At 40.5% G+C, this 144179-nt stretch overlaps 6 protein-coding genes across 10 annotated transcripts in view; 1 reads left to right on the top strand and 5 right to left on the bottom strand.

Annotated features, from left to right (window-relative positions):
* slc23a2 (solute carrier family 23 member 2) overlaps positions 1–28175 on the bottom strand; it is a 32742-nt gene extending 4567 nt beyond the window's left edge. Inside the window, exons 1-13 of one of the 2 annotated variants that reach the window (XM_070833197.1) lie at positions 27943–28175; positions 14562–14610; positions 12879–13096; positions 11457–11555; positions 9610–9726; positions 8323–8480; positions 4050–4138; positions 3724–3791; positions 2400–2581; positions 1549–1669; positions 554–710; positions 166–313; positions 1–54 (exon numbers count right to left, since the gene is read on the bottom strand). The exon at positions 1–54 is cut by the window's left edge and continues 52 nt beyond it. In XM_070833197.1, coding sequence (XP_070689298.1) covers positions 1–54; positions 166–313; positions 554–710; positions 1549–1669; positions 2400–2581; positions 3724–3791; positions 4050–4138; positions 8323–8480; positions 9610–9726; positions 11457–11555; positions 12879–13096; positions 14562–14610 — 1460 coding nt within the window. In that variant the 5' untranslated portion in view covers positions 27943–28175. The remainder of the gene's footprint in view (positions 55–165; positions 314–553; positions 711–1548; positions 1670–2399; positions 2582–3723; positions 3792–4049; positions 4139–8322; positions 8481–9609; positions 9727–11456; positions 11556–12878; positions 13097–14561; positions 14611–27942) is intronic. The other variant, XM_070833198.1, reaches the window with a different exon arrangement.
* Positions 28176–31834: 3659 nt separating this feature from the next.
* Positions 31835–44952, bottom strand: kcnip3b (Kv channel interacting protein 3b, calsenilin). Of its 2 annotated transcripts, none has more exons than XM_070833210.1 (7): positions 43435–44952; positions 37126–37250; positions 36939–37008; positions 36223–36401; positions 35315–35419; positions 35112–35174; positions 31835–32944 (listed from the first exon to the last, which is right to left on the bottom strand). In XM_070833210.1, exons 1-7 carry the CDS (start codon positions 43538–43540, stop codon positions 32897–32899), a joined length of 696 nt encoding a protein of 231 aa, XP_070689311.1. In that variant the 5' UTR covers positions 43541–44952; the 3' UTR covers positions 31835–32896. The 2 variants fall into 2 exon arrangements, with proteins under 2 accessions (XP_070689311.1, XP_070689312.1); XM_070833211.1 differs by lacking the exon at positions 43435–44952 and adding an exon at positions 38750–39049.
* Positions 44953–90673: 45721 nt separating this feature from the next.
* Positions 90674–94079, bottom strand: pcna (proliferating cell nuclear antigen). The gene is made up of 6 exons (XM_070834366.1): positions 93652–94079; positions 92377–92474; positions 92195–92262; positions 91906–92100; positions 91340–91463; positions 90674–91209 (listed from the first exon to the last, which is right to left on the bottom strand). The coding sequence occupies exons 1-6, from the start codon at positions 93870–93872 to the stop codon at positions 91133–91135; spliced, it is 783 nt and encodes a 260-aa protein (XP_070690467.1). The 5' UTR covers positions 93873–94079; the 3' UTR covers positions 90674–91132.
* Positions 94080–96639: 2560 nt separating this feature from the next.
* Positions 96640–102813, bottom strand: LOC139204355 (putative aminopeptidase W07G4.4). The gene is made up of 16 exons (XM_070834368.1): positions 102738–102813; positions 102248–102289; positions 102066–102156; positions 101193–101341; positions 100996–101104; positions 100425–100552; positions 100231–100330; positions 100018–100093; positions 99806–99891; positions 99330–99434; positions 99109–99184; positions 98879–98997; positions 98039–98122; positions 97868–97925; positions 97260–97441; positions 96640–97160 (listed from the first exon to the last, which is right to left on the bottom strand). The coding sequence occupies exons 1-16, from the start codon at positions 102746–102748 to the stop codon at positions 97014–97016; spliced, it is 1563 nt and encodes a 520-aa protein (XP_070690469.1). The 5' UTR covers positions 102749–102813; the 3' UTR covers positions 96640–97013.
* Positions 102814–103325: 512 nt separating this feature from the next.
* Positions 103326–109763, top strand: fahd2a (fumarylacetoacetate hydrolase domain containing 2A). 3 transcript variants are annotated; one of them, XM_070833850.1, is made up of 8 exons: positions 103326–103347; positions 104305–104570; positions 104958–105174; positions 105452–105511; positions 105594–105756; positions 106550–106658; positions 107177–107264; positions 109624–109763. In XM_070833850.1, exons 2-8 carry the CDS (start codon positions 104305–104307, stop codon positions 109684–109686), a joined length of 966 nt encoding a protein of 321 aa, XP_070689951.1. In that variant the 5' UTR covers positions 103326–103347; the 3' UTR covers positions 109687–109763. The 3 variants fall into 3 exon arrangements, with proteins under 3 accessions (XP_070689951.1, XP_070689949.1, XP_070689950.1); XM_070833848.1 differs by lacking the exon at positions 103326–103347 and adding an exon at positions 103376–103482; XM_070833849.1 differs by lacking the exon at positions 103326–103347 and adding an exon at positions 103377–103392.
* A 2655-nt stretch (positions 109764–112418) lies between these two features.
* Positions 112419–143655, bottom strand: gpat2 (glycerol-3-phosphate acyltransferase 2, mitochondrial). Its single transcript, XM_070834453.1, has 22 exons — positions 143584–143655; positions 140909–141019; positions 140512–140582; positions 140300–140410; positions 139746–139868; positions 137772–137871; positions 135939–136072; positions 135544–135643; positions 133204–133383; positions 130119–130217; positions 129083–129165; positions 126978–127108; positions 126749–126819; positions 126388–126548; positions 126127–126230; positions 123802–123986; positions 122133–122210; positions 120215–120337; positions 115405–115525; positions 115032–115100; positions 114645–114700; positions 112419–112547 (listed from the first exon to the last, which is right to left on the bottom strand). The coding sequence occupies exons 1-22, from the start codon at positions 143653–143655 to the stop codon at positions 112431–112433; spliced, it is 2400 nt and encodes a 799-aa protein (XP_070690554.1). The 3' UTR covers positions 112419–112430.
* Positions 143656–144179: the final 524 nt, after the last annotated feature.

Here is a 144179-nt window from a genome sequence, read left to right as displayed (position 1 = left end):
CCTGTCCCGAAAAGACCATCCAGCACACAGGAAATGCCCTCTACAAATATCCCCCTACAGAGACGGTAGGAAAAAAACCTCATTCAAGTGTCTCCCAGACAGTTAAATGCTCTCTGCTTCAAAGAGTATGAAGACGGTCAGAAATAAGATAAATAGACGAGTCACCTATTGATGGCGTGGATGGGAGGCGGGGGAGCACAAGACAGACGTGCACAGGCGTAATAATCTCCAATCGATTCGATGATGCTGGCCACCACCGCACTCATCATGCCGATCACTCCTGCAGCTGTTACAGTAGGAACGCCCCACTGGACTGTTGAGGTAAAAACACAGAAGAGAACAGAAGATATCTTAAAACCGATGCCTCGTCTGCTCTGGGAAAGGTTCAGTTGTCGGCCACATTTAGAGGCTGTTTATAATTTTCATTTTGTGGTTGACGGAAAGATCAGCACAACCAAAACCTTTCCACACCTGCAGCTGGGTCGATGACAGTTTAAGAAGACATAACACCAGCAGTCCTTTCCAACACACCCTTCCACATAAACACACTTACAGGGATATGGGATCTTAAACCACGGTGCAGCTTTGAGGATTCCTTGACGTGCGTCTGTGCGGGCGTAGAAACCGTACTTGTCTTTCTCCGGCGGGAAAACGTCCGTCACAGTGAAAATGAAGCATAACAGCCATGACACCAGGATGGCCATGATAATCTGGTACAAGAGAAAAGAAAACACTCAACAGACATTCACATTAAAGTGAAATAAAAAAAACTCGCTTTAATCCTGTATCTTTGTGTTGCTTGTTCAGTTATCATTTTTGACTATTTCTGTATAGAATTCTCTTATTTTCCTGTAGATCTCATCTTAGATAGATCTCAGTTGGCAAAAACATTTACATTTTCAAAAGCCTGGTTTAGGTGAAACTTCCTCAAATTAAACAATGATGTAGGTATGGGTGGATGTTAGGAGTCCTCCACAGCTCTGTATCATGAGCTATATTCACTACAAAGGAGGCCTCTACTAAGCGAGTTTAAAATTACATCCCTCTCATAAGTATACTCTGTCCACATATTGTTTTACTGGGAAATTTGTTCCATTACAGAACATAAAGACACTCTAACTTATCATCATTATGTATTAAACACATTTTATCTCCCAGAGAAAAAAAGTGAAGTCAAGAACTGGTTTGTTGCCAGCCTCCAACACTCATGCTTGTTGTCTACAATAAAGTCAAGTCTACTTTAACATTTTTACAGTTAAGAGTGACTCATGTAAAAAAGGAAAACAGCAGTGGGAAGCCTTTTGAAGAGACAGTAAATTTGACTAAAGGGCAACTTTGATGTGAATTAAGAGAGTTTTTATTATTCAGTATATCACCAGCAGGGGGCAGGAAAAGACTGATTTACACACACAAGGGGGGAAAAAAAAAAAAACTCTTAACCTCCTACGGAGAATGAAATTAGTTCTGTTGAATAATTTGTGACTTAGATGGAAATGAAGTTTGTGGTGGATGCAGGAAAGAGTCGTAAAGAAACCAGGGTCAACTTACAGGAAACATTTTGAAGACCTGCAGCCTATAGGAAGTCCAGCCTTTCTTGGCTTTGTAGATTGGCAGAGGGAAGTGAACGTTTCTGGCATACTGAGAGAAGAGCAGCACCAAGAAGATAGTCCTGCAGACAGAAACAGTCTTCCTCAGTTTGGTGGATCACAGTCAGAGAATAGGGTCTAGTTATTTCCTACACTGTCTATTCTCCTGTGAGAAAACTAATTCTGTACGAGCATGTTCCATTTCCTCCAGTCTACGTCTGACCAGGACCCCAGAGGCTTCAGAGCCAATCAATTATCCTAACTGCCTGAGAGAAAGAGCAAATCAGTGGCAATTACTGGCACATATCCTCTGTCCCTGTGGAGCGACAGGCGAGGCCCTCTGGCTACAGTGTAAACAGCCATGACAGGGCAGGAACTGATGTTACGCCACCTGAATATCACAGAAAGATACAAAGTCCTTTCTTTCCGTCCTAGAGTTCATCTATCGGCTCATTCTTAAACTGCAAAAATATTCTCTGTAAAGGAAGAGATCCAGAGAGTTTGTCTTCCTGATGCCATAACTGTAAATCAGTAGAGTTAAGTGACCAAGCACCTTTGTACAAAACACGTGCCTTTAAAAAAGGAACAATAGACAGTCTGTCACCATTGGAAATCATATTTCCATGGCAGAACAAAATGTTATCACCCCTGCAACCTGTATGCTCAGTGTGTTCACAGATCTTTCAGTTAAACGCACTTCTGTCATACCACACTTCATCTGATTTAAGATGACAGATTTTAAGTTCAGTGTCACTTTAAAGATGTGCATGTTGACCTGAATGTGCGTTTCTTTGCATGACTGCCTGTACTTACAGCATAGCAATGCCCCAGTGTTTCCCAGCCCTCTCCCCTGCGGCCTGGAAACCAGACAGGCCGATGAGAGCCACGGTGGGGGTGATGGTCAGAGGGCCGATGTACTTCAGCATCATGCCAGGCAGACCCAGGGCTCCGATACACACCTCAACCAGGGACGACACGATGATAGCCCCTTGGATCTGACAGAACAAAGAAATTGTAGAGGTAGAAAAAAAAAAAAAAAAAAAAAACTTAAACACTTCTGCGGTTTTAAATAATGTTCACTTTGAATCCGTAACTCAAGTTCATGAAGTACGGGTGGACGCTCAGAGGGATAAAAGATGAAGTTCACTGAGGCATCTAAAAGTAGATCTTAATTAAACAATTATATCAAAATAATGAATACTTCCATTTTGTTATGTCATGGTTTCCATGAGCATTTTGTCTCGCCTGAAATTAAAGACTTCTTCCACTAAAGTCAAAAGAAATTATTCGATTTTTCTGAAATATAATATTTAGGTATATTAAGCTACAGGCAAAATGAGCAGCGGCATTAAATCACACAGCAATGTTCACATTAGTGACTACACTGATCAGTGCTGAGAGACATTTCGTCTCATGATCAGTCACTTCGTTTGTTTGCTCCGCAGTAATTAATCAACACTTCAACATGTCCGCTAACCAATTTCATGCAGGAAACACTGTACATAACCAACATTTGTCTGACTCACAGCCAAACAATAATTATACATTTATTCATAAAAATAAACATGTTTAGAGAGGATGGGGTTACAGAATCACCAGTGTTTCTCTGAGTGATAACCCTGTTTGTGCAGTCTTTATACATCTTTATGTTCTCTTCTGTCACTTTTTATGACCTGCACGCTCCTCCTGCCCTCAGCCCCTCCATGTTCCACTCAATAATTTGATTCAGTCTGATTAGGTTTAGTCTCAATCACGTGTCACATAAAAAACACTTACTCAACTGGCTTACGCAAACAGAAAAAGGTTAATAGAAATTAACAGTCCCTGTCACAGAAAACTAAGCCCTGCAGCCATGTACAGACAGTGATGTTCCAAACCCAGAAAAGTGGGAATGTGTTTAAACATTAGCTTACAAAACCTTTTATTTAACTATAGTTGTGTAAAAAAATTGCATAAGGAGTTATTCAAGCTGAATGACATCTTATCACACGCAAGCTTGAGTTTACTTAACATACATAATGTGAGAAGTACAAACATTCTAATATGTTTATCCAGTTTTCCTTTCTTGTAGGTTTTTTTAAGCTTCCTGCCCCTGCTCCCTTCATGTCCACTTTTCATTTGTCTTTCTTTGCCTCACCTCTCGTATCCTGGGGTGCCAGATGTGCTCTGTGTGGAAGAGCTCTGTGCTGTTGAACACTGGAACCTCTGGTCATGGAAAGAGACGGGTAGATGAGAGATTAATTATCTAGTTTATTCTTTTGGTGCACACGGATGTAAAACTGCTAATCCCATTTGGGGCCCGTTGAATTCTCTGTTGTCTCTGCAGGATCTTATGCTGGCAGCATTTGAGGTTGGTAAACAATAAACAAAGATACAACAGCCCACATTTTTTTACGTTATATCAGATGGGAGTGTCTGTAGTGAACAAGTCAAGAGGGAGAGACAGAAGAGGAGAGGGGTTACCTGTGTTGTTACACTTCCATTTGTCCAGTGACAGGATGGCTCTGGCTGGTGCGAGGAAGGCGAAAGCACTGGCCTGGAACAAAGGCAACCTAAAGCACAAGAAAAGAACATTTTGGAGGGGATATTACAAGCCTAAATAATCACATGAATATGCAGCAAGTAGTAGGGAGTGTTACAGTTTAGTAGCAAGGAAGGAGATTTTCAGTGGAGAGCCAGCAGGTGCCAGCACATCATTTTGAGATACAGAGCTCCTGGTATTCTTGCAGGCTATTATACCCATTTATTTTACTATCATTCACTGTGTGGAATGTAAGAATCCCCCCAGGTCTTTTGTTGGGTAACATAAAAAGCTCAGATAAACACAGGATGGGGTAGTAAGACCAGTTATTGCGGGCACAGATTGCCCTCCTCCCTCCATTTTCTCCCTCTTTCACTTAAACCATCCAGACACACACACACACACACACACACACACACTTAGGTAACTCATAAATTTGTCATCTTCTCTGTAATGGCCCTTTGTGAGCGAATAAGACAACCTCTACAGTATGGCTGACCTTTATAAAATTACAAGTGTAATCAGTAAAAAGATATCATGAGATCTGATCAGACATAAAATGATGACATAAAATGAATCAGCTGTCATGACATCAGATTAGTGAAAGAGGCAAAGACAGAAAGAAAAGGCTGTGAATAAGTCAGAAAAGGGAAGTGAAAATGCAGAATAAATTATTATGATTTAGCAGCACACCTGTTGGTTTTGCTCCAATAGTTTCACATGCACACTGAATTCAAACCAAGTTGCCCATCAGATAAAAAAAAAAAAAACCTTCTGATATGACAATGATCAGATTGGAATTGACTTTTAGTTTTAGAATAAATGTGATAAACAAATGTGATAAATGTGAAATGATTAGTCTATAACCAATGTTGTTTTCCCAATTGCCATACTCCTATAATATGAATTGTGTGTATAATTGTGTTCTTTTGTCCAGCTGCTTTTTACCAATGCATGTAAAATGCCAAATCAATGAAAACATTACTACACTACTTCTGGGAAGCTTGTGGTAATACCACAAGGTTATTTATGAACGCAAGGAAGACTGATTATGTGTCTTTCGGCAAACAGAAAATTATGACAAGAGGAGGACAGTCAAGATAAAAAAAAAAAAAAAAAAAAGACAGTATAATTTTCAAAGACAATTTTCCAGACATTTTCCAGTCTCATGTCTGCAGGTGGACACACAAATGCACTCACACTTCACCTTTCCTGGAGAAACAGTTAGGCTCTTTTCTCACTTGGCACCATGACTCAAACGACACAGCACATTCCCACCCCCCCCTCTGATTTCTGCTCTGCACACACTCTTTCGTCTCTGTCCTCCTCACCATATTCCTCTAAACTGCAGTCAGAGATTTTCTAATTGACACGAACACGCGGGGTCAGAATGACTCGATTGACAACTTGTGATCGGATATAAATCCTAAATGTGTAAATAAGCTTAAAAATATACACACTCAAAAAACACTTGTCTGTAGTGTCTGATGTCAAATGTCTACATTGCAGGAAGTTAGTGCCTGAAGAAAAGACATGTTTTGGTGCTTTGGATCAACACATCTTTGATACATTCATTTCTTTACCTTGCTCCAACTGTGAACAGAAATAATTAAGTATAACATACTGGTCATCCTCCAACCATCTTTCCCTTGCTGTCTTCCTCTCCCTTTCTTTGTTTCCATTCAGTATAATTTCTCAGGAGACAGTAATGCACAGAGAGACAGACACTGTCTGTGTCACTCAGAGACAGTGTGGGCTGTTGGGGTGACAGGAATGCCACTCATTCTGGAGCCAGAAGCAGACTCTGCTGTGTCTTTGTTAGTCAGGAAGAACTGAGTAAGAGACAGAGAGAAAGACTAAATTTTAACATGAGAGATACCATCCTCTGCCAGAGTTTTCTGGAGGCTACACTCAACAGAAAATGTCCCTGCTGTTGCTGTAACAAACAATATTATTATTACATATTACAGAAGCAACAAAGCTCTTCATGTTAACAAATGTTTGCAGAATATCTAGTTTTCTCTCCCCGTCACGTCTGAAAGCGTAACCCTGAAAAAGTCAGCAGGTTTATCTCACACTGAGCTTGAGACATTTAACAGAAAGCTTGTGTTGACTTTACACGGATTTCCCAGGCTTACAAAAGGTGCTAAGGTTGCCGCATTGCAGGAAGTGTTTTTGAAGCTTGAGTCATTCTGTATCAGGATAGATTTTCCATGTTTTTGTAGATAACATTATTTTTGAGCTTCCAAACATACAGTACATTTCCTTGTTTGGAGACTGGGGAAGTACAAACAAGAGTCCAGAGGGGTGAATTATGAAGCAACACATTTGAGTTAGCAAAGTATGTTGAGCCTTAAGCCAGAGGTTGCTCTCTTTTAACCTGGCTACGTCTCTATGACAACTTATGCTGCAAATTTATTCTGGTCCAGAGGAGGCCGTGTTCAGACATCCATCTTAAACCAGCAGTAAAAATTGCCACTCTTACACCAATTACCTCCTTTGGATATAGCAACACCATTGTTGGAGAAAATCTGCATTGTTACACCTAACAAATACAAATGCACAGCGTATCATCCATATGCAAAAAGAGTGATGAAGGCTTAGCAGCTACAGGGCACTTTGTTTGGTTATGTTTCTATGCTTGTCGTGACAAATTGTTGGTACTGCAGATGATAGAATAGACAATTATTTATTGAACAATTTCTGATGATGCCGATATAAAGTTCCTTTTACTTTTATTTGTAAGTGATTTCCATGTCTACTTCATTATGAGAGTCAGACCTGAATGCATGTCATATGCTGTATTAAATAAGAGCTCTGACTGAGCAGCTGGCAGGAGGAGGCAGCACAGGAGGCACTGTGTGGCAAAATAAATACCGTAACTTATTCTGCCAGAATTCCTCTCAAGTTATTTGCAACAACAGTTTTTATAGCCCTCATAGCTCTCCAGTATAGCGACCTGGGCCTCTTGACTGAATAAGGCAGCACGCAATTGGCCCATTTTGGGCAGAAGACCGTTGAGCGGCCCCTTTTATGAGAACACGAAAAGCCAGAAGCAAAAAGCCTGAGTTAACAGAGACCGTTGATAACCACCTTTGTGATACCAGTTATCTCACTGAACTGCTCCCATTTTATGTAAGAAAAATAACACGTCACACCAGCGTGACTGGGCTTTTATTAAAACGCAGGCAGGTGGAAGCAGGAGAAAATCTATGGCACCAGATAATGTCTCGTGTCACTTCTTTTATTGGCAAACAATGAGCCTCATATAACCCTCAAGAGTTGAATGCGGTAAATCACGGTTTACAAAATGTTGACCAACCACATAGACGGGAGCAAAGTGAATTTAAGAGATTAACAGGTTCAAGGTATTTGATCAAGACGTGAGACAGAATGAGCACTTTGTGGGCAGGGTGAGGACAGGAGGACAGAGAGGGGGGAAAAAAAGACAGAAGGAGGAATGTGTGCGAGCAAAAAACAAGCAGATAAAATACATTTTGTAGAAACTCTTTCAAATGAGCGATTCCTGACATGTGCACACTGGTATGGCTGAAAGCAGGGACTTCCCTTTTCCGACAAAGATGTGGCTGTCTATTTAACTGACTGTGGTAATTTAAGTGATGCAACAGTTTCAACCACGTGTCTCACTCATCTGTTCTGCAGTCAAATGCCACATGTCTTTAGTCTCTGAAATCTCTCCATACTTTTTTTCTTATCAACTGCAGTCACATGAACGAAACAAGGAACTTAAAATGTTAGTAACTCATCAGATTCTGATGGAAATGTATATATATGTTTATGTATATGCATACAAGAATAAAATAACTATTTTAAAAAAAGTCAATACATAATATATGTCTGCTTAATTTAGCTGTGAGATATTTTCAGTAAAAATCTATATCCAAAACTAACTGTTCTGAGTTCTGGGAACCCACCATTACAGATAAGGGACACGTAAGCATCTACTTCAATACACTTCAGAGTGACATGAAGAGGGAGGATAGAGAGAGGAACTTAATGGCGACAATGGCCCTCGTCTTTAAGTGGTATTTAGAGATGAGGGGGTTAAAGAAGAGGAAGGGTGAAAAGGGCGGAGAAGAGTAAGTGAAAGCCAGAGTAAAGAGCATGACCTAGAGCAAGACCGCAGTTTAGCATTTGTATGAGGACACAAATCTGGTGTATGACTGTATTTCCCCTGTGTGTGTGTGTGTGTACCTGCAGCCCAGTGTGGTCTGTAGCAGGGTGGTGATCCCCACACAGAAGAAGATGGTCCCTATGAGCTGACTGGTGGCCCACTGATCAAAGCCGACGCACATTGCCTCAGCGAGGAGGAATGGCACCGCGATAGTTCCACTGAAACATGTCAAATAGTGCTGCAAAGGCAAGAAGCCACAGTCAGTCTGTGTATGTACAAGATGTGACGTGACACTTATTACTAACTCAGCACATTGCAAAAACACCATGGCCACAATCTTTTAGGATGTTCCCAAAATATATCTGATGACCATTTTAAAGATCATTATCATTCAAACATAACCCTCCTGGTGTTGGTAATCATCTTTTTGTTTTGTAACTCTGTTAGTTAGCAGGATTTCTCAAAAAGAAAAAAAAAAAGCCCACACGTTTTAATTACATTTGGCATAAAGTTATGGCACAGGTCTAAGAACAAGTAATTTGTTTTTGAATCTGGAACTTTTACAGTGTCACCATGTAGCCATGTATCAACATATCACTTCACATTTTGGCTCATAACTCTTGAACTTGATGAATGGGAGTCATTTTCAAAATTAACTTACTTTTAACTTTATTGCAAAACACCAAACGTCAAATGTGTTACGTAATTTGAGGACAAATTCTATTTCGGGTAGTGTTATGGTTTGTTACTTGCTGTATAAATGCAGTTCCAGTAATGGTTAAAAGGTCCCATATCATACAAAATGCACTTTTTGATGGGTTTATTGAACATTCAACAACATTTAACCTGTTCTAGTCGGACCTCCAAATTCAAGCATGAACTTCACGATAGCAGAATATAGGGCCTTTAAGTTTATGTACAAATGTTGGTTAAACATCAAATGAAACAATAACTTTAACAAATGAAATCGAACATGTGCTTTATATCATAATGCTAATAATGATTTGGTTATTCTGTTGTCAGACAACCAATACAAATCTATTCTTCAGTCAGCCTTCGCTAATCTGTCCTAACAGAGAGGCCATTAAGTTGATTGTCATTCCTGGAGGCAGACTATTCTCAGCATAGCAGAGTTAAGCGCTGAAATGGCAAGTGCAACCACATGAAAGGATACGGCACACCCTGATTATACAGCACACTTGTAGGTGCATGTTTTTCCATACAGTGAGATATTTCCAGTTTAGGCATGGCAAGTGTATTTATATAAGCACCATTCACCATTCATGCATTAAAGGACAACAAAAGCACATGGATAAATAATTACAAATTATACACATCAAGTAAAGAAGTTCAGTCTGAAGATTTACCTGCAAGCCCAAGAAGACACATAGGTACCAGGGTGGGGTGTCTTCAATCGTATAGATCATATCCAACCTTCTCGCATCTATACTGTCTGTGCTGTCCAATGTCTCAGACATTGAGCTCTACACACACACACACAAAATGAAAAGGATGACTGATATTCTCACAATTCATATCTTTCTTGACAGGGCAGAATCAGGTTTATTGCACAGGAGTTTGCCTTGTTATACTGGTTGATAACCAAGAAACATAAATATACAAATAAGATATTTACTATACAGAATGAGAAAATATAACAATGTTTTTGAAATGAAATGGCTGTACAGTTTGTGCAGCAGAATTAAAATAGAGTAGAGAGCAACGGTAAAGCAATAAAAAGGTGCCTATATAATCAATAGTCTGGTGTTTAGTTTGTCCTGTACATTCAAAAACATGTATTCTGATAGACTTCATTTATGCAAAAGTACAGAAAAATAACTGTCACACTTAATTATGTCAAATGTTACTGTGATAACAGCATGTCTGAGCAAAAATGAGGGAAGATGAATTTTATGAATGATTTAAAGAAAAAAGAAAGTGACAGAAAGAAAGAAGTCATGTGATAGAGAAAAAAAAAAAAGACACTTCATCATCTCAGGAAACAAAAATGCACAGTCACAGTGACAATGAGAAAACAGACAAAGATGACGGGAAGATAACATGGAGACAGTTTGATGAGTCACACTCTAATTTCAGGTTCACATCTCAGCACTTTTCTATTCTGTTTACAGTGGAAATGTCACTTACTTCACCTTAGTGATTTAATACTATTTAATACTAAATAAGTCAGAAAACATTTTGATTGCATTAGCCATTCCTGTTTTTTAAAATTTTGTTTTATATTTTGAAATTCTATTTCATTTTTTGCTATTTACTTGATTCAAGATGCTGTAACCTGGATTGCTGTCCTGTAAAGATGTTCTGTAATTACCTGGGAAACTTTTATTTTGAACTTTTAGAACAAATGTACACAAAAAAGAGCTGACAATAACACACAGGCCCAACACACTGCCATATAAATAATAAAAACAAAAACAGGTTGCCCGAGTAGCAGATTTTACTCTGCCTCTCTAGTCATTATCTGTCTATACAGTCGTTTTCATTGCTAATGGTGGAGTCCGCCACTCCTGCGCTTGATTCAGACTGCGTACCTAAACACAAGGAATTACTCCTAACTGAACATTTCCTAACGCTGCTGCAACAGATTAAAAGCGTTCAAATGTCAAAACACGAGCTGACTTTTAGCGTGAAGCAGCCACAGGAAACGTAATGCATCCAACACACAGATTAGCATCGGTTGCAATCATTCATCACAAATAAAGCTATAAAAACGGGGAACGGTGGATCAGTTTTAATGACTGAAACAAGGAGGAGCAGCCACAGTGCATTCCTCAGTGAGGAAACAATTAGTGCTCCTGCTCCGCTGCTGTGTGGAAAACTACCTTTGTTTTATGCAGCATGAATTTAGACTGTGGATTCAATTATTTCTGACTGACCTCTTTACGAAACAATGTGAGTTTGTTTGGTTGCCCTGTAAGCTAATACACCAGCAGCTGTTCAACGAGTGTTTGTTGTAGTATTAACCCACGCTTGTTGTTACTACGGTAACCCAGAGTGCTGCAGAATTTACTAGGCCTGAAATCTTTAAGACTACAACTTCATTAATGTGGGGGAAAGCTGAGGCATGTGACCATGGACATGTGGACCATGTGACTATGTGTTAGTCTGCTTAAACAGAAGCTTATTAGGGAGTAAAATGGCACTTTGGAGTAAAATATACGTGGGTTGTGTTCTCCATCTTTCCCCGAGTTACCTTTTCTGCTCCTTGATTATCTTTTGTGTAGATGGCCATCAGCTCTGTGTTCTCAGTATCCTGCTCTCCATTGGCTCCACCCACTCCGTTTACAACCACCTGCATACACAAACACATGATTACGATTTTAATTTCACTGTTTTGCCTTTCATAAGGGAATGCATGCAATCTGAATTAAAGTTTTTCAGCTGGCAAACAATGTGTTAAAGGTGTGTGCGTCATCCTCAGTCTGCTGCCAAATTCTTGTGAAATGAAGGTGAAGAGGTGTTCGGGTAAGTGAGACAATATGTTATGTCAGGTGAAACTACAGACAATGAAGGTAAAATCAACTTCTGAAGAAAAAAAAAAAAAAAAGATGAAACCTGGACATGAACCCGCTCCTTCAGTATGCAAACTCGTCACATAAACAAATTTCTTCCACTGAGTATGTGTGTGCACTTCTCCTTTTTGTGTCCTGAATGTGTCTGTGCTGTATTCATCTAAAAAGGGAAGGTCATTGTACACAAGGATAACGCTGAAGAAGTGAAAAAAGCATTAACATTCATATTTAAAGATTTCATATTTTTGTGTGCGTTAGGGACAAGATGCAAAGAGACTGGAGTATGCAAATACACCCACTCGTCAGCTGCAGGCAGTCTGTCTTACTGTGTGGTTAGTAGTTTTACTGTGCAGTCCTGTGATCCCTTCTGAGAAAAACCTCAGGGAGAGGACAAACCTATGAATACGATTCCCACATGTAAACTACTACTCAGTGGGACTCGACATGTAGACACAACAGAGTCTCGGCAATTTGTAAAATGTTGAGCACGAAGATCTACAACCTAAGAATGATAAAGGAGAAACATGTCCTCACATCACCTCAATGGGACAGTTCAGGGAACACTGAGCTGAATATAAGTTTGCTGCCTTTTCAGTCCTATTTTCAACTCTTGGGAGAATCTCTGGCAAACTATTCCTATTATCAATCCCATTTCCTTTTGTTATGTAGTAGAGTACAACTATAAAGCTGTATAGAATTTGAACACTCAAAGCAAATTGTTTGTTGTTATTTTTGCCTTTTGACCTGCATGAAGCTCTGGCCTGACGCCAAATGGACAAACAAAGGAAATGAATGAACTGAGCAGCAGCAGGCTGCACCAACTGGACATGAAGTACACACTTTGGGTGAACTTGGGACATCCGCTCATGCAAAAACACTCCCAGCAATAAGCAAAGACAAATCTGAGCGTGTGAGCTGAAGAGGGAGAGGGGGGAGGAGGAGGGAGAGGGTAGTAATTATAAGGTTGCCTGTATATTGCCCTAGCCATGCCTTTGTTATGCATTATGTGAGCTTGCCTTTGGCATGATTGTATTGCAGCTTTGGTTTCTGTCTGGCAAGATTTTTTACACAGTGAAACCTGTTATTACACGAAAGTCATGTACCGGAATAGGGTAGAAATCTGCTCCATGTTTGATCTCCTCTTCATATTTTCCTCCCTCACTGCTGCTGTCCATCGACTTGGAGGTGGTATTCTTCCCCACGCCCATCCTCGTCTCTGCGATGTCCTCCTCCTCTTCCTCTGTCCCTCCTCTGTCTCGCTCCTGTGTGAACACTCCAGATGAATCTTTCAGTCCGATTACATCATCCAGGACTGCCTCACCTATGTTGGAGAAAAAAAAAAAAAAAAGAAACAGATAAAGAGATGAAAACAGTAAAGATTAATATCTTGATTTCTATCTTTAGGGGTTCTACTGCTCTAACTTCACTGTGATGGTCTGATCGCATGCCAGAGAGCCCGAGAGCCTGCCTGGCTGTACTTCTCATTGATTCAAAACTTCACTTAGCTCAGGTCTTTTTAGTTTTTATTTGCCCCATCTACTCTAGACAGCAGACATATGTTAACTGCAACCACTTATCAAGTAAAAAGAGAAACAAACATGCTGGTTCTAGCTTTCCAAAAGCCACGCCAGTTCTAATATGGCTGCTGTAGGAGAGAGCATGAAGGCACTTTTTAGACATCCGTTTTGGCTCTGCTCACTTGAGTAGTTGATTAACCTAAAATTAATCTTAAGCAGCTAATCATCTACTCTGATTTTCAATTAATAATTAATAATTTTAAGCAAAAATGCCAAGAAAAGATTGGAAATTGCTGAATCTCTTTGTCTTATGTGATCGTAAACTGAATTCCTTGGAGTTGGGGACCATTAGTCTGATAATAAATCAATCTGAAAAGGTCTACTTGGCCTTTAAGAAATTATGGTGGGCATTTTCCCATTTTTTCTTGCATCTTATAGGCCAAACACTTGTGTTATAGTCTGTAAATAACCATTAGCCACAGCCCTTCCCCAATCATCAATCAAAAAATCATTATCAACAGATAGAGAAATAATAAGTTGCTTTTGGAAGAATAATTCTTCACTTCAGTTAATAATCCATGTTGGCAACAGGTCATTGTCTGACATAAGAAAAGAAGAGAAGGCAAATACATAGAGAGGCGAGATTATGCAAAAAGTTTGGAAAAGAGAGTGAAACACGCACACGTGTTTGATAGAAAGGAGATGCAGAATGATCAGAGTTGAGAGATGATGACAAAGGTGGAAGAGGACGAGAGAGAGAAAAATGCCAGGGGTGGTGTCAGTTCCTTTTATCATCAACTATTACATACTTGATGTGTTCAGAGCAAAAGTATGAGGAAGTATCAAACCTGTTAAAAAGATACAATAAGGATGACCTACAAAACACACTGAAATTAGACTCATTTCTCTGAGGGACTTCTTGTATCAACTCAAATTATTAATAATATTACTGACCGCTTCAACTGACACATTCACTCAAGGAGTACTGTTTAAACACAAATGACAGCTAGAATGGATCACTGTATGTAGATATATGCCTTCAAATGAAGTTCAGTTCAGCTCCAGCTGGGGTGTTCTGTTGCATCATATCATGCTCCATCTCTCCAATTTTGGATACTTGGAATTGATACCAAGAATTGGAGTTACATATTCTTTAAACTTTGTTCTATTTCATGTTCCCTTTTTAAATTTATTTCACCTGGAAAATATCCTTTCCCACCCAGCCAGTCTCCCTGCTTGCAGTGTAAAATGTTGGGATAGGTGTAATACCTAGTTGACACATCCCATCACTCCTGTCAAGCTGGGCGGCTGGGAGCATCTGTGTGGAAGGGGCAAGAGAGAGGAGGGAGAGGAGGAGGCAGAAGAAAAAGAAGAAGAAAAAGAAGAAGAAAGGAAAGAGAAGAAGAGACAGGGGAGGAGACAGAGAGGAGCGAGGCAGAAGGGTCAAGGACAAGGAGGAGGAGGAGGGAGGTGAGACATAAGTTAATTTGACAGAAAGCATTTAATCACAAGCAAAAGTTAGTGTGTAGTGTTACTGATGTGCTGATTCCAATTCATACTCTCCAGTAAAAATAGCTTTAGCAAGGCAGCAGGAGTGAACTGTGTTGTAATTAAAGGTGCAGTGTGTAGGATTTAGGAGGACCCATTGGCAGAAATGGAAAACTAAAGTCATGATTGTTTTTGGTCGAGTATAATCACATGAAACTAAGAATCATTGTGTTTTCATTAGCTTAGAATGAGCCCTTTATGTCTGCAGGCATCCGCCATGTTTCTACAGTAGCCAAGAACGGACAAATGGAGCTCGGGTTTGTTGGCATGAAAGCACAGGTTGTAAGACAAAGAAGAAAGAAAGATGATGAATAAAATTTTGTCTGGTGATAAATGGAGGATCATTCTTACTATTTAGCACACGAAAAAGCCGGGTGGCGTGAATCCTTGTCGGCTTCTCTTACACTCTTGGAAAGGCAGGGGTGAGCCCAGGGATATTGCAATCTGCAACCTCACCGCTAGATGCCACTAAACCCTACATACTGCACCTTTAAATTTCAACCTAAAGACGCTGCATGTAACTTAAATAATGATGACAGGAAGAAAAGAAGGATGTGGCCGGCCAAAGTAATCCTCAGACAGAAAAAGTTGAGTAAGAGGGGAGCACTGCATTACTGTTTAATAGATAAATTACCATGTAAAAGTTATGTTTGACCATCCAGCCGTCTTGTTTAAGAGCCGCTGTCTGATTCTAAGAGGAACGGTTGATTAAAACCCTGTATTTCGTCAGTTATGCAAAATATTCCAGTTTTTTCCCCCAATTTATGCAGCCAAAAGAGCATGTGCAAGTTCAAGTGACTAGCAAGAAGACTTTTTGCTTTACTGAAACTTTTTTTTTTTAGTTTTTGCCACACTTCTTATATTACCAGACAAGTACCATGAGTAGACAGAGGATCATACAGGTTTTAAACCAAGAACTCAAACCCAAATTACCCAAGGGTCACTGGCCAGGCTTTTCTCTCCTAGGAGGGCTGTTAGAGCACATTTAAATATCAATTTGAATACACTAAAGCTGACCGACTCATAACCCCTGTGCCTGGCACACTGCCCTGCATGTTTAGTAGAGTAATGCTGCTTACAATTGTGTTTGTTGAAAACAGAAATCTCCCCTTGTAGATGATACAGGAAGCTGTCCCACTGAACCCAACCAAAGTAATCAGTTATCCATCTCTCTTGAAACTCTCCTCTGGGTCAACTTTCATTTGTCTCCCTTTCTTTTATGTGTAAAACAAAATGCTAAATGTTTTATACAAACTTTGTAGCCTTGGTAGAGTATTAAATGATCAAATACATGATGGGGAGCCTAGTAAGCCCATTAGCAGCTGCTGCTGTTCCGTTTGTTACAGTAGTTAATGTGGATCTAAATAAGCAATAAATAACCTAAAATAAAAGACTGGGGAAAATCAAAATGGGAAAAAATATTAACCAGCTTTAAGATTGTTTCTGACTGATTTTGTTCCCAAATGATACCATTTGGCAAGCACAATGTTATCATAATCGATAGAAACCAAAGACTCATAATAGAATAAACCAGAATCATCCTTCAACAATGAGACATGATGACAGAAATCATTTTCAGACCGATGACTGCGGCACACAGCACATGAAAACAGGACACATAATTGACCTCAGTGCTGCCCAGCCTGAGGCTCTCGCAGTACTGCGAGTCGGCTATGAGATGTGGGGTGAGACAGAAAGTATCCCAGCAGCCTCTGGGTGACTTAAAGCCTGATGAGGCATGTGCCAACACCAGAAGAGCCATGTTACTGTAGCAAGACATCCTCAAATGCCCTTTTCCACCGCTGCCCAAGAGACAGAGACCCTCTCCTCTTCCCTGTGTTTTCTGTCTGTTGGTGTTGACTGGGAATATGTCCACAGACAAAACAAGAGAGACATGGGGAACTGGAGTGAGAGAACAGAGAACTGGGGTTTACATGGTTATGTAACAGAGCAGAAATCTGCAGTTTCATAAACCCAAACTAAGATTTCACATAAAAAAAATAAAATAAAATAAATATATATAGAGAGGATACAAGCATATAAACAGTGTGTGTGCTTATGTAAAAGTACCAGAGAAAAAAAAGAAAAGTAGTAAAGAAAACGTGAGAGAGGAGGAACAAAGACAAATGTGGTGGTAATTTTAACTCATCCCAGAATACGCAGGCTGGTGACAGAGTTACCGCCTGGATCTATAACCATGGTAACCTGATCTGTTACCGTGCCGTGTTGTGTGGGATTCCATCACACCAGATGTTTGTGTTGGCGTTTTCATCTCTAGCGCCAAATATGTGTTTCAGTGTGCATACACGTGTCTGTTTGGTTCCATCCCTGCCAGATGTTAGTCTGCATTTCAGTCATACATTCTGGACTATATTAAGGTCTGCAGTCATGGATGAATGTTGTCTTCGACAGAGAACTCTCTGTCACAAGTCTTATAGAATAAATATCTGGGGTCATGAACACACATTTATGGATTGTTTTCAGACTTGCTCAGTTCTCAGCATTAATTCCAGTGAAAATGTAACTTTTCAGTCACAGGCCTTTGGCAAGGATCAACAGTTTGTAGCACACCATCTTAATATTAAGGCTAAAACTAAGACTTATCTTCATTAACGACTAACCTAATTAATCAAGTAATCAAATGACTGTTTAATCTATTAAAAAAAACTGCCATCAAAATTTCTCACAGCCCAAAAATGACGTCTCTATGTTGTTGTTTTTTTCGTGTGTGAGTGTGACCAATAGTCCAGAACTCCAAGATGTTCAGTTTACAATGACATAAAACACACGAGAGCTGGCTCTTTGGCATTTTTGCTTAAATGACTGAAACAAGTAATGACATAACCAATCAAACACCTGAGAATATCCATCAATAACTGACTAAATCATCCCTAAAATTAGCAACGTCGTATAAATCTGTGTTTGGAAAGGCTCTAATGAGAACAGGAGATGATGTGACAAATTAAAAATGCATCCAAGCAACAGGTATCACCGTCACCTAATCCCTCCAATACAAAGCCTCGCCAGTAGCCGTCAAACAAACAAATCATTGACCGGCCAATCACACATCAAAGTGGTTTCATGACTGATGTAAAATGATTTGATTCAGGAAATGATGCTATGAATTAAACTAAATAAGTTGGTTTGTGTGCAGAAGTTTGCATACTCGTGTGTGACAGCAGGCGACACTGACGTGACAGAGTACACGTGAGGAGTTCGTATTTCACCATGAGAGGGGGAGCGAGGGGGGGATTGTAAAACGCCTGCAAGGTCATGTTTACATTGGTCAACTTCCTGTCTCAGTGGAGCAGAGGTGAATGGAGATAAGAGAGTTTGTCTTAACAGCACAGGCACAGACACAGCAGGCCGTCTCACCACAGGGGGAATAAGATAAATGAAGAGAGTTATACGATAAATGTTTCAATACAGGAACAAAGAATGACGTACCAAGGATGGCAAGACGTCTGCTGGTTTCACTGATGAATCAGACAGATGTTTGCTGTTGCATTATTTATAAAAGAAGGCCCAGGACTCAAAATATAAATAACAACAAATATAGATATCTAATATTTTATTTAATGGAAAATTGAAAAAAAGAGCAAATCTTCACATTAAGAAACTAGAACCGTGAACGTTTAGAAGTTTGTTTGAGTTCACTTTACTGTTCATGTATTTTTTTCTTTTTGTTTGGTTATTTAGCAGTGTGTCTATAGCACCCCTTAAAAAGAAAAAAGGAACTAAATAATGACAGCACCTGATGGGAACCTACACTGGTGTAAAGTAACCAACTGTTAATTTGCTCCTCAAACATAAAGTGAATACCAACTTCAGATACATTTGCAGACATCCATGGAAACATACACGAGCACTAATATACACACATGTTTTATAAAACCTTCACTTGTTTTCATTTCTGGATTGTTAGGCACAGGACTTGATGGAGGCAGTGATGGAAAGAAAAGACCGCAGGGGTTTGTAATGATATAATTGTGCAGAAAGTACAACTAAGACTTTTTAATGAGTAATGAGTTTCATTGCAGGAAATTTAGTCAACTTCAAGCCAAAATGAACTTGAAGTGCGCAGTGGCTTTTCAATAATTTGTCCGGTCTAAATCCAATATTACTTTATTTGGGCCTTTGCAGTTTAGCAGCAGGTGAGCTCTCATGCTGTGTTGTACAAACACACATTTGTCAGTTAGAGAAACCAAAGTAGCAAAAAGAAAGTCACATTTATATCAGGGGAATTGAGATGTTCAGCCTTTAACTGCATTTCCATCCCGTTCTCAAAGCAACACCTACACCCACACAGCATGCTATCAGCAGCACAGCCATGGGCACTAAAGGTTAGACACAAAAAAAAAAACGATTTCTCATTTTTGTTCTCAGACAAAGTAGGCATGTACTGTAACTCTTTCTTTCAGGTTATTCCACCACCCACAGACTCAGGCATTTTTCCCCCATCAAGCCCAGCAGGGATATTTAGGACTAAAAAAGTATCCATTGTTGCTTGAAGTTGATGAAATCCTTTAAGCCTACATGAGCCAAACTCCAGCTGTTCCCCACAAAAGGGGGCAGCCAGTTTTATTTGCTTGTACAGTAACTGTGGAGACAGATTAACTTCATTTAGCCCCTTAACAGTTTCATGGTGATCAGCTAAAGATGCCTAAATTGAGTGGTCAAAGGCAGGGTCTGCAACTTATTATAGAAACAGTTTGTCATATTTGTTGAAATTCTCATAACAACCTACCTACGCACACTCTGCCCTCATTGCACATGAGTAGAGTCTCACACAGAGCTATGCAGACTGATCACTGAAGCTAGCAGGCTAGTTACACAAGAAGGGCACTGCCAAAATTTGAGCCGCACTTACCCAGCATGACTCACTACTCTTGCTAGTTTCTCCAGTGTTACAGACCCTGCCTTTAAAGCAGAGACTATGTTTGTAAAGCAAACAGAGTTGTTTATTGTGATTTTATTCCATTACAACACTTAAACCGAATGAAGACTATCTGTACAATTTGACATGTTTAAAACAGACTTTAGTACTATAGAGGAATATTATAACAGTATGTAGTAGACATCTGTAACTTCAGTTCAGGCCCTTTTTTTTTAAAAAAAAAAAAAACACACACTCATAAGACTTTTCATTTTCAATTAATACGAATTGTATTAATTAATTCTATCAATTAAGGATTTTTTCCCCCCAAAACAGTAATTTTAACTCACAGAACACTAGTTGCTGTGACTTCTGATGTTTTACCTTTTCAGTTGGATCAGAGCTAACTCTTAGAAAGGATAAAGGATCTTACGGGTGTATCTCTGTAGGGATCCTTTCCATAATGTTGTCAGACACGTTGAATAACAATCTGAGCCAGTCAGCGGGCACAACAATGTTTACCTTTACTGGATTAACTGGCACGGTTGCCACAAAGAAATGCATTAAACCAGTTCATGGCCCGATCTCTGCTGCTGGCAATCTACTGCACCAATTCTAAAACTTTATCCTTCATGGAAGACAACCATCAGATCTTCACATTACAACCAGCTACAACCATTTCTTTGAAAAAAAAAAAAAAAAAAAAAAAAAAAACATTTCACAGATCATCAAAATAGTTAGATTATGTTTTTCTGCAAATCAACTGACTAACTAATTGTTTCAGCTCCAAAGTATAATATTCAATATGTCATCATATTGTCAAAACTCACCCATCTCTGTAGCAGGATCACTGCAAAAACACAAATGGCCCACATTATGATTCATGTTGGTATAACAGGGGTTAGGATGGATGTAATAACTAAGGCTCCAAGAGATAAGGAGACATTTGAAGAACGCATCACTGGGTCTGGCTCTTCATGCCAGCCCTAAAGCCAGAGATCAATGAATGAATCTAGATTCTGGATCTAGATTTTCAACTTGCAACATATATAAATGGCATTTTTGCTTTTAAAAAAAAAAAAGACAAAATGAAAAAAAAATCTCTTTTTTGGCTAATTTAGCCAATCCTGAGGTGGTCAGAAGTTACTGCTTTTATTGTAGTCTGAGAAACGTGACTTCATAGATTTAAACACACACAAACTTTGCCCTTCCTCACTACCTTCACAGCCACAGATCGTATAAAACAAGTGGACCACTTTTAACGACTTCCATTGGTTTGTGGGCCGCCGCTTAAAAGCCTCAGGTTTAGCATTTTCAAAATCACCATCTTGGTTTTCCCCCACTGTTGACACTAGTAGTAAGTATAGTGGCAGCATTGAATTGGGTAATGAGCATATTGTCTCAGCTGCAGTGAGCAAAAGATACATTTTCAGCCAATCAACTAATTGACTAACTAGATGTTTCAGCTCCAAAATATGGTTTGATTTTTCATCGTAGTGTCAAAGAAATGCCCAACTCTGCAGCAGGATCACCAGAACTGACCAAATGCACGCGTTATAGTTCACGGGAAGCGTGTTTAGAAGAACAGGCATCAAGATGGACTACATAAACAAGGCTCAGAGATAAGGAGACGTGAAGAATGCATCACTGGGTCAGGTTCCTCATGCCAGCCCGGTTACCAGTAACAGAAGAGGATAGAGGTCAGTGAATGATAGCTAGATCAAGACTTTCAACATGCAACAAGGACACACTGCAGAGAGGGAAAGAGGTTATCTTTTATTGTTGTAGTCTGTGAGTAACGGGATGTCATACCTGCTTTAAGAACATAAACTCACTGGAAAAACCTTTGAGGTAATAAATCAAGTGACAAGTAGGTCTATTTTGTCATTGACCTCCATAAAATTTTACTTCTTTTTGGTGCCAGTGGAGTCGCCCCCTGCTGGCCATTACAAAAACAAACAAACAGGTGTAAGGCACTTCCATCCTCTTCTAACCCTACGGTTTACACCACTATCCCACCAGACAGGAAGTGACTTATTTTGAGTTTTCAATATTCATTGTAGTTTAAAAAAATACCAAACTCTGCAGCAGGAGCACTGCAACCAACCAAACACGTGCCCATTGTGTTTCATATGAAAAGTGTTTGTAGAACAGGGGTCAAGATGGATGCAGTACATAAGGCTTCAGGAGATAAGCAGACATCTGAAGAATGCATCATGGGGTGAGGCTCCAACAACTTGAAAATGCACACAACACTTATCTTCAAAAACCTGGACATGGTAAACAACATTTTAAAGCAACTTACTGTGAATGTAGACACTGACTTATCTGCCCTATTCTGCCCTACTGGAAGTGGTCTATTAGAAAGGACATTTAGTTTGCTGCTGCCAGTCTATCCATCATCTGTCACACTGCTGATTAAGTATTTATGATGAGGTTCATTTCAGTTCCAGTATTTTCAAAATGGCACTGATTGCTTTGAAGGAAATGCTACAACATTTAACTATCTGGAAGCGAAGCACAAAATCTGAGCTGTGGCTGATTAGACTGTGGAGAATGACGGAGGCCATGGCCACATTCTGGCATTTATACTCCTGAAAATCCAAAGAGAGATGGAAAGACAACAACTTCAACAACTCAACTTTGCGTGAAACTAGGGCAACTAATGACTGTTTTTATCAAGTAAAACACAGATGATTTCCTTGATAAATCAAGTGCTTGCTTAGTCCAAGGTGACCATCAAATTGCTTTTTTGTCAGACCAACAATTAAAACCTTAAGATCAATTCTTCTTGAAAAAAAATAATATCAGGACATAACTAAAAGGATCAGTATAGTTAGAGATTATTTTTTCATTGGTTAGGGTTAAATTCAACACATTCCACTAAAAGGTGGTAAATGATAACAGTGAATATCACTCGTCCAGCGTGCTGGCTTCCTCTGGGTGCTTTGACTTCCTCCTGTGGGACGTGACGTGCTGCAGATCAACAGATACATAAGCAAACAATAACACACTCAGTTTTTTTTAACTCTTTGTATTTTAACTACAGCAAGACTGAAACAATATAAAAATTGAGTCTCTCTCAGTCTGGAAAAGAACACATTTTACTACTCGAACACAAGCATCTGCACCGATATATGATTTGTGGTGATCACCAATAAATCAATAAATGACCCCACTGGTCTCTTCCATCTGCACACCCCCACATCCTTACTCAGTTAACGACAATTGAGTGAACTCCAAGTCTACATCGTGCTCATTTATTCACTAGCTCGTTACATCAGGCCAGATGTGACCCAGCAAAATACTGACAGCTTTGGCTGATTCTTAAAACAGTGTAACTGCACATACAGTCATCGAGTCACTCATAAAACTGAAAACATACACACAAAGAGAGGGCATTCCTCTGTGTTAGACGGCGATAGAGGGCTTTTGTGATTGACACAGGATATCATCCCGAAAACTTGACCTGAAGTATCAGTAACAGCTCACAAACATCACTAAACTTTAACACTCAGTCATTAACACTGAAAGTCTATCTTTTTAATACTAATTTTATTTATACAGCACCTTTCAAAACAACCATTACAAAGTCCTTCCCAAATGCATACAAAAAAAAGAAAAAAGCGAGAACAATATCAAATACAAATTTAGAATCAGCAGACATAAATAATACATCTCAAAGTAACAGATAAAATGATAACATAAAATAACTGTTAACAGATAAAATGATTAAGAGAAGCCCACAATGTTAAAGTAACTCTTGAGGCGATTTAAAAAGGGGATTTGAATTTATGTTTCTCTGGTAAGCTACTCCAAAGGGTTGGGGCGCTCACCCCTGGCCTTTGGCCTTGACCGAGGAACAGCTACGGTCTGGCAAGTTATGAGTTATAAACTCAGCCAGATATCTTGGTGCCACACCATGCAGGGCCATATAAGTCAGATTAAAAATTTTAAATAAACTCTAAAATAGAGAGGCAGCTGATGAAGGCAGGTTAAAATAGCTGTGAAATGATAACGCTGTTGTGCTCTGGTTGCTTTACTTAGCAGCGTACCAATAAACAGACTGGTAAAGGTAAATGTTTTAGGGCTTAATGTTTAGAGCTAAAATCTTACTGTTTGTACAAAATCCACACACCTTTACACAGCACAGTGGGAAGGCACCGTATGACCCAGCACTATGATGTAATCTTGGTCACACGCTGCCAACAGCAAACAGGGCCAGGAATCCATTTCTGTGACCCAGTTCACCTCACTGTGCCTGTTCCTGGCCCAGCCCCGGCCCCACATCCTGTTAGGTGATCCTCTGCTCTACATGCATTTGCTGAAAGTCATTGTGACCAAGAGGAAATACTGAGAGTCTGAAAAAGTTTTAAAATCAAGAGCCAGTCTCTTGTGTGTTGTCAACACTGTGCAGTTAGCTCATTTCTTACACTTCATGTAAACAAGGAGCCTGATAACTTAAAAAAAAAAAAAAAAAAAAAAAAAGGGTAATGAATTACCAGAAAACTCTGCATGTGATGTTAACGATTTTCTCTAAAAGTTAATTCCAAATATGGATAAACTTCTTCAGTAACTGTACCCTTTCAGGTAAACAGGGAAGAACAATAAACTGTATTTGCTAGCCTGATTTACAGATTGACGAAGAACAGCAGGATGAAGGACCAACTATTTTGATCACTCAAGCGATGGATGAATGACTGACTTGCCAAATGATCACTGGTTCCAGTTTCTGAAAATATCCAGATTTGATACATTTATATAATGCTAAATTGAATACATTTGGCTTTTGGGCAGATTTCAAGATGGCATCAGTGGGTCTATAAAGTTATAATGGCCACTTTTGACATTTTATAGACAAGGCAAATCATCAGTTACTCAAGAAAAGTGATGATGAAAATAGTTGTTAGTTGCAGCTTGAAGAATTGGAGAAGATTTTTAATAAAAAAAGGATTGCCTCAGTTTCATCAAACTGGCTGGCACACCACCATCCACAGTTGTCATCCACAGTCCTCATGCTGCTAGAGGGAGGAATCATCTTTCCATCCAATACCCATCTTTGGTTTGGGGAACAAACATTAAATCTCAGTTCTTGTTTTTTTTTTAATGTCTGGTGCTAAACTATTTCCTTCCTCCTCTTGTGCTTGGCGTGGCTTGGCTTTGTTCTGCATTTCAGAATTGTTCTGGCATCTGTATACTTGAAAAAAAAAAAAAAAAAAGACAACCTGTTCTCAAGACTAGTTTTCTATTTCAAATGTTCCACTGTCATATTGGTCCCCAAACAAAGCATTCATCACATATTTAAATGGCAAAACCTGTCACCCAGACATCTGTAATTACAAAGATGCACACGTCATTGTATCATCAGCTTCCTTACAGATAAGCATGACAGGTGAGCTGAGGCCTGACAAACAAACACCTGGGACACTGGCAACCTCAGCAGCACAGGTGCGTGACAGAACGTGCTGCTTTTTATTTCAGTGCTCATGGTAACAGCCACACAGCCCGCATGAGTGGTGGAGCTCAGGCATGGCACACATGCAGCTCACCACCTCTAGGGAGTCAGTGTTTCGCCTATTCCACAACACACGTGGTTCATAGCAAAAATAGACAGTGAAAATGATATGCAATTTCCATATTGACATCATATCAGCAACATATGTATATAGTTAACATACATTGTACACGTCCAAGACTTTTATCTGATGGGCTATATCAAAGACAAACTCAAAGTAGGAAGGCTGGCTGGCACACAGCGCAGCAGCAGCCATGCCGTCTGAGGACACTACACATGTGCGAGTCGCAGCAGTTCATCGAGGTTGCCATCACGCACAAGTAGAGGTGGTAGTGTGGCCTGGCATTACACCCGGCACTGGCACCACCTAGGGATGTAAACTTTCCCTGCAACCCTTCTCTCTTCACATCACAGCTGCACCTGAGGCCATCTCTGTTCCTCTGTTTTGGCTTCATTTGTAAGGCTGTTAAACTTTAATTTTCTTAATTTTAGTTTTCAATATTTTCATGCATGTTTGGTGCGGCGGTACATGGCAACTAATTTCCTTGTATCCACACTACAGTGGTCAAACAAGCAGCTCTTCCATTTTGTTTAGATTTAATGTGTGGTGTAACTGCACATGCTATATGTGCACCAGTATTTGCATTAATATTAATGTTTGACTTGCTGTACAACATGAAATAGATATCAATCAAGTGGATTTAAAAATTACCATTGATGGAGAGGGACTGGCACAATCTTTGGTCTTACTCTCATGAGTCAGACCGCCTCAAAGCAAGATACAATTTACCAGTCCTGAGTCCTATGCAAACTGCAGGCAGAGGTGCAAAACAAAGTCCTCAGCATGCAAGAATAGTGTTGTGTACACAGATTGTACTGCCTCAAATAACGCGCGGGAAGTGCTCTCAGACACCTAATGTCATTGAAAAAACAAGTTTAATTTAAAACTAAATAAAATACCAGATGGCAAAAAAAAACCCATCATCTGAGCAGTTAGGCTCCTTTCAGATCCTGTGGATATTTTCAGATCAGCATCAAGTTTGCTTTTATTGTACCCGAAAAGAGAAAATTAGAGACACTTGAAATGAAAAACAATTGCATCACTTGCCAAAAATGAATATCTTGATAAAGCGTACAAGCATGTGTCACCTGTATGCCTAAAACCAATCACTGTACAGTAAGTCATCCTATAGTCATCTGACCGCTCTGCTCCTCTTCTGTCTGTCCTCCAGTTGTTGAGTTGCTTGCCAATAGGCCTACCTGGTAGACGGACACATATGTTTGTAATGATTGTTCTTAAACATTGGGACTCTGTACGTCTTACCAGAATTCATTGGCTCATACTCATAGAATTCAATACAAGAGTCGGATAAAATCTAACTGGGCTGCCAAACAGTCAACTAAACTGTCAAGCCTGGACTTTCGTAACCTCAACAATACAGGAAAATTTCCACTGTTAAAATAACGCTACTGAAGGACATGTGAGCAAATTCAAAATGTGTGATCGCTCAGTGTGGCCACCTAAATGCAAGAAGTTGCCAGTCTAATGTCATGACCATGTTTGACTACGATCGCCCTGACCAGCTGACTTGGGATGTCGCAAATAACGGTCATCACAAAGCCATCAGCTTTATAGCTTCTATGGTCAGAATTGCTGTCAAGTAAAAAAAGAATGACGAGACCCAAATTCAAGCAACACTTATAGTAAAAAAGGAACAACTTTTTTGTTCATTGGAAGCCACAAGCTGAAAAGCTTTTGTCTCACAATTAAGTTGTTCTTTATAGTGAAAATGCTGCTGGAGTTTGCACCTCCTCTGCAAACTATTGTTGTTTCCAATGAACCTTAAAGGCTGGCGAGGTTGTGTCAGAGATCCTTACTCAGACTACACTAAATCCTTACTCTGACTAAACCCAGAATCACAGCGTCATCTGGAAAGGTCACTACAGATTGATTAGATTGAGAGCTGAGTCAGTCAAAGTGTTTTTTGGCATGAGAGCTAAGCTATTTTAGATCTCTCTTTAGACTCCAGGCTCGGAGGGAAGGAGCATCTTTACCCATCCACGTTTACATGGTCACTTACCCTACTCTGTGCAGTCCATCTTACCTGCTTGGTTAATGTGTGTTTGCCAATGACAGATGCGCGCACACACACACACACACACACACACACTGTAAGCATCCACACACCTGCCTGGCCACGTTTCCAGGACAACCCCATCATCAAGAGCCAATAAATCCTAATGGCCAAATAAGCTCTTGTGTCCCAGATAGTAATGCCTGGTAGCCATAGTTTCTTACCAGCTCATTAATTCATATGACAGGACAATGTCAACTAGTGGTGCACGGTCAGCCTTCATGTAGCGCGCTTACAGCCACAATAAAGCCCCCATATCTAAAAAACCTTGAGGCATCTGGCCTTCACACAACGAAGAGAAGCAATCACGTAGTTCCTGCGTGAAATGCATTTTTTCTCGAACCTGACTACTTGGGCCTTGTGTTTCACGGTCACACTTCAGCATCAGCAGACACACACACAGTCACACAAAGTCCTTTTAGCTACCGGAGGCGAGACCTTTACATCTGTCGTTATCTGCTGCCGGCAAAGACGGCGTGAAAACAGCGGGCATCCAAAGCTCCCCATGCCTCCTAACATCCACATGTATGCTAAGACTTGTCTCATGGGATTAAAAATGGCACGTTTTGTGCTCACCTGCGTGATGAAAGAAGACGGAGCCCACTTCCCTTCTCGGCTAACGTTACGACCGTTGGCTCGTCCCCGTGGTTTGTGTTGTTGAGGCGAGGAGGTACCGGGGAGGGGGCGGCAGCGGCAAAGATAGACCGGAGACAAGCCCAAACAACACGGACAGCGGCGGGGAGACAAGGCCGGTCCTCCGATACAAGCTCCTTCTCCTCCACACACGGGTTTTCAGACAGCTACCACACGCTCTGTCCACGGAGGGATTTCGCCTTTCATAAAGCCACGGGGGTTGACGTCGGGCACCACGCACGCTCACGTCCATCCGTGACGTCAGGGGCCTACCCTTCACCCCGCCCCTGGAACCCGAGGCTCAGCCAATCAGAGGCGGGTCTGCAGTGACGTAGCCCCTCCCTTTACCCTGTGAAGATCCCTGTGACAGACAGAACCTCCAACTCTTTGTTATAATGACCTTTCTTGCGTAAGCTGCGCTGTATGTCCCTCCCTTGTCGCTGTACAGTTACTTAACTGGTATTTTAACCGCCTACTACATTATTAACACCTTAATATTGTGGCCTTTCTGCTCGCTCCCCACTGTTTCTTTGGGCTTGTGCACATCATAGCGCCACCTGATGGATGTTTCTTTGCATTGTCTTTACAGGCTTCCATTCCCATACTTTGGATCTGGTACTGATCCTGGCATAACCCAGTTGGCACGCGGTAGGACAACAGGAATAAATAAACCAGTGTGGTGAGCTTGCAGTTTTTATTTATTCCAAAGGAGATTGGAACTTGATATCAATTATTAGAAATTTTATAGGACATTCTTTATGTTAAACATTGCATTTGGTATTTGTGGTATGTCCCCTAATAAATTCAAATCAGAAGTCCAAGAGACTGATAATGGTGCACTACCTCATTGTCAAAGTTGTATTAATACATTTTTGGCCACTTGGGGGCAGAGGAAGTAAAAGACAAGCTTAAACAAAAGCATTTAACCTTGGTGTTTTCTACAAGGAGGGGCCTCAAGATCGGCTAAAGTGTCACCTCAAGGCCCTCATCATTTCAGTGTGCTTAGGTGGTGCATACTGTATAACCAAACAAATTTAAGATTTTTCAGATTTACACTAACTAATTGGCACACATTTAACCTGAAACCTTCAGGCTCCAAAATGTGTGGAACAAAGGGGCAGTTTAATGCTTTGTCTGGTTCGTAATCCATTTACATTCATACAGCACATATTGGTAACTGGAGGTTTGACATTAGTTTTAAGGTGCAGTTAGCTCAGTATTGAGAAAACCCTTTTTTTTCCAAACGTAATCACCAGTAGTGAGAGACATTGGCATCGGTTACTGGATTTGAGCAGCTCAAAAGTTGGAGTGTGCTTTTAAACTTTAATCCTAACTAAATCACTAACTAAAGAATACTATTAAGTTACTAAATATCTATTAGAAATGGACATAACTCACAGTTACTTGAACAAACATCACCCAAACACTAACTTTACACCATTACCTTGCTCTTATTCTAAGCCTATGCAATTACAGTATGTTTAATTTTCTTAGTGTAATATTTTTCAAAAGTTTTTTCTCCAGAATTTAACATTCAAGTAAGGAAAGATTGTAAATGTACTGTAGCTTGCATTTTTAACTTTTAAAAAGACATAAGTTGCAAGGATGACAGGAACAAAATATGAAGTGTTGCACAATGAGTAAAAAGAGTCACATGTACAAAAGATAAAGGTCATGAGGCCATGAAGTAAAAATAGCCCAATGTCTGACGGCAGACTTTTATCTCCACGTTTGTTTTACTCAACGTTTATTCTGTTTTGATGTCACTAGTAGAAGAGAGCAGATATTTGCCAATAAATACATATCAGAATCAGAATCAGCTTTTATTGGCCAATTATGTGAATACATACAAGGATTTGACCACTGCTCTCGTGTACTCACACATAATCGGACAAAAAAGGAGACAAGAGTGACAAAGCAGGACATGAACACACATTTAACTTAAGCAAAAAAATAAACATTAATGGTCCATGTACAATGTAAATATGTAAATATATATATATGTATAGGCGTAAAACCTAAGGCAAAGAGTGTGAAAAGACAGTAGTGCATATGTAATCCAATTCAAAGACATGAGAGTGCATTTTTTCTCTTTTTGTATGTTTTATTCTAAAATCTATTGGAAAAACACAAGCTCTTCATTAAACACATACATTATTATAAGTATAGTAATATAAGTATAGTGTAGTATATATAAGTGTTTGCTTATTGACCAAGCCTATATTTTACCCTAATGTTTCTTTTACTAAGTGGGACAGACTTAGGTCTTGGGGTTGACGTCAATGTTGGGATGCAGGTCAGCAATGATTATGAGGGATCACGGTAAATACAGTGATTCTGCACATATACACAGATTTACAGTAACTAGGTTACTACAGTGCATGTAAACACATTCTATGATTACTGCATTACATGATTTGTCTGAGTAGCCAGGTTACTCAAACACATGTAAGCACACTGAATATGTCTGACTGAAGCCTTTGTGCACCAGGACACGTAGCTTTTGTCCCCAGTAGTTTGGTTTCTGTGTCGAAGCAGAGGCAGGATGGTAAGAGGAAATGTGTGTGTGTGTGTGTGTGTGTGTGTGTGTGTGTGTGTGTGTGTGTGTGTGTGTGTGTGTGTGTGTGTGTGTGTGTGTGAGGTGGCAGTTAACCTGGTGTGAGCTTCACAGGAGTGACTTGATGAAGGATAACAATTAAGAATTTATAGAAAAAGTTTATGGATTTGGCAGAAAATGGTGTGCTCTCAGAGGGAGCTCTCAAACACTCAACAACAAGAATTCTGCATGGGAACAGTGGTGGATGAAATACTCCACTACAAGTAAAGGTCCTGCTGTCAAAACCTTACTTAAGTAAAAGTGTGTGAGTATTATCAGCAATGTGTACTTATAATGTAACTTATAATGTGTAAGTATAAAAAGAAAAAACACTCCTTGTGGAGAACAGTGTTCCCAGTCATATTATTATATATGAAGTATTTGGAGTAATTATTAGCGGTGGATTAGTATAATGTGTTTGATGCATTTTACTGCTGTAGGTGTTTAAGGCAGTGCTTCTTTTAACTATTTTATATACCGTTGATAGTTTACTCTACAGCAATGCATCATGGTCCATAACATCATCACATGTCTCAGTCATTGGCTGGGAGTAACTATGACTGGTACCACATTACAATAAGACCATCCATATAAAGGTTCATAAATGGTTCACAATTATGTTAATAATTAGGTTATAAGCACTTTATGAATGATTAATGAAAATTATAAGCAAGTTATAACACAGCTTTTGTACATCATTTCAGACTCACTATTTGGCAAGATCCATTTACTGCTTACTAAATGAATTACTAACATTTATAACTGGAGAAATGGAGCCTTGTAGTAAAGTAGGCTAAAAGCACTGTTAGCATTCATCAGTGAATAAATCCTTTATTGTAAAATGATGCCCTATGATTGTAGTAGTATCAGTAGAGTTTGGTTGAGTCTGGTTTTACAAAGTAAGTCAAGTAAAACCAGAAAAACTGGTCTTACTTTTTACAAAGTAAAACCAGTCAAACAAATGAGACACTCGTGATTTGTGTTGCGTGACTCTCTTTACACACAATATCTTCACACACAGTTCAAGCTAATTTCATCCCTCACATTTTCTGACGAAACCTCCTTCCTTGAGTTTTTTGTGTCACTATGTTCCCTCTGATTAATATCTCTCTTGTCAGCCAACTTAATGTTTGTTCACTCACAGTTTTTGCGCCTTCGTCATCTGAATGCAAATGGGGAAATACACTGAAGGGACTCACTGAAAAAAACAAGGCGAGGTCGCAGCTGCCAACAGCATCTTTAATTAAACGACACCACAAAGGTCCTACTGTATTGTACATAATACTGTGGCACTTAGAGTCAGCATGCTCGTAGATACTGAGGGACCAAGATAAAGCCTTAATTCTGCATAAAACCACACTTTTAACAGTCCTTTTGTTTCATCACAGTTCAGTACAGGCTCACATTTCCAATCTGACCAGCTAAACATGATCTAAAATACAAAAAAAGAGAAATATTTGAGTAATCCATTTAAATGATGTGATGAACTGCTACTAAACATGATGTTAAACTGATAAACACAGAGATTTCTAAAACAAATATTCAGTTCTGGTCCTACTCCATCTCTCAATGCAGCACAGATGAGACCAATACAATGCTGATTATATAACTATTAACTATACATATATACAGACACAATGGCTTCCACCTGTGGTGTATCGGGTGCAGGTATCTACAGTGCCTTTATTTCAGGCGCATATAATACATGGTCATAAAATTGTAGTGCAAGCTAATTCCACATCACATATTTGATGACAAACATGCTTTAGTTCATTTCTCTTTTTTTTGTGTCATTGCTATTTTTTTGTGCTGCTCTTCATTCACTTCATCCAAGTGCTCTGAAAACTCTTGAGGAAACAGCAGGTCTGTGTGCTTGTGTGTGTGTGTGTGTGTGTGTGTGCATGTGTGAAAGAGAAACAGTGTGTGCGAGACAGTGTATCCGTGTTAAAGCTAGTATCCTTGTGTGCTCTGGTCGTTGTAAGCTTCTTTATTCCTTGTTGATTCACAACAGGAGCTCTTCTGTTTCTCCATTTAGGACACAAAAAACATAGACGACAGACGTGAGTTTAATCCAGGAAGCTCATCTTCTGTCTGTAACAGTCCTTTTCATCCAGATGCAAGACACAGCTAAAGGAGCGTGGTGAGGAATAGGGGGGGGGGGGGGACAAAAAAACGTCTAGTTCCTGTATCATTACAGTACCTACAGTATGTGCCAGGATGTCATGTTTTCGGTGAAGTGGATGAGGTGCATGGATGTGCTGTGTTTGTGTGTGAGCGATGCAAAGAGAGTAGCTTGATTCCTTATATCACATTCTCAAACAGCTGCATGGAGTTCATGATGTTCTCATCCTGCCAAAAACATAAACAAAAACATTTGTCACCAGAAGTCCCAAACCAGCAAAAGTTCAGGTTGATTTGCTGACATTTGTAGACATAACACGTTCCAGACAAAATGATTCATTCAGTGTCAGTAATAATGGACATACAGAAAATCTTCCACTGTGTCCTGTTTTGTTTACTTGTGTCTAGCTGTCCAAAAAAACATAATAGGTTCAGATTTTGTGGCTTCTATGATAATGATTTTGTTCAACTAAATGATTCAGAAGTTTTCGGTAGACAACTGGTTACTCCAATTTTTAAATCTTCTTGGTATGAAAGAAAAGCACATATGTTAAGTGTTAAGTGGGATTAATTATAAATCCCAGTATGATTTAGGATCAAGGTAGTAATTTTTAGTTTGGATTTTGCGTCCTCTTACAGGTCAGGCAGACCATGCTATCACTAATGAACATTATATTTAAATATGTAGTACTGTAGCTGTTTCACCGCAAGTGTGTGTTGTTGTGGTTGAGTGGTGTGCTGTTGGTGTTTTATTTTTTTTTAACTTATAAATCTGTAAAAATGTAAAACTGCAGAAGGAAAAAACTTGCTGAAGACCTTTTTTTATTTAGTTTGAACTGAAGACATCAGAGAGAAGCAGATGTGTTTGCAACATGAAAAACATACAAACATATAGTTTGTGTTCATTTGAAGCTGTGTTCTTCAATTTCAGTCCTTATACAACTTAGCACTATCATTTTTTTGGTAATTTGTTGAAATATGCTATGCTGCAAAAAATCTACATTTTAGATGGAACAATTGCAAAGCCTTAAATTGTTATTATTATTACAAAAATGTACTGATTATACTTTTAAAGTAAGTTTAAAGTAATGTTTGAGGCATGTTAGAACAGCTGCACATTTGCAACAGATTTATTACCCAATGTTTGAGTTTAGGGTCAGTTAAACACACAGGTTGTCTCAAACTGAATATTCACTTATCATCTATTCACTTATCCCCCCCCCCCCCGAGTGAGTCAGAGCTCCACTGATGTTAAAAGGACAAGCAAACACAGCATGAGTGAACACGCATAGCGCAATCTCTGCCATCAGGGAACAAAAGACTTGTCATCACAAGTTTCCAAACAGCTTGTACATTATAATTTCAATCAGTGGGCTAAAAGTCAAATAGTACCACTGCAACTAACCACCAAGGTAATTATGTTAACTAAAACTAAAATAAAAACTTAAAATAGGTGGGAAAAAACATTTTAGTTAACTGAAATAAAAATAGAAACTAGACTTAAAAAAAACCAAAAACTAACGGAAACAAAATGTTAAAAAATAAGTAGGACTGTAGCCCATAAATTTCAATTAGCATTTTATAGTTTTTAGAGCCATAGAAACTAGTTTTTCATTTTTCAGATACAGTTTGGGAAAAAGGCTGACACCAGGGTGAACAGCAGTGGTGAAGACTCACAGAGGTCACCTGCAATGACTTGTCTAAACTCAAAGAAGCAAGTAAAAGCAAATAAGTCCTGTATCCCTGAATGGCAATTTTTATTTATTTTCTAGCAAGCATAAGGTAAATCCTGATGGGCCTTCAGTGTGCATGTATCACTGGTGAGTATTTATTAAGTATTTAGGGGGAAACTTTTCCTTTAATGAACCAAGTTTTTTTTTAACTTAAATTCTCAAAAAAACTAATTTATTGCAAAATACCGAACACAGGTGGAGCCTTATTCTGCAGCAGAGTTGAAAATATTCTGCATCTTTAACTGAACAAAAAAGGATTTTAAACTGAATGATTTTCACATTGAAATAGATTGTTTGAGATGTTTTCATCCTCACATGATTCAGTTTATCAGCATGTTTCAGCCAAATTAGGACTTTACTGTTAGAAACCACCAAACCTAGTATTAATGTAACCTCACAGTGAGGAAAAGATAACTGAATTAAAGTTGATTTTGAAATAATTATATAATAAGAAATGGGAAGGACATGATTCAGATGAGAAAGTGAAGTATTTTTTTAAAAAACATGAGTAACACTTCAGCCCATGTGTGAATCAGGATAATCTTGGTCAGTGCCTGACACTGAAGTCATGTCGTCACCACACACCCTGACCTGCTCTGAACTATGTGTTTTTTGAGTGCAGCACCAATCTGTTTGTGTGTGGCACTGGGTGAGAAAGTCACCTTCTGACAGGTCTCAATGAACTCCTCAATGGTCACCACACCATCTCGGTTTTTATCCATTTTCTTCAGGAAAAAGAAAGAATCAAGAGAGCAGAGAGAAACGACACATTAGCAAGAGTGTCGTTAATAATGTCCGTTTGAGAAGATATTGAAAATAGGCCTTGCACAGTGTCAGTGTTTTTTTATTCGTGTGCATTTACAACCTGGAAGAACTTGTCCACGTGTTCATAGGGTGCTTCATCTCGCACGCAGGGGTAAGTGTACCGCCCCATCATGTCATAGATTGACTTCATTATCGCCAGCATCTCCTAAAGAGGCAAAGTAAAAGAGTAAAAACATCTACTGGCTGGTTTTCCCACTGTGGCTAGATTTGTGAACAATTTCATTCTACAAACATGGAAAAGATAAGATTAAGAGTTTGATTTCCCATGAATGATGCAATTTTACCTGAAATTGCAGCGCACAGACAAGCAATCACATTGCCCAGAATGTATTTTAGAAAAGCTGCGATGTATTGTTAAGATGCAACATTTCCCAGATTTTGCCAAAATGTAAGAAGATAATTTTACAAACTTTTACCACTTTGACAAATAAACGAACATGGTGGTTGAGGTTTCACAAATGACAAGAGGATGAAGGAACAACCGATGCGGCTCCATCCTTTCAGCAAGGCTGGATATAGCTTAAAATACTTTGATACTAATGACGGTACACCATCTGAGTGACATTTTTCTACTGTATATACTATAGTTTTATTTTTTTTTTTTTACATTAGTTTTTCCTAAAAATTCAGCAAAATAGGCCAAACTGTTTACTAGTAAAAATAACAAAAATGTCTGATGTGTTGGTCCTAACACAAGCAGCTCTACAAGAATTGTGTTACAATAACATTAATATAATAAAGGTTATGAAGTTATTAAGTTTTTTACTGCAGTTTCATCTGTATTGTACAAGTGGTGGGTGTCCTGTTAGCCTGGTGGTCCAGACTTACAGTGTGTAACTGCAACTGTTTTGGTTTGGTTTTCCTGTCAGTGTTGGAGGAATCATTGGAAACTTTAGCACATGTTAATTTAACTTTTCATTGTCAAACAGTTGCACAACCCACACATACCTCTTTAGTGATGTAGCCATCCTTATTAATGTCGTAGAGGTTAAAGGCCCAGTTGAGCTTCTCAGTGACCGAACCTCTGAGCAACACTGACAGGCCAATGACAAAGTCCTCAAAGCGGATTGAACCATTTCTGTCGATGTCAAACGCGTTGAACAGGAAGTGAGCGTAGGTTGTTGCATCTGTGCACAAACAGAGTCGGGGTCAGAGATTTAATATACTGTATACTGTTTTCAGTACAGTTCAATTTGTTTCAATTGTCTTCTGAAATCAGGTTTCTCTTAAATTCTTCTGCAGCTACATGCCTCATACCTCATATGACAAAATCCAGTCCGTTTTGGATTAAAAAGCAGGCTGAAATACGTTTAGATTTGTTTACTTGTTGTAAGAAAATAGGGTTTTTAGGATTCAATTTTGGCCAGAATTATCATTATAACACAGGGGGGTTTTCCAACATTTAACACTGAACTTCCCAGCAGAAGGACCATTGTGATCTATCTGTTTTGATGAACCCAATCAATAATTTTCAGGCTTAATCTCTACAATATACATCTAGGACATCAACCCTGTCTTGCTCCCAAATATTTCAGGCCACCCTCCTTTCAGCAAGAACAAACATATAATCCTCCCGCTGCCTGACCCGTCCTCCCCACCTAATAACTTTCCCACAGTCCCTAACAAGAAAGGACAAGAGAGGAAAGATGGTTTTAACGTCTAACCTCCTTGGGGAAAGAACTGAGAATAGATGGTCTTGAATGTCTCCTCATCAACCATCCCACTGGGACACTCCTGCTCAAGAGAGGAAGGGAAAAAGTGATATATATTAGAATAATTCCAGTCTATATAAAGCACAGTAACAGTGGCAAACCACTGAAGAACGTCTCGGTAGCCGGCAGCCGGACGTACGTTCTTGAAGCCTCGATAGAGAGACTGAAGCTCCTTCCTGGTGAACTTGGTCTGAGCCTGCAGCTGGTCCAGCCCCTCCGGCTGGTGACGCACCGTCGACAGCTCCAAATCACTGTCGCTGCTGTCTGTTTGTGAAAGAGAGACAGAGAGAGAGAGGGAAAAAGGAATGGATAGACAGACAGGAAGAAAGAAAAGGAAGAGAGAGAGAGAAGTGACAGAGAGGGGAGAGATGAAGAGAAAAAGAGGGAGGATGGAGCAGACATTGAGTGTGTGGGTGCAGGTCAACAAGGGGGAGGCATTTGTCATAGAGCAGGTGGGGAAAACGTGCAAGTTTAAGAGAAAGATTTGGCAAAAAACTGTAGAGGGGCAAAAGGCAGGCGAACGAGGGAGTAAAAAAGAAGAGGAGGTACTTTCTTTGTGGCGGAAATGTCACCAAACAAGTATTGTTTTGATCTGTTTGCTTTAAAAAGAAAGCCACTGGAGAAAATCTGAGAAATTGAGAATTTGAGAAATTCAATCAAAGGCACTTTTTACTCACAGATGCAAATCACAAATGCACAATTAAGAGCTGCTGCATTAATGGTCACCAGTTCACACACACTAAGAGAAAGCACTGCACGACTGGGAAAACATGAAAAAAAAAAGAGGGAAATTCTCTTGTAGGTAGTTTCTACTGTTTACCATACTCACCATCTTTAGACAGAGAGAACAGAGGAGGAGGGGGGGTGTTGACACCAAGATGGAGTGAAAGGGAGTAAATGGAGAACAGTGAGAGAGTGATAGTAAGAGGAAGAAAAAAAACAAAAGAAAGAGAACAAGTCAAATCAGATCAGACAATGGGAGGTTTATACGACGGGCGCTGAGCGAGGAAAAGACTCAAGTTACTGTAAATTCTGATTAAACATCCAGCAGAGCAGTGAAATATAATATTCTGTGAAACATAAAACCACAGTGCAGGGATTTCCTTTAGGGTTCATTTAAAACAATAAAACAGTTGAGCTTAGACCTGCACAAAATGAAAAGGACACAATCTAATTACTCCTATTGATAACAATCAAAAATCAGTTTCCCATGTTGCGCTGTTTCTCTTTTTAAAATTAGAGTCTAATCTCAAATGATAAGTGATGACGAAATAGTGTTTTAATCTGGTTGAAAACTCTGGAAAAAGCCAGATCTTTTTTTACATAATAGTGAGCACCACTGCTTTGCAATGCTACATTCATGTGATATCAGAGTTATCGTAATTATGAGTTTCTGACTCGTAAATAGCATCCATGTCAAACTTCATGTCGTAATAGCGTGTGGGAAACTCACCTCACATCAGCAAATGTATGTCATTTAAAATCTCTAGATAGACATCACTACTAAGCAGCATTTATCAAGTTTCATGCCAGATCTTTCGATACTCCATATTATCGTTTTTACTCTGCTAAATGGGTCACACATTAGCTAACATTAGTTTTGCCAGTTGGTTCATTTAGCTTTGTACTTGTCTCATCCTCATCTCAACCTCACAACTTCTTTTATTCACAAACATTGAGTGGATTCAAGTAAAACATTTCCCTCCAGCCTCCTAGTTCTATGCAGTCCTCCTCCTCACCCTCCTAACCCTCCTCCTCCTCACCGGTCTCAGTGATGTCGATCAGGCCCAGCAGGTGCATCAGTTTGAGGAACATGATCACCAGGCAGACGATGCCAACAGTCTGGAGTCCCTCCGTCTCCCACCTCACACTCATCTTCCCCTCTTCCTCTATCTTTTCCTCCACGGTCCTATTCTTTCCTTTTCTCTACTACATAACTGGACTTTCTATACACATTTCCTTCAATCCATCTGTCTCTTTCAGCCTCAGTCACTCTTTTCTTCTTCTCTATCCCGTCCTGTCTCTGAAACAGTGTCACTCACTCATCACAAGTTGTTTCCTGCAGTTTCTGCTAGCTGTTCCCTTCTGCCTGTTTATTTAAATTGACTGCCTTTCCCCCCCTCCGTCCACTCTCTTGCTCTAATGGACCTTTCAGGATATCCTCCACAACTAAGAGTGGGGTCTGATGGTCCAACTCCTTTACTAAGGTCAAGTAGATCAGATTTGTGCTGAAAAAATACAGCTAAAGAGAGACAGAGAGAGAGAGAGAAAATCCCCCAGAAAAATCTGGATCACCGCGTTAATCCATGGGTAATCCAATCAGATACTCTCATATCACACATGTAGGCATGCAGCTGGTTTGGGATTCCTCCAATGAATATTACTCCTCTGCTCCTCCAAACTCCACGATATGCAACATTTATCCAGAGATGATATGTGTTGCAAAGTCCTCCTCTGACAGAATGACTGATGGTCTGCAACGTCCTCCTCTATTTCCTCCCTCCATCTCACATCTTATTTTCTGCTAATTAACTCGTGAACCCCAGAGGAACTAGAGAAATGCTACCTTTCTCATCAAAACAACTGACTAAAAGATAAATACAGCAAGCTGCTGAATACTGGAGCTTTTAATGTACATGACTAGCAAACATCTTAATTTATACTTCTAAATGTGACAAACATTTCGAAACAATTTGCCTTTAAGGACCCAGAGAGGGTGGCGACAAAGGTCAACAGGTGTCCTGAATCCCATTTTCCCAGTCAGCTCTGTGATCCACTTTCTAATTGTTCCCCTGTCTCTCCTGGGGTCTCTAACACAGATTTAATACTGTGTCACTCACTCACAGGCATGTAATGATGGGAAACAGTGAGCAAACACTCCCTCCTGTGGACACTAATGAAACAACAGGATCAAAAACTATGAGTTTTTTTTTTTTTAAGAGAATATTGACTTAAGATCATTAACTGAAAAACATGCAGAGGAAGCACCAGTTCTTTTTTCAGCCCTGATAATTACCCTTAGGCCTCCTCTCAGGATGTTTACAGCCCAAACAGCCCTGAATGTAGCCTGAGAGGCGAAACCCAGGGCAATAAAAGCATGCAAATACCTAACTGATGCTCCTCAAGCTAAGATTTAACAAGACATTTCAAGACATTGCAACACAGGGAAGGAATACTGAGGGATCTGATCCTCTCTCTTATTTGTCTTGTGTTGCTTGTTAATGAATATTAATGTATAAAAATGATGAAAATAAATTAGGAGGAGAATAAATCTGGTGTCCAGGTTTCATTGTACAATCTTAGGTTTTTAATTAAACATTGTTAAAAGCTTTTTAAGTTCTGTAACTCTGATTTTGCAGTTTCAGGAAGCTGATGCATGGATGTTCCTATTGTACTGAATGTACAAATGTAGTCTATGATACACATCTGTTAAATGATCTATCCGACAAACAGAGATGAGCAAACAAGTCAAAGATGAACAAATGAAACTACTCATTCCCTGCCCCATCTCTTAACAGTATATTGATGTTACTCACTACTAAAATATCCTGCACAAGAGTCAAATGTGGAGTAAAAATACCAGATATTGGTACCAGAGAACCTCAGAATAGGACTCTTACATCTCTAAAGACAAGGCTACCTCAGGCATCAGATGTCAGCCCAAAATAGGACCAAGCTGGACTGAACCCAAAAATCGACATCAGAGCAGAGAGGACAGGACGGACACAACAATCAAAGACCAGCAGTTTTGTTTTAAATCGAATCATTTGAGTGGATTTTAAACATGCACACACACATCTGCAAACACAAGGATTTCTGGTGAAGCAACATTAAAGGGTCTTTTCTTGAATGTCAGTGACATCAATAATGCAGCAAAGAAGCTACCAGAACTTGTTGGTCCGCTGACTGATGAGGGACGTTAAATGTGCTGCTGATGCCACGTGGAGAATCACGCTCTTACGTTCACGTCCTAAAACTCAGACTGAGCACAAATAAACTTCCATTCTTCAGGGAACAATATTAAAAAGGCACTTCTGGAGTCGAGCTCTGCATCTTTCTGCACAGTGAAGCTCAAACCTCTAAGTGAGGGAACACCAAACCCAAATAAAATTCATAATGTGAAACACTTTTAATGTCTTTTATTGTCTCACTGTGTTTTGTGTAAGTAAGTAAATAAATAAATAAATATCCTCATTCATTCAACAAAAGGTCAACAAAGTCAGTTCTTTAACACGTGGTATTTTAAAGCAACATTAGACCACTATTTTAGTTTTAAAAGGATTCAATATTTGGGCTTTGGACTGTTGACAATCTGAAGATGTCATATTGGACTTTTAGTTGTTTTATAGACCAAATGATTTATTGATAAATAGAGAAAATAAACTCTTTTTTGGGTCATTAAACCCATAAGAAACATTTTAGAGGACACGAGCTCGGTGCCCCCAGGTGTAGCGACGGCCTCAAACTGAAGGCCAATCACTCACAGAAACTGAAAAGACCCACTGAAGACATTGTCACAATGTCGTGATGCAAATTTACAGAGCAGCAAACTGCTGATGTACCTTTAACAAGCAAAAAAAACATCACAAAATGTCTCATGAATGAGTGCAGCACTGAATCAGAACTACAGTGAGAGTCTCGATAACGACTCTGATCATCACAAAGCTGATATTTATAGCAGCCCTGCATTTTGAGTCTATTTCTATCCAAGGCCAATCAACAAAGAGCACAACGACTGGGTTTGTGATTCCTGAAAAAGAACGATGGCCTGATGAGTTACATTTCAGCCATTTTCCTACACGAACATAGGTGAGCATTTGGAGGGAGACGCTGCCTTCAGAGTGAAATATCTACTAATTAAACAAACATTGAAAATGTTTTGGTTGGTGAGAAGATACCCTGGTGAAAAAACGACACAGCAGTTAGTAAATTACTCCCCCTGGGAGGTGATGAAGTAATGAAGTGGCAGGAATCGGGATGAAGACACCTGATGGGAATTTTGGAGGCTACTGAGGGACGGCCAGTGTCCTTCAGGGTCCTGGAGGAGTACTCCAGACTCCATATTTAGGCGGTCTCAGAGAAAGCCTGTTCGATACTGCATGTATAATTGATGTGGAGTAATGCTAGACTGGGGTGTGGGCCCCGGCAAAATGAGAGGAGGAAGAGGAGGAGGAGGAGGAGGAGGAGGAAGGCTAGGAGCGCTACTGGGAGAAGGGAAGATTGGAGTGATTGAGAGGAGTGATAAATTATGAAAGGACATTACTGGTGTTTTTGTTGAATTTATTACTTATGATACTGAGCCATATAAGAAGCACTAATGTGCCGACTGGAGCCTTCCTGCTGTAATTGTCTTGGCACACTGACTGCAGGGCACTCTGACTGGCTGGCCCTCGGCCCAAAACTCTAATCAAAGGGAACTGCATCATTCAAAGAGCAGGATCTGATGGCTCTTTTACAGTCCCAAACACACACAGTCCATTGGCCCGTCAAGCTTTTATGGTATATCGCTTAGTCGGCAAAATAAAACATCCCATTAACCTTTCCCCACTCTGATGCCATACATAGATTTGCTGATAGTTCATGTGTACTTCCATTTTTTTTTTTTACTTTATTAGATAAAGTAAAGCACTGACAGATGAGGTGACAGAGAAAGGAAAGATAACCTAATGAAGCCGGGGATGTTAAGGTTACATGGCTTTATAAACCTCTTGACCACACTTCAATGTTCATTGATCAGTATCACTGAAAATGTTATATTGTATCTGTATTTTCTGACATCATTTTGTAAACCACTTTGTGTCATACAATCAACATACGACACAACAATATTATATAAATTAAATTTACTTTACTTAAGCATGGTACTTTAGTAAGAGATGCATGTGGACAAATTACCTTTCAACAAAATTATACTATCTTATGCTTAACTTAAAAATGTGACTCAACTTTTCATGAGCAGAGAATCCAAAAGGGTTTTTAAACAGTTTATTTATCTTAAGAAGTAGGAGAATTTTCTCAGCCCTTAAAGGAACACTTTACTTTACCTTTCAGCTTATCACTAAATCTGGAAATCCAGTCACATCAAACCAGGATTTTTTTTAAATTTTGGAACTCAACCTAAATGTTTCTATATAGACATACAACACAAGAGTTAATTGGATAAAAATTGATGGTCAAGACTTAACACCCCCCCAACACTATAATGTTGTTGAAAGAAGAGATTTGTTAACAACTATAACTCAGTTGTCATGATATAAAATAGAGACACTATGATTGTTGATGAATATTGTAAATCAGTAAACATAAAATGCCCTCAAATCTACATAGAACTATAGTATAGTGTGTTATGAAGTTCATATACTGTGTAAATGTTAAATGAGGGATTAAAGTAAAGTGTTACCCACTGAGGTGTAAATATCTGGTAGAGGGGCCTCAGGTGGGCCCTTACCTTCAAATGAGGACATGGGCTCCAAGATGCCAAACTGCTTGAGAACTGCCATGAAAAGGATGATGACCACACCGATGGCAAACAGCTCCATGCCCTGGATCCCCATGACTTAAGGACAGGGCACGAGAAGGCCTGGCCCCCGTGGAGAGGCGAGAAGAAGCCCGGGCCGGCCTGAGTAAAGCTGGGCCGCACAAGCCAACAACAAGTGTTTTTAACGCGGGTAATCAGGGATCAGTCTGGTTGGGGGGTGACTGCATGGGTTTGTTTCCAGGCCCGGGAGAAAGCATGAGAGCCAGGCCAGTGAGCTGGACGAAGGCTGCTCCAATGTCAACACTGATGCTGAAGTGGAAAATATGTGGAAGCCGACATATATGGAAAACCTCCCTCTCTAGACCCATGAGGGAAAATAGGGGTTGTGTCACGGGCCATTTGTTATAGTGCATTAAACGAGACGTTTAGAGTCACTTTCCAGTCTTTCCTTCTGCACGCACTCTCAGGAGCTCAGACTGGCAAAGACACGAGTTACTGCTCACCCTCTTAATCCAAACAGCTATTATCAGTCCTCACGTCATAGTTTACGCTCATAAATTACATCTTGGTTTTAGATGAAAACGTCTTTTGGGAAAAGCAAAGAATTCGGTACAGCCTTTGCGTCCATTTTCATGATTTTGTTCCCGTTAGGTCGGAGAAAGTGCAGGTGAATATAACTGACTTATGGAAATACAGAACATCAGAGAACGGAACATGAAATACCAAAGTCTTCTCATCTTCCACGCCATAAAACAGCAAAACAACATTAGCAATTATAAATAAATCACCCCATTATATGCAGTGACCGCAGAAGCAGGTTCTGAAAACCTCAGGTCTGGAACAAAAACATACTGTAAATAGTCTTTATCTGCACTCCGCTCACAGCATTCAGGATGAGATAATGTTTTAAAACAGACCTGCCAGTCAAAATACAAAAAGCAGACTTTCATGCAAAGTGAAAACTAGGTAGAACAAAGCTGTGCCGTTCAGATAATCAAATGACTTGTGATGTTTTAAATCGGTCAAGTAACCACTTTCTCTGCTTTCTCTCACAACAGTCAGCAATCCCGAGGTCCAACAAACACCTTTCAGCACAGGCTTAATTTAACCATAAAAAGTTAAATTTAGATTCTGCGTTGCTGTCCCGTCTGATTCAGTCCACTTCACTGTTTGTCCAAATCCAGCTCCAGATATGGAAGAGTATGGCTCAGGAGAGAAGGCACTTAGAGCAGCAGCGTCCAGGGAGGGAAATCCTAAGAAACTGAGAGGAGCTGTGGGAAATGAAACCTCCCCCAGCGTCTACGTCCTCCCCATATACTTTTCCATCACTCCCGTCTCTCTGCAACTTCCTGAATTTATCTGTTGCTGCTTGTAGTTGCAACTTTTCCTCCCTCGACTCACTTTGTCAGCGCTCTCTCTGGCTGAGGTTTCAAACTAATGTACCCTGTCCCTAAACCTTTTACCCATACTGTCCTTCTTGTGGTCTCTCCTTACTCCACTGCACTCCTCCTTTCTCTCCGTCTGTCCATCTGATTCGCTTTTGCGCCCCGGAGCCTGCCGCCTCCTCCTCCTCCTCCTCCTCCTTCCATCCCCTCTGTCATTCCATAACTTTGGCTAACCGCAGACTTTCTCTCCACCTTTGCTCGACTCCCTCTTTTGCTTTCCTGCTCCAAAGTGTCCCTCTTTTCCCCACCATATCCACCACCTCTCCAGGGGCAGGTTTAGACCTTTGGGGGGGGGTTGGGGGGGGCAGACTGTGGCACAGCTTTAAAGAAAGGGGGCACATTTGTGAAATGAGTAAAAATAATCATTTCAAAATAATTATCTGTGAGGAATTGAATGCCTGACAAAGAACTTTAAAGACCCTAATATGAAATAATATCACTTAATAGCTACTATTTGTAGTACTCTACAGCTATGGATAGATTATGGGACTAACCCTTGGACAAAGGCATGTAGAAGCAACCCACTGGGAGCAAGACATCAAGACTGAAAGGAACAGTTTTGTGTCTCTTTGAGGTAATTTTGCATCTTTTTGTGGTTGTTTAGTGTCTCTTATGGTTGTTTTGTGTCTCTTGCTGGCAGTTTTACATCTCTGGTTGTTTCGTGCCTCCATTTGGTCAGTTTGCATCTCGTTTTGCTTCTTATTTTGCTTATTTTCTGTGATTTGGTGTGATTTTTGATTTCTTTATGGATGTTTGGTGCCTCTTTTTTGTCACGTTTGAGGATTGGTAGCCTGGATTAGATTAATTTAATGATTTAATAACAAAAAACATGTAATTTTTGCCGTTTTGCATCTGTTTGAAGTCACTGAATTGACTTTTTCAGCAAGAAGTGTTAGCAGTGGCTTCATGCAGGTTCTGGTCTGTGGGCCCTAGACTAACAATCCAACTACCTATCACCTTCTTACTCTGGAGGGGGGGCACCAAGGATGGCCAATCAGATTTGAGGGTGGGTCTGAGCCCCGCTGGCCTGTCTACGACTTCATTAGCTGCTAAACAGTTTGTAGGTGAGGAGTGAAGTCACCAAAGTAAGCCAAATATGTGTAGTGTGAGCACACACAGACACAAACTGGCACACACCGATCAAACAGCAAGGACACCCAACCTCAGCACATCTCATTCTCCTCCTCAACCCCCTTTCTTTCATCTATTTTTCCTTTTCATTGCGAACTGAGGGCAGTGTTGGAGTGAAGAAGAAGCCTGAGTTTTATAAATGTATTACAGTATTATTCATGTCTCCGAATCTTAAAACCTGATTCCTGGAATATCAGAAGCAGCTTTCCATATAAAACAAGAAAAAAATATTATCAGTGTGTGAGCAAGAGTGTGTGTGTATAAATGTGGTTGTGTGACTGTGTGTTTAGTATGTCAGGATAGATAACTGATGACTCTGCACTTGCTAATGCATCAAGATGAGATGGAGAATGGAGGTGTGTGTGTGTGTGTGTGTGTGTGTGTGTGTGTGTGTGCGTGCGTGTGCGTCTGTGTGTGTGTTAATGCATTGACTTGGTTGGAGATAGGAGACACAGATGGGAGGCCAGAGTGAGAGAGATCAATATCTTTGTGGTGAGGCGGTGGTGGTGCAGCCTCCACTGCTCTTTCACTGCTTCTTACACTTCACCAGAAAAATCTAAATCAGCCATCAGAAATAAAATCTATTTTCAGTCTCTACTGCTACTTTTCTTTAATTAAGGAGTCTGTGGTGGCAGCGGAGGAATCAAATTTAAATTTCACCACTTCGTGGAGGAGAGTGGATCAGATAACGGGCCTTCTCTCACACACACACACACACACACACACACGCTCGCACTCACTCACTCACTCACTCTCACTCACTCACTCACTCACTCTCACTCACTCACTCACTCACTCACTCTCACTCTCACTCTCACACACTCACACACACACACACACACACACCAAACACACGCACCAAACATGTAGGTATCTGGGCATTATGTGCAAACTAGTGCTTGCCGCTGGTGGGGAATTCTTTGGTCTATTTATGTGTTTGTAGGGTCTGTTGTGTGTGTGCGTGTGTGCGTGTGTGTTTGTTCTTCTGGGCAGCCATTAGGACACTAACAGGTTTTTAAAAGGTAGGCTTGCTGACACAACAGCCAGTAAATAGGGAGAGAGGATCCAGACTGTTTCCTCTCAGCCAGATACATCAGCAGGATCATTTGTTCTTCATCACAGTTGGAGAGGAAGAGCCGCAGAAGTGACATTTAAACATGTGTGGAAGCATTTGTAAGATCATGAGAAGATGAGTCCAAGCTTTTGAAATTTGAGCTGTGATATTCTACGATTTAATATTGTTATTTATTTAAATGCAGATCATTATGGTTCACTCATGTCATGTAGAACATACATTTTCAGATCCAAAACCTTGACGTTTTGTCAATATATGTATTTTTTTGTGGTCAAAGAAGTTTTTAGAGCTTTAACTTGAATAAAAGCAGAAATTACACCATGGAAAAGTAATCCATTACAAGTACCTTTTTTAATTTTTTTTATCAATTACAAGTAATTTGTAGTAAATTTTGTAGTACCAACAATATGTACTTAATATGTTCTTAAAGTAGGCAATCAAAAGTAAGTACTTGATTACAGCCTTATTTTAAGGTATTGAAAAAACACTTAAGCTCCACATGTGTTTTCTATAATATATAGAAATGTTTATCAATATAAACACATCAGTGTCACAGGAGCAGAACTAATCTACTGAGAATTAAGATTTTGATATACAACTCTGTTTTCTTTAAAAATATTAAAAACGTAAATATGCAAAGAATCAATGAAAGTCATCTGTTGATCAGTGGGACTGAAGAAGTAAATATTTTTTATGCTTTTGAGTATGTATCAATACTTTATATTTTTTGTTTATGCAATCCTAAAGTGGAACATCACTAGTGACACAGCTGTCAATATTTGAAATAAAAAAGTCAAGTCATATAAAATCTAATTACTTAAATAAAGTACAAGTACCTCAACATTGCACTTAACTACAGTAAATGTCCTACTACTCTTCTTTTTAAATCTTTTGAAATATAAGAAGATTACTGAACAGGCATTGAAAAACCCACTGAAACTCAAATTTGTACAAACTAATCTCTACAACAGATGACATTATTTTATAGAGCCGAACACACTGTTTAACTATGCAGTGAATTCTGGGATTTGTACCGCTAACACACCGCAAAGCTGCTTACATCAACAACAACAAAAGTCCTGTGCACCACTGCTTTGATTAGAGGAAGCAACAGGGGAAAAATGAGAGACGCAGTATGAAGGAAAGAGTGAATGAAGACAAAGACAATGACGTGGAGCAGAAACCATATGAGCGCCTACCTGAGCGATGGTACCTGGCTGCACTGTGGCCGCAGTGGGAGAGGCAGCTGGGCCGAGAGAGGCGCCTCCTGGCTTCCACTGACAGAGCAGCCATCACAGCTCCCATAATGCAGCTGAACTACCACGACAACGAGGCTAACACTGCTGGCAAACTGCCTTAAAATACTCTGACTACTGCTGGAGATCCTCGATTACAGCAAAGTCTAACAAGATGAGAGCCAAACTTTAAAAGACCAGATGTGAGGGCTCCGTCAGGGAGGTCAGTGCTAACTGTGCTTAAAGTGCTTGAAATTGCTATGTTTTAACTCTGGCTCTAGAAATATGAGCTCAGCCTGAAAGAAGGCAAACGAGCAAAGCTTGAAAGTCTGAATCTTATGTACCGATAAAGGCAACTGCCTGGCACTGTGGAAAAGGTGACAGGTGAGAGAGTTTTTCAGTGTGTGTGTGTGTGTGTGTGTGTGTGTGTGTGTGTGTGTGTGTGTGTGTGTGTGTGTGTGTCTATGTGCCTTTGTCAGAGGCCACATTTGAAAATCTGTTTGAGTTCGTGACGCCACGTCACAGTGAGAGAGAGAGATAAAAAAAAGAGGATAGGATCAAATGGCACTGCAGAGCGTCTGACCTTTCACATCACACACATAGCACACCTCCACATTTCTTTTTTTTTCCATCTGTCTGTCAGTCTCCTCTCTTCTGATCGTTCTCCACATAGAAACGAGACCATAACTCCCATATGCCGTCTCACTCTGATTGACTCTCATGCTTATGGAAGCACAGACATTATCTCACTACAGTCGATCACAAGTACAGCTGGACATAAAATATATGGATAAAATCCTCTATCACACTGCTGTTTATGTACTGTCGCAGTATCGGTTTGTGAATAAAACCTATTAAAGGAATCCTATGGCTTGTAAACAAAGAAGGCTATGTTTACATTCTTCAGGAAGTTACATCTCCCGGCCAAGAAATAGTCCAGCACATTACTGCATGTAAAACCACGTCGGTTTCACGCTACCTAGCATGCAGTGAACATATGAGATTCAGCTCGTTTAGTTAACTTTAGATAACCTGGCTACCCCTATCTTTGTGATAAGCTAAGTTAACCAGCTGCAGTTTTACATTTAGCAGACAGGCATGAGAGTGATAGCAATCTTCTCATCTAACATCTCAGCAATGATGACTGAAATAACCCAGTACCAAATAGTATTGACACTTCCCCAGCCAAACGATACCTGCATATGTTCCTTTCTTTCTGCACAGATCTAGAGGAAAAGACTATTTGTATGGTTTTGCTCGTAGCCAATCACCACAAGAATTTTCAATTTAATGGGATGTGTGATAGGCCCACCGCCATAGCAGCGACAACCCAAACAGCCCGTGGTGGCTGTAGTGACGGTGTATGTGACAGAGTTTGAAGTTCAGTGTGCCAAGATGTCACCAGAATGCTAAAAAGCTATATCAGGCTATACTATATGCCTGTGGTATCTGATGAAAGAAAAATGCATTAAATGGAGGCGGATAATCTCAGGAAAATAATAAAATACCACATCATGCACAGAAAAGGGTATGGTTCCAGTGCGCATGTGTGGAAGTATATGCTGCCTGTTACGATTGCTCCTGCTCATTTTCTTATTTTTTCTTACTTTTAACTATCTTTTTAATTATTTGTTTTACTTTTTTTGCTGGTAATATGTTTTTAAGACGTTCCCTCTCCATTACATGCTGGTGGAGAGAGCTCTTGTCATCTTTTTTGCTGTGAAAGTACTACTTTAACTCTGGTGCAGTAAACATATGGCCGTTGGTAGCCGTTGGTAGCCGTTGGTAGCCGTTTTGGCTACACGAGTGATCAGCTGATCGCTCTGAAACCTGCTGGCATCTTGACCACGAGATCTTCACAAATTCCAGAAGAATTGTGGAGGAAAACACACCGAGGTTGCAGAGGAAAGAAGAATCAGCGGAGGAGAGAAACCAGAAGGAGACAACGGAGGCGTACGAAGGAAAAGAAATATAAACCCTGTCTCCCCATCGTTACTATGGGCAACGTGAGATCGCTGGTAAACAAGATGGAGGAGCTAACAGCGTTAGCCAGGAGTCAGATGGAGTACTGGGAGTGTAGTTTGGTGTGCTTTTTGGAACATGGCTGCATCAGGACATTTATTATTATTGTTATTATGTTATTATTATTATAATTGTATAATACAGCTCCTCACTCTGAGTGTACATGTTGTTGTATGTTATTATTATCAGTAGTAGTAGTAGTGGTATTATTTGTATTATCATTATTATTATCATAATATAATACAGCTCCTCACTCTGAGTGTACATGTTGTTATATGTTATTGTTGGTGGTAGTAGTAGTGGTAGTAGTATTATATAATACATCTCCTCACTCTGAATGTACATGCTATATATTATTAGTAGTAGTAGTGGTATTATTTGTATCATTATTATTATTATCATTATTATTACTTTTGTGTTTAAAGTTTATTCTTATTCTTTTGGAGCTGTGTGTAACAAAAAGCAATTTCCCCCTGGGGATTATTAAAGGAATTCTGATTCTGATTCTGAAATGAAGTGCTCTATAGGAGTCGGTGTAACTTTAAGGGTACTAGTACTGGTATTCTAATTTTTTAAATGACACAGAGGCCTGCTGAGCTGAACACACCCAGAGACATAAACACAAAGGTAAACTTTGTATTGACTGACAGTAGGCCTACGTGTTGTTAAATCCAATTGAAAACTAAAAAAGGGCAGAAATGACAGAGAAATAAATGCTCAAATGCCAGTTGAACATTCTGTTGCTATAGCAACCGCTGCAGGCAGAGTTCCGTGGCGGTTTAACTGGCATTTATGACCAAACACGAACTCACAGAAATCTTTTAGCTACAACACAAATGCCCTTGTTGGATCATACAGCTGTTTTGTTGTTATTGATTTGTTGGTTTACTGCTAACCAAGCTAGCTATTATACAAGCTGCCTGAAGCTAACGTGTTGCTAACACACCATTCTATGTAACTGTAACGTATTGTTGGGCAAACTGTTAGCTACATATGTCAGTCTTTTTAGTTTTAATCTTGACAGATTAATAGCTGTCTTGTGCATAAAATGGATCTTTAATGTCGACACATTCCAGGCATGAGTGATAACTAATATCACAGCTGGTCTTTGCTTTAGTGAAGTTTCTTGTGTCTGTTCTAATTCATTTTTACAATGTGGTCTAACTCTTGTTCATGGTATCTCATACTTTTCTGATTTATAATCACTATTGTTGAATATTTTCATCCAAAGTATTTTCACATAATGTGAAAAATAATATGAACAGCAAGACAAGTCAACAAAAGGAAGCAGTTAATGAAGTAATACAAGTAATAAAACAAAAGAAATAAAACACTGTGTGTGTGTGTGTGTGTGTGTGTGTGTGTGTGTGTGTGTGTATATACACTACTCACAAAAAGTTAGGGATATTCGACTTTCAGGTGACTATGGAAAATTTAAAAAGTGAATGCTACAGTGATATTATATCATGAAAGTAGGGCATTTAAGTAGAAGCATGCAATGGTAATTTCTTCATCTTAAACAATTTATTTGAAGAAAAGCTAACAACAGTGGTAGGTATACCACAACAAAAAAATGTCAGTGTCTCAATAAATTGGGATGTGGCCAAAGGACGTCCACTCCTCTCCTTTCTGTGACTCTTCCAGTCTCTGTATCACTGTTACAACCTCCTGATGACACTCTGTGACCCTCTAAGCTCAGTGAACACCTCCGTCTGAGGACTTCCTGTTTGAAGCCTCGCAATGGCGAGGTGCTGCTGATCAATTGTTAGGTGTCGTCTTGGACTCATGATGTCAGAATGTGAACAGCAGGATGAGGAGGACTGTTTAAATACCAATTCTAACTGAAGCAGGAAATGTATTGGTCGGTTCATGGATCAAACCTGTTGTGAATTTTGCTGTTAAGCTTCTTGTTAGAGAACAGTAACTTGTGTAAAAAGTACTGAAACACTGAACAGTTGGACATGTGCATTCAAAAGTTTAGAGAAGGTCACATTAAGTTCACCTGGAAAGTTTAGAATGCATTTTAGGTTCATCCTGAAATTTCACCTGAAAGCTGAATATCCCTAACTTTTTGTGAGTAGTGTATATGTGTGTGTGTGTGTGTGTGTGTGTGTGTGTGTGTGTGTGTGTGTGTGTGTGTGTGTGTGTGTGGCACCAGCAGTCATGTAATATCTCATCTGTCCACTAGAGGATGCTGGACACCTTACAACACACAGCAGAGCAGCTCACCTCCATTCACTAACACAATCAACCAGGACAGAGAAGGAAATGAAACATGAGACAATGGATCAAATTTTTTGGACTATTCCGAGATCGTATATAAGCTTACTCAGCTGCAAACCAATATGAATGTGGATGCTGTGTGGTTTGTCACATCATCAGTTTCTGTGTTTCACAGCGACTCGACTGATCAGGAACAAACAACGCATGGATAAAACAAGCCACAAAGAAATACAATATGAGAAGCAGCAGCATGAGCTTACCTGTTTATTAAATCTGTGCCATGTAATCATGCACGAGTGGAAATCTGCATCGTGAGCCCACGTATGTTTTAATGTATGTGTGTGTGTGTGTATAGTGCAGAGCCAGCTGATTAACCTGTGATCCTCTGGGAGTCTGAACACACTGCAGACAGTGAATTATCCCCTCCATGTCTCTTTAATGCTCACATATTCCCTAACAACCCTCTCCAGGAACTAAAGATGAAAGCTTTTCTTCACATTACCAAAAGCATTGACATGAACTGCCCTCTCCACACTCAGTAAACAACGCCGCAGACATTGACATTCGCTATATGGCCTCTCCACTAAAACTTTCTATAAGAGCTGCAGAAGTTTAACAGTGGTCATTAGGGGGAAGATGGCAGCTCTTTCAAGCCTTTCCCACTCCTGCTTTCTTTGACTTTCCCCTTCAACTGCTTAATGTTCCAATTAAAACCAAACCCAGTCTCACTTCCACATGAGATAATCCTCTTTTCATAAAACCACCTCAGCCGGGCAGGTTCAAAGCCAACCCTGGCTGTGTAATTAAAACAGGGTCTTCTTAATCAAACCTCTTTTTTTCCTATTCTCCCTCTGCCCTGGTTGTAGCTTTATTCCTCTCATTTCTCTTTATCAAACACCTAAATATCTCTCTCATTCTCTCTCCTCCCTCCCTCCATGCTATGCTGAAGGCAGAATTAGGTTTAGGTAATGGATCAGTTGAGACCTGAACCCCTACCTGAGAAGGGCTTCATTATGGAGATTCAAACTGAGGAGTGGCTAAACAAAGCAGGAGGCAAAAGAGGGCTGTTTTCCCTCTGCAGGGAACATTTATCATCATGTCCTGTCTCCTGTCGTCGCCCTCGTCTAAAGAGGACTTGTAAACAGCTATCTGGACAAACTTTAGGAGAATCTGGGACAGGGGACTGATTATCAACATTTAAAAAAGAAAGTAAAGACAGAATGAATGTGGATAAAGAGAAAACAGTGGAGATGAAGAGAGAAGGGATACCGAGAGCTGATTCAGCCAACGGTGGTTTTTAATGATGGTCGTTGAACGAAAGGACGTAGGAGGAGGACAGAGGATAGACTTACATTTAATCAATGATGAGGAGAAGGACATAGAGACTAACTCAAGAAGGACAGACTGGTAAAAAGATGAACAGCACAGTAATAAAAATAAAAATCTTAATTTAGAAAAGGTGCTGCCGAGCAGACAAAACTCGAAAAAAAAGTTGACTTAAATGATGCTCAGACGTCTCCTTTATTTTAAGAATAGAAACAAAGAGCAAAAAATACACTTTTATAAAAAACTAAAAATGAGGTGCACTGCTTCCTTGAAGAACAAACATTTTCTCATTAAAAACTAGACCAGTGTGCATCATCCGGTCTCCCACTGGGTCAAACCATCACACGCTCGCACAAGAAAATCAAGCACAAGCTCTCTCCCTACACCTGTATTCAATACAGTATTCAAAAGTTTTACTAAAGTAAAAGGACCGACACAATAATGTTGGAAGTGTGGTTAAGAAAGTGAAAAGTGAAAGTATCAGGTAAATGTATTTAGGGCTCCTGTGGCTAATAAATCATCATATTATTAGATTGTTAATATTAATTCATTAATGTGTAAGCAGTATTTTACTGCTAGTTTTAAGTACTTTATATATAGTAAGTTAGTTCAGTCCAAGAGCTCCTGACCTAGAGGTCAAGGCTCCCCAAAGGGTCATGGGATAAATCTGAGTGGCCATGAAATGATTAACAGGGTTAGAAAGAAAAGTTCTGCTATACAAATTTGCTGTCAAAACTTTCTTGTGTCTTTACTGTTCAGGGAAATATTGGATAATTTGACTTCTTTGGGCTTCAATGTTCAGTGAATGAACACTTAGTCACATAACAGTAACAAAAACATGTGCAACCAATGCCAGTAAATTAACTCCCACCTTGAAGTTTTCGTGGACACTTAAAACAATATACTTTCTATCAATGTAACTTTTGTTTCAAGAAGCAGAAATAATGGAGAGAATACCTTGAACTAGCGTTCCAGTAATGAAGCCAAAGAAGCAGCGCAGCAGCTTGCCGATCTCCTTTTCGCACTCTGCCCTGCACGCATTCATCCTCTAAACTTTGACCACCAGCAGCAAAGAGCGTATTAAAAAAAAAGAAAAAAGAAAAAAAAAAAGAAAAATACTGTAGTCTCACAAAACAAAAGGAGTTAAAACACCCCCAAAATGGGAAGAAATAAAAAAATCACCAAAAAAAATGACACAAAAGAAAAAGACCCTAAGTTGCACTAAGTTTTAAAATGCACACTAAAAAAATTGCAGAAAAAAAGCAAGTGTTGTCTGGTCTGATGTTGCCTGTTTCCCTTCAGATAACTCTCTAAAGCTCCTTTTAAAACTGGTGTCCCAGTTTGCTTACAGGTGATGTTCACTCCCTCCTCCTCCCCCTCCTCCTCCTCTCTCCTCTTTCACTTGTTTCTCTCCTCTACCCTTGTCGCCTCGGAGGAGGTGAACTGAATCCCATGATGTTGGGTCCGTCCTGAAGCTCCACTCGTTGCTGTCGTTTCATATGACCGTCCCTGCCAAACCACAGCACACAACACTGACACCCGTTAACACTCCTCCTGTTTCAGCCGTCATCAGGCCGCAGCTCTGCATGGTCACTGGGACACGCTCGCCCTCTGAAGTCGCCCTCTCACTTTCTCTGACAGACAAAAGTCATGCGGAGAGAAGCTGATGTAGAAATATCCGACACTTCAGTGAAGAAACCAAATCTCAAGAGTCAACTTCCCTCCCTCCCTCTCCCTCCCATATCTAATCCGACTCATATTACAATTTTCCTATTACAGTCATCCATATCTCCCCACTTTGTCTCTCTGTTTCCCCCATATGGCCTCATTATCTGACTCTTCTTCTATGGTGTGGGACTTACTTTTAATTCAGAGATTAAACTTTGCGCTGACTGTAATTTCTTACTATCAAACCAAAAACTTCACCATGCTTATCTCGAACAGAGGAATGTGCTGTTCGTATGAAAGCGTCTGGGCTAGAGGGGACATCATTCATTAGTGCTGAAACAATCAGGCCATTGCAACAACTATTCTGATGATAAATGAATTGTGTAAGTCATTAAACAGCAAAAATAACACATTTAACATTAAAGAATAACACATTTTCCTCTGGCTCCAGCGATTTATATCATTGTACATTTCTTTGGGTTTTGGACTGTAGGTTGAAGATATTGTCTTGGGATGTGAAAAATAATGACCCTTTGACAATATTTAGATAAATATATAAACATATTTCTCTAAATATTTTTTGTTGGGATGAAAATATACACACCAATAGCATTACAAATTGGCGTGAGGTTGATCTTATATATCATTTAACAAAGCAAGCTATTGGGAGACCACAAAGAACATGCAAACACAGTTGTAACACCTGAACGCTGCAACAGAGAGCGGCCAAAACTAGTTTACAAGTGAGCAAAGAAGTTAAAACAGATTGCTAAAAGCTTCTACAACTAATAGTTCAAAAGCAAACTTAACCAAACCTATGTAACTATATCTGCTTTTATATAATTAATAATGCATAACATTCAGTAGGGCTGTGAGGTCACGTCACAAAAAGATGGCAGGGCTGTAGGCAGGATTTCAACATGATACTGGAAATTCCCTTAACACAGCCCCATCCCCCTAAAAAAGACTGCAGCCACAAGGAAAAGGTTTTAAAATGTTCTGATTAGGTTACATTTTTCACATTTTGTTCTTTTACTTCTCCACACTGCCAATAATATAATTCTGGTGGAGGGACTCAAAAGTCTTTCCTTTTTCTTCTCCGTAAAAACCCTCACATTAGTTGTGTGTCACTCTCAACGTGTCCTTCAATCTGTCTGCCATCGCGGTCCAATTAATGCAGGAGACTGAACATTTAAAGATAACGGCTCTAAATAATACGAGTATGATCCTTAAGGGGGACAAATTATGCAAAATGTAAAATTTAATGTCTTTCAACGTAAGTATGTATCCCCAGTGTCTCTGGAGACCCTCAAAATCTGAGAAAAGACCATCTCCTTTTCCTTTTCTCCTGCTCCATATTTCCTCCATTTAAATTTGGCCCAGCTTGTGATGTCACATGTTAGGCCTGTTGAACATGTGACCTCCTTCAACATTCAGCCTGCCCACTGAAGTCCAGCACTGCTGTGATTTCACTAATGCTAGCTCTAGTAATACAGTGCTGAATGTATGAGCAAAGAGCACAATTTGTTCTACTATTGGATGCACAAACTGTCCTTCTGTCCTCCCACCATCTGAGGAAGTAAAGAACCAGAATATTTACTTTGTTTTGGATGAAAATATGATGGAAATGTCCCCATAAAGACTGAAAAACTGGGCAGTGTGTGTGCACTGTTATTTGGACCTACCTTCTTCATGAAGGCTGTTAATGGTAAAAGCTAAAGGATGGATCGATACCAGCTATCCATGACCCAACTTCAGACTTTGAAGCTACAAGTTTTATCATGTTTTATGGTGTTTTGCGGTTTATTTAGCAGGTTAGCCTGTTCAACTTGGCGTTAGTATGTTGCACGGCTAATGTGGTTCCCCCTTAGACTGTGTTATCATCATGTCACCCATTGGTTTATGTTTTGAAGCCTTGAGTTTAGCAATTTTAAATTCGCAGAAGTGACAGATGACTTTTCCCCCTGCTTCTGATTGGTTAGGTTAAACATGACCTGCCTCTGGTTAGTTAGTCACAAAGTAGTCCCAACCTGCTTTATTGTCTATTCTACTCTGAATGGACCCATAATTTGAATGTCATGATGTGTTGAAGAAGACTTGAAATTAGTGGTCGAGACCATTAACTCATTAGGAAATTGTTTAAGTGACAATTGGAGTCATTTTCTCATAGACTTCCACACATTCTGACTTGTTTCAGGAGCTGGTGGAGTCGCCCCCTGCTGGCCATTAGGAAGAATGTAAGTTAAAGGCAGGAGCTTCACTTCTTTCACAGTCTGTGGGAGCTGACCAATCAGAGCAGACTTTTCTGGAAACAGGGCCTTTAAAAGAGACACGGGCTAAAACAGAGAGGGTGAAAAGACCAGTATGCATTGTGCACCGTATGAGAAAAATAATGTGTTTTTACTGCATTACTGCATGTAAACATATTCTAGTAGGACCCCCAAATACACATATGAACCTGAAAATATGCATATATGTCTCCTTTAAAAAATAATTAAGTGTAATTTGTATGTATTTGAAGAATGTAAAATCCTCATGTCATTAGAAACAACAGTGGTAGCAGCGTCAAGTTTGCACACGACTGATCGATTAATTGGAAAAATAACTGGAAAAATTAGTCAATTCTAAAAGTAATCATTAGTCACACAGCAGGACAGAGAAACATCTTGTATGGCCTGACCTGCAGATACAGCATCCTCACCCTCATTTTCTCCTTTTGTCAACAACACCAGCGTCCTCTGTGTTTGTCCAATTTACTCCCCACAAACACTGAGCTGTAGTACTTCCTATCCAGCAGTCTATCAAACTGGGCAGCTATCCTGCTCACCCCTGCTCCAGTCTGCCTCAAATCCTGCTCACAGTCTAAACCTCTCCATGTCTAAACTAAACCACAGCAACCACCTTAACACCACCACCACCCCGCCTCTCTCTGATACACATCTCCATCTCCGCGCTGCTATTTTTAGCTGCTGGCCATTACTGATGTGGAGGGCTTGCCCACCACCTAATGCTGAATCTCTCCTCCCTTGGCATCGCTGAGATGAAATAGATCCCATCACAGCCCTGCTTTTCTTCCCCTCTCTCTCTCTCTGAGACTGTTGTTGTGACTGTTTTTTACTCACACTGCTCCTGTTTCACCTGTACAAAGAGCTCTTTTAACTATTTGCAACAAGAGACAGAAAAAAGGACCCGAAGGATAATCTGCTTCTGCTAAAGACTGATTGTATGTGCTAATGTATGTTAAGGACATTTACAACTACATTTGCAGATGAAAGCAGCCTCCTTATCGCACTAAAACTGAGCAGACTTCATTCAGGTGTAAGAACATTGGTAGGAATCATTGTGAAGTAAAATGTGCAACAAGTGATCCCTTTTGTCAAAGAAAAAAAAAGAAAATAGACTAACAGTGCCTGACCCTGCATCACCATCCTGTTCAGTCTAAACAATTTTTTTTTTTTATCAAAGCAGCCTGCAACAACAAATTCCATCTAGCAAAAGTATTAAAAACTTCAAAAAATGTGAACAGCTTCTCTTGTTGCCACATGGGGCCGCTAAAGTATGAAGTTGCTTGGTGAAGCTGAGAGGAAAAACATGACAGCATGACAGTGAAATGCTGCTGCTGGTGCCAAATGAGGAAGAGGAGAGGAGACACCTGCCTGATACAAAGACTGCGTGTGTGTGCGAGTGTGTGAATGATGAACGGGATTACGTGATGAACCACAAGGGCAGGTCTTACACGACTGGGTCTGGTGCTCACATTTCAGTGACCTGCTAGAATACCATTACATGGTACATGAGGCTGAGCTGGCCTCAGACCTTAAAGGTAGGTCACAATCACACACATCCGCCTCATTTGGTTTATTTAAATCCCCTCTGGAGCCTGAGGTAATGTTTATTTAAACCCTTAAGACCAGGTATCTGTTTTTCTGAATTTTCTTGACACAAAATCAGCTTCAGGGAGGTTAGGAGGAGAACAGAGCATTCGAGACAAGAAAAGAGGAGGCAGGGATAAGAGCAAGAAGTAGGGAAAGAGATAAGGAGGTAGAAACAGTTAAGTAATGCAGGAAGGGACAGGAAGTCATAGAGAAGGACATGGAGCTGCGGAGGTAATGAAGGCAGGAAAGAGGCAGCACAGCACAGAAATAGGGAATAAAACAAGGAGTTCATGCAGGAAAAGCAGAGGAGCAAGTGGAGAAGTAAAAAGTGAAGAAGTGGTGAAGGAGACAAGTGAAGACAGGAAAGAGAAGGACAAGAAGTAGGAAAGTGGCAGCAAGTACAAAGGACAACACAAAGTAGGGAAGGACACGAGGAGGTAGTGAAATAAAGGACGCTAGGAGAGACTCGGATAAATTGGGAGGGAAAGAAGGAGTTAGTCAGAAAGCAAAGAATGAATGGAGAGGAATAGAAAGAGAATAAGGTAGTGAAGAAAAGGAAGAGAAGAGGAAGGAAAAAAGTAGATAAGGGAAGAAGGGAAGGGAATAGGATCGAAAGAAGTTGCAAAAAAGAAGGAGACAAATGGGAAAGCAAGGAGTTAGTGAAAGAGACAAGGGGGGATAGATGGATTTGTAGAACAGTATGGAGATGTATGCAGAAGAGGAGGAAAGGAATAAGTACTTTAAGGACACAGGTAGGCAGTGAGGGAAATGAAGAGGTAGAGAACAAGGGCATGAAGGGAAGAGAAATGAAAGCAAACATGGATTTAAAGAGCTGATTGGTTTACAGGAGAAAATGTTTGAGAGTATTCAACATATTTTTCTTACTTCTTGTTATATCAGACAACACTAAAACTACGTCTGAAAGTTGTCAGCGCTTTTTCACTAAACCTGTAGTTCACAACTCTGCTCATTCTGCCGTCAAGCAGGCGGCCGTGGAAAGGTTTTGTGTCACAAATGACAACGCTTCAGTAAACATGTGCAGAAGAGGCTGCAATAAGACAGCTGATGATAGTGATGACCTCAGTGGATTAAACCACAACTATAAACCAGTATGTAACAATGCTGACTTCAAAAACACTTGATGCTCTCCCTCCCTGTAGGTATAAGATTAATTGTGCAGGATCACAGCTGGACCACTGGGTGGAGCACTGAGACTAAGTGCATGAACAAACCAGGACTGGAGCCCAGTCCTGGCATCATACTGGATCCAGGAAGGCAGGGAGACCATTCAGGAAGTCTTAATTGTTCTTTTATTTCCTCTAGGTTTTGTATATGTGTGCTTGTCAGAGGGTTAATGGTCAGAAGTGGCTAAAAAGAGGTACAGAGGAGGAAGAAGGATTATTGATGGTGAATTATTGGTGTTGAGACATTTGATAAATGAGTGTATGCAACTAAATGATCTCTGGGTACTTGACCCAAGGGTCAGTCATGCCCACAGGGACCTCAGGAGGCCACTAGCGGTCCAGCCAGTCAATTCAAACACTGTTAGTGCACCCACCACATCATCAGTCTCACCAGCACATCACCCTCACTCTGGATCGGCCTCTGCCTCCTCTCACCTTTGTCCTGTGGCTGTGTGCTGGCGATGATCCACTTCACCAGGCAGCATTTCATCAGAGCTTTCCGAGAGAACCGCGGCTTCTGCCACTTCCCAGAATCCTTCACTCTGCTCGGCGCAGGCTCAACGCCGTTAGCATCTCCCAGCAGGCTGCCATCGACCACCTTTCCATCTGCCTGGAAGACGGGGGAGGAGAGAGAGAGGGTTCAGGTCGATATGGAAATTATACATACCAGGCTGAGATCTTTAAATTACGCAGGAGATTATATGAGTGCCTAGATAATATGATTAGCCTCTGATCTGGAGGTTTTTCAGGAACGCTTTAAAGAGGATCAAAAAGAGTTCAGTTCAGCAGATGTTTCATGTCAAGTGTTTCTTAATTATCTGAGTTTTTGGAAAGTCTAAACTCTACTGAGGCTCCCCTTTTTAAAAGGACACTAGATTTGAGTCCAATTATTGAATGTAACTCTGATATCCGCTGTCTTTTAGCTCTGTTTTGGTCTTCACCACCTCCTGAGGGAAAAACCTCAGGATGTGTCCACCAGCTAGTTGCTAACTCTGTCCATCCTGTTGGTGATACTGTATAGTGGGTTTTGCAGCTGCCTGCAGCAGCAACTAAAAGATGCTAGTGAGAGTGAACCAAAACAGTAAAATTATTGATCAGAAAACCAAAAGAATGAGCTAAAAGGCACCAAAATCATTTAAGTATTTGTTAATATATAACTATTGAACAGAGCTGCTTTAAGTATTCACTGGATTGTTTTGGATTGTGTTTATTTTAGATCCAGTGCTTGATAAGATAGATTGGATGTGAGCTAAACATAAAGATGCACTAATAATGATTATTTTAATTTGGGGGAGTTTTTCCCGCCATAGTCGCCTATTGCTTGCTAATGTGTATATTCTTAAATTCTTAACTATGAATTTCATGCATTGTTGGGTGACCTGTTCTCCATGTTGTTTTTTATGAATTGGCGCTATATAAATAAAGATTGATTAACTGATTGATTTGTAAATTTTTTTTAATGTATTCATTTTCATGTACATTAGAAAAACATCCATTCTTAAATAACTCATTAATTACCACAGAAATAAAGTGCAGGAGCGGTGCTTGGATCCCTGTGTTTGAAAATGCGGCCAACATAAAAAGCTTTATAAGCCAACACCACCATCATCATGTAGTGGCTTCACTCAACATATGGTCTTAAAAATGTTTTATTCAGGACGGATTACAACAGATTGGCTGAAAATAGCTCACAGGAAAAAGGAAAACAATCAAAAGGGAGTCATCTTTTTCCTTTTTAAAGAGCTTTTTCAAAAAGTTTTAAGGTTAAATGGGCAGTTGTAGACGTAAACCTCAACATCAGCTTTCTAAGAAATCAGGGTGTAGACTGGGCCATTTTTTGAGTTAATCGCATCTTGAAATATCAATCCACGCAGATGAATTAAAATACTTTCTGCTCATATCATTGTGATTCTTACTATGCGAGACCAATTCTCTCCAACTCATTCATATTCAGCATTTATCCTCTTTCATCAGTGGAGACAAACTTGACATTGAAGTTTTTTGCTCTAATATATTTTTCAGTTTCTTTCTTTCGTATCTTGGTATCGTTTCAGTTCCTTTTACAAAACACTAATTTGAAATGATGAGATATGATTTGGCGAGAATTTCTTTCCTCAGTTCTCAAGGAGCTCCATTAGGCAAAACACACACGCAGAAAACACACACATACATGTGTACACTGGAGCGAGTGTGGGGAGGAAGATGAAAGAGGTGAACGCAGAACAAACAGTAGCTCTGTTGACTCTGTGGGGAGGAGAGGAAAGGATGACAGAGGGAGAAGAGGGGGAGAAAGGGGAGGGAGAAGGGAGGGAGATGGGAGGAGGGAGCACAAACCTAGAGGATTTTAAACGGCTATTTGATCCCATGGAGTCTGACCATGCAAATCTTTTATTCATCACAGAAAAAAAAGGAAAGTAGAGTGAGAGCAAAAGAAAAAGATATGAGAAGAACATGGTCTGCTGGTGTTCCTGGAAGAACTGAAGTCAATTAGCATAATGAATACCAGCCTATCTGAGAAGAAGAGCAAAGGACGGCCAGAGGACGGAGGAATGAAGGATGGGAGGATGGAGGAGACGAAGATATGAAAGCACTTCGCTGGGGATTACATTCACAAGGCTATTTCTGTGCATCTTCCACATGAACAGACGGATAAAAAGAGCAAAAGATGAGGGAGGATAGAGAGGGGAAGGAGGAAGGCTGTGAGGAGAGAAATGTGCATAGAGGAGTGAACATCTGCATACACATACACACACACACACACACACACACAGAAAGACAGGAACTGGCTCAAAACATAATGACAACACACTGAAATGGACAGAGATGACAGAAACTATTCCATTCATCCCTGACATCTATTTATTCACAGATCAACAGTGGCAAAGCAGAGAGGAGTAATGAGAAAAAATGCGGGGAATGAGCTCAGCAGTGACTCGCTTCTTTGGAAAAGTAAATTAGAAGAAAGAATTGTTTTCAATGTTGCTTTTCTTTCAGTGGAAGTCACAAATTGGAAAGAGGAGGCTGCGAGACAAACAGATGCAGACAGACGCAGTGGAAACACAAGAAGATTCAGCGCTACATTAGATGTTTATTAACGGACCAGTGGACACGCAAGCACACACACACAATTTCAACTTGTATTTTGCATCTTATGTTTCTTCTTAACGCTTCAGTTATTTTTGTCCTAGGGCAGCACTTCACTCTTGTAATGTCTGCACAACATCCTGCAACATCCTCTGAACCACACACACACTCAGACACACACACACACACACACAGTCATAACCTATAAGACAGAGCATATATACCCATAACACTTAAAGCAAACACAGAGCAGCGACGCGGTGCACATCGCTATGCTCTGCTGTAAATTATTAAATATCAGTCACCATGTTGTTGGTTCAATGAATGTTGGTTTAGATGAAGCGTAAACTCTGGCCTCATTACATGAAACCTTCTCGCTGTTAGTGCACTATACATAACAGGTACAGACAGAGACAAATTCTGGAACAATTACAATATAGTTAAATAAAGAAAGACATCAACCTCTAGACATCCACAAAATGTGGATGTAAGAAAGTAAGAAAAGTGCTATTCTGAATAAACAGAATAAACAGAAAACACTTACCAGCAGATTATCTGACCAGAAACTTAGACAGACGTCAACTAAATACAGACTGAGTGACCACAGCCTGGTCATTGAAAGAGGTGGACACAGCTGACACATATTGACAAACATGGCAACCCAGAGAAAATAGACGTCTGCCAACAACAACAGAGTAGCGCATCCTGCTACACTATGACCTGTATAAAGACAGAGACATCACATTCTTAACTGAAATAAAACTCAGATACCAGGAGTTCAACATAGTCTCAGACCAAACCAAAATTCAATATTTACTTTGGGGAAAAGGCTGACATTGCCATAGAAGCAGCAGAATGTGTCAGAGCTGGAGGGAAAACCAGCAGAATAGCGCATGACACTGCACTGAACTTCAAAGTCTGACCACCCTTTTGACAGTTATTTTATATCTTTTCCTCTTACTCCAGTCGATTATTGAACATATTTCACCTCATCATGTTGTTGTTGTTGTCCTTTTTCTGGCTGCTCCCTTCCGGGGAAGCCACAGCGGATGATCCACTTGTAGATTTTGGCGTTAGTTGTTTACACCAGATGCCCTTCCTGACGCAACCCTTGCCCATTTTGGTAGCCGGGACTGGCTAGGCCGATGGCATGCGCAATTATCCACTGCGCTACCGGCCGGTATATATTTCACCTCATCATATAGATACTATTTTCTTTCTTTTTTTTTGGCCACTCGGGGGCAGCAGCACGGGCTGTAAACACAACACTGACATATTAAAGTCATTATGCGTTATGGAGATTTAGTTTAGCAAACAGTTCACTACATCCAGTAAAACAGAACAACATTAGCATCCTTTTGGAGTTGTATTTCTGGCCATCTTATGAATCCAAGTCTAATATTCACTCTGTTTTGGGTCTCCATCATCTCCTTTAGCTGCTAATGCTCCACTATGCTCACCAGCTAGTTGCTAATTGTGTCCGTCTGCTGTTTTGGTGCTCAGCAGGTACTGTGTGTCTGATGCTGATGGGAGCTGTGAGAGTGAACCAAAACAGTATATTTGAGGGCTGAAAATTCAAAACAATGAGCTGAAAGACACTGAAATGCTCAGCAGAGCTGAGAGGAACTGCAGAACCAGGTAGTAATCCTCTGTGGGTTCGTCATGACAAGCAAGTTATCTGATAGGTGATTTGATAAAATATCAGTCAGTACGACCTTATTGTTTTGCTTTTAATTAGTTTTTTCATCCATTACAGTGTATTAATCATTCATTTTCAATTATTAAACCTACATTTTAAACTTTTAAACTGCAGTGTGCTTAGGAAATACTGTACTTAATTATGCTCATGTCAATGAAGGAAATATGCCAGAGAAGAAATTATGACAAATTGATGAGAGGAAAGAAAGAAATAGAGTGGGTGAAACATCGTCAGCCCCTCAAAGTGACAGTGGGGGATGGAAAACACGGGAACACTCATGGAGTTAAAGAAGGCAGTGACAGAGTAATGGAAAGGGGAAAAGAAGGAGCTAGAGAAAGAGAGTGAAAGAAAGAGAGCAAGAGAGAGTTACAGTCTTGTAATGTCACATTAGCAGATGGGAGTTTCCATTAATAAGTTATATGTGATTAACATCCCACCAGGCAACAGCAGGAATATAGCTTGCCTCTGTCTCTCATATTCTGTTATAACGCCCCAGCTCACATGTAGTCAGATCTTTTCTCAGTATGACTCAAACTCAGCCAGCAGAGGTTCATCTGATCTGCCTGACTGTTTCTTCAAGGTCAAAATGTGCTTAACATGCCACCCCAGGGAAAACCCTGGAGCCACAGAAAATATAAATAAAGCTTGGCCTGAACCAGTCACAAAGCCCTCTATTTCTGAAAACATCGGTGGTTATCTGTCAATTTCAGAGATGTAGCTGACAAGTAACTTAATATCAAAGTTTCTCTTTCTGTCTGTGTCATTGTGCAGTCCAAAATAAACCTATAACTGACTGCTTTGGTTTCTTGTGGTTAATGTTGCTGGGCACTGAACATTTTGTGCCTCTTTATCACACTGTTTCCTCCTTTCCTTCTGACCGACAATTAGTCTCTATTCTTGTATTTGCTGGATGGATTTCTCACTTGAATGTAAACATTTTGGTTTTGGGGCATTCAATTAAACCTTTGACTCTCACCTTTTCTTAAAGGAATTGTTCTAATGTTTTGACACCAAAAGAAATGTGTCAGAATATGGAGAACTAGTAGTTTACCAGGGAGCTTGCTGTAGTCATTCCTTGACTAGGTCCTAATTTAACATTTTTTAAATGTTTGACTATATCTTATGTAGACAGAGTTGTTGAATTGTTTAGACTGTAAGCTGATTGGGACATTTATTGGAGCCAGGTCAGAAATGAAATTGGCTATTGAAACTTATGCTTACTATGAGAGGAGCTAATTTACACACAACAGCTAAGATTTTGTGAGAGAGTCTGTTGTTTACTGCACTCAGAAAACAGAATATCACACTCTTTCATTCTTTGTCACAGACCTTTCTACAGTTTTACAATAAGTGAGCTACTGTTTATGCAGCTGCACTACACTAGTTTTATATTCTACCCTTCTGAGGACATCTGAAGTGCAGAAATACAAAAATTACCTCGCAAACTTATGTGCGACCACACAGACACATCCACAACACATCTATAGAGGAGCATACTGAGCAGAGACATTAAAACAGACACAAGCGCACAGGCTATATATACATCAGGACCCAAATGCGCGCACGCACACACACGCACACACGCGCACACACGCACACACACACACACACACACACACACACACACACACACACTCCCAAACATCTGTCACACGTACAACAACCGCCCACATGCATACGCTGCTGCTCAGTGATAACATATGCAGAAGTTGGAACAACCTTCATCCTTTCTCTTAATGTTAAAACACAATGTCTGAAAAGTACAGAGGTAAGTAGGCCTCTGTAAACTAATAAGCAGCCAAACAGTGTCAGGTTCAAACTAATGTCACATTTTTCTTAATCATACATAAAGGACTAAAGAAAAGGACATACAAGCTGTCACCTTTAGCATGTGTGTAGCCATCAGTGCATATTTCAGACACTTTGCTGTAGGATTCTTGCTGGAAAAAGAATTTGCAACATATTCATTAAACTAACAAAGATTATTTAGCGAGGTGATAAAATCTGCTGGCAACAGCTGTAATTTCTGTCGGCAATATTACAAATTGATGGCTACAAATTAAGAGCTGCCTTCGCCAACATTTGTCTATAATCAGACAAACGTTAATAATCAAAAATGTTAAATCTCCCATTGTTACGTTATGTAAATCCATATGCCTGTGTGAGAGATCACTTGACAGATGTAGCAACAGTAACTTATCATTTACTAATGATCAATTACAGAAGCTGGGTTTTAATACTACTGATGGTTACCATAAAAAAGGTTATTACATTTTTTAAAAGTGTTTCTGTTCTTCCCTATTTATCCCATCATCCCAGTCACCAGCTTCCATTCCTTCCCTGTGTTCCTCCTTTTCTCTTTCAATAACTATTTATTGTTCAACATTTCTTCGTAAAACTCTGAGGAGATCTAATTGATCCACAGGGCTACATTTCAAAGACCTAACCTCATTTCTCTTGGAATGAAAATGAGCGTACAGACACACATACTCACAAACACACATATCAACACACACATGCAATGGAAAACATGAACAACAACAGTCATTTAATCAGCCGTTCATATTAATATTTATTGTGTCTCTTCACCCTGGATGTCGACACAGACCAGTCCTCCATCCCTTCAGTCTCCACCCCTTCATTCCTTCCAATTTATTTCTCAGTCAATCACTCCTCCATCTCTGCTACACACTGCTCACCCTCCTCTCACCATAATGTCACCTGTCACCAGGCTACCCTCCAGGTGAAGCAGAAATACCAACTGGGATCTAAACATGAGGGAGGCAGACTCAGCCTCTGTGAGCATGATGACAACAGACCGTGTGTGTGTGTGTGTGTGTGTGTGTGTGTGTGTGTGTGTGTGTGTGTGTGTGTGTGTGTTTGTGTGTGAGCCCATGTGTGCTTGCATACGTAGAGAAATGAGAAAGGCAGACAGAAGGAGTGTGGTGACAATGACTGACAACACAAAGAGAGAGATATGGTAAATGCTTGATAAAACCCTCTTGCATAGATTCTACCACATGGGATTTCCTGCAGAGGAGCCCAGCTGTGTGCGAGAGCGAGATGCTCTGAAATCCCTGAAATCTCTGCTATGCAAGTGTGAAGCAGCATGGGAACGACATCAGCAGATTCACTGAGAGCTTTGATGGTGTTGTGTCTTGACAAAGCAGGGATTTAAGTAAGTTGGAATAAAGTCACACCTGGAGTTACAAAATGATTGGAAAAGGTTGTGCTTCTCTAGGTAGAACAGAAAACCTGGGGCACAACTGAGAAAGAGTTCGAAAGATGCGGCCGTTAACCAGGCAATGAAGGACAAAAACAAAGCTGGCGGCATTATGGGAAATGAAGGATGTAGCACTTTTGAGCTTGACTCATACTGAGGTCACAATATGCACAATATATCCACATGAACTTTATGGGAGAGCAATACTAAATCTCTGAGGCAGACTCATACAACCAATGTTTATATACTTCTAATTTGCAACAGCAGATATGTACAGAAAGAAACAGAATGCTTTTTAAGTACGACTCTATTCTCAGGACTTGGTTGAGGTTAGAGAATCCAGAATCCATCCTGAGCACCTCCTTGTGCCAAAAGTGTGGTTCAGCAATGTGGAGCTCCCTTGACTGAAAATACACTGCCAGGTGATATATTTTCAAAGGGCTTTTGCATTTCCTTCAAAATGTATTAGGCAAAACAAATTCCTGCTGTGCAAACATAATTTATAGGAGACAGCGTTGACGTTGCTAACAATATCCTCATTTTGTTTCTGAGGCTGCACTCAGAAGAAAAACATTTGTTCAAATGTCTCTTATCAGCCATGTTTACCTGACAAGGATCTCTGTCAGCTGTGGAAATAATATCTCCTGTCTGAAACAGACAAGAGTTATTATTAAGTCTGTAATATTGTTTTACAGCCTCATAATATAACCTCGTCGGTAGGAAGTCCATATGGATTGATGGTTATAACTTAGACAAAGGAGGCCAGCGAACCTTTCATTTCATTTTCTACCGACTGCCATAACAGTAATGTTTCCCAAGAAGTTTTTTTTTTTTAACCAAAACTTGTTTTTTTCCCCCTCATCAACCAAGTAGTTTTTGTGACTAAACCTAACCAAACATTAACTCTAGCAGTTGTAAGTCAGCAATAAATCTCTTTTTATTGAATTTTCTTTTGCTTTTTGACTCATTGTTCTCAACTTTTTGCAAAGCAATTACTTTTCCTTACATTGTCATTAAAGTTCATCAATTAAAAAAAAAAACTAAACAAGCAAAGCACCGGACACGAACAATGCAGCTGAAGCAAAAAATATGTCTGTGTAGAAAATAAAAACAAGTTGAGGCACTTGACGAACAGCTTCACATGTGTTGGATGGTAGTTAGAGGGCCAGATTGATGAACTTTTGGATATGCGCCATCTTCCAGTCTGCAGAACTGTAACCTTGCTGATCAGATAGAAAACATCTATAACAATATATGTAAGATGTGGCTGTGCACAGTGCAGCTCTTTACATCAAGCCTGCTGCATCCTGAAGAAAATATGCGAGCAGGCTGATGGTCAAGAGCTGAAACTATTTGTGTCTTGACTGATTGAGCCTCTCAGTATGGCTGTCAGTGTGAATCAGTGTCTGTGGGAAGATGGCACATCCATATGGACTGCATGCTGTTCGTGTGTGTGTGTGTGTGTGTGTGTGTGTGTGTGGCTGAGAGAGCAAGAGAAAGAGTATTATATTGATGTGTGAGCCTTCATGTGGAGAAAGAATTAATACTCTGGGGAGGCTCAGCGCGATAGAGGAACAATGTTTCAATTATCAGCTCCTCCTGCTCACACATACACACACCAGTCCATGCCAAACACATCAGATCACCACATTCCTCATCATATAGGTCAATACATACGTTGACAGATAATACAGATACAGTGTATGAACATCACAACATTAATTGATCAGTGATTGATACTTTACAGCACCATCTTTTCAGCTCACTGCAATAGGTCGATACCACTCTGCCTCGCTGGGTACAATCATGCTGGCTCTGTGTGTGTGTGTGTGTGTGTGTGTGTGTGTGTGTGTGTGTTGCTTCATACGTGTTTCTTTATACACACTAACTTACATTATGCTGAAGAAAAAGAAATTCTCCATTTGGACCAATTTACCTTATCAAAGCCATATTACCCTGATAACTATGCACCTTTTTAAAACCCAGATCCTGAGATTATGGTAAGATAACATTACGATTTCAGCAAATTGTTTTTTTATTCGCTAGCTGCAGTCTCTCTGCAGTACTGTGGAGAAAAGCTCTCCTCTGTGTTTGGTGTTGAAGTTGGAGCAAGTGTGTGGTGCCCATCCCTGTTCCCACTTTAAAGGATACAGTTACCAGACCTGTTAAATTATTTAATAGGTCTAAATCTACCAATCACGCCACCTATTGAACAGGTGGGTCCCTCAGACACTATATCAGGTGCAACACACAATGTGTGTGTGTGTGTTGTTGTCGTCAGACTGTCTGGTGTAGTGTCACTGATCTGTGCACGCTGTGTGTGTGCGTGTGTGTGTGACTGCTTTGATTGACATGCAGCTTTGTGGAAAACTGCAACATCAGACTGAGCCTCTTAAAGGAAAAGGCCACCATAAAATACTTATGTCAGCTTTAAAGTAGCAGTGAGATGGCAGTTAATGTGTCTTTATCTTCAGCACAGTTATGTGAGAATGATTAACAATGAGAAAAGTGCAACTGTGGGCTGGTTTTACCGCCGCAAAACATACATACATCTATCTATCCACCAAATGTCCCAAAACAACATGTTTATGTCCAATTGACAAAGCCCTCTGGCGGCTATTGTAATTATGAGGAGGAACTCAGGTGACATTATTATAAAGTGACAAATTCTGCAGAGGGTGGAGGTCAAAATGTTACACTTTAACACATGAGATGTCAGTTTGATTCCATTTTCTATCCTCAGTTATCGCTGGTTTGTTTTAACATTAACCATGATTGTTCCCTAACCTAATCCAAGTCAGTACTGGCAGTACATGACATCGACGCTCCACTGACCTTAAAGGCAACAGAGATTTTAACACAAACGACCATGTTTCCCTGAACGTGATCAAACCTTAGCCACATGTCACATATTTTATTTCTTATTTGTAACAATTTTGAACGTCACAGACAAATGATGTCAAATGATGAAAACGTCTCCATCAGGCTTTCACACGGCATATACTTCGCCCCTTTTCACACACACTGTTAACCCAGCATTAACCCAAGCCCTTTACAATTGGCCAATTCATATGATTCACACTGCACGTCTACTAGCCCTGGGTTAAATGCATGTTGCAACGCTCAACTTTGATGTTAACATTATAGAAAGACATGCGATGTCACAACTCTTTAACAACTAAGACTGAATATCATTGGTTACTTTAGCCCTGTTTCTCACTGGCACCATTTAGCCCCGTGTTTAGTTGAGTTTCAGGGTTAACTCTGCTCCAGAGTTGGGTCAGCAAGCCCAAGGCTGAAGTCGAGCTTAGCCCACTTTGAAAAGTGCCAGGATTGTACCAGTGTGAAAGCTTTGTTAGCCCCGGGCTGAGTGCAGTGTGAAAGCCCTTATGTGTCGTCCTGGAGGGCATGGACAAAGAACGTGCTTTGTTGTTTAATTTGGAGGACTTGATGGATCATAAGGTGAAAAATCAATCACAGAAAAGACAAAATCAGTTTCTACACTGATCATAGCCTCCTTAGACCAGATTGCAGCCATATGACATAGATATGAGATATGAGTTAAATGTATCTCGCACATTTCTAGACTGAAAGAACTATTGTTGTGTTATTACATTTTCCACCAACATGGGTGAACAGTGAGCCAGACATGAAGCCATGGAGGATAAAGTTATTCTACTCTTTTGTTATTGTCAACAAATCCCATCAAAACACTAAAACCATCGATGTGTTAATCTGGATGTACGTGTGACACAAGGGGTTAACAACAGCACGTATCTACAGCGCAAGTTCCCAGTTATAGTTCAGCATTAGGTTTCCCCCTTTGATACCACTACTGCAAACACTAGACAGATCTATCAGAATAGAGACTACATTCACACCTTTCATTCATTCACTGTGATACAGAAAGATACCAGTAGAGGAAAATACAGTTGAGATGGATTTGCTTGATGTGCGTTGAAAAGGAGTCATGTCTTCAATGTCTTCACTATCATGTCCTTCTTCTGCAGCCAAACTGTAACCCCTTAACACACAAACCTAAAATCAACTTTAGTTTGCCTCACCACTCTTTCCATGTTTGCCTTTCCAAGCTCTCAGCCTCGAGCCACAAGCTCCTACTGAAGACTTAAATCTTTAAAACAGGTTCAAGAATATGTGCAGCACTTTCATTTTAAAAAGTAATTTAGCAGTGGGCGCACGTCAAACTGGGAAGAATAGTGCATTTGTAGGGGACTATTTTCAGCAGTGACAACATGTGTGGGATTGATTCAATTTAAAGTACAGTGCTATTGTTCATCCCAATAAACTAAAATATCACACAATGCAACAGTGTGGCTTAATTATGTGTTTCTAATTGTTTTTTAGACCACAGTGGAGCTCTATGGCACAGAGGAATAAGATACATCAGGCCGCACTGACAAAACCTGTTAGTGGAATCAATTCATTATTGTTGTAGCTGTTTTTGGTCTTTTCATGGAATCTGTTGACAATAATAAAAAAGAAAGACACCCAACTTATCCTTTAACAGAGGCAGCAGTAAATGAGTGAATGGCAGAAATAGGATTAAATCAAGTAAATTCAAGGCTTCATTGCAAAGTAATTCTTGGAACGGGCTACACCTTTTACAAACTGATGAAAAAGCTGACACATAATGCTGTTATATATAAGGACTCTTTGTGACAGCCACTCTGAGCTTACTGAAAATGACTCAGAAGTGAGTGAACAACTACAAGCCCTATTGATCATACAGTCATTCTTCAGCAAGTGAGTCACACACTAAAATATCAGGCACCCAGCTGCCTCACAACGTGATTTAATTCAACACCTGCACGTCAATAACCAGAGAGAGGGGGAAAGAGAAAAATCTAAATGTTGAATGAGAGATGCTGCTGCTTTGGACAGTGGCAGGTGTCGAACTGGTGCTAATAATAACTGCTGATATTGACAAGTTATATTTTTTAATATGTATATAGGCCTACATGGGACAGAGGCACTTTTAAAGCCCCAAACAAATAAAAACAGAGCTGAAAGCATCAACAAAATAATAATAAACAATCATTCGTTGCAGCCCTGTTTACTTTGTAGACTACCAACAAGCACACATAACATAATGAATCAAAGATCTGAAAAAACAGAAAAACAAGTGCACATGCAAGTAAAAAAAAAAAAAATGCATTTACACACATTCAATCCTGCTGGACCCCAGCTCTCCATCTAATTATGTTTGTGTGATTGATTGGCCGATTTACTGACTGACAGACTGATTCACTGCGTGATTGATGATGAGCCTCATCATTCAGAGGGAAGCTTTGCCACATCCTAGCTGCTTTTACTCGGAAATCCAACCAGAATCTCATCAATGGGAGCCCTGTGTGTGAGTGTGTGTGTGTGTGTGCAGGGAGATTTTTCCTCTGTCACTTCTGTCATGTTTGCATCTGCGCACAAACAAGTATGTAAACCCTGCAATTAAACAACGTACATGCTGGTTTCAGCTTGTGAAGGGTGTGTAACCAAGTCAGAGCAGCTGCCATCCCTCCTAAACGGACTTCATTTGCATCTGCAGTGACAGGTTTTCCTCGTCTCCGGCCCTCAATGTGGAACATTCATAGATGGAGAAACTCAACCAGAAACAGGTCATTCTGGGAGCATTAGGCTGCAAGGTGTTGGAAGTCACTTCAGGGAGACTGGGCTTTCACTTCACAGTCTATTACCTCGGATTTAGACTCAGAGGCTGCTTGTTGCTGAGGACTGATCTGCTAAATTGTTTCTTTAGGCAGCAGGCAGAATTACACAATCTCCCTCCTCTTCCTTGAATTGAGGATTTAAGGCAGACTGTGCGGATTTTAAGACTATTTTTACAGATTTTTAAGTCACGCATGAATCACTTGGAGCCACACGAGGTTTCTCCATCTCGCATTTTTTGAAAAAAAAAAAAAAAAACCGCATGGATGAACCCCATACTGCACGCTCCAAATTGACTGAGTGAGAGGGAGGGAAAAGTCGCGGTTGAAGACGTGATACCAAGTGACACTTGCTGGGAGCAGTCTGCAGAGAAGCGTCTCCTCCACAGCCTCCAGCAGGGCTGCAATTACATAACTTCACTCCGAAACTCAGCTTTCGGCAAGAGTGGAAGCAAATGAGCCCTTCAGAGTCGTGGATTCATTGTACAAAATGAAGATAAAAATATCAATTTAGCCAACAAGTAGCCTGGCGAGCAGATCCGGGCTGTTATTTTAACTTAAGACGCGTGTTCTGCTTTTGCCACCTGCAGAAAAAAAAAAATCATTTCCACCTGTCGTCTTTTCGCACGTCGCATATCATCAAATGATTACTGAATATTTGCGTCTTACCTGCATGATTTCCTGTGTTGTAACGGCGACCCTGATGGCTGATTTCTGGCCGAGTGCGTCCTCTCTGCGCGGACCCTCAACCTCCGACTGCCGCTCCATTGGATGCGAAGGAATGCGCGCACACACATTCACACACACACATTCACACACACAGAGGAGATGGAGCGGGGGTGGGACTGAGGTGGAGTGAGTGGTGCAGCCAGTGAGGAAACAAGTGGACCTTCATCTTTTACAGCGTAATGATGTGAAGACAAAGTCAACAGGCTGGTAGCGGATTAATTCCTCTAATGTGGCAGACTAAAACATGAGCCTACCTGCTGGGGAAACACCTGGACTGATGCTGATCTGGAATATCAGGAAACTGCACTTTGGGCTTCTCAAATCCACCACATACCGGCACATGCTGTATGTGTGGTGTCTAGCTTTCTGTTTTCTAATGATCTTCATCCTTTTGCTCTTTGGCTCTTCTGCTGCTGTAATGCTCCATTTCCTTTACTGAGGTTGGTACCCCGTTTAAAAGGGCTATAAACTGCATCTAATGGTTTTATTTATGGCTACCAAATCATCTACTCATGCTTTATACATCAGTTATAAGCCATTAACTGGAACAAGTGATATTTATCCTCCCTCATCATGACAATTGCTTTGTCCTTTTAGCTCTTCCAGAGTTTAACCACTTACCTCACTCTGTTATCCATTAACAGCATATAAACACTTAATACATTGTTTATATCAAACTAGAATGTAATTGTAAGTTTAAATTGATTGAATGAATGCATTTTAACATTTCTAACCTCCTATGACACAGACTTGTGAACCGTTAATGAATTATTGGCAATATACGACAACGCACACAATCATATACAGTATATCCAGTGTGTCTCATGCTACAGAGTGTTATAAATAATTTGTTAATTGCCATTATACTGCTTGTGGTTCATGGGGGACTGGAGTGCTGCTGGGCTCCATTTGAACCAAAATCCATTTATTACCAACTTATTAACATTTACAACTTGATGAATTATTGTGAGAACTCGTCATTGTTAACTTATTAAGATGCAGGTGACTTACTGACATTTGCTGCCGATTTATTAAAAAGGGAGAGACCTGATGATCATAAAGATCATTATCAGATTTATTAATCAATTATAAATCATTATGTGCCTTAATAGAAAGTGTTATCTGATTTAATCAGAATTTTCATTCAGATCAGCACCCCTGCAATAAGCAGCACAACAGATATATCATTTTTTGACTGTAATTAGTGGGTTATTTTTGGATTATATCGTGATGTAATTTGTGGTGCTGAGATTAACAACAGCAAAACAGACAGATGATTCAGTATTTCAACCTTTTTTCAACCAATTTTTCCTCTCCTCCATGATCACTGTGGCTAATTTCAGCATGTCAGGTATAGTGAGGGAGGTCCAGTGCGTGTGTGTGTTGCATTAGATGACAATACGTGATTGTCATTAGAGTGATTGGTACAGAAATGCAATTACTGCCCTGCTGGAGTATCCGTGTGCTCAGTGAGGAACTGAATCAATTTAGGTGACCTTGGCTCTCTGTGAAGCTGCCCAGAGCAGAGAGAGAGAGAGAGACAGGGAGCGAGACTGTAGCAAGATAGCAATCAAGCCAGGTCAAGCATCCTCACGCATAACGTTGATTGCATAACGAACAGCCAAGAAATGTAAATAGCCTGCAGGATGAATGAGGAAAGGCCATCTGTCTAATAAAACTGCTTCCTGTTAGCCACCAAAGCTGAAGGCTCGTTCCCATATGTTTCCTCAGCAGCCTGGCAATACACGGAGGTCATTCTGTGCAAACACACACTCACTTGAGTTTAATTCAAAGTTAGCCTGCAGTACATCCACTAGTGGCAAGAAAATTAAAGCTACTGTCAAAGAAAATGATGCTGGATGTATCTGAAATTATCACCTAAGGGCTGCTAACATACTGTATGTTCAATAACCACTGCGGTGCTTTTTAACACAGACATACACTACTCACAAAAAGTTAGGGATATTCGGCTTTCAGGTGAAATTTCAGGATGAACCTAAAATGCATTCTAAACTTTCCAGGTGAACTTAATGTGACCTTCTCTAAACCTTTGAATGCACATGTCCAACTGTTCAGTGTTTCAGTACTTTTTGCACAAGTTGCTGTTCTCTAGCAAGGTGATTAACAGCAAAATTCACAACAGGTTTGATCCATGAATCGCCATTGCGAGGCTTCAAACAGGAAGTCCTCAGATGGAAGTTTTCACTGAGCTTAGAGGGTCACAGAGTGTCATCAGGAGGTTGTAACAGTGATACAGAGACTGGAAGAGTCACAGAAAGGAGAGGAGTGGACGTCCTTTGGCCACATCCCAATTTATTGAGACAGTGAAAATTTTTTGTTGTGCTATACCTACCACTGTTGTTAGCTTTTCTTTCAATAAATTGTTTAAAATGAAGAAATTACCATTGCATGCTTCTACTTAAATGCCCTACTTTCATGATATAATATCACTGTAGCATTCACTTTTTACATTTTCCATATATTTCACCTGAAAGTCTAATATCCCTAACTTTTTGTGAGTAGTGTATATCCTCACATCATTTCAGCTGTACTCACTTGATTAGATCATTTGTATCTTAAATAAGGGTAAATAGATTCGATTTTTAGTTTTAATTTATCATTTAAGGAGCCAAAAATGATATGACAATACAATTACACTCTGTTGAACTAAATCAAACTTTAAATCATATAGTGCTGCAACTATATAACACCAACAAAAAGGAGGAGGGGGGCAACAGGCTATTATAAGAATAATTCATAAATTCAACACAAATCCATCATTTTGATGTGTGGACAATACAAATTTAGGGGTGCCCATGTTGGGATTAATCAGTTAGTCGGCCTTTAGGCAAAAAGCCTGATGAACTGATTAAAGTGACTCAGTCCATCCATCAAACTCTTAAAGGGACACTGACAAAACATCCAAAGACTCCTTCGACCAGATGTCAGTCTTGAAACCAATTAATTCAGCAGCTTCAAGCTTACAGTATTATCTACTTAACTGACAAGCAAGCAAAGTGTAAAAATATAAAATCAGCTACTAGTTTGTCAGCTGATGAGAAACAAGAAAAATTGCAGCACAGAAATGCCACACGTTTGACAGGTCAGGACGTATCCTAGTCATGAGTCTTTAAAACAAACTCTTTTATCCTAATCAAAAATGTTCAGTACTAAAAGGAGCATCTTTAACTTTAGCAGAATATTTCTATTTTGCTGTGATGGTATTTTTATTAAAATAAGACATGCATTTAGTTTTGACTTAAATGAGTATTAGCATCAACATATACTTATATACATATACTTTAAGTACCAAATATAAAAGCACAGTACATGTACATTAAGACTAAGCCTGTGCTTAATGTTAAAACGAGAGTCATCTTACATTTTGTGGCAGGTTTGGAGCAGTTTGAAACCCATCGTACTGTGGGTGCACACGGATATTTCAGTTTAATTTAGCAGGAAGATTAAATGCCTGAGGAGGTGAAGATAAAGCAGTGCGTCCTCTACATGTTTACTGTTGGATGCGTCTCTAAAACAGAGAGCAAAGACAAAAAAAAAACTGCTCATGCTGAAATTTTAAGTTCACTCTTGACCTTGAGCACAAGTTGCTGACAGACACACCTCAAGGTCTGTTCAGTAGTTAAGATTGTTTGTGTCAACAGCTCAACTGCTGATTTTGTTCAAGAAAATGACAAGTTTATTCGACCTACAATAATTTCTGAAAAGTAAATAAGTACATTTGCCCAAGTAGTGTTTAAATTTTATGCTGCTTTATGTTGTTTCATTACATTTAGGAGGGGAAAAAAAATGTACTTTTATAGTATACTTACAGCTACAGTGCAACAGATTAAACAGCACATAAGGTTATTAAAATAAGCTTCAGCTCATCTCCAACATTAAAAGTTTAAGATCTTTTTGAAGTCAAGTTGTATGTATCTATAGGCAGTCTACTATTTACAGTAGATTGTGGTCAGCATTGTGGTCATCACTGTTGAGAGGCAGGCAGCGATCTAAAACGTTAGTTAGGCAGCTGTAGTCCAGCAACTCCAGTGTTCTGCAAGACAAAATTACTTTTTGTCAGTGGAGTCTGGCAGCTTTGAGGACAACATAGAGCAATACAAAGAATTCAGTGCCACGATGAAAAGGGTTGTGCAGCAGCAGGGTAAAGCAGAGAAAATATTCTAAATATAGCGCATGTATAATGCAGACTCTACTGTAAGCAATACACGAACTATGGATAAGTACCTGATACAACCCCACCTCATAAAATCTGAACTATCCCTTTAATGTACAACTTAAATGTTAATGCATCAATAGTAGTGATCCAGTATTATAAGAATGTATATGCTCTGTATTTTGTCACTACTACTTCTTCTATACTTTCTTTTTTAATGCAAGGCTTACTTTAAAAGTTGTCAGTGTGTCATTGCTACTTTGGAAAATACAAAAGGCACCAGCTGCATGCACTGGGACACCAGTGTGCAGAAAGTCATGATGCATTAATGGCAAAACAGGTCCAAATCCTGATTGAGATAAAGTCTGTGACTCAGATTTAACTTTAATGATCTGAAATGTAACTATTAAATTCTACAACTTATCTGGCATGTAGTGAAACCTTAAATAGGACCCTACACCACATTTTATCCACTGGAAAGGCACCTCAGAGGACACCTAACTGCATTTCCTTGCACACTGGGCCACTGAAGAGAGGACTTTAATACATTTCATCTACCATATGGGCTTCCAAGAGGGCACAGAGATAACACAAGTCAGGTCACATAGGAAAGGTCAAAAGGTCAGGAAAATATTAGAACTCTTCTTCTTGAAGCTCTTATTTCTAAAGTTTTAACAAAGTCATTTTCTTTTTTTTTTATAATCTAAAATTTGTAAGCAGCCTCGTCGTTTTTATCTCCAGCTCTCCTTTCTCATCTTTTCCCCTTTATTTTTGCCTCAGTCACTTTGTGTAACACACACATGCACATAATGTTCACAGCTGACGCCACACAAATAATTGTTCTCACAGTGGGTGAGCATCATTTAGAGGCCAATGGAGGAAGACAGCATATTAATGTCAGAGTGATGGAGGGAGTGAACATTTGCACGGGACACACACACAACATTTGATTTGTCTTTGTCACACTGAGGAAGGATAGAGAGAATGGCTCAGCAGGACAAACAACCAGTGCAAGGGTCAGCTCCAACTGAGGTCCACCAGCTCACACAGAATAAACATGATGGTGACAGCTCTGGCTGAAGACCGTCAGTGGCTCTCTGATTTTAGTAGGGAAGTGTCAAATGGATGAATTGAACTGTTTGAATCAGCCAGTGGTTCGCCCCCAAGGATCATCGATAGTCCCTGCAGAAGAGGAGCAATAGCATCAGGCAAAAGGGAAACACACGGTGCGAGGAGGGCCAGATGTGGAGGAAACACTGTTTTCTTACAGGAGTATAATGATTTTAATACTGGCAATTAAAAATTACATGGGTGTGAGCGTATACAGGGTGTCGCTGAGAAAGTTAATCAACTAACCTATAATTTTGAGTGTCTCAGTAAGATGCTGGAAGACTAGGAAGGTCTCCACTAAAGGGATCAACACCACTCCTCAGAAGATATTCCCTCATTTCTGATGATCGTGGCAGAGAGAGCCATCTAACACTTTGACCCAAAGTGTCCTGTTTGTTCAGCAGATTTGAGATGTGGTGGCAATTAAGGCTACGGCATATGAGTCATAACATCTTCGTCCCATCAAACCATTGAGTGAGCTGAGCATTGTGGGAGCCATTCAAACACCCTCTCATGTTCATTCAAATCTTTTACCCATGCCAGTTTGATAGAAACTAGCATTTTTTGTAAATGTCACAGAGCCCAATAGGGTGGAATTGCTTAGTTGTATCAAGTGTATGGGAGAGTCTACATTTGCTTTAAAAAAAAAAAAAAAGTTTATTGAATTGTAAAGCACTATGAGACACTGTTGTGATATTGGGCTATACAAATAAAATTGAATTGAATTCTTTTTCAGCCAATTAAGATTGAACAAATAAATAAGACAAAATAGAAATGTTACTTAAGCACAAAAAACAAAATTACCTACCTCAGTAGTCTGATCTAGGATAGGACAAATTTGGGACAGATTCAGATAAAACATAGTGCCACAAGCCAATGTAGATATCTAGGAAATCAGCATGTTTCGCAATTCATTTATTTAGGTTTTTCCAACACAGGACACAAGAAACTCGCTTTGTGGTAGACGAGAGGTTTTGTGGCCTTCAACGTCGTCCTGGAGCTATTCATACTTCACTGTATATGTTTGCAATTCATCTACCTAAAATTCTAAATTTCATTCTCCATGTTGTAATTTTACTATTATTTGTGTCCACTCTGTACATACATCTATTGTATGTTCCAGAAAAGGGAACCTCAGTCTCTCGTTCTGAGATTTCTACCCTCCTTTTTAACGTCTTTGAAGGTACAGGACATTGTATGCTGTAGAAGTTGTAAAGCCCTATGAGGCAAACTGGTGATCAGTTGTCATGTTTAGGGGTTCAGGCAGGCAGGAGAGGAGGCAGTAGGATTTATGTAAGTCATAACTTACATGCAGGTTGACAGTCGGTAGGTGCGTACAGGTCCAGGTTAAACATATACAAAAGCTCAAAGGCAGGAAACAACTGTGACCTGACAAAGAATCTGGGCTGGTATATGTAGAGGGACTGATGAGGGAAGTGAAGACAGGTGAGGTCAATCAGGAACAGGTGAAGACAATCAAAAGGGCGGGAAAACACACAAAGGCAGGAAGTAGGTAACATAAACAAGATGAGAGGAGACTACGTCAAAATAAGACAGGAAACATTGAAAGAATAACAAGACAACAAAATGATAACATAACAGGGGAAATGAGAATATCATATTAGTCTAATGTCCTATGAATATCTTCTCAGAATCACAGCTTATGATTGTGACATTTATGATTTTGTATATAAAACTGACTTTACTGACTAAATACAATATAAACAAAATGGCTACATGGAAAAGAAACTGTCCATCATCTACAAGTTTAATCTAAAAGAAACGAGACACTCAAAGAGGAAAATAAAAAAAATTCAACAGAAAGCCAATACACAGGGCTTCTTATTGTGTTTTTCTGTCTCAATCTTACCTCCGTTAGTGTCTCATTTGTCTCTGATTTATGTTAGATTTGCTGGTGTATCATTGCAATTTCCTATTGGGATTAATAAAAGACTATCATCTACCTGCAGCATGTATCTGAGTAAAGCATGTGCAGGAAGTTTCGTATCACGTATTAGTCTGTTTGTATCAGTCATGAAATTAGTTAATTAGTAATTAACCGTGTTTAAAATGAACATCAGCCAGGCAAATTAATGCTTAACTCAACATTACAGTGTTGCAGCAGGGTGATGCTGCAGTGTTATTTCACAATGTTACCACAGAAGCAAAGTAAACATTGAAACACAATCAGCTAAAAAAATCATCCAAATTATCTCTGTTAAATGACCTTTTACACAGGGGTCATTTGGCTTTTGGCCATTTTTGTTTAAATTACATCAAATTAGAGGCTGGAACTGACATTTTCGTGTAAATTTGTAGTTTCCACATCAGCTAGACAATTCCCTTTCACAACAGATTAGCCAGAGATTCACACACTTTCCCCCTTTGCTACTGTAACCTAATGAGCATGAATATGTACAGCGCCTGTCGGCTTAAAGCCTGTCACTATGAAAGGAGGAAGAGGTGGTGGAGTTGATCATCAAAGCGCTGTAAAATCCTGTCTGCTGCAGGCTGAAAGGGAGAGCGGAGATTCCCCAAGAAAGAGCCTCACAGCTGGGATGATACAGTCGGTAATTTGCTTTCACCTTTGGAAGAAACAGAAGAATAACACACAGATAGACGCACAAGCACACACGCAGCAGCAGCGGCTCGAGAGTAATTCAGCGCTCAGAAGGATTTCATGTCTCTATGGAGAAGAATGTCTATTTTTAGGGGCGATATAAATAGATCTTTCTGTAGCTCTTGCATTCACATCTGAATATACCCAGCAGCCTTTACTGTATATTATTTTCTTATCTCTGTGTATCTGTGTGTATGTGTGAGTGATGGTCAGAAACATGAACAGTTTACTGGGGAAGTGCACAATGAGCTGCAATTTGTCTCTGTGACATTAGTCTGAGGTGTATGGTCTCAGAGTGCTCTGACACTCCGGCTACGAGGACAACTGAGAGAGAAAGGAAAAGTGCCTGAGTGTAATTGGTAGGAGGCTGTCACATTCATCAATACACTCTCTACAGCCCTCCTCGGACCTATAAAAGCACCAAAAGCATCAGCATAACAACCATCTCTCCACACAGAGGAGAACTGTGTCGTGGAGCTGGTCACTGTCCTCTCATGAGCAAGAGACAAACAACACTGACGCTGTTCTGACCTCAGAGAGTTTGGTGCTGATGTTTTGAATGAACCAGCAGTGTTTAACTGCAACAGTGGCCGATCGCTGTTAATACGCTCTTCTCCTCGCCAGGTTTAGGAGGTGGACACAAAGGAGCAGAGGGACGCTAGCGACTTATTGTGGAGGCGGGGCAGGGGTGAGACAGGGAGCAACTTTGTAGCCGTGGAAACAGTTGCTAAGTAGCAAACCGAGGCATCACTCGGTGGAGAGGGACAAAAATCTGATTATGATGGGAGGCAAAGTGCAGGAAAAGGCAAAAGAAAAATAGAATAAATATCTCAATTTTTGCCATCACAATTTCCTGAAGCCCAAATTTCATCAAACAGCTTGTTTTGTACTTTGTTTAATGTTGAGTTGCTGCATCAGATCCATCAAACTGAATGGATCTGATGTGGAAACAAGTCATTTTGAAGGGGTTGTGTGTCTTTTTGGACCCAATGTCATCATGTAATGAACGCCATTGATGTAATTGCATGGTTTGGCCACTATGTAAAACTGGCTTTAGAGCCAGGAGCACTTCCTGGGGGCTTGGTTGCTTCACACTGTTGTCACACTTAAACCCCGCCCATAGTCTGCTCTGATTGACTGATCAATCACATAACTTGCAGCAGAGCAAGTTGGATATTCAGGTGATGGTGATCTCGCAAATCCAGCTGCTAAACAAGTTAAATATTGAGTAAGACCTAATAAGCTAAATAAACCATTTAAAAAAAATGGATTGTCTGAAAAATGCAACATAGGCCTGGTTTTCTTGGCTCCTGAAATGTACAACATGTTTTAGCATCAAACATTGCATTGGACTTCTTTCACCGCAGCCCAAAACAAGGTGCAGTTTGAAATGATGTGGTTTATAGATTCAAAAGGAGAGGAGCAGGGATTTAAAAAACTAGTTCAGCGTGACTAGCACAAAAATCTTTAAATTGTCACTGAGAACACATCTAGATGAACCATATTGATTATTTTTCTAACCTGCACCAGCTACACTCAGGTGTGAGTCCCAAGCTGTTTTTGGCTCCTTCATCCCTGCACTACCCTTCCCTCTTCCTCCCTATGCGCCTTGCCTCGCCTTGTCCCTCGCTGCTGTGAAATCTGAGTGACAGAAAACAGGGACAAAGAGGACTTCCCATTAATATGCTAATCCATGCGGGGATGACTTCAACACACGGAGCAAAGTCAGAAATACATGTGTGTCATGTGTGAGGCACGCTGTGTGAAATCAAAGCTCGGGGAGGAGGAGGGTGACATGAATGTATTGCAGGGAAGGAGGGGGTGTGGTTGTGTGCATGTGGTGGGTTTTTGGAGAGGGAATCCCCATGTCCTCACACTGCCTCAAAATCTTTGCAGTAATAAGAATGATATCTGGAATATTCGACGCGGTGGTTTGAAGCAGGTGGATCACGCTGCATGTGTGACTGGTGTGTCCTTTCCGTGTGCAGCCTAGCTTGCTCTGTGCTAGCATCAATAATCCATGCAACCAGCTCTTGTGGAGAGACAGCAGAGCACTGAAGGCTTACGTAAGAGAGTGTCAGGTCAGAGAGTTTGGTTTGGATCAACCCTCCAGGACCTAACTGATTGGCAGGAAGGGAGAAATCACAAGAACATGCACCTAAATGTGTTTACTGTGGGAAAGCACAGAGACATCCATACCACAGCATCTGTACTGTTCATTCAGAAACATGTTTTTAGTGACAATCTATTGTATGCTTTGACATCCTTTATTCACAAGCGGTTTGTTTTGTTACTGATAAGGCTGATGGCAGTTTGAAATGGGTTTGAAAGATGTTTCCAGCTCCTCCTCAGCCTTACTGACCCGAGGGATGAGCGAGTGCAGTCCTCTGTCTCAGTAAATGTACTGCGTGCTCAGTAGAGTCTCCGTGCCTCACAGAGAAAGACAGCCAGCAAGAGTGTTTTATCCCATTCCCCTTATCTCCCTGGCCAAAATCCCTTGCCTCCAGAAAGCAATTTAAAGGCTAGACAGAGACAGAAAAAAAGAGAGAGATGGAGAGAGAGAGAGAGAGAGAGAGAGAGACAGTCAGAGATGCAGGAATGCAGGCTCATGATAACACTGTGGAGATCAGGTTCACTTGAAAACAACAGGCTACATCCCAGCCATGTGCAAGCATATGAAAAATGTATTAGATAATAAAGAATTACAAATAGAAATTCAAATTAATGCAGAACATTATTTTATCTTACACCTGTCATGCTATTCATTCTTAATATATCACAGAGAGTCTGAAGCAACTGCTGGAGGCTGGTAAAATTACAACTTTCGCACAACACTGTCTCAGGACACCACAATAACATAGATAATGGAGCCTAGATAGTGTATGTGGGATGAAACTGATGCTTTAAACCAACTTATGAAGAGGGTAACATTGTGTGAGGACCTCTGTTTTGTTTTTAATATGCTTTTATTTTGCTAAACTCATCGAACAATGTAAAGATCGAGACCTTAAGATCAAAATTGTCACGATGGCCCTAAATCACGGCCCTTTAACGTGACTCAACTTTGTAGTGTTGGAGTTTAAAGGGACAGTTCAGATTATTTGAAGTGGAGTTGTCTGAGGTACTTATCCATAGTCAGTGTATTACTTACAGTAGACTGCCATCTGCGAGCCCCCAGTTTGGAGGAGATGGCAGGCACATAAGCCAAGCAATGTACTGCTGTGTACGGGGCAGCGGAAAAATATATTTTAACCACCTAAAAAAGGCCCTCTCTGAAACAATCAACATATTTGTATTTGGAATATTCGCTATATTTGGAATATTTTCATAGATTTACATTGCCAGCAGAGAGTTCTTTCCAATGAGGAACTGAAACCAAGCTTTCTATTACAATGGTTTAAGGTCTAATTAATTTAAAAACCCTATTCCACACTAACTGTAATACTTCAATATGACAAAATGTTGAAAATGATCTATCACAGCAGATTGAGCTAAATTTGATACTTTAGGGCCGCTTGAAAGAAATTACAGGATTATATTTCAAGTTGCTCATTTCTCAATGTAGAAACTTCACTCAAACATCAAAATGAGTTGGGTTGAGCTGTTAAAACCTTTTCTCTTCAACTTCTTCTTACTACAGATTTCGCTCCACATGCATCATTTTTTCCATCAAAAAAGTAGAAAAAAGTAGTGCCATCCAACAGCCCTACTGACTCAAATGTTACCTGAAACCAGAAATTCGCCAGGCAAAACAGACAAAAGGCCATATATATTTTTTAAGATTACTCTATTTCACAAATTTTTGACGCCACGAACACGTATTTTACAGCAAAATGCTCAGCAGAGTCCTCTCTCCCTCCTGATGTAACAAACTAAACCTTTGAGTAATAAACTGGAGTTTGAGCAGTCCTTCTCAGCTTCATCTAAACTAAAAGAAGTGTCTGACCCAGGAGTCACCCAGCAATCACCATTGCCATGGCAACCATTAATTGGCGGTAATGCTGATTGGGATTTGTTAATTAAACTCCTCGTTCCTGCTGATAAATGCTCCCAGGTGGCATTCAAGCGTAGCTTTAACAGTCAGAGGTTAAGTCTTTCCCCATTAGGTTAGAACATTCATAATATAATAATGTGTGTTATGTGTTCAGATGGCCTTGTTGTGAAAAGGTGCTATACAGATAAACTTGCCTCTGTTGATGTTTTACCTGCAAGTGTCTTCATCTGTGTGAATAGGCAGTTAAAAACACAAAGTAATTGTACAGATAATAACCAGTTCATTGGGATTAGATTACTATGCAAAAAATATCATATTAGTAATTCTAAACTAATAAATTGGTGTGTTTGAATTAAGTTGCAAACTTGACTTGAGGTATGCAGCTACGTTGTGAAGACATATTGTCTGACCAGCTTCATGTTTTTTAAACCTGCTCCAACCATTAAGTATAACTCATAATTACAGCTTTGACATTACTCGTGATTATGACGCATGTCTGGAGTTGCAGTCTGAAACTGTGGCCAATTTAGAAGCGGAAACCCCCGATCAGGTTGAACTCTCTTCGCTCTGTTCCAGGAAGTAATTAATTTTAACCTGGATGGCAGTGGTTAATTAAATATTGAGGCAGCTTAAATGGCTGCGCCGTCGCTTTGCTTTATCGGTCACTTCCTGAGATGACAGAACCAACTCTTCTCTCTGCTCTGCGTGTGAAGACACACACTTCTGCCCTTATCTGTGGCTCTATCAGATAAACCCACAGCTGCAGGACATTCTGTTTTAGAAAATGAAATACTATGAGTGCCGCTTCCCTCAAAAGTTTTCAAGAACATTGCAGCATGGAGCAGAAAGCTGGCGATAGCTGCTGTGGATTTAAACAGACGGCTATTAGGAATTACAAAATACATTTATCAAAAGGTATTTGGAATAAATAAATCCATAGAAAATAAAATCCTCTTTTCCTTCTGCAGTGACCTTGCACCCATGCAGTCCAGCCCTGTCTGCAGATGAATTTTGATAATCCACAGTCTGGGATTACACAGGCAGGCAATCTATTGTGACCATATAATCTGCTCTCTCTTTCTCTTTTACTGTTTATGCAACCAGAACAGAGTCAGATTTTACAGTGACCTAAGGGAGAGTAAGAGAGAGAAAAAACTAGAAAGATGGATGGATAAAGACATGGTAAAGGTTTGACATTTTGGGGTTTTTTTTGGGGTTACTTTTGTACCCAAAGTTACCTAATTGTTGAGAAGATTGATACCAGTCTCGTGTTAGTTTGACCTATGAAACTTCCACCAGCAGCCGCTTAGCTTAGCCTAGCACAGAGACTGGAAACCTGGCTCTGTCCAAAGAAAATAAAACCCACCAACCAGCACTTTTAAATCTCAGTAACTAGCAGTGGTGAAGGAAGTATTCAGAAAAGGTAAATACTCTGTTGCAAGTAAAAAGTCTAGTATTGAACATAATGTAAAAATATGTATAATCAGTAAAATGCATGTAAAGTATTAAAAGTAAAGTAAAGCAGGAAAATACCCCCTGTGACTGTCAAACTATTATATAATATATCATTAGCTTATTATTTCCTATGCATTAATTTAGAAACAGGATTTTACTGTTGTAGTTGGTTGAGTTGAAGCTATTTTATTTTCTGTAAAACTGCAACTAATTATCATTTTCATTATGGATTAATATGCTGATTATTTCCTCCATTAATCGATTGTTCAGAAAATTCAGAAAATATTGAGAAATACTGTCACAGTTACCAAGAGCCAGAAGTGGCAACGTCACAGTGTTTGTTTTGTGCAACCAAAAGATCAAGCCTCCTCATTGTTAAAAGTTTGATAAAATAATCTAAATAAAAAGGAAAGGAAGCACATCCAAACATTGGTTTACCAAAATATTTTCTGATCAACTTTCTTTCAATCAGCTCATCAATTAATCTACTAGCCTCACCCATGTACTAGCATATATACCGTTGGATCACTCTATCTAGAACGAGATACTGTATCACATTTCAGTAGAAATTCACATGTACTGTGTGCAAAAGTCTCGATTTGTAAAGCTGAATAATCATAGTGGAGTAAAAAGTTTAATGTGTCCGTCTGAAATAAAATAAACTAAGCTAAAATAAGATAAGCGGCAGCTGGTTGTGACATTAGCTGTTAGCTTGATATTTAGCACACAGACTAGACAGAAGTATTAATTTTCTCTATTATCTATATCCCTAAGTTTGCGACTGTCCTCTGGTGCTCTTATGCTGTTCATTATGTCATTTCCACGCTGCTCTGAGTACAGTAGGAGCCAGATGTGGCTGCCACTCAGATTAAAGCTTTGTGAGGATTAAAACTGTCTAACTCTACACCACCTAAAGCGCTAACATCACCCTACTGCAGACAGACTGACAGGCCCGTGTCCCTCACGTGTTTCTGGGTGCACACTGACTGAATTCTCTTTTATTTTCATTTGTTTTATTCAGGTTTGACACTGATCTACATGAAAACAGGCGTGCAGGTCTGAGGCTGCCGGACTCCAAGGACTCTGATAACTTCTGTTAAACTGTTCCACAAAACTGAGCAAAGGCTGGTTCAGAGAACTGGGAGTGAAAATCCCTGTGCTTTAGTTGAATAACTGAGATACAGTGAGGCAACGTGTCCTTGACACTGACAGTCAGTAGAGATACTACTAATGTAACTGACAGCTGCTGTCCATCATGGACAACAAAATGAATCCAGATTCATTTAGATTTAATTAACTTTTTGTCCCTTTTGGAAACAGACTTCCAGAACAAAATTAGGAGTAAATTTCTTAATAAATCATTTCTCAGGTGTGACCTGACAGGTGAATTTAATTAGCACTTCACAGCAGAATAAAAAAAACAAAAGTAGGACAAGAGCCCCACCTAGTGGCTCCACCTGGTTATAATGCCTCTTTATACCTCAACTCCACTTCAAGACAGATGTTGTACTTTTTACTCCACTACATTCAGATTTAAATAAATGGAAGTGGAAGTGGAAGTTCAAACCAGCTACACAAAATACTGCTTTTGCATTAATGCATCAGTATTAACAGTCTAATCATGCAATAAATATAATCACTCACAGGGAACACTTTTCTTGAAGTACACTAAGTCAGTACTGTTGTATTTGGTGCTTAGCGCTTCATTCGCCACTGAGCTGTGGTAACTGAGCCATTTTATCTGGTTAAACATTTGTCTGTTCCATTGTTTTTAATTAACTAAAGTTTCCTCTGGAAATCAAGTGAAAATCTGGACACAGACTCTCAAACTAGCTGAGAGGAAACACACGTAGCCTCCATTACTTTAGACCTTTTTCCACAAATACTATCTAGAACAGCAACAATGAGTCAAAATGTCCGCGGTGAAAAAAAACAGTTTATAGCATTGACGCAGTAACATCTTCAGAGATTATTCAAAATCCAAGCACTATTCAACCACTGAAATCACTACATTAAAATTCAAGCATTTAAGGAGGTTTCCATACAAAGTCTGAGAAATAAGACTTCAACAGCACAACACTTCAATATCAGATTCAACATAAAATGGAATCATTAGCTTATTTTGGGTTGTTTTTCTGAGGCTCCATATTATTTAAAAGGAGTCCAAATAGAAACACTCCACAGGTCTGTAGGCACAGTGGGTCTTAAGTTTGAAACTCAGCAGCTTTTGTCAACAAACATCAGAAACAAAAAGGATACTGGAAACAACTTGAAGCATTTATTTTGGATTGAATCAATGAATACAAAAACATTTGGGGTTGGCTGCGAAACCACAGGAAGTATTTACAAATGTGTTATCTACAAGAAGGAATGGGATACTTGAAACCTGCTGTTCCCAAAAATGGGCAAAAATAGAGAGAGACACTAAAAGTGGAGTGAACGAGTGCTGAAATTTTACGGCGGGGCTGTTTGGACCGCACACAGCCGGTCGCTCTGAACACCTCTTCAGAGTGAAAGCGCTGAAGCTTCATCGCGGCACACAAATGGGATCATTCATTCATTCATATGGCTGAGAGGAGTTACGCCTCCCGCTGAGAGTCTCATTCGACGGGAGGACATCAGACAGCGTGAGGTCACTGCAGCCCTTCAATCACTCAGGACAAGTCCCAGTCGCCCACTTCTCTATTCTCCCTTTTCGGGCCATCATAAAACACCTTAGGAAGCCTCTTCATCGATCTTCGGTGCCAAGTAGTATTTGACGTGTCCCATATCAGCAATCTTGTACTCCACCACTGCAGCAGGTAAAATATATACATCAAATTAGGGCCACAATAACATGTAAAGAATCCAAAGAATTCAGACTTCACAGCTTCATTAAAAAAATTTTTTTTTTAAATGGGGGGGGGGGGCTGATGCACTTACCGAGGGGGATGTCAGCGGACATGCTGAGGGTGACTGTCTTGGACAGTGGCGTGGCCTTGGTGAAGAAGTTCAGGTAGTTGAGGGCAAAGATCAGTTGGACGGGTTCATTCATCTCAATAGTGACCTGCAGACACACAGTGAAGGGGAGCGGCGACAAACACGTCAAACCACAAATGCAAAAAGTTAAAAATAAATGATCGCTGAATCTAATAATCGTCTGCCAGAACTCAAACTTATTCACATCACTTGTACAAGACCGAGCAAATCTTCAGAAGTGAGAAACTGGAACTCATGAACGACTAAGAGTCTGCTCTACAAATAACACAAGCCTAAATTGACAATCAAAACAGTTTCAGATTAATTTGCTGTTAATCAAATACGTAACGCTCTTAATCCTAGTATTAAATCAGCAATAAATATCTTAAATGATTCTACAAGAAGCTGACTTCCTCAGAAGTGGCCAATGACTTTCATTGCTACATAAAAATTTGGGTATCAGGCTAATAGATTTCTTGTCTAGCTCCACCTTTTCTGCTATTTTAACTCTGTCGAACGATCACACTCACCGCCTCGTCCTCCTTGTCTACGTTGCTGGTCTGGGACAGCTTGACGTTTCCGGTGCCCAGCTCTCCAGTGGCGGAGAACTTGACTCCATCCTTGGCGCAGGAGATCATGACGGCGTCACCAATCTGGGAGAGGTCACGACAGATACGGGCAAACTCCCCAGAGGGCATCTTCACCACACAACTGTACTCCTGCTCCTGTAGGACACACACAGACAGACGCGAAAAGGTCAGAAGTGCAGGAGAAGTATGTTGAACCTGAAAGACACAGGACGAGCCACAAAGGACTTACTGGAATACCAAGCTGCTCCACATCCAGGTCCATCAATTTCATCTCATAGTCTGAGACTTTCTCCTGGTCTGTAAGAGAAGAGGTAAACAAGACATGAATATAGGAAAGAGAAAACATAAATACCATCTGTCAAGTTTATTTGATGCCCCTTTAATGGCAACAACTCAGAGTCAAGCACTTACTGATAGTCTCAAACACAAGGGCAAGTGTGTCTGCGTTGTCTTCTGCTCTGAGTGTGATGATGTCTTCATTCCCTGCACACTTCAAGATCTTTGACATACTGTGTAGGAATGAAGAGAAAACAGGTACAAAAGCAATTTAATGGGCATTACTATTGAGTTGCAGACCCACAGTGTTCATTAGCTACAACTGAGTATGATCTTCATTATCAATTTATTAAAAATATAATTACTACAAGTTTCAAAGCACACACTGACATCTTCAAATTACCTTAAATACCAATATGATCAACTCACCATAAACTGAAAAAAAACAAAAACAAATCAAATACTCAAATCTGAGAGTCTGGTAGCTGCAATTTATGGCAAAGGGGAAAAAAGACTGTTGTATCTTATAACAGTTTCTAATTGTCTTTGCCCATGAACTGATTGATTATTCATGGTCGTTGTGCCAGTTCCTATTGCAACTTACCCCTACATAAAACTTCACACTCACACTTATTTGCTATATGATAAATGGTTTGTGCTCCTACTGATTAACTGAAATAAATGAATAAACAAACTGCATTAAAGTAAAAACGAACAAGATGCTGTCAAAATGTGTGTTGTACATTTGCTAGGATGGCACAACATAGCTCGGTAATTAAAACCAACCACAGCACCGGTGTAACGCTACAAAGGGACGCGGCAGGGAAACGGAAGTGGAAGTTCCCGGGTTCAACCACAATTCCCGCCAACCCTCCCTGCAGAGAATTTGGCGCTCAAATGACGTCGCTACGTAATCACCAAGTGGCTGCGGTCTCCCAAACTGCGCCAAACCATTTTAACAAACAAGTTTGGATAAATCATCATTTGTGGACTACACGTCTCCTTTAACGCTGACATTAAAATTTTAAAGCTGACGCTATTAAAGTCAGCACAGAGGCATGCCCGGGCAAATCTTCCAAGATGGCCACCCTCTTTTGTAAGCTTCAGATACTAGACACAGGACATTAACTTAACCTAACAAAAGATACTGAAGTGAGCGTTTGACCGTTTGCAGCGCTAGCTGACGAACATAAAACCCGCGCACACAAACCAGACCTCATGTGTTTTTACATCACTTTTAGCAGCAACCAAACATGGCAGCTCGACCTGTCAAACTAGCCGCATTAGTCAGCAGTTGTTTCATTTATCAACAAGAAGATAGCCCATCGGCGCTACACAGTATCCTGAAAATGATAATAGCTCCGTGTTTTCTGGCTAAACAGGCTGAGTGTAAGGCAGTGTTTGCTCCACCTGCTGAGGTTGACTCCCATGGCGAGGTTTCTGTCGCAGCGGTACGAGTCGAAGCCGTCGTGTCGCAGGGTGAGCTGGACCAGAGAGACGTGAGAGGAGTCCATGCTCTGCAGGGAGATCCCGGACGAGCTCACGTCCCAGCAGGCTTCTGTGATCAGATCCTTCAGAGCCTCCAGCACCTTCTTCAGGATGGAGCCCTGGACCAGACGAGCCTCAAACATGGTTGCTGTGAAGTTTTAAAATCAGCGTGGATTCTAACGAAGATTTGTCTTTTTTGTGTGTCGTTACTCCGTGAAGATGGAGGCTGCGGCTTCAGTTTTCAGCGGGTAGGAGAGAGAGAGAGAGATGCAGCTCTAAAAGTTCAGGCTTTGTGTTGTTAGTCGGCAGGAGTGACACACGCAGACACCTCAGCTACTGAACAGGAAGGTTTGAGCTGTAAGCGCGCGCTAACGTCAGGTTTTAATGACGCTGCGTCTTTGCGTCATTTCCGCCTCCCAGTCAGTACTTCCCGCTTAAATGAGTGGGCGCTGATTTCGGCCATGTTGGAGAGGTCAACTTTGTCAACAGTCGACAACAAACTCAAACTACAGTTAATACAGGAAAGAGTCATTCATATTTAATGGCTGACAAAGTAGGTTATAATAAAATTACATAAAAAACTAAAGGTATCTAGTTTTTAATTAAGTGTAATAGTGCATAAAAGTCACACTTTTAAAATACTGTAATAGGACATTCATCAATTCTATGTTGCTTCTAACATTTTTGGGGGGATTTGAGACTTTTGGACACATTTTAGAATTCATGTATAAAAGGAGGGATTGAGGAAGACCCAACAAATAAATATTAGATTAATGTTATACCAGGACCATAGACTGGACATTGGATAAACTACTGGTGATACAGTTAGGCCCAGAAATATTTGGACAGTGACACAATCTTCATGATTTGGGCTCTGCATGCCACCACATTGGATTTGAAATGAAACAACTACAACGGAATTGAAGTGCAGACTTTAAGGTTTAATTCAAGGGGTTGAACAAAAATATATGATTAAACATGTAGGAATTGTAGCTATTTTTATACAAACGCTCCTCGTTCCAGGGGCTCAAAAGTAATTGGACAAATAAACATAACCCTAAGTAAAATGTTACTTTTCAATATTTTGTTGAGAATCTTTTGCAGGCAATGACTGCCTGAAGTCTGGAACCCATGGACATCACCAAACGCTGGGTTTCCTCCTTTGTGATGCTTTGCCAGGCCTTTACTGCAGCTGTCTTCAGTTGTTGCTTGTTTGTGGGTCTTTCTGCCTTAAGTTTTGTCTTGAGCAAGTGAAATGCATGCTCGATTGGGTTGAGATCAGGTGATTGACTTGGCCATTGCAGAATATTCCACTTCTTTGCTTTAAAAAAAACTCCTGGGTTGCTTTTGCAGTATGTTTTGGATCATTGTCCATCTGTACTGTGAAGTGCCATCCAATCAACTTTGCTGCATTTGGCTGAATCTGATCAGAAAGTATATCCCTATACACTTCAGAATTCATCCGGCTGCTTCTGTCTTTTGTCACATCATCAATAAACACAAGTGACCCAGTGCCATTGGAAGCCATGCATGCCCATGCCATCACACTGCCTCCACCATGTTTTACAGAAGATGTGGTGTGCTTTGGATCATGAGCTGTTCCAATTCTTCTCCAAACTTTCTTCTTCCCATCATTCTGGTACAGGTTGATCTTAGTCTCATCTGTCCAAAGAATGCTGTTCCAGAACTGGGCTGGCTTCTTCAGGTGTTTTTTGGCAAAGTCAATTCTGGCCTTTCTATTTTTGAGGCTGATTAATGGTTTGCACCTTGTGGTGAATCCTTTGTATTTAGCTCACTCTGAGTGTACATGTTGTTATATGTTATTATTAGTAGTAGTGGTATTATTTGTATCATTATTATTATTACTTACGTGTTTGAAGTTTATTCTTATTCTTTTGGAGCTGTGTGTAACAAAAAGCAATTTCCCCCTGGGGATTATTAAAGGAATTCTGATTCTGATTCTGATTCTGATTCTGATTCTGATTCTGATTCTGATTCTGATTCTGATTACTCTCATGAAGTCTTCTCTTCATGGTAGACTTAGATACTGATACACCTACTTCCTGGAGAGTGTTCTTCACTTGAGTGGATGTTGTGAAGGGGTTTTTCTTCACCATGGAAAGGATTCTACGATCATCCACCACTGTTGTCTTCCACACCTGGAATCAACTCCAGACCTTTTAACTGCTTAATTGATGACAGGTTAATGAGGGAAGAGCCCATGCAGCCTTGTTTTTTTTTTTTGCAGCCTTCTGAGTCAATTGTCCAATTACTTTTGGTCCCTTGAAAAAGAGGCGGCTACGTATTAAAGAGCTGTAATTCCTAAACCCTTGCTCCAATTTGGATGTGAATACTCTCAAATTACAGCTGAGAGTCTGCACTTTAAGCCCATATTGATTATATAATTGTATCCTGAATATGTTTTCGTAAACAGCTAAAATAACAAAACTTGTGTCACTGTCCAAATATTTCTGGGCCTAACTGTATATAACCTTCCCACATTTCCTTTGCAACCCCCCCCAAAAATAGTTAACATACCACAAAATCTATTAATTTACAAACTTCCTACTACTAAAACAGTTTTGTCCTGTCTGCCATTGCAGCCCAACATAAAATATTGTAGGATTACTTTGTGTAGATATGCACACATACAATTTATAAACTGTGTGAGTGTGTGTACAGCTACAGAAGTATATCTGGGGAGGCATGAATGAACTTGTGTATGAGACTGTATGTTTGTATATAAATAATTTCCTTCAGGATCAATAAAGTTGATCTTATCTTATCTTATCTGAATGTATTCCATGCATCTGTAGAACATTTCTTCTTTCTTTCCCCTCTGATGCGCAACATGCAATCCTGAGCAAAAATAACTCCACAGAAAGAACACATTAATCTTTTAGATTCCAATTAGTTTTATTGATCAATGAAGAGTGCTTGGCTTGACTCACAAAGCGTACTTCATCACACACCCATGTCCCCCAGTTGTCGCATGCATACAGACACACATATAAAAAGGTTTGTATTTTTGTATTGTCATTTACCCCCTGAGTATGTATTGATTCAGGCCCCTTAACAGGGTCATTTGACACTTGGTGCAGACGCGACACATGTCACAAGATCTTAGAAAACAGAGCAAAGATCATTTATGCAGAAAAGCAATCAGAGATGTTAAGGAATGTCGGGAAAATGTCCCATTTTGCGTGTTGTTGTAGCAGGGATTTCATTTATTTTTGGACGGTTGCAAAATTGTGTAGGGGTTGAGTGCAGAGACTGCAGTCATTTTACAGTCGGGGTTTCTCTTGAGACAGGATGTAGTGGGCTGCCATGGCAACGATGGGGGCTCCTGTTGGAACACCAGGGAAAGGACCGCTGGACCCAGCGATGTCAATGTGGGAGTACGGCAGAGGTTTGACAGAATCCACACCGTGCTGCGTTGGAAATGAATGAAAAAGTTAATCATCACATTTCTTCCATTAATAATTTTCATACTTGCAGATAATTAATAATGTAGTCTCTAATGTGTGCACCTTGTCGAGCCCTGAGGTCATGATGAGGAAAGCTGAAGGGGTCTGATGTCCTCGAGGTGTAGCGGAAGACGGCAGGTTGTTGCACTGCAGAATATCCTCGTACTCAGACTTTCCCTTGTGGAACTCGTAGTCCTCTCGTCTGATAGTGGACACCTCAAACACATCGCCCAGCATCTCTCCGGCTGCCAGAGAGAACATGAAACCGTTTCAAAACATATTTAGTTTCTAATGATGTTTAACAGACAAAAGCACAAAACTCTGCATTAGTTAAGAATGAACAAATATTTGGTAATCATATTTTTGTCATAATACAAATATTAATCTGAATAAATCTGCTGACAATCAACAAAGCAATTAATTAATTTAATTATCAATTAGCTTGTGTGTAATTCATGTGATGCTTTGTGACTTTTTCCAATACAGTTTGACAGTGGTCAGTTGTCATACGTCACATGATCACAGCTCCATCTGCTGATGAAGGTGTGAGATGCGGTTGAAAGCTCTACAAAAACCCCTGAAGTGGAACTGAAGAATATTTTTTCAAATTGATGTTCCTGAGATCAAAAAATAAACTTTCATGGCCAAATTTATCAGCGTAGTTTTCTCACCTTTCTGCCACTGGGCAGCGTTGTTGTTGCGATGGGCCGGTCCGTTATCCATGATGATCTACAAAGAAAACACAATGGTTTCTACAGCGGTGGACTATTTGAATTTTAACTTTTGAAATATTGACATCTCTCAGTAAGTCACAGTTTTGTCTGTGTTTTAACAGTACTCACAGAGTAGTTTGGTCCCATGGCTCTGATGGCGTGACCAGTCAGAGTAGCAATAGTAAAGAGCTGAGGAGAAGTCTCAGTCACTGCCTGCAGACACAGATGATCAGAATGAGAAGGGACAGATGTACAGCAAAGGCCTTATAAAGTACTAATGAGTTACAGGCTAACTCCAGTGAAATGACTGGGAGGTACAAAACATTTTGGAATTAGTCCAGTAGATCTCAGCAGAGAACCACAAACAGGTTACAATAGCGGTAAAGTAGTCCTTAGGGGCAACCTTACCTGTCACAGTACGTCCACTAAAAGTTCTAGTTTTTACCACTAACAGGTTCAGATTGTCTCTTTTTTGTTTTACCAGAAACAGCCATTGCACTGCTCAATCAAACCGACCTGAACAGAATTTTAACTTCACAGGGGAGTTTAGTTGCTATGACTGTGGCATTTTAACATGTTTGGATCCCAAAGAACTGTTTAAAAAGCAAACTATCCATTTGAGGAAGCGGTGGACCAGAAAATCTTGTTTTCTGCAGGCTAAAATGACATGTTTGTGTTTTTGTCAATGGAGTCTGGCATCTTCAAACAAAGAGATATAACGGCCGTTTCTGGTTGAACAAAAAAACATTTCACAGGTTCATCTCTGTAGGGATCCTTTCCATAATGTTGTCAGACACTTAGAAGAACAATCTAAGTGGCAAAAACAATTGCCTCTAGTTGACTTGGACAGTCACCAAAAAGGATTTGCATTACCGCCACTGTAGTTTGTTTGCACCCGATTTGCAGTTGCCGTCTGAGGAAATCTACTGGATGTACAAATAAGAAGTATTTAAGATGGGATGCTGTCACCTTCTCCTTCATCTCACAGAGCAGGTCGACCATCACCATACGTCCCTCAGCATCGGTGTTTCCCACTCTCACTCTGCGGTGTGCACGGGAAACCACCAGCTCATCAGCCACATAGCAGTCTGAGAAAACACACAGATTCAGCACATCATCTCAAGCAACTTTGTGTAACCCAGATCCAACTGAGAGAGATGTAAAAAAAAAAAAAGAAAAAAAGAGTGGATTACACCGACCTGCACCGACACTGTTCCTCACCATGGCCATGGAGCCGATAACTTTCAGGTGTTTGGGCTTCAGCTTGGCTAAAATCTTAGAGCAAGGTGAGGATTAGGTAGTGAGCAGTGCTGCGAACTTAAAAGAAGCACATAAAACTACAGGTTTTACCATCAATGTCAAATAACTAACTCCCTATTTCGAAAGCATGAATCAGAGTATTAAATAAGGGCTTGCTAACCTGGAAGAAGCCAGCCACAGCAGCAGCTCCACACTTGTCCCTGTGCATCCCAGCCATGACACCACCAGCCTTGATGTCTGCTCCGCCGGTGTCGTAGGTGATGCCCTGGAAACACCACCAGAACCAACCTCCATTTATCAAGCAGTCAGTCATATAATACATGCAATTTCTTGGCCAACTCTTAACTAGTTACACAAAGTGTTCCCTCCTTACATTTCTGCCCCATTAACTTAAAGAGAAAGGCTGCAAGTAACATCTACAGTATATCATTTCTGTATAGCAGACTGACAAAAGCACTTATTTGACAATCAAAATAGTTGCTGATGGATTTTCTGTCGTCCGATAAATCATTGCAGGCTTCCTTAAAAGTTATGCATGTTTCATCTGTTTGTTCCTGGGCATTATGAAGACTTAAAGAAAGTTTTCCTTTAATGTTATAGTGGTTCAAGGACAGAAGTCTCAGAGTCTCCTCTCACCTTTCCCACCAACAGGAGTGTCTTTTCGATCGGTCCGTCTCCACAGTACTGCAGCTTGATAACTCTGGCCTGGTGACGAGGGACGCCTGTATGAGGAGGAAACTATGAGTAAATGTGGAGACATTTTTTCAAAAGTATATATACCTTTTATATTGTTTAAAGTCTCTGTCCAGGGCCACATTCATAAGTGATAACAAAATAAGTTCTCCTACTGTTGGCACAGCGGTTGACTGCAGCCAGACAGGGATACTCTTTCTCCAGGACCTTGAGGTCACTCACCACCTCGACCTAGAGGTTAATAAACACAGAAATGTGTTAATGATGTTTGGGGGAACCAAAACACCCACAAAATTGTTTTTTTTCTTCCTGATTCTGACTGAACGCCAGATGACTGTTAACAGGAAGAGGATGTTATTTGGCGCTACCGTCACACAGGTGTCCGTGAAGATTTTCTGGACGTATTCAGCCACAAGAGGGGCAGCCATACGCTCAGGGTCTGAGCCACCGATATCACGACACGCCACTCTGAGGAGGAGAGACAGACAACGCTGGTTAGCGAGTGAACACAACACAGCATGAGAAATCTTACCAGGGGGATGAGGTGAAGCAGTTGACCCACCTCCCACTCTCCAGAGCATCGGCTAGTTTCACCAGCCTCTGTCCCTCTGCCTCCTCTGCTGCCCACAGCCCCAGAGCACACACCTTGTACTTGGAGGAACTTATGTGCGCCTCCCTCACCTCCAGGGGCTTTTGGAGGAAAAGGGATTATGACAAAGGAGTCTCTTTACTGGGTGTATACATTTTATGGAATATTAGCAGGTTCAGAGCAGAATAATGGTTAAAGTGTTGATGATATTTACAAATTTAGATATGTTACTGTGTTTGATTTCAAAGACTTCTTATAAATGTTCATGGTTGCTGCAGCGGCTCTAAAGCGTCTTCAGTTTTGTGAATTCTTTAAAAGTCAAATGAACTTGTTAATTCATTGTATAACATGGCTGTTTGTGTTCATGTCACGAAGCCAAAGTGCATTTCAGCATACAAGAGAGCTGAAATAAAAATAATGTACCTTGCTCGTACTTTATAGGGAAAATCAAGGTTTGAAATCTAAGCAAAAAATGGCTACAGCCTTTTAGTGGAGACTGAATCCAGAAATGTGATTTAGCTCCTACTAAAATGTCTTTTCTCACCATGTAGAGAGCATGAAGGGCTCCGAGTGCAGCCACCACACTGCTTTCCTTGTAGTCCTTATGTGGAGGGCAGACCAGCAGGGGCCGCTGCATGCCTGCTTTCAAGGCCCTGAAAGGACACACAGGTGAGCGAGGCAGCTTAGAAACCTGAAGGGAAACCAGCAGTAGGAGACACTAATCAGCCACCGTCAACTGACCGTTTGATGCCGTTGACCGCTGCATCACTGAAGCGCCTGACGTCATCGTAGTCGCGGTTCACCGGGCCAGTGGAGGCAAACACCAGGCGGTTACCAGGGAGATCGGTAACCTTCAGGATCACAACCTCCTCCCCCAGACCACGGTCCACCTTCGAGGGAGAGCAGATGAGGAGTATAAATAGGAGATCTGAATCTAACCTGCGTTCACATTGGGCTGAACACTGACCTGCTCATTCAATTCAATGTTGATTCAGAAAGATTATTCCACAAAACAGCAACTATCATTTACACTACTTTTTTGACTGAAAACAGCCTTTTTGTGGGAGTTGTAACGACTTGATTTCCACAAGGTAGATGTTTTACACATCATGCAATTGCACTCAAAATTATTCAGCCCTGATTGCAAATTAGGTGTACTGGCAAAATGTTCAGCTGTGTTCAATAAATAAGTCAAACAAGAACAATTTAAAGAACACAACACAACTTATGTTACAGATGGTTTCTCCAGATTTAACACAATATCTTACTTTTAATGACTACTGCAGTTTCAAAATTCAACCCCCTGAATAGAATCCCTCATAAGAGCACTCATTAGCAAATCAGGTGTGTCTCAATCACACATCAAATACTTTTTGTTCACAGTTATGTTTGGTTGCATCTTAGAAATATGGGTAAGTCAAGAGCATTGATTTTAACAATCAATACTGCAAAACTGAACTTTAGTTAATCAGAACATGAAAGCGTATCGTCTTATTCTTGAGCTGCTACTACTACTAGCAGTAGTTTGTGATGAGGTGTGAGAGCATTCAGTGCGAGTGTGAGACAGAGGAGGAGAGTCCGCTGGCTGCAGGTGGTAGAAGAGCAGAGACTTACAGAGCTGTAGTCCTGCAGCGGAGCCTTCAGACACTCTAGCTCAGCGGGCAGAGTCTCATGGCTCTGGGTCACCAACACGATGCCATCATAACTGAGAAAAGAGATGAGAGCAGTATGATAAGATGCACAAAATAACTTACCCACACTCTGGCAGCAATTGTGCAGCATTTGATAATACTTACTTCTGGTTCTTGATGTCGTTGGTCCACTCAATAGGCTGGACGCTGAACAGAGAAACACACAATGGAAAGTCGTTTCCTGTTTTATCAGCACTCATGTCTGGGCCTTATAAAGCAGGCTAAAGACAACACAGAGGGTCAAAGTGTGGAAACCAGCAAGACCTTTGAGACCTGCTTTAATTTCAGCTGTTACGAGAGTGCGACAGATTCTCTTGTCTCACTGCTGCACAATCAGATCCTTGTGCCTTGTGTGCATTTTATAGGGAGAAACTTAAACGGGTGGAACCACATCAGTTTTAGCCGTCAGGCATTTCTTGCATCATGTGACACTAACTAAGAATTTAGGGAGGTTTAATCACATTTTCCACAGAAACCCCCCCCCCTTCACATACATGACACATGAGGGAGCGTATGAGGGTTTACTCTTTCAGTGTGTTTCCACGGAAAAGCCATAAATTACTTCGGTAGAAACAAAATCACCCTCAAATCTCACCTGGTGCACATTTTGTCCTCCTCAGGCGTCTTCAGGGCGAAAGAGACAGCTGACAATCAGTGAGAACAGATCCTTCCCCTCACGCCTCACCGGGTGGTCACATGACCCGTCCAACCCGTTCGTGCTGCCTTCGATGGCTTCTCGTAGCTCGTAATTATAAGAACACCCCAGTTGTAAAACTCCATTTTTCCTTGATCTACGAGCTTTGGGTGTATTAAGAGCTAGTTTCTGCTTCCTGTTGAAGTACTTTAAGTGTCTTATAAGAGTCTGATTATCCCTAAAAGTAAAATTGTCATATTTTGGGATAGCTAGTTGTATCAAGCACGTATACGTTCCTAACTACCCATTGCACGTAAAGTACCATTTACGCATAGAGTAGGGAATTGTAGTTTTCAAAACTGAGCCACAAACGCGACAAAATCATTATAAAGATAATTAAATGACTAATATAACAATCGCAGTCTGCCAATAAATAATATCAAGCATGGCTACACTCTGCCGTTAGCTTCAGCTGAGACATATGGCTCCGTTTTGACAGGACTGACCTCATGAACTACAAACACCAACCGGAAGTGATTCAAAGTAGTGTTTTCTGTGCAGAACAGGCGAGGTGAGTATTAACCAGAGGCAGTACAGAGGGCAAGATGCACATGAGGTTTGTTCAGTAACAGGCTGCAGTGGCACATTGCTCTTTAAACGCCTTTGTTCCAAAGGCCAAACAGCAAAGCTACATGTCGAGCAGCAGGTAGGCAGAAGTGACCCGCTGCTGGACCTGACTTCATGCTTTTCTTATCCTGGTCATGATTTACAGCTCTATTATCAAGTGACTGTTGATCGTGATGATTGGAGGCTGTTGGACGCTGATCTTATGTGTTTGACAAACTACTTTTGGGTTCACGTGCTGCTCATTTCCGCCTCACTGTTGTGATTTTATTAGTGTTGAGTGGTTCCTTTCAGACAGTAAAAGTCAGAGAAGTTGACAGATTTTCTAAAAGCCTGGGAAATATCAGAAATCAACATGCGATTTTCTTTTGTTTTTGCATTATGACCAAGTTTTCAGCTGCCTCTGTCTAAACAAAGCCCAGTGTTGTAAACAGAGACATGGAAAGGTCATGTGGTTTCACAGCAGGACCAGTGCTGAAATGAAAAGTCAATGAATTGATCAGTCAGCAGAGCTTTTATAACCAATTTCTAGCTTACAGAAAAAAAACCCAACCCTAAATTCTCTTTGTTTCCTGCATCTTAAAAATATGGATTTGCAGCTCTGCTCTATTTTATACCCCAAACTTGGGGTTTTGGAGTTTTAGTTGGATAAAATCATCTGAAGCTGAGATCAAGGGTTTTAGAAAAATGGTCACCATTTGTTTTATGGCATCAGACTGACTAACAACAGATTAATTTAAAAGATTAGATGTGTAGGTGCTGCAATCTATTTTGCTCCTGACAGATGAAGGAGGGAGAAAAAAAAAATCAATGCATGTCTTCAAGACACCATCAGAGAACTGATCTATTTTGCTATCATCTGTTTTCCTTCCTTCTCTCCTCTGACTTCTTCCACCCTTGACAGATGAGACTGCCCCTTCGCTCCTGTTGCATCTTCAGGAGTTTCTTCTCTCAGAGGCGAACAACAGACCCACAGCAGCGAGGCTTGAGTGGCGCAGCGATGCGTCTGGTGCAGTTTCATCTCCATGGCGACGGTGGGGGTATCAGAGTGGGAGTGGAGCTAGGTGAGGGGCTCGGCGTGGTGGATCTGAAGGCGTTTGACCCCTTAATGCCCTCGACAATGAGAGAGCTGCTGGAGCTGGGAGACACAGGCCTGGAGGCTGCACAGAGGTATCAAAAAAACGTCCTCACATTCTGCCATATTATGGCTGTTAAGACTCTTCATCAGATCCCAAATCACTGCCTTCTCTTTCCTAAACTATACTTATTAGTCATCATCTTCCTGTTTATTTAATGGTAAATGCAGGGGACTGAATATTTTGGTTATTAAAATTCACTTACACTCAATAACGGCGTATGTTGTTGTCTAGTTTGCGCAGTGGTTATCACTTTTTCCTATCAGAGGTGTTAAAAAGGCTTAATCTTTGCTCATACAGTTCTATGTTTAACATCAACTTGTGCCTAAATTATCATCTTTGTCCTCCTCTTCAGTCAACTTTGTCCCAAATCATCATGTTCTTGCTGACTCATTCTCCTCCTCCTCCTCCTCTTCCTCAGAGCCCTGTCGTCTGGTAAGTGTGTGGTGGAGCGATCAGACATCCAGCTGTTGTCTCCAGTGTTGGCCCCGGAGAAGGTGGTGTGTGTGGGCATGAACTACCGGGACCACTGCCTGGAGCAGAACGCCCCGATCCCCAAAGAGCCCATCATCTTCAGCAAATTTCCCAGCGCCATCACTGGGCCGTTTGATGACATCATTCTGCCCTCCGAGAGCCAGGTGAGAGCGAGCACGTGGACTTAATTTATACACGACAAAGAGCTTGACAGGAAGACAGGAAGAGTACTAGGGCCAGGCATACGTAAGATACATGTGGGCTGGGTGCCAAAGAAACATGTCAAACTCCGTTTTTTGGAATATATTTAGATATTTTGCAGGTGAGTAAAAACTACAGTCCATTTTTTAAAAGACATACTGACCTACTTTGAATTAGTGTGTAGTTTATTGGGACATTTGTGCTGTATTTGCCTCATCTTGGTCTTTTTTCTGACTGAAGGAGGTGGACTGGGAGGTAGAGCTGGCTTTTGTGATTGGGCGAAGAGGAAAACACATCAAGGTGAGCATCTCAACGCCACTTCTGATGCCCACGACATGTTGATGCTCGGGTGAAGCATCTGTCCACTCCTCTCGTTGTTCAGGAGGAAGATGCTCTGTCCTACGTGGCCGGGTTCACTGTGGCCAACGACGTCAGCGCGCGTGACTGGCAGATGAAGCACAACGGGAAGCAGTGGCTGCTGGGAAAGACCTTCGACAGCTTCTGTCCTCTCGGCCCTGCATTAGTTACCACTGACGCTGTGAAAGGTGAGAGGGAACGAGAAACCACAGCAGGGAGCGTGAGACAAAAAGAGGGAATTACGACAATCTGGTGAATCACGCAATTATCTGTGATTTTGTTCGTCAGCAGCATCACTGACTTAACAAGCTGCAATTCAGTTAAAAGTATAATTTCATTCACTGAAGCTTGGAGCTGTGTGATAATGCTAAACATCAGTAAAAACACAATTACATATTTGTTCTTTGTAGCTTGTTAACTGATACTGATCCCAGCACAGTTTCAAAAGTAATTCAACACTATTAATATCAAAGTGTTTGGGAATCAATGTCCTATCGCTTATTAATATAATAATGGCTACTCTTAAACTTAAACACTGAATATTCATTGCAGTGTTTTCGGGGGTGTTCACCAAATAAAATTTTAAGACATTTTAAGACCTTTTCAATAACACAAAGAATGCAGTCAAAGGATGACAGAAAACTAGATATCATATAATATATAATGGATATAGAACACGTATATAATGTTTTTGTCATAACTTTCCAGCTGAACAGAGGGATTAAAGCAAGAAATATGTGTGAGCCTCAAAAGTCAGCAAGCAGGAAATGTGTAGAATATACTGAATTAAGTATTTTATGTATCAAAAACAGCTCTGTGCCTGGAATCAGGCACGGTGTTTGAGAACTTTAACCCTGTGGACATAACAACAATTCCTAGTAACATACTGAATCAATTAACATGATCTGGACCCAGATAATTAAATATTAATATTTCTATCAATATTATTGAGAGTGTTTTTTTGTATGAATCCACCTCCAGATCCTCACAACCTTGCTGTCCGCTGCCTGGTCAACGGAGACACAGTCCAGAGCAGCAACACTGATCAGATGATCTTCAAGACGGAGGCGCTGGTCGCCTGGGTGTCAAAGTGAGTTCACCCAGTGCTCCGTTTCTGCTCATGATGATGGTGTCTTTGCTTCACAGAACTTTTCGGGCTTTAACTTCTCATAGATTCAACGTAATATATACAGAACTCAAACTGAGAGTTTAGTTTCCATCTAGGATATTTTGCAACTCGAATCATGTTAGGAATGAATCGTGGGAACAAATGGCCTCTATTCTTCACAGACTCGAAGCTGAAATTACATGCTTCAACAAAGATTTATCCATCATGCCTGAAAACCTTTTGCCCTAAAGCCTTCAAACCAACTGGAGCGTGATCCGACCTGATCTGAAATTCTTGGATGGAAAAGCCTCTCTGCTCCTCGCCTGACTTACTGCTGACGACCCCTGTGTTGCTCTGTAATAACGGATCTGTGCATACACTTGGATCATTTGGGGAAGTTATTGTTTTGCATGACCTGTGAGGAGTAGAGTAAATAGCAAGTCATGATAATGTTGGTGCCACTGTATCACACATGCTCTTCCTTTTTTTCACCTTGTCAGGTTTGTGACTTTGACTCCAGGAGATGTGTTCCTGACAGGCACTCCTCCCGGCGTGGGTGTTTTCAGAAAGCCACCTGTCTTTCTCAAGGTAATGAATGCATGAAACTAATGCACAAGTTATTTTGCCTGTAGCTGCACATCAGCTCCAGCTTTAACAGAACTTTACACAAAGCTCAATGGCAGCATATCGAGTTACAGGGACCCTGTAAAATGTGCAGGAGCACAGTCCACATTTAACTCTCCTATCCTGCTTAACTGTGCCAGAGGAGAAATTGCTAAATAAATATAAATAAATAAATGGTCTGAATGGTTGGGGGACGGACACAGTCTCTATGGGATATTGGGTGGGTGACTGTTGTAATGGAGGCGCAGAGAAGCGTGTAGGACTTATAAACACAGTAGTAAACTAATAAAGTTTAATGGCAGCATATCATGTCCATATTCTATGGAACAGAGTTACAGGGACTCTGTAAAGTGTGCAGACCTCAGGCGTGTATTCAGAAAGCTATCAATCTTTCTCTCAGTGATAACACACAAGTCTACACAAGTTACACCGATCAAGCATAACTTTAAAGTGAATAACACTGATTATCTCTATCATGGCACCTGTTAGTGGGTGGGGTATATTAGGCAACAACTGAACATTTTGTCCTCAAAGTTGATGTGTTAGAAGGAGGAAAAATGGGCAAGCGTAAGGATTCGAGCGAGTTTCACAAGGGCCAAATTGTGATGGCTAGACGACTGGGTCAGAGCATCTCCAAAACTGCGGCTCTTGTGGGGTGTTCCCGGTCTGCAGTGGTCAGTATCTATCAAAAGTGGTCCAAGGAAGGAACAGTGGTGAATATGGCTGTCTCGCTCTAACCCAAATCATCTAATCTGAATTGGCCTCCCTAAGCAGTGGCCTTGGCCAAGGTCACTGTCCGAACAATCTCCCCTCTGAGTGCACTGCAGCTGGGACGCTCTTCCCCATCACTCCCCCATCCACCTGGTGTTTGTTGGCTTATCTGGAACCGGACCAGGGACGTCTCCATGGCAACCGCCATGTTATCGCCGACGACCGCGAATGAACTGAGGCGGGTTTTGGGAACTGATGGGCAAACACATCGGGACTTACTCCTGCCCTATATCCAACGCCTTCGCCAGCTTCCACCCCTCCAGTACGAGGGGCGTGGTCCAAGGGCTCGCCTGCACGGGGCTGTAGCCAGCGACCTGCCTCCTGCGGTGCTGGAATTCTCTACTCCCCTTTTCCCATCCCCTGTTGCCATGTTGTTATTGTCATGTGATGTGCAAAAATATGTGCTGAGGTTTTTTTACCGGTCCCACACTGCACTCCACATGAGTACAGTCTGGTGTCGCATGTTTTTTTCTCCTCCCCTCTCTCTCCTCTTGTTTTTTCTCCCCCCACTTTCCCCACCACTGTAAAAATGGAATTTCCCCCCTTGGGGGATCAATAAAGGTGAATTGATTGATTGATTGATTGAACCAGTGACAGGATCATGGGCGGCCAAGGCTCACTGATGCACGTGGGTAGCGAAGGCTGGCCCGTGTGGTCTGATCCAACAGACGAGCTACTGTAGCTCAAATTGCTGAAGAAGTTAATGCTGGTTCTGATAGAAAGGTGTCAGAATACACAGTGCATCGCAGTTTGTTGCGTATGGGGCTGCATAGCCGCAGACCAGTCAGGGTGCCCATGCTGACTCCTGTCTACTACCAAAAGCGCCAACAATGGGCACGTGAGCATCAGAACTGGACCGCGGAGCAATGGAAGAAGGTGGCCTGGTCTGATGAATGATGAGACGTGTTTTTTACATCACGTGGATGGCCAAGTGCGTGTGCGTCGCTTACCTGGGGAACACCTGGCAACAGGATGCACTATGGGAAGAAGGCAAGCCAGCGGAGGCAGTGTGAGGCTTTGGGCAATGTTCTGCGGGGTCCCGCCATCCACGTGGATATTACTTTGACACATACCACCTACCTAAGCATTGTTGCAGACCATGTACACCCTTTCATGGAAACGGTAATCCCTGATGGCTGTGGCCTCTTTCAGCAGGATAACGCGCCCTGCTACAAATTAAAAGTGGTTCAGGAATGGTTTGAGGAGCACAAAAACGAGTTTGAGGTGTTGACGTGGCCTCCAAATTCCCCAGATCTCAATCCGATCAGGCAGGGATTTGCTGGACAAACAAGTCCGATCCATGAAGACCCCACCTCGCAATTTACAGGACTTAAAGGATCTACTGCTAACATCTTGGTTCCAGATACCACAGCACACCTTAATGGGTCTCGGGTGGGTCAGGGCTGTTTTGGCAGCAAAAGGGGGACCAACACAATATTAGGCAGGTGGTCATAATGTTATGCCTGATCTGTGTATTTTGTCTGTAGCCACACATCAGCTCCAGCTTGGAAGTGGTTACTGAAGGTTAATTTTAACTATTTTTTTCTCTCAGAAAGGAGACGTGGTGGAGTGCCAGATAGACCAATTAGGCTCTATAATCAATAAAGTGGTCTGAATCCTGAGATGACCTGCCGAAAACACCAACAGTCCCATGAAGGAATGTCATCTGTTAAATAAACTGCACTTCTGATCGACAGTGTCACCTTTTTCTAATACAATATGTGAAAATTGTGGTAAAATTCTACATTTTGTCATGAATGTTTTACTCATGATACTACAGTGAATTCAGAGGAAGGTACCTGTACCTGAACCTGTACAACATGCACAACAACCAACATAATAAGAGCAACTATACTACTGACAATAGGAATATGACTAATAATAAGCAATATGGTAACAGTGAAAAACATGACAATAGTTTATATGAATAACAATAATACGACTATAATAATACGGCCGAAGAGCCGCAGCAGTGATTCATGGAAGCCAGAGAACTGCAGGAGCCTGAGAGATGAGAAAAGCACAAAAAGGCTCTGGGGAAGATACCAAGTTAGTAACAGACATTAAAGGGACATGACGCATAAGGATGGAGAAGAAGTGGAGGATAGAGGAGCCCAGTGCATCATGGGAAGTCCCCCAGTGGTCTAAGCCTATAGCAGCATAACCAAGGGCTGGTCCAAGGCCTGAGGCAGCCCTAAACTATAAGCTTTATCAAAAAGTTAGATTTTTAGCCTTCTCTTAAAAGTAGAGAGGGTGTCTGCCCCCTGAACCCAGACTGGAGGGAGATTCCACAGGAGAGGAGCCTGATAGTTGAAAGCTCTGCCTCCCACACTACTTTTGAGGACTTTAGGAAGTAGGCCTGAGTCATTCTGGACTTTATGTCCTGAAGGCAGACTTGGAGTTTAGACAACTGATTGGATTCATCTGGCTTTATTTATAAGTATAATTGGGTATCATCTAAATAACAGTGGAAATTGAGTGTTTTCTGATATTACCCAAAGGAAACATACCAAAGGCCGCATCAAGGCAGTTCCTTTTATGCCAATGAAGTGTTCCAGTCTCTGTCATAGGATGTGAGAATGTGATGGTCAATGGTATCAAATGCAGCACTCAGATCTAACAAGTACAAAGAGAAGTCCTCTGTCTGATACCATAAGGAGGTCGTTTGTAACCTTCACCAGTGCTGTCTCTGTGCTATGGTGCGCTCTAATACCTGACTGAAACTCCTCAAATAGACTATTAGAATTTAGAAAATGACACAGCTGATTGGCTACAACCTTCTCCAGGATCTTGGAGAGAGACAAGTAGACGGTTTGGATGAGGAAATCTTTGAAGCCAAGTCAGATAACCAGCCACATTGTTTGTTAGTCACCACCTCGACCGCCGCAGCAGAAACTGAGACTGAGTCTTTATTATGTAAAAAAAAGTTTCTAATTATGTTTAACATTCAGAATAATAAACTAACACATTCAAACAGCCACTTCCCTATGAAAAGTAAGCAGATTCACAATAAAATACATTTTATCAAATTAAAAATATCTAAAAAATGTGTCCCCATCATTGTCTGAGAGGAAATTCTTCATAATTTCTTTGTCCTGGGCTTTGATTCATCAACCACCATTCGTTTTCTGACAGAGACGGTTTTAGAGAATCCTCGGGCCTAATGGACCCATTTGCATTTCGCAGTAGTGTGATGAGGTGACTTCTTGAACCTTGCACCATTGAGTCACATGATGTGTGACATGATGAAATTCAGCATTAAATTACATTTGGCAGATTATTTCAACCAAGGCAGCGCACATACAGGAAATTACATAATTCTCAGGCTGGACCTCGATCAAACTGCAGCTTTGAAATGAAACCTGTAATTAATCATAACAAAGATTTTCCACAAATGTAAGAGTTATTATTTGTATTTGTGTAGACAAATGGCACACTCACTTACTGACTTTCACACATGCTGAAAATCTGCTAAGAATTAGTGTGTAATATGGATTTTACACCCAGCTAAAGTGAGACGTGTGAAATGCATTGAGGCTTTAGCAGTGCGCCCTGTTCAACACTGGGTGGCAGTAGAGTGTCACGATCGATGAGAGCTGATCTACTGCAGCTTTGGGTAGTGGGCGAGTTAAAAGGAAAACAGCTGCGCTGTCTCTTGACCCTAAAGGCAAACGATGGTAAACTCCAAAATGTTAATTCCTGCCACAAAACGTTCAATGCCCTGTCCAAAGCGAGGCATTGATTTTGTCTCTGCATCTTGGTGTCAAAAGGTCTTTGTCAAGCAGGCAGAGTCTCCTGAGGTCTGAGTCAGCACAGGAAGGTCTTCATTCAGTAGGAGAGTGATGTTCAGAAGAGATTATACCTACAAGAATTAGCGAAACATACTACTGTTTGTCCCCAACCAGGATCTACTCAGTTGACACGTCTTGAGTTAATGATGAAACAAGCAAATTTGTTTATTGTCAGTATGAACATTAACTGATCAATGTGTGAAAAACAAGAAAAAAGTAGAACTAAGCTTATGGTTCACGTTACAAACAAAACTTTGGCGGCCTTCATTACAACACGAAATAGGGGGAAAACACAAGCTGCACCGAGCAGGTGATTACAGGGACTTCATAATCCTCGTCTCCTGTGGCTTTATGCTAATGCTATTACTAAAGACAAACTTAAAATCAATGTCTCATCACTGAAAAATCAAAATGCAATTAACCTAAAGGCAGGAACGTTCCGGCTCAGCATGCATGTTTTTTTAACACTAGAAACGAGCCGCTGTGACACCAACAGAGGACGAGGTCAGACTCTGCAACAAAACAAAGTTGTGTCAAGGCCTTTGAGTCATGCTGCCCAGTTAACACATTAATTGTAGAGGTACTGTGAGATGAAGCGGTGCAGTTTCAGCCTGTTTTCTGACAACTGGAACAAAGGACTGACACCCAGGAAGACGCCTTCTTTCTGACGCTCCTCCAAAAGGACCTGAAGTAAACATAAACAAAGCGCTGTCAGGACACTCGCGAACACAATGCTTTTTATTCTGTAACCTTCATTTGAACGTTGTGAGCACGGATCTTTTCTTATCTTTAGTGGTGTGTTTTTGTGCACAAGGCCGAACAAAAAACACTGAAGTAATAACAGAGATAAAAACAAGACCTTTCAAAACAAGAACGCTTCAAAAATGAGAAAGAAAAACAAAGCTAAAGATGTTACATAAATAATACTGAACCAACTTATTCAGTCAGCGAGGTCTGAAATAATGAGGCAAAATTAGAGAGGCAAACTTCAGACTGTGCTGTGCTTTTGTTTTAGTTCTATAAACGCACATTACCCCTTTGATTTGACTTGTAGACCTTATAAATCAAACCGTCACAGCATCAGGGAGTGGAACTAGCTGTTAAATCCTACAGATGAGCATGATAACGACCATTTCTGACTGATAACCTTGATAAGAAAGTTAATAATTGCCTCGTGAGATCTTTGAGGATATATGGGTCAATGACGCTCTATTTTTAAAAAGCGGCGATTCCCAACACACAGACTGATTGGGGGAGACTGAAGGGTGCAGACACTGTCTACTTTTTAGAGTTGAAGGGCTGAGTGGTAAATTGTGAGAACAGGGAATTTGTGCTGAAACACTGATTCATATAGTTATGGATGAAAAGACTGCATCAGAGTCATGAGCAAGCTGCCATTTTCTCCATTTTCCTGACTAATATGAGGTGCGTTTCTCTGCAGTTCTTAGCCTCTTAAGTTGGTGGTAATCGGCTAGGTTGCCCTTCTCCTTTTTATTATTCCTCGCGGTTGTTTGCAGAGTCAGTGCACATGGAGATAATAGATGCTCATACTCCTATCTGCAAGACAAACCATTTGCTGCCTTCATTCTTGCACTGTATGAAAAACAACGTCCACAGAGAAGCAGCTTGATCCATCACAATAAACATGAAGCCTTTATCTGGTCTCATCAACGTTTCTGTTTGATCATTAGTTGTTTTCATATGAGGTCACCTCACAGCACACAGGAAGAAAAGGAAATATGTCACAGAGGAATCCTAAAAAACAAGTCACATTTTCCCTACACTCAAAAGCTCAGTCTTACTCAGCACTCAAGCAAAATCTTTGATTGATGTCGCTCTCATGTCTGCGCTGTAAATATGACGCTACAGCCGACAGGCCATTAGCTTAGCTTAGCATAGAGACTGGAAACAAGGGGAAGCAACTATCCTCGCTCTGATCAAAGGTTACAAAAAAAAACTTGTAGCTACAGTGATTGTGTGTTGGGCTCTGACACGCCAAAACACGGTCGATCCACACTCAGTGCTGTGCTTGAACACATCACAGAAGCAGCTGCTGCTCTGCAGCGTACACCAAGTGTAACGTGTAGCAGAAAGTTAAAGTACTAATGTAAAGTACATGCATGTCAAAATTGTACAGAAATGCACCACTGATCCTAGCTGTTTTATTCATAAGGGACTTTAAATAAAATTTGTGCTTCAAGTCTATTTCAGACAATTTCTAAATGTTTTAAAATCCAAGTTACATCCAGCACAGCTTGAGACATGATGGTGATAAATGTTAAGTGGATATAGACAACATGAGATTACAGGTCGAGAGGACACCAGTATTTTTCTTTGTAAAGACTAAAATGTGACATGTAAATCACCCCAGCGTGGTTAAGACACTGAGACGAAGTGTTGCCTGTGCTACACTTTTCTAAACTTTCCTTTTAAATCACTTTTGCCCTTGGCACAGTGAATCCTCTTTGACATTTCTGCCTCAAACATGATTGGACATGGCTGACTCCTATCAGGCCCAGTTTCTCTCTTGTTGCATCAAAATCAGGTTGGTTTCCTGTTCAGGAATATTGATGAAAACCCAGAAATCGACTGATTAACAGTGATTTGGGGATTTGGGTTGGGTTGATTTTGGGTCAGGCTCTCCTGGGGACAGATTAAAGTCAAAACTGAACTTTTTGGGAGTTGGACTTGCGCCTAAACTTTCAATCCTGACTCGGGTTCTAATTCTCCGCAGACAGACAGATTTAAACAGACACACACACACACAGAGGCTGTCACTCACCCCGAGGTCTATTAGTGTTCTAACTGCAGTGTGTGCAGCCTCCTCTGAGCAGCTCTCTATGAGATTCGGCACAAAGGCACATGTGAATCAAAAGAACAGACAGACATCCAATATAGAAAAACCAGGTCGGGATAACAGAACAAAACCACTACCAGTGGGATTGATGGAATTTTTATAATGTGTATTATTGAAAGGTGTCATTTGGGTAGTTTCCATTGTCTTATATGTTTGTGATGTGAGTGGAGGAACTGCTCTATGGTTCCTCTCGTCTCTGCTGACTTCAGTGGGAGAAGGCACGATGACAAGTTTCTGAAGTTACGGCACAAAGAAATGGAAGATCATTGTGTATGTGTGTGTGTTTGGGAAGGGATGTCAGGTTGAGCTCACCATAGTGCCGCTTCTTCTTATTTGCTGTGTCACACAGATGGGAGTGTATCCGAGCCACAAACTCTGCTTCTGCAGCAGGGAAGACATTAAAATGGAGCCAATTATTCCACTCAAAGCAAAGTGAATTCATGGTTCAGTGACACTAATCATAGTTTATATTTATGACCGGTGGATGATTCCTCCTGCAAATGACTTAACCTGAAACATATATATCATATATCACATATATCATAGGCATGAAGAACATCATCATTATTCATTTTGACTTAATGTGGCGTGAAATATGGCATAAGGCTTTCAAAAAGAACGTGTGATGCAATGTGTTTTTTATCTGTATCAAATAAAAATGCATGTAAGCATAGAGTGCACATGCCTGGCAGAGGCGTGTCTAGATGGTCCAGTCCGGTGGTCGCCCAGCACAGCGCTCTCAGATGACCAGCTAGCATACTGCAGAGGAAGAAGAGCATCTCTGGACAGTGACTTGGCCGGCTTATCTAGAAAGGTGGACAGAAACCGAAGTGGTTAGAAGTGGAAAGAAGAGGAAGGAAGAGGGGGGAGAAAAGGGATGAAAGAGCATTTTCTGCTCCAATGAGCACACTGTCGGTTGGTCTGTTGGGCCCAGATTGTATTACAGCGGCGGCATGCAGAGGCTCAACACTATAAAAGTAACACTTGCTCGCAGAATATTTTCACGTGGGCATCCCAGGTTCAAACCCAAGTGGCAGTGAAGTAGGTTTTGTATTTGATTTCCTGCAGAAAAACATTCAATTTCTATGCTCGTGCAAGCTAAAATGTAAAAGTCAAATTCAACAGCACAACCAGAAATGTGTAAGGACATAAACTCTAAATTATTTCAATCTTTTTAAACATTTTTTTCTTAGAAATATAGTTTTATACTTTTATCTTTGGATTTATTTCATGGGTATTTATTGCAGATGTCCTGTAATCAGATCGGAGCGCCATGTAATTTCAATGATTTTATGGACTGAACCAGCCCCCATCAGAAAGCTGTCATATAGCGGGAACCTGAACATTATACCCATGTGTGATCTCATTTAAAACCATGAGCATCATTCTGCTGATATAACAGCCTTCACTCCTCCTCTCACCCCATTTTAGCCACAAGACCGTTAGTGAGGCCAGGCGCTGACCATCCCTCAAGTGTTGCATGGGATTGAGGTCAGGGTTCAGTGCAGGTCAGTTCCTCCACACTACACTCATAAATTAAAATCAGAGTATTTATTGCCCAGGCTTTTTGCATGGAGCCACTGTCATGTTGAGACAAGAGAGAGAGCCTTCCCCAAACTTTAAAAGCACACAGTATTGTTCAAAATGTTAACACATACTGAAAAAACTGGGATTTAGACCAAATAAAGAAGTACAAAAAAGTGAGTGGACAGGGGTGCCAGTGTACTTCTGGACATGTAGTTTACACTGACAACTGGACAACTCTTCCACAAAGACAGCCTTCATCTGTTTGAGGGATTCAGAAGATGGAAATCTACCTCTGCTCTGCATTTATGTATTCAAACATTCAACATAAAGACAGTTAATGGCTACAGCTGGTAAATTAGGAATATGTGGGAGCAGAGTTCATACTGTAGAGTGCAGCTGGTCTTGTTAGATTGCCTTGTATCCCTAAGTCATTACACAGCCATACAAAACTACGATGAAATGTTTCGTCTCTCCAGGGACGGATCCTCCTACTAGAACATCATCGTAGACAGGCTGCAGCAGATAAAGTATTATGGATTTCCTCTGCTATCTGCACATTTGAACTCATCTTAGTGTACTGGGAAACCTATTCATTTTTTTCAATGAACAGTTACCATTTGGTCAATAAGGCTAATTCAGTCTGTGTTAAAGCAATCATCATGTGTATCTCCAGCACTTAGGAGTTTCAAAACGTAATAGGACATTAAAGTAAACCTGGCAGACAGAAATGTGAGAGTAAGAACAAGTGTCATTAGTCACGTTACATGAGGAGTAAAAACACATTATAACAAATAAGGGAAAATCAGCAGCTATGAACATGACCTAAGGGGCTAAAATAGACTGAATATGCAACTCGCACTCGCAGCATAATATCAAGACGAGACAAATAAGCAGATTTTTTGTGAAATAAATTGCACAAAGTGGCGACTGTAAACACTAATTATCAGCCGATATCAGTATTTGTGTGTCTTGGTGTATATGTAAAGACATGTTTGACATAGTTAGGAAACACTGTTACACTACAACCACCAAATACCAGCGTTCTCACATATTTTCATGGACAAAAATTCTGAATTGACTTTTCTAAGACCCATAAGAACATTTCCATGTGATGGGAGGTGGAGAGTCAGAACTAATACCAGAAATTATTACTGCACTGGACAAATAGGGCAAACCTCTTTATATTTTAGTGCTTTAGAGTCACAGCATCACATTACATGGGAACTATTGAAAAAATGCCATTATATCTATTAAAGTATTTTGTAAAATAAACCATTTTTAACCATAATTCATTAATATTGTCAAGACAGCATTGAGGTATTCAGATAACATTGTGTTTGTGTCAATTTAACAGCAATTTTATTGATGGTCCCCGAGTCAGCCTCCAGCAGTGAAGCGGAGGTTTTGGGAGGTGAGCTGACCGCCCATCTACAGTGGGATCAACAGCTACAGAAAATAAAATCTCTGTTATGTTACATTATATGGAAGGTTATCCACAGAAGATTACTGTAATAACCACAAAAATCTGATGTCTTTGCCAGAACCTTCAAGGATTTGACTAATTCCTTGATTTTTCCATGTCTGGCAAATGAGCTTTTGAGATTCCACGACTCTTCCAGGACCGTAGGAACAATGAAATATTAATACAGCCGCACAGAGTCCTGCTCAGTGCATACCTTTGTAACAATTCTTTGAAACAAACACACAAACAAACACTTTATAAACAAACAGTTTATTTTTAAGCCGCAGGTCATACATGTTCGTATAGTATGTATATATATTTTAGTATGGATACAACATCCTTGCTACCTGAGGGACTATGTTGCTCCTCTGCTTGCATTGCTGAGACGTGACATGAATAAATAACACAAATGAAAAATGAAAGTGCGTTTGGAAAAACAAAGTTCTACATGTGAGTAAATGTCTAAACCTTGAGCCTACACAAGACCAGGTGTCTTCTTGAGAATTAGTCACTGTAACAACTTACCTTTGCAGGCAGCTTAGTGTGACCACCTGAAGTGAATTTAGCCAGGCTAAATGATAACAGGCAGTGGAGGAGGTGGTGAGGGAATATTTTCCATTGTTTGGTATGGAGGTGTTTGCTGTGCTGGTTCAGCTCCTGAGCTGAGGGCAGCAGAGCAGAGGCGTCAGGAGAAGGAGAGTGTGTGCATTGGATAGAGAAAGTTGAAAGATTAGAGTTGAAAAGCTGTACAAACATTGTTGAGGCTCTTCCTCAGTGGACAAAGACGAAGCAAAAGAGAGGATTTTAAACCAGTGTGGAGGTGGCAGTGGGTTTACTGGACTATTAAGTCAACTAGCTTGGGACACAGGCAGGCATAAGAATGTTTTTGGGTGTATTCTGCTTATTTTAGTGTAACTCATTGAAGTGTTCTTTAAATTTTCTGATAAAAACTGTGTTAAATAATAGCTGTTTCCCAACTAAGCAAGAGAGGTGAGAGTGTGCGCATCCAATTCCAACTGGGTAAGGGCAAGGCACAAAAGTAGCATACAAAACAAAAAGCGAGCTAGTCCGCACACTTGACAGTCCAAGCTTCCAAAAAAAATGTTTAACAATGCAATGTTTAAACCTTCATGGTCTCCATCAGACAAACATCCCTGTGAGCAAAAAGTAGGCTATATATGCAGACAAAAATAAAATCTCCTCCTACAATTAGGACATCACATGATATAAAAAACACCATCATCATTCAAAATCAATCCACTATGCACATAAAAACACAAGACTGTCAATACAATAGCAATAAGCTGGCCTGTGTGCAGGTCTCTGAATTGCTGCCAACATCATTAACATTTCTGAAAATGTCTGCCTATCCCACTGCCTATTTCTGAATAATGAAAACAGTATTGTAGGACAGTTACATGTTATGTGCATAGTAAATTGTCTTAGGGTGGTGGGTGGTCATCCCCATCATGTGGTCTTCTAATTTTAGGTGAGGCTGTTATTTTTATCTATATGTGTAGCCTGGTTTTTGTTCATATGTATGTTTGCCTGACGACAACTTTGAACGCTGAAAAATTATATTATTAATAATTTTTTGACAGCTTGCCATAGTCAGTATGATGATTACTGCCCTTTATCATTTGTATTTCATGTTCAGTCACTCCTATGTTATGGAAAATGACTTCTGTGTTTGTCCGAACCACAGCAGGCAAACACAGATTGTAAACAACAGACGTTTCAATACATTCAGGGCTCTGAGAATGTTTTCTGATGCATGAACTCAAGCCAAGACGATTTTTTAATATAATCACAACTATTGACATTGATCACGTTTACATATAAAGCAGGTGAAGACCATACTCAACCCAACAAATCCCTCATGAGCGAACACATGGCGACGACGGCAATGAAAAACTCTCTGTGCCAGAATTACTGTTGGAAGCATTTGAATGTAAATGTGATATTCTTTTTATTGCATTTTGACATTCTGAAAGTTAGAGACAAATGCTTTATTGATTAATGGTGGTGATCAACCCATAAGCTGCATAGGTCTATCCATGTAACTGTGCTATGATTTTTGCTCTCTCTTGATGCAGTTTAAGTTTGTGTTGTCATGTGTCAATGTCATAACAGTGTGCGTCTGCATGCATCTTTGAGATCTGGCTGTTTGGTTCCTTTGGAATTAGATAAGCTGCCTTGTGTTGCTTTGAAAAGAATCACATGTAAAGGTCATGACAGTAAGGCTTCTTTTAAACCTGACACATCCGACTAATTGGCATTCAAGCTATGTGACTCTACTGTGTAGGTGCTTTTGTAATGGAGATTTAGTTACTTCAAAGTTCTTTTTCATGTGGTGTTTCTGGTATTTTTGTACGTGCCCTATAGGCAGTCAACTAGGGTGCTATCTCTTGTAGATCGGGACAGTATGGAACATTTTCCCCTTTATATATCCTCTGGTGCTTCTCTGACACAAGAAGCCAGAGGGGCGAGCAGAACTCTTCTGTACCTTGTAGGAACGCAAGTCCTGCTCCTCACAGTCAGAGTCGCTGTGATACGGGTCATCAGAGGTGGTCCAGGTCAGAGCGCCCCCCTTCTTCCAGAAATCACAGATGGGAACGTCCTTGAGAATCTACATAGGACAGATACAGACAACAGACAGACAGCAGAGTGTCGGACTGTAACTCTTTGTGTGGTATGTATGACTGACTTAAGATATTGAGTCGACACCTAATTTTACACAATAAATTCAAATATAGAGAAAAGAACGCTCTGAAAAAGTATTATCCTCTCTGTAACGTATTATTCGGCTGCCTGTGACTGCTTTCACTGAGCTTGTATTGTTGTCAGTGTATGGTCTGTTTCTTTTTTATTAATTCACCTTTTGTTTTGTTTCTGTTATTCCGTTATTTAAGTCGATAGGGTGAACTTTTAGCAAACAGTTGCTTATCAAGGGCCTGTGCCCACATAGTGTTTTTTTCTGGCAGGGCGCTGGGGAACACTGGGGTAAAGTGCTTGGGCCACGAGAGGAAAAAAACGCTGCATGTGGGTTTTGTTTGTATTGCACGACAACAAATCACCACCCTGATATGACCACTATGATAGACGAGCATCGCCCCTTTGCTTTTTATTAACGGTTTGACATTGTTATTTCACTATGAGCACCAACCGGAGGATTGCCCTCAGACTTTGTACAGATGAGCTTATTGTACCCGCACAGTCTGACAGCCGTGGAGAGATGTGGGTACATGACACAACAACAATACGGTGAATATCATTGCTTTGTCAGTTCAGTGTCTGGCGATCTGCTTGGTGCTCCCACAAATGGGCTTTCCTGTCTCTGTTGTGATAGTTTCTGTCTAACATATAACTAAAGCTCCAAATAGAGAGATTTCTGGTTACTAATATATGATTGGATGACCTGAAAAAGCAACCAAATCATGTGTCTGTCCACCTGGTGATTCTAACTCTTCACTCTCTTGTAACTGCTTTTGGTCTCTACCAACTCCTGAGAGAAATATCTGGCTCTTCAGCTGCTAAATGGTCTGCTGTGTTCACCAGCTAGTTTCTAACTGCGTCTGTCTGCTGTTTGGTGATGAGCAGGTAGTGTACAGTGTAAAAGCTTTTATTTTTGTGCTGAAAACAGCCTCCTGCAGCAGCTTCAAATGACATGACGACAGAGGTCAGAGTGAACCAAAGTGGTAAAGGTGCACGCCAGACAACTACACAATGAGCTGAGAATCACAACAAAGCTCTGTAAAGCCAAGGGGAGCTGCAGCCAAGCCAAGCTTTCAATTACTAAACTTAATCAAGGAAAATGTTTGACAAAATCCAAGAGCTTTTAATGATGTACTTTGTTGTGCAAGTGCCCATGAGAAATGCAGTCCACACTTGAAGGTGCTACGGTCCAAATACACGAAACTCCACAAATACAACATATTACAACATCTGAGGGTAAGTGAACAGAGTTCTAACCAGAAAATCTAAAGAAAGTAGGACTGAAACGATTAGTGGATAACTCGAGTGAAATAAAATTGACCCAATTTCTGATGACTTGGTAATCGTTGAAGTCATTTATCAAGGAAACATGCATAACATTCATTGTTTCATGCCTCTCAGAATGTCACAATTTGCTTCTTTTCCTCATTTTATACAATATTGCATTGAATATCTGGGTATTCGACTGTTGGTCAGACAAAACAAATAATCTAAAGACCTCATCCTGGATTCTGGGATCTTTTTTAACAAAATAATTAATCCAATAATTGAAAAAATAAAGAAATAAAAAGTCTAATCAGTTGAAGATAATTTTAAAAAGTATGTACAGATGAAATGCTGACCAGATCCTTTAGATTTTTGAATAATGAAAACAGTTTGGCATTGAATTATGTGGCGTTTTACAGAAAAACTGAAGAAATGTATCTTACTTCTTCCATGATTAGGATGCCACAGCGTACTAGACTGTCAACTGCATCCAGAGCGAAACTGTGGGATGACTGACAGGGCTGGAGAGAGAGAGAGAGAGAGAGAGAAAGAGATTTAAACTTTAATCACCTTAAACCCAGCCCCTACATACTGACCAGTCTCACACACTGCTTTCCAAGCACCAATCAGAGAAAACTAAATTGCAAAGCAGTGTAAAGAAAACAATTTGGACCATTGAAGGGGAGAAAAGCTAAAAGTCAAAGTAGATCAGCCTTAATGGCAGAATGTCTCTCGACTGTCAGATAACAAATAGCAAGCAGACACAGACCTTAACCAAGTAGAAGCTCAGAGAAACACAAAGCCAACACTGAACAGGGGCGACACAAAAAAAATAAATAAATCAAGAAGCCAAGAAGACAGAATATGTGGTCAATTTTGGAAAGCTGAGGCTGAGACAGAGATGCACCTCCCTCTAAAATGTAAAACATTAAAGAAATAAGGAACATTTTCACTTCTGTAATGTCAGATTTCAAAGATCTAAATTAAAAATACTCCCAAGAGAAGAGAAAGTCTTCCCTAGGGTCTCCTCCCAGTTGGACGTCCCCTGAAGACCTCCAGGGGAGGCACCCACGAGGCATCCTGACCAGATGCCCAAACCACCTCAACCGGCTCCTTTTGATGCAAAGGAACAAAAGCTCTACTCTGAGCTCCCTCTAGAGGTCTGAGCTCCTCACCCTATCTTTAAGGCCTCCATGCCAATATAGCCAATTGAAGTGAATTCAATTGAGAGGGAGGCAGTTAACAAAGCAAGAGAGAGACAAAAAGAGAGAGGGAAGACAAAGAGAGAGCAAGAAAGACAGAAAGCAAAAGAGAGGGGAGATGGTATGGACAAAAGGCAGCAGCAACATTTGTGAGCTGGAGATATTGGAGATACACACAGACACAGACACAGACACAGACACAGACACAGACACACACACACACACACACACACACACACACACACACACACACACACACACACACACACACACACACACACACACACACACACACACACACACACACACACACACACACACACACCTTTGAATTGAATTGAATTGAATTGAATTGACTGAATTGAAATTGAAAGACAGGGAGTGGGAGTGGAGAGAGAATGGGTCAATGGTGAAGCAAGGTTAAGGGCACAAACTGCTGCAGCCTGTCACATATCTAGGAAGACAGCTGACAGAGAGTATAAGGTATGTAGTAGAGATGTAGCAGAGATCAGAGGAGGAGAACGAGAGGTGGCCGACAGCAGGATGAGAGCAGGAACGATATTTTTCTGTGAAGAATGGGGTGAGAAACAGAGCTGCAGGGAGAGGAGACAAGAAAGAGCAGCTGCTGAAATGAAAGGTGGGCAAACAGAGAAAGGAACAGCATTTCTGGCTCAGATTCGGAGCCCTTAAAGTCAGTCTGATGGAGCATGTACACACACAGCCACACACAAACACACACGCACACAATTCAAAACCTCTCTCTGCCAGAGATAGAGGCAGCAGAGCAGGATGAATGGCTGTTCAGCTCCATTAAACACCTATTGAATGAGACGCACTGTGTGTGTGTGTGTGTGTGTGTGTGTGTGTGTGTGTGTGTGTGTGTGTGTGTGTGTTATGAATTCAAACTCACTGGCATGAAGCCCAGAGGCAGGAGATGGCAGAGCTGCAAGGCTCTCTCCGTCAGCTCAGACTGGCAGAGCACCACATTGAACTCCATGTCACTTTTCACCTCCTCTCCGTCCACGCCGCCGCTCCTCACCCTGCTGCTGACGCCACTGCCGGCCACCTCGCACAGCATGGCCGACACTGCACACGCTGAGAACAAAAACACACAAACGCAAAATATCTCAAAATGGAAAATGGAGTGTTTGATGGGTCAGTTGATGAGATTTTGCTGATAGGAAGGATCTCCGATTTTCGTCATTTACACAAATGTTTTACTTTACTTTTTATCCCTATTATCCTGCTTTCATGCAGTGGTGGGAGAGTCTTGAAATCCAGATTCTTTGTTGGAAGACAAACACTGAAACCATTAAGGAGGCTGGTCTACACCAAACACTTTAATTACGAGAGCGAAAAAGTTAAGATTCAAGAATCCCCACATGAGCAAGCATCGGGTATTAGGCAAAGGAAAAACTCCCCTTTAACAATGTTACACAACAAAATGTAGCTCATTTAATCTATTTTTACCACTTGAGGCAAGCATCCTTGTATGAATCTGCTACACAGAGGCTTTCAGCAGTACACAGCCCACTGCCCACCAGCTGCACTTCCTATATAACCAAAACAAGTCACACAGGAACAATGAATCATGCAGGCGAAGCAGCTTCCTGCACTTCACATTATTTTTACCTCTACCACACCAGCAATGCTAAAATGGGGCTGCAGTATGTATGGCTTCACCCTAGTCTGCAGTGTTAGCGCAATATCTAGAAACTAAACAGCACACATTTGAAAACTTTGATAGATCCTGGCACAAGAATGAGTTGATATACGACTTGGGTGCGAACTGGCAATAGGCTTTCCATCCGAAAATGATTACCATATTTTACTCACTTACTTGCGTTATGCTGTTCCCAACCAAACAAGGCAAAACTGGGTGATTCTGCCAATGTTTTTTTTAAAGTTCTCACTTTTTGGTATATATGAGATGATGCCAGTAACAACTCAACATACTATAAGTTAATGGGTATGGATGGCATGGAGCCATGGCACCATAGATGCATGGGTGATTTTAGTGTCTTCTTTTCATGGTTTCTCTTAATAATAATCAAAGAGCAGGGACATGAAGCCGTCTGTCTGTGTCTTGCTCTAGGACACGTCAGCAGGGCAACTGTTAACTGACTGTAAATCCTACTTTCATGAAGGAAAGTTCTATTGGACTGCCCTTTTAGCTAACTGTTCCAAAACGTGACAACACCACAAGATAATTCAGACACACAAGTAAGTCATCTCTCTCACAGACGACTAATATAAAATATTAAATAAGTATAGTCAAAATATCAGCTAGTAGAACTTCAGTCCCACGGATGAAGTGTCTTTAATTGTAATTGGTTTCGCAGTTCAAGGTGCATAGTACGCGAGGCCATCCTTCCCTTGTCCAGAGGAACTTTTGTAGTCGATCTTTTCTGTGACCTGATGTCACGCTTGTTCATTTTAAACTCTGTAAGTAATGGTATGTATCCTAGCAACTTAGAAAGCATAGCTTTGTGAAAACACAGGTATGCTGGCTGTCAGTGATGACATCTGACCTTTTCATATAAGTTAGAGGTAACTACAATTAACTGAATTGAATGGCACTGGGGTTAATGCTATGAAATGCATGCATTTTGTCTGTTTGGAGATTAGAACAAGCTTTAACTTACTAAAATGGGTCATCAGAAGCAGACTATAAGCTGGAAAAGGCCTGACTTGAGGTAAATCTGAATCCTCCAGTTGAAGTATGGTCTTCTGCCCGATTTCCATGGATGACTCACTTGTTTAAGGGGCAGCATTTGATTTATCATCTCTACATGTCACACGTACTGACCCAAATCAAAAATCAGAAGACACGTCACATGTACTGACCCAAATCAGACGACAATAACGTACAAGACCTGACAGAAGAAATAGCAGAAGAGCCACACTGCCACAGATGACCCGTACTTTTTTGCTTCTATTTTTTTTGGAAAACTATCCTTTGCTGCTGTGTGCACAGTACCCTGACACTGCTCAAAGCTTATGCCTTTAACACTAAGAATATTAAGTACTTAAATTTTAAATGTCATGTTTCAAACTGATTTTCCATACTGACATGCCAACAGTCAGACCCACAGCCAAGACCTCCCACGAAAAATAAGGGGCCTGTAGAACACAAGGTCTCAAGATGATATTTAGGCTGAAGTGGTAAAGGAAAGTAGAAATACATATGAGAAATTAAAAATGTCGCAAAACACATGCATGCAAAGTCACTCACCACCCACAGCTTCCAAAATAAAGGTGTGTGTGACAATCTGGGCCTGGAGGGTGAGGTGAAGTGTGGCAGCAAGAGACGGATGGGGAGCAATAAGAGGGTCTCTTCTAGAAGGAGAGAGATGTGGAGCAAAAGCTGAAATAGGCAGTAATGACACAGTGGTTTCACTGAAAGGGAAATTGGATTTTTGATAAGCAACACAATTTTGCTGTATGGAGCTTATCAGTGTTCTTTGTTTTTTCTTTTGACAGACAGGAAACCTACCTAGACGGCACTGCAGCTATGATGAGGTGAGGGGCCAGCAGAGAGAGGGTATAGTGGACAACCTCTGCTAAACTTCCCCCAAAACCAACGTCTTTGTTCCTGAACAAGAGTTCCTCTGTGAGCCAGGCCACATCATGACACAGGAGAGAGGCACTCACACCCTGTGAAGGAGAAGGATGGAGAGGTTTTGTTGCAAAATCCGATGTGAGCATCCAACCATCTGGTGACGTTAGTTACTGGTGGGTATGACTCAGAGAATCACTGTCGCACTCAAATGAACTAGCACTAAAACCAATTCTGTTTATGAGACTCTTGGTGAAATTGTTCGGCAAACACAGAACTACAGGGATGATGCGTGTACCTTGCGGTGTTTGTACAGCAAAAGACTGGATACCAAGCTGGTGGACATCACAGCCATGCAAGAGGTTGCAGCTAGAAAGAGAACACACACACACACACACACACACACACACACACACGCACACACACACACACACACACAGGTAATGCAAAACAATTTGCATACCATTAAAACAACAGCTTATAGATATTTTTTATGATTCAGCAGGTGAACAGAATCCTGGACCTACAGAAGATGAGGTGGAGGATAATGGCGATGCTGAGGTCTCTCTCTGGAAGAGTCGGCTGTTTGAGTTCAGATGCATCATGAGATGAGGGCAGGAGCCACAACATCTGCCTCTGCCCAAACACACTGTCAATTCTTGACACAAAAAGTGAGATGAGGAAAGAAGGATGTCAGGATGACTGTACAGAAACTTTATTTTAGTTTGTCTCAACTGACTCATACTTTCTAAAGTTAGAATCCTCAAGAGTTTCATGAAATCACATCCCATTTCTGATTCTATTTGTGGTCATCATTTTTTCTGCAATGGCTCTAGCCCTACTGTGACCCTTGAGGATAATGTGTACATCTAATGGATGGCTGGATGTATGGACAAACACATTACTCTCTCAAGTGTATATAGTTATTTTCATTGTTAGTGGTGGAGTCTACCAAGCCCAACACTAGATTCAAGTTGCCTTCACAGGCATCTCATAGATAACAGTCACAGTCAGATTATTTTTCGCTTTAAATCAGAGCTGCATATACTACTGTTGATATAAACCCTGCTGCTTCACATCTAAAGCCAAAACATAAGGTGTCTTTTATTGCGAAGAAGCCACAGGAAACACAATGTAATAGCCACTGCAGTTAGCATGACCCACGACTGTTCATTCAAAACGTGTCCACAAAACAAAACATTGTTAATTTGACTGACTTTTTCCTGAAAATAAAAGTTTGTTTGTCTGCTCTGTAAACAGATAAACTAGATGCTCTTCCGTTGTAATTCTGGCAAAGCAGCTGCTCACAGAGTATTTGCTGTATTACACCACACTGATATCACAGGAATCACAGTTGTTGCAAAATCAACCAGAACTAAAACGTTAAGGATTACAACTCTCAAGAAGTCGGTAAATATTAACAAAAGACCCAATGTTGGTCTTACATCATCAGAATATGTGTTGCAGTAAATTGCATTCATTGTCAAGGGAGTTGCATAACAAATCATGTGAATCCCAGTGTAAGCATTGCTCCGGCTGAATAAACAACTTCATTTAAATATATTACATGGAATTTTTGAATAAGGATCAATTCACTCTTATTGAAACCTCTGTGGCCACGAACTTGGAAAAATAGTTGTATTTCTAGTACCAGTTTCCAGTAAACTCTTAATGGCCATAAAGAGAGTTCATGGATGAGTTAGCACCATATTTCAGTGAGTAAAAGGAACATGTGTGTGGGAGAAGTAACACTGTAGACTCAGGCACTTTGGGTGCATATAAGCTTAATAAGAATAGCGACTGTATCTCTCAAAAATGGAGGTGTGTGGGATACATTTTATGAGACTTGCTTATCTGAGGCTATGCGTGAGTGATATGAGTGTGTTCTTTATGTATTTTAGCTTTGCATCTGTGAGAGAGATATACAGTAGTAATAAACAAGTCTTACAGAGAGCGACATTGTTCATCTCAAACAAGAATACACAAACTATGAGAGTGTGCACCTCTGTAAAATAGGAGTCTGTATGTGAGTGCTTTTAATTTTCATCAAGGTAGCCCTCAAATCCACTGCATTTTTTATTCAAAGACAGACAAACAGAATGAGGAAACATGGCAGGGACACAGTATTAAGTACTGGAGCATGTTAATGATGTAGTCATGCACAAAGAACTAAAACTGCTCCCATGCTGATAACAATCCAATCTAACTATCCCTCTCTAACTCTTTTCATCTATCACTTGCCATCTCTTTCACTCCTGTTGCTTTTTCTTGCATCCCGCTCTCTCAGAAGAATTAAACATATGAAGGGAGAAGCCACTTTGCTCGTCAGAAGCCGAGCAAAGATTGAGTGAGGATGTTATTTTCTTTCCGTTATCTTTTTCACTGGCAGACTGTGTAATGTTGATGGTAATTGGACCGAGTCTAAGAGGATGAAAACTCTCATCAGCTCTTGCATTGCATCTGTGCCAGATTCAAGGTTTAGGGAAAGTTTATCTTCAAAGTTTGAGAGAAAATAACTTTTCAATTTCACAGATGTTAGATCAAACACAACGGAAAACCAAATTCCTTTGTGATTTGTTTGCATACAGTATAAACTCATGCGAACAGGCGTGTCCACAGGTGGTTAGATTACCTGTTGTAGAGGATAACAGGCAGCAACAGGTCCTGCAGAGGGAGCCATTCATCTACCCTGCATCTTCCTGACTCACACATCTCCTACACACACAAACACACAAAATTATGGATGTACATGTGCTTTTAAAGTAGCATCTTTAAATCAAACTGGTTGTCTGGTAAGCTAGACAAAGCTTGCATTGAAACATCAAATTCCAACTATTATTGCTGCAACCTGATCCTCTATCATATCACCATATAATCACTTTCAGCTCCATCGAGTTGCGAGTTTATTTCAGTAGGGACACCTTAGTAAAACTAATATAGTCTCATACAACAGCCCTGCAATAAATCCTACCTTCATCCTTCATGAAGGATATAATTTAGAGATTTTATGGAAGTGTTGATTCAGCTTTATGATCATTTGGAGGCTGCTGTTTGTGGTTCTCTTGACCTACACTGTGTTATATTGAGGGGTATTTCTAATCCTGTTCCTGGACAGACTAGCAATATTCCACCATTGGGAGCAAAATGGTGGCTCTGTTCAAACAAACTTAAAAAAAAACATATTATGTCAAATTCAAATGTTGACCAAATGCAACTACAGCAGCCTACAACTGACCAGAGCCCCGATGCTCCATCCTGCCTCCACCAATCAGATAAAACAATAAAAATACACAGGTCAACAAATATAACATTGTGATCCTTTGGGAACATGTTTTCAGTGAGGATGGCGACATTAAAAAAGGAACAATTTCAACACACTTTTGTAAAAGCTAATTTAACTAGTATTTCAAGGTCAGTGTGATTTATGACGAGATTTATTCTTTGCTTGTCTAACCTCGCCTGGCAGTTTCAAACCTGAGGGCTGCAGCACCACAAGGGGTCCTGACAAATATGAAGGACCGCACAGTGATTAGAGAGACAATAATGATGAAGGGATAACCAAATCTGTTATCTCTGACGTTTCTCAAATGTTTTCCTTTTTCTGGATACTTTTAAGATCTCTAATCATCTATTTAACTATCAAAGAAGAAATCACCACTTTTCGGCACCTTGAGAGAAAAGGGCTGAGCGAAGTGGATCCTCACACTTCCCCCTGGCCTCCCCCAGAGAAGAGACCACAGCCACTGCAACACTGAGCTCAAGCCACCCTGTGAGGATATGAAAAATACACACACACACACACACACATATTCACAGGAGTGCACACAGCAAGTTAGCGATTATATCATAATGAGGTCTTGCCTTTGGTACAGACACTACAGAAGCAACACCACTAATGAGCAGGAGCTATGATGTGCACTGAGGTAAATAGCCATTCTACGAGAGTGTGTATGCGTAGTAGAACTGTGTGTAGAGGACTGCATGTGCACTGTGTGTGAATGACAGACCAAAATGATGAGGCGAGGACCTTATTATGGCAATTAATCGAAAGCAACACCCACTCTCCAGTATCGTCTCAAAGTGCAGATAAAAGAGGGCAAGACTAATGGAGACTAATAGCAACCACCATTGCTTTGGAAAAATGTAATGCAATCCTTAATTACTGAACCAATGCTGGCCGGTCAGAAATTAGAGAGCAAAGTTGTAAAACAAGATTCCTTTAGCTGTACTTTGGGTCATTATTGGCAATTAAATTTTCCTTCTAAACCAGAAATTTGACACTGGAACCCCAACAAAAACAAGACTGCCACCAACCCATCACCATGTTCTTGGCCTTAGTTATGTAAAAAAATATATATATACACTGGTGTGAAAAAGTATTTGCCCCCTTACAGATTTCTTCTGTTTTTGCTTTATTGTCACACTTACATGTTTCAGATCATCAAACCAATTTTAATATCAGACATAGATGACCTGAGTAAACACAAAAAGCTGTTTTTAAATGATGATTTCATTTATTAAGGAAAAAAAGCTATCCAAACCAACCTGGCCCTATGTGAAAAAGTAACTGCCCCCTCCTTGTTAAATCATGAATTAACTGTGATTAACCACATTTTTGAAAGCTGAGTTCAATTTCACTTGCCACACCCAGGCCTGATTACTGCCAGAGCTGTAGAATCAAGAAATCACAACATGAAGTTGGCTGAAAGATCTCAAAATGCAACACATCATGCCCCGATCTAAAGCAATTCAAGAACAGACAAGAAACAAAAACAAAAATCTATCAGTCTGGAAAGGGTTACAAAGCCATTTCTAAGGCTTTGGGACTCCAGCGAACAACAGTGAGAGCCATTATCCCCAAATGGAGAAAACATGGAGCGGTGGTGAACCTTCCCAGGACTACCGGCCCACCAAAATTACTCCAAGAGTGCATCAACGTCTCATCCAGGAGGTCACAAAAGAAGCCCAAACAACATCTAAAGCACTGCAGGCCTCACTTGCCTCAGTTAAGGTCAATGTCCATGATTCAACAATAAGAAAGAGACTGGGCAAAAATGGCCTCCATGGCAGAGTTCCAAGGTGAAAACCACTGCTGACCAAAAAGAACACAAAGGCACATCTCACACTCACTCACACAAAACATCTTGATGATCCCCCACACTTTTGGGGAAATATTCTGTGGACTGACGAGAAAAAAGTGGAACTTTTTGGAAGGTGTGTGTCCCGTTACATCTGGCGTAAAACACAGCATTTCGGAGAAAGAACATCATACGGACAGTCAAACATGGTGGTGGTAGTGTGATGGTCTGGGGCTGCTTTGCTGCTTCAGGACCTGGACAACTTGCCGTAATTGATGGAACCATGAATTCTGCTCTCTACCAGAAAATCCTGAAGGAGAATGTCCGGCCATCAGTTTGTGACCTTAAGCTCAAGCGCACTTGGGTTATGCAGCAGGACAATGATCCGAAGCACACCAGCAAGTCCACCTCTGAATAGCTCAAAAAAAACAAAGTGAAGGTTTTGGAGTGACCTAGTCAAAGTCCAGACTTAAATCCTATTGAGATGCTGTAGCGTGACTTTAAACAGGCCGTTCATGCTCGAAAACCCTCCAATGTGGCTGAATTAAGACAATTCTGCAAAGAAGAGTGGGCCAAAATTCCCCCACAGTGATGTGAAAGACTCATCGCCAGTTATTGCAAATGCTTGGCTGCAGTTGTTGCCGCCAAGGGTGGCACAACCAGTTATTAGGTTTAGGGGCAATTACTTTTTCACATCGGGCCAGGTTGGTTTGGATAGCTTTTTTCCCTTAATAAATGAAATCATCATTTAAAAACTGCTTTTTGTGTTTACTCAGGTCATCTTTGTGTGATATTAAAATTGGTTTGATGATCTGAAACATGTAAGTGTGACAAAAAAGCAAAAGCAGAAGAAATCTGTAAGGGGGCAAATACTTTTTCATACCACTGTATATATATTGCAAAATAAATACACACTTATGGATGTTGTGAATCCTATTATTATTCTTTGTCTTACTTCTATTTGGGGGATAACCATGCTTTAATTACAGTACCCATAATGCTTTGGCAGATGTAAACAGGAAGTATATTGGTGTCATGTATTCTGTGAGTTACAACTTGAGCCTTGTTTTTTCAGCTTACATTAGTTTACATTTTAGCCAACTGACACCATCAAAACTATGTTGAATTATCTATTGGCACTTCCTGTTTGCAACGTACCCATGGATGCACAGACAGCTATCACTGGATTATTTTGATACTGAAGTAAACTTGGTGACTTTCATGCAAGTTCCAAGTTAGAAGTGATTGTGATTTCTAAGATTCAGGATTTACAAGCACTAAATCTAAAATGATGTCATGTCTGAGTGTTCAGATTCAACAGCATTATGACTATTTGAAGTTTGATATTTGAATATGATTTTTGGCAGAAATTGCAATTTCCTCCATGAACTGTGTGTCACGGCCTCTGTAACTGTTGAATGTGTTAATAAGTGGGTCAAATCAAGGGCCAAATTACAATAACTAGTTGTTTTGAGAATACCTGCATGTACCTGTCCTTTTCACCTCATGCAGTATTTTTGCCTCAAGCCTCTTTCTCTGTGCCACCTTTGGGGGATGCACTTCGCAGTCTAGAAGCCTAAACCAAACCTGTTCATTTGCTCCTGAGGACATTGCAGATGGCTCTGATTAAGTGGTGTTTGTGTGTGCTTGTAAGTGTGTGTTTACACGCATCCACCTGTGTGTTGGTTTTGGGCACACAGTCGTAGGAGATGCCCACAGGGACCAGACTGACATCGGGGATACACTCCTCTTTGATGAGCTGCCTGATCCAAGCCAGCCACAGGCCACCTCGGCCAGACTCCGCTGACACACCAACACTTATCGCCTGGCCCTCATGTAGTAGCTCACGTACCAGCTGAGGAGGGAAGAAAGAGACAGGAGGTGGGAGAACGATGGCAGGGACAAAGGTCTGAAAAGTCTAGCGCTAGCAGAGCGAAAATGCAGGAAGCAGGCAGGATAAAAAGCAGAAACAAAAAGGGGCTGTGGGGGACACTTTGTGACATTCAGAGACACTTCCCTTGCCCCAAGTACAGTTTTCCCCTTACAGACAAGGAAAATTCAATTATCATTGAACAGCAGCTAAGCAGGCCTACACTCAATAAACAATAAAGGTCTATTAACATTGAAATACAACCAATAAACAGCCTGGTTTCTCACGCACAGCCAATATGCTTACTCACATAAATAGTCAATGTAAAAAAAAACTAAAATAAATGAATAAATAGTCACTGCGTCACTCATAAACAACCTGTTTATGTCCCACTATGGCTGTAGTCTTATAGATTAATGTCAGACTGAGCAATTTTATTGAGCTGTACTGCACAATATTGATCTTAATAAAACCAGTAACTCCTCTAAATGAAATACATCTTCAAGCAAAATGTTACAAGGCACAAAAGAGCTCCCTCGCTAGACACAAAGACAGAATGATATTAATGATGAAAAGGTCTTGATCAAATTAAGCGACCCAGCATTAGAAAAAGAGAACAAAGGTGTTACTAGGGGAAAGCGTGATAGATGCAAAGAGAAGAGGGAGACATTAATAAAGGCCACATAAATCTCAAAAATAAGGGAAAAAAAACCTAAATTACCTTGCTTTCAAAATAGAAACAACCTGCTCAGACCTGCCAAGCTCACACACTCAACTAACCAGCCTCTCCTCATTGCTTTGTCACTCCAGCCTACTCCAAATCTGCAATCTCTGTAGCAAAACCAAGACCCTTGGTAATTTTGAGAATGAATATAGAGAGGGATGAGGCTGGGGAATGAGGGAGAGGGGGAAAAGACAGGTTGTATTCTGATTGAGAGGCCGACTGTGATAACACTCTACCGTGGAGTGCAATGAGTGTGTGCATGCGAGTGAGTGAGTATTGAACCGACAGCACATACGCTAAACAGCCAATTTACAAGGACAGGTATCTTTTGCCTATCCTGCAATTTTATCTAATTACTTGCTGTCTATGATGTTTTTTTGTCAGCAAAATGCATTAGCAACATATTTTCTGATTTGTGGCCCAGCACTTTGTTCCCATCTACTAGCAAACAGAGTGTTTTGGGTTTCATGTATGCAGCTAATGAGGCACTGCTCCAATTGTCCGGCTGTAATGGTTTGTACCATGAGGGTGTTTTTATGGTTGGTGACTCACAGAAAAAGGGTGCATGAAACCCGAATAACCTTTTGTCTGTTGAATCGGACATTCGCATATGTGAAAACAGTAGTTTGTCTATGAGTGGTTGTTGGTGGGAAGATGTGGGCATCATTAACCACAAGCTCCAACCGAGGCTAATGGCTAAATTAGCTTCATGACGTTTCTGTAAGTTCATCTTTAAGTGACGATGATCCTAAAACATATACGTTTTAGCCATGGTACTGGTGTGACTCTAGGGGTGACAATGTTGGGGTGTCCAGGATGAAATTTCCCAGCAACGACTGGAAAGATTTCCACGATATTTGGTGCCATTGCCATGACATTTGGAACCTGGAGGGTGACTCCTACTGCACTGACTTTGTGATCAATGACTTTGTCTTGTGCCATGTAGTTGACGTTTGTTTTTTTTGAGTGAAACGTCTCAACAACTATTGGCTAAATTACCATAAACTGTTCATTTAGCACCAACATCAGGTCAAAAATTTAATATGTCCAAAGCTTTAGCTGATGGCCAAATATCTACAAATCTAAGTACATGTCCGGCATCCTCAGCTGTACGTCATGCTACTTATCAAATGTTAGCACACTAACATGCTGAACATGGCAAATATTAGGCCTGCTCAGCATTAGCATTTTAGCAAGGATAAACTCCCCTTTAATGGGTAGAAACCTTGAACAGAACCGGGCTAAGAGGTGGGGGGGAAGACTAACAGTGCAGACCAAGTGAAGAGAATCTTTTTTTTTTTCTGGAATTTTGTTTTTTAGAAGCAAATCCTTCAAACATCATTCATAGTTCTACAATCACCACCAATATTCCCACATCCTACCTCACCTGACCCCAACTCATCAACACTCGCCAGACTTACGGAGGTCATGACAGGTGAGTGGAGACTGTCCATCTCAGCATCCTGCTCAGTCACTGCAGAGGGTGGCAGCAGGATCACACCGACTTTCTGCAGAATTGATCTATGAGATAAATAGAGGATACTGTATGTCAGAGGTAATTTGATTAACTTAAGCAGCTTGGAGAGTTGCGGCATCCTCACAACTATTTACGGTTAAATTCACTGGCCTAAAGATGATGCATTGATTAGAAGTGATGTATTCAGTATTTCATTTCTAGTAAAAAGGGCGTCTGCATTATTTGTGGGGAAGGATACAGTATGTTCTGTATATAAGGATATATATACTGTAGACTTGTTATCTCAGTGAAACTTGCCCAGCAGCCCCTCTGTGGGTTTGTGTGTGTGTGTGACTATACCTTAGGGAGGAGTTGTTTATCTGGAGGGGACAAACAGTGTATGGGACTCTCAGGTTATGACAGAAGAGCACCAGAGGGATGAGAGCACAGTCCATGGTGCTCTGACGCACATACACATAAACCAGCACAGATCCCTAAATCACAGAACAGAAGAAGCTTTAGTTAAACAAGATTTTTCACATTGTTATTCATTATGGCAAACAATGGTGGACTGTGCAGAGGTGGTGCACGGATTAGGAGAGTGTTTCTGTGGCCTTATATTCAATGTGGCCCAATATTCTAACCAAGCACCACATGCTTCAGATAGTATCAACAGAGTGGAATGTCAAGAAGAAACATACATCTATGATTTAAACAGCAGGGATACAAAATTGGACTTATTATCTTATGATTCTTCCACTCAGACAGTTAAGAAAGATGCAGGCAGAAATTAAGTGCGTACGTGGGGAGCATGTTTAAGTGACTATAGAGAGTGACGACATACCGTACACTGAGTGTTATTTTCCAAGGTCAACATCAGCGCTTTCATTCTGTACTTGCCCCTCTATCTTTTGAGTAGCATTTGATATTTCTTTATTACAGACATGGAAATGAAGAGCTACTATTGCAAACTCAATAATATATTGAGTGAAGTCAAAGCAGAGAGATAAAACATGATTGTCATTTTGTGTCACTACAGTAGAAAAGGTAATAAGGTTCGCAATAAAAGTGCTGCAATAATAAAACACGTAAGTAGTCTGAGTATTGCTGGCTTCTTTTAAAGCCATGATGAAAACAGTTTTATTACTTTTTTTTGGTTATCTGTGATCTATTTGGCAAAGCTTGTCCTAAAACATACAAAAGGCTCTCAATTACTATCACCTGTTACGCATGTCAAACAAATTGGTTTTTAGTACACAGTAAATAAAACCATGAAATAGATGCAGACATATAAGTCATGGTGAGTGTGCCACAAGCATATGGACAGCGAAACATTTTTAGGTCCCTTGTTACACTCATTTATGTGTGAAATAGATGAGATTACAAGGAGACAATACAGACAGTCGGATGGTGCACCTGAGGCTAAATTGAGACACATGACACACATAAATCAGGAACTGAACCTATTTTGTACACAGTCTGCATATTTCCAGGTTCAAAAAGTGCATTTGGACAATAATTTAGAAGAGAGGACACTATTCACATGGCGTAAGAAACCCTGAATATGAAGTGACAACCACCTGACAACCATTGAAAACCATAAACATCACCATAATTTATATAACTGACTGCATTTCAGCAAGATCTAAGCTAAAGACATAGTTCAGTGAATCCATTTATGCCCATCTTGAACCTCTAAAAGAGCAGCCTGACTCGGACCTATTTATTTGTATTTATTTAGTCAACCATGTAATTAGAGTCGTGTAGTCCTCAGTGAAAAAACTGAAAATAATTAAGTACAACAACGAAAGAAAACTTGAAAGTTTTAAATAGCCCTTTAACAAACTTTCAAGAGTAATCATATATTTAGAAGTTTTTACTTAATTTTACTGAGAAATAGTCATTCATTTTTTTCAATGTTTTGCAGTGGATGTGCACAAACAGGACTGTAGCTATTTATCATCTCATTAGATGGCTGAGCGGAGCCTCATTTCACATCCTGAGTGTGAATGTTTGTGGAGCCAAAACATCATGGTATCTGTTCAAATATATTCAATATATTCAAATAATGTGCTTTCCATGTATTGCAGGAGGAATTGACACCCCTTGGGAAGCAGTCATGTGCACATTTCATCATTTGTGAATAAAGAAGTTAGTCTGTGTATGAATACGTGTGTTTATAAATGCTTGCACCTCTTGCGAGGCTCTGTGCAAAGCCGAGAGATGGTTGAGGTTGACTTGAATACTGTCAAATACAGAAGCAAACATCTTCAGCATCACCCAGCCCACGAACCTAGACAGGAGAGGATAGTGGGTGAAATAAATGTATAGAAAGAAGGAAGAAAGAAGAGGAGAAAAAAAAAAATTAATGTGTGGCAATAAGGAGAAGAGGGGGACAATGTACACAAGGGAATAATGAAGAGATAGTGGTGAAGCGAAGAGGGAACATAGCCGCCAGTGATGTGATGATGAGCAAAAGGGAGCTTTAGCAAAGATGGTGAGGATGGAGTTAAGTGTGACAACATGTAAATGAAATAGATGGAAGAGAGGCAAAGTGGGAAGAAGAGGGATAAGGATAAGAAAGAAACTGATGACACAGAGGAAGAGCAAAATGGAAAGCGATAAAGAGGGGTGTGTTTGAGGGTGACAGCTGTAGATAGAGATGAAGGCCAAGGCTGTGAGGGAGAGGAAGAGAGGAGGTGAAAAAAACAAGGGGCAGATTTTGAAGAGAGATTCCTAGGACTAAACGAAAGACAAAAGGTTGTTTTTCCCAAAAAAACAGCATTAGGATTCCACTCCATTTCACTAGACGTTTGCAGAAATCTAACACTGACTGTGCCTACAGGAAAAGGCTCTTAAGATCTGACAGAGTCATAGTACCCAGTTTCAATTTAAAATATAACAAGCGCCTCTTTGCTGGGACTGATCGAAATGCTTTGCATCTCCTCCACTGTCTGTTGTCTACAAGTTTATGCCTCAACAACTGTCAGTCATCCTGAAGAACTTCATGAATGACTGATGGATAGTCACACTCCAGCAGGAAGTTAGGAATTTAAAACAAGGACAGTTCTGCATGTCTAGTAGTACAGTACATGAACCATCATCATTTTCTGCACAGACAATATTAGGTGACTGGCAGTTAGATCATCAGCGAAAAACAGAGCAAATAAGTCCAAAAATATCTTGTTCTTTGATAAAACAAATTAAAGATATATGTTTATCTATATAGAAACAGGAGCATTTTGGTTAAGAAAGAACCACTGAACCTCTAATCACTGAGCCTTAAATTCTATTCTATTAGTGCAGGAAACTGTTTAAACATTAATCAAGATAAATCAGGTTATTTTCATATTCTTGGTCCATTTTGGCTGAATTTGGCAACTGCAGTGAGCTGATTCGTTCCTAATATTGCTATGAATCTATAGCTATAGCTGTGATTCCTGCTTTGACGGACTCCACAGCAATGCCGGCTGCAGCTCTTTGGTGTGGCAGTACTTTAAGGATAAAGCTGGCAATATTCTACACTTTTGTAATTGTCAGCAAAGCAAATGCAAAGACAAAGTCTGTCTCAAAATTTTTTGAGCTCTCCAGCTTGTCTGTTGCTCTTCGCCCATTTGTCCACAACAAGTCAAGAATATAAAATTCATTTGAAAAAAGGCTAAACAGTTTTTTTTTCTAAAACACCTGGGGACTGTAGACACCTGGGGAGTGTAGTGAGTATTTACAGCAGTAGGAAAGTATATGTGTGACTGATTCAAACTAAACTACAATGCCCTTATTCATTAAGGAAAAAACATATCAACTGTAACAATGTTACTGATTTTGTGTTTTAATAGTTTCTGGACAACCATGAAGGTCTGTGGCACAGAGGAACAAGTTGTATCAAGGTTTGGCTACACAGACAAACATCAAGGATCAATTTATTGATTTGCTGGCAATGAGAAAAAGACAGATTATCACCAGCCTTATAAATTAAATCACAATAATTAAAACTCATCGGCTCATTGCAGCTCTATTTTTGCTTCAATCACACTAAGTTACTTCTAAGCGAGCAGTTTGTATAGTGCAAATCAATACAAAGTATTTTATTAATGAATAAACAATAAATGGCATCTTTGAACTTTGCCCTTTGCCCATCGGCCCACACACACACGAACAAACACACACCGTAAGAGGCCAGGACAGATGCAGGTGCTAATGAGGGGGAGGAATCGTGAGAGGCGGTTGATCTGCCCTCGGCTCTCTCCTTCCTCAAGTGCTCTATGCTCAGCTGTGAGTGCCTCCTTTACCCTAAAACACATGGTCACAGGACAGCAGGGTTAACACAGCACAAAGCCTCTTCTGTGCTACACACAGACACCCACCTTCCTCCCAGTAAGCCAACAACATCCCTGGGTGAAGAGGTTACATAAAAGGTTGAACTCAATTACACCGAAGGAGAGAAAACAACAAATACAAACTGTAGACTCTGTGACAGAGATAGGGAAAGTGTGACGACGGTCCGAAGTTATCCCATTTCTCTTCATTCACTCTGCACAGACTCCACGGTACCCTTCATTTTCTGTATCTTTGCTAGTGTTTCTTATCTCCTCTCCTCCTTTCTCCTTCCCTCTCACTAGAACTGCAGCACCCGTTTCATTGTCTATGAATTATCTCTGCTTATCATTTATTTACTCTACTCTCCACTTCTCTTGTCCTCCTTCTCTTTCCCCTCAGGTTACCTGTTGCTCTGACAGACTCTCTCCGGCCTGTTGCTAACAGGACTCGCATAAACCTTGCACCCACTCACAAACAGTGCACAGCACACCCTCCGCACCAACCAGCCTCGATACCTACAATAGAAAACACAATGCAGAGGCAGAAAATGTGCATGGGTGAGTGTGTTGGGACTGAAAACTGTTATGTGTTTGCCAGGATACTGTAGGATCAATACCGGGTGTGTGTCTCGTTGACACTCAGCAGGTTGTGGAAGCCAAGGGAAGAGTTTTGTCCAAGTTTCTTGCGCTAAGCCGAGACAGAAAAACAGACACAGACAGATGACCTGAGTGTCATCAACACTGAATGAGCTCTAAATCTAATTCATTGAAAGCATCTTTAACTTGAGTAAACAAGCATAGTGTGTCATGCAAGGCCAGTTTCTTTCAGCAGAAATGCATTTCATACCAATTTGGACTTGGAGACAAATCCCCTGCACTAGACTACTGAAATTAAATTTGTTTATTTGTTTTCTTCTTTTTTTTTTTGGATGGCACCATACAGCACAAGTGTCTCATTTCATTAGTCTAATTTTCCGTCTCTCACCGTCTCTGGCCTCTACTCTGCACACTCACCAAACTCTCTGGGGTGCACTGGTGGCAGCACTGGCCAACGATTGGCCTGAACTTGCCCAGGCAGGGAGGCACCGTCTTCAGCTTTTTCTTGATCTTTAATTCCCATGACAACTGAGAGGGATGGAAATTAGAATTTAGAAACAGGGTGTCATATACACAGGACTGCAAACACATCCACTTATTGGAATTACATTCAGTTGCCAGTTTATTAGGTACACCATCTGCAGTAACCAGATTTCATTATGGATACAACAAATCTGGTTTCTGTAATTGGGGTAGAAAATCAGAGAAACCTAATTTCCCCAGCTAGATTTGTCCATTATTGTCCACCTATATGCGCAACTAGGTTTTTAAGTTGTTGTTTTTTTGGTTTTTGTAAATGTAAATATGTGCCTAACATAGACTGAGACGGGTAAGAAATCTCTGACAGCAAAGCAGTTGATGATCATTACAAATAGCAATGCATCCATACATTCGAAATAATTCCACCCACTAAACCTCAACCCAGTAAAACTTACAAAAAGTAACAACATAAAACTAGCCTCCAAAAGTCTAATTAAGTTGGCTTTTTGAAAAATTAACACCCATTTGTGTTGTCAAGAAAAGCCACAGAGCCTACTCTCTTATTGCACCATTAGTGCACATTCAAAACAAGCATCGTTTGCATTTCTACATGGATTTACAGCAGCCAGGTCGCCATCAGTGCATGTAAACATGCTCTCTGATCACCTGATTTCTCCCACTAACCTGGTCAGACAAATTGACAAAAAAATAGCAGTGTAGATAAAATTTCATTTCTGCTGGCGAGCTGCATTGGATTTCGCCAGCTCTTCACATATATAACAGCACTGGTGAAAGTTTTTTGAGTTTGTTATGATTTCCATGCTGCTCTGACTAGGAGAACTTGTGGGAATCCATGGGAGGAGGCAATAACTTGCACTGCAGTAAAAATTAATACAGGGCCCATATGAGACCCAGTATCAGACAATCAGTGCACATCAGGCATAAACAGCTCATGCACTGGAGCACAGGCTAGACTGTGCACTGTATACTAATCAACCAGACTTGAGGTCTCCTGTACTAAGCCGACTGCAGGTCAGTTGTACAAATATCTGTGGTATGAAAACAAACAGCAATGATACCCCTTAACTACCATGCAGTGTGTGTGTGTGTGTGCGTGTGTGTGGCCTGTTACTGAAACTAAGCGTTGGTTAGGATTCAGACTCATTACCCGTTCAGATGAAATGAGCTAATGAATCTCTTTAAATCAATGGCACTTTCTCCTGGTTGAATGATAATGATGTGAATCCCAGAAAACAGAACAGCTGACTGTATCAGTGCCTTGGCAAGAAAAGATCAATAAAAAAGACATTACTGTGATGACAAAGCTCAGATCGAACTATCAATAATTTAAGTGACCGTACTACTAGTTCTGAGGAAAGGTAAGAAGAATGGAGGAAGTAGCAGAAACAGTTAATTACACAAACACGAAGGAAAAGTTTTAGTTCCATCAGCCTAAAACCAAACACCAAGATCGATACCACTCTTGCGTTTGTGTATTAAACGGATCACACCAGTAAATCATACTATACGTGCTTACAACTTAAATTACTGACAACTACTTCCTACTACATTAAAATGAATCCATCACTTTCAGATACATTTTTTTTCTACTTTCTAGGTGCTCATTGGTTTCAGTTCATTTTAGTCAATCAAAATCAACTCGCAGACCCTTGATCATAGCTAATGAATCATTATGAAACACGTCTGCATTGGTTACTTAATTTTACAGTTTTTTATAGCATGAAGTGAACTGTGGGTCCTTTCTGGGGGTGCATTCAAGCTGAAGTTCAAGTCTGACGACATAGGGATTCAGCAGCACAAAGCACTGCATTTATAAGCAACTCAACAGAGAATACAAATAATTGTCAGGCATGAATATCTTTAAGACTTGTTATAAATTTGACATAAGTATTGAATGGTTTATGTAAGCTATTTTGCCGACCTCAGAGTGTAAGACAGTTATAGCTTGACAAAGTAATGCTTTCAGAACAAAATGTCAGATGATGAATGTCATGAAGAGGAGCTCCGACAAGAAAATGATTACACACGGACTCTTGTTAGTTACAGACGTACACACAGACAAGTTGTGAACGTATCCTTGTAGTACGGAGGTACAGTACAGTACAGAGGGAATTGTATCTAGTTTGTTTGCACATTTGCATTTTAAATTTCTGTTTGTATATGGATTAAACAAACAGGATATAGAAAATTAAGAGGTTTAGAGGTGCTGGTAGCCTTGTGTACTTTGGACAGAGCCTGATTAGCCGTTTACTCCTGCTTTCAGTCTTTATGCTAAGCAAAGCTAATTGCCTCAAGGCTTCAGCTCCACACTTAACACAAATTCATCATCAAGATCATCTCTTTTAACTGCAAATATTTCCAAAAATGTCTAAGTATTCCTTTAAAAAAAAATCTCTTAATTTTCTGCTTGATCAGTATGACTCACTGAGACATCACATCCTGTGATTTGGTAAACATTAAACAGAATTAATCACATGGGTGGGGTTGTGCATGTTCCCTTGTGATTGTGAAGAACAAAGAGTTTGAGATTAGTGCACACAGAATAAGTGGGAGATGACAGAGGGAGAGAGTTGCACAGGCAGTGTTCTTACAGCTGGTCTATTCTGTTGGATTGGTGGATGGGGCACGTCTGTGTTTATCCCGTCATTGTTCTCCTGCACCATGGCGAGCCCCCTGCAGTCTCCTACCAAAGAAAAGATTGGGGGGGGAGGAAAGAGTATATTTTACAGCATACATTATACAGTGCATTCTCATATTGTGTTGGGTAACAAGGATGATTTGTGAGCACATGTGAATGTGAGTGGGCAGTGATTTTTAGGAGCCTTACAACTCAAGACCAATTTTGTGAATTTTCAGACGGCAGTGCTCTAAGAAAAGGCTTCATCTCTCCAATTTAAGAAAATAAACACATCTACTAGCGCACACACAATCTCAGTGTGACAAAAAAAATCATTTTATCCTCTGGTCCTTGGCAGGGGACTGTTGGCAGCTCTCACCGATCTATCACCATGTGCCCATAGCTACAATTTCACCCCTTTAACCAGCACTTCTTCTCCTCCACTTTCACAAATTCTCTCAAATTCTTAACTTTCTCATCATTCTTTTCAGTTAAGGGATAGTAGCTCCTTGCTGCAGGTTTCCTTGTGTTGGTTTCCCATTGTTTCGACTTGTTGTTCTGGCAAACTTT

Source organism: Pempheris klunzingeri, chromosome 7, assembly GCF_042242105.1.
Source record: "Pempheris klunzingeri isolate RE-2024b chromosome 7, fPemKlu1.hap1, whole genome shotgun sequence".
In the NCBI taxonomy this organism is placed as follows: domain Eukaryota; kingdom Metazoa; phylum Chordata; class Actinopteri; order Acropomatiformes; family Pempheridae; genus Pempheris; species Pempheris klunzingeri.
This window is presented reverse-complemented; position numbering and strand designations above follow the sequence as displayed.

Excerpts from the sequence above, each read along its gene's own strand:
- kcnip3b (XM_070833211.1), bottom strand. The coding sequence starts at position 38,861 with ATGAGTGTGAGGTGGGAGACGGAGGGACTCCAGACTGTTGGCATCGTC. Across the intron at positions 35,175-35,314 it reads ACGTGGACAAGTTCTTCCAG|AAAATGGATAAAAACCGAGA; the intron begins GTTGTAAATGCA and ends TTTTTCCTGAAG. Across the intron at positions 32,945-35,111 it reads TCATTGAGACCTGTCAGAAG|GATGAGAACATCATGAACTC; the intron begins GTGACTTTCTCA and ends TGTTTTTGGCAG.
- pcna (XM_070834366.1), bottom strand. The coding sequence starts at position 93,872 with ATGTTTGAGGCTCGTCTGGTCCAGGGCTCCATCCTGAAGAAGGTGCTG. Across the intron at positions 92,263-92,376 it reads CCTTGTGTTTGAGACTATCA|ACCAGGAGAAAGTCTCAGAC; the intron begins GTAAGTGCTTGA and ends CTTCTCTTACAG. Across the intron at positions 91,464-91,905 it reads TAGACAAGGAGGACGAGGCG|GTCACTATTGAGATGAATGA; the intron begins GTGAGTGTGATC and ends GTGTGTCTGCAG.
- LOC139204355 (XM_070834368.1), bottom strand. Across the intron at positions 101,342-102,065 it reads CGCTGCAGGACTACAGCTCT|GTGGACCGTGGTCTGGGGGA; the intron begins GTAAGTCTCTGC and ends TCTCCCTCGAAG. Across the intron at positions 101,105-101,192 it reads GCGGTCAACGGCATCAAACG|GGCCTTGAAAGCAGGCATGC; the intron begins GTCAGTTGACGG and ends GTGTCCTTTCAG.
- fahd2a (XM_070833850.1), top strand. The coding sequence starts at position 104,305 with ATGAGACTGCCCCTTCGCTCCTGTTGCATCTTCAGGAGTTTCTTCTCT. Across the intron at positions 105,175-105,451 it reads TTCTGCCCTCCGAGAGCCAG|GAGGTGGACTGGGAGGTAGA; the intron begins GTGAGAGCGAGC and ends TTCTGACTGAAG. Across the intron at positions 105,512-105,593 it reads GAAGAGGAAAACACATCAAG|GAGGAAGATGCTCTGTCCTA; the intron begins GTGAGCATCTCA and ends CTCGTTGTTCAG.
- gpat2 (XM_070834453.1), bottom strand. The coding sequence starts at position 143,655 with ATGGTGCAGGAGAACAATGACGGGATAAACACAGACGTGCCCCATCCA. Across the intron at positions 141,020-143,583 it reads TCCAACAGAATAGACCAGCT|TTGTCATGGGAATTAAAGAT; the intron begins GTAAGAACACTG and ends CATCCCTCTCAG. Across the intron at positions 139,869-140,299 it reads AGAGTCTGTCAGAGCAACAG|GGTAAAGGAGGCACTCACAG; the intron begins GTAACCTGAGGG and ends CATGTGTTTTAG.